At 33.7% G+C, this 141,242-nt stretch overlaps 17 protein-coding genes, 1 long non-coding RNA gene, 1 other non-coding gene and 1 pseudogene across 34 annotated transcripts in view; 8 read left to right on the forward strand and 12 right to left on the reverse strand.

Moving 5' to 3' along the window:
* Window positions 1-4,955: 4,955 nt before the first annotated feature.
* Window positions 4,956-8,814, reverse strand: LOC105165641 (hyoscyamine 6-beta-hydroxylase). The gene is made up of 4 exons (XM_011084719.3): window positions 8,418-8,814; window positions 7,492-7,745; window positions 6,083-6,401; window positions 4,956-5,393 (listed from the first exon to the last, which is right to left on the reverse strand). The coding sequence occupies exons 1-4, from the start codon at window positions 8,622-8,624 to the stop codon at window positions 5,163-5,165; spliced, it is 1,011 nt and encodes a 336-aa protein (XP_011083021.1). The 5' UTR covers window positions 8,625-8,814; the 3' UTR covers window positions 4,956-5,162.
* Window positions 8,815-17,422: 8,608 nt separating this feature from the next.
* On the forward strand, window positions 17,423-19,246 carry LOC105165849 (protein DMR6-LIKE OXYGENASE 1-like). The gene is made up of 4 exons (XM_020694507.2): window positions 17,423-17,738; window positions 17,836-18,083; window positions 18,185-18,503; window positions 18,656-19,246. Exons 1-4 carry the CDS (start codon window positions 17,535-17,537, stop codon window positions 18,899-18,901), a joined length of 1,017 nt encoding a protein of 338 aa, XP_020550166.2. The 5' UTR covers window positions 17,423-17,534; the 3' UTR covers window positions 18,902-19,246.
* A 1,741-nt stretch (window positions 19,247-20,987) lies between these two features.
* Window positions 20,988-22,554, forward strand: LOC105165848 (protein DMR6-LIKE OXYGENASE 1). The gene is made up of 4 exons (XM_011085010.2): window positions 20,988-21,348; window positions 21,447-21,694; window positions 21,807-22,125; window positions 22,267-22,554. Exons 1-4 carry the CDS (start codon window positions 21,145-21,147, stop codon window positions 22,516-22,518), a joined length of 1,023 nt encoding a protein of 340 aa, XP_011083312.1. The 5' UTR covers window positions 20,988-21,144; the 3' UTR covers window positions 22,519-22,554.
* Window positions 22,555-25,626: 3,072 nt separating this feature from the next.
* LOC105165640 (alpha/beta-Hydrolases superfamily protein) lies at window positions 25,627-29,074 on the forward strand. Of its 3 annotated transcripts, none has more exons than XM_011084716.3 (8): window positions 25,627-25,786; window positions 25,860-26,150; window positions 26,604-26,803; window positions 26,934-27,284; window positions 27,372-27,572; window positions 27,702-27,772; window positions 28,292-28,431; window positions 28,614-29,074. In XM_011084716.3, the coding sequence occupies exons 1-8, from the start codon at window positions 25,753-25,755 to the stop codon at window positions 28,967-28,969; spliced, it is 1,644 nt and encodes a 547-aa protein (XP_011083018.1). In that variant the 5' UTR covers window positions 25,627-25,752; the 3' UTR covers window positions 28,970-29,074. The 3 variants fall into 3 exon arrangements, with proteins under 3 accessions (XP_011083018.1, XP_088737200.1, XP_011083019.1); XM_088881074.1 differs by having other exon boundaries at window positions 28,752-29,074; XM_011084717.3 differs by having other exon boundaries at window positions 26,607-26,803.
* A 1,746-nt stretch (window positions 29,075-30,820) lies between these two features.
* On the forward strand, window positions 30,821-31,665 carry LOC105165846 (uncharacterized). The gene is made up of 2 exons (XM_088882286.1): window positions 30,821-31,079; window positions 31,217-31,665. The coding sequence occupies exons 1-2, from the start codon at window positions 30,821-30,823 to the stop codon at window positions 31,663-31,665; spliced, it is 708 nt and encodes a 235-aa protein (XP_088738412.1).
* A 5,673-nt stretch (window positions 31,666-37,338) lies between these two features.
* LOC105165639 (LOB domain-containing protein 16-like) lies at window positions 37,339-38,808 on the reverse strand. Its single transcript, XM_011084715.3, has 2 exons — window positions 38,226-38,808; window positions 37,339-37,796 (listed from the first exon to the last, which is right to left on the reverse strand). The coding sequence occupies exons 1-2, from the start codon at window positions 38,505-38,507 to the stop codon at window positions 37,464-37,466; spliced, it is 615 nt and encodes a 204-aa protein (XP_011083017.1). The 5' UTR covers window positions 38,508-38,808; the 3' UTR covers window positions 37,339-37,463.
* A 1,670-nt stretch (window positions 38,809-40,478) lies between these two features.
* TRNAG-GCC (transfer RNA glycine (anticodon GCC)) lies at window positions 40,479-40,549 on the reverse strand. The gene has a single exon. It is a non-coding gene; the product is annotated as a tRNA-Gly (tRNA).
* Window positions 40,550-46,444: 5,895 nt separating this feature from the next.
* Window positions 46,445-61,942, reverse strand: LOC105165638 (myosin-9). 2 transcript variants are annotated; one of them, XM_011084714.3, is made up of 30 exons: window positions 61,418-61,942; window positions 60,698-60,826; window positions 59,785-59,928; window positions 59,506-59,651; window positions 59,265-59,421; window positions 58,306-58,364; window positions 58,081-58,240; window positions 57,830-57,979; window positions 57,615-57,751; window positions 57,381-57,527; window positions 57,176-57,277; window positions 57,038-57,095; window positions 56,861-56,962; window positions 56,328-56,365; window positions 56,102-56,228; window positions 55,830-56,009; window positions 55,317-55,448; window positions 55,126-55,235; window positions 54,982-55,042; window positions 52,629-52,806; window positions 52,225-52,430; window positions 52,031-52,150; window positions 51,557-51,649; window positions 50,966-51,190; window positions 50,739-50,878; window positions 49,441-49,694; window positions 48,202-49,174; window positions 47,446-47,944; window positions 47,258-47,346; window positions 46,445-46,888 (listed from the first exon to the last, which is right to left on the reverse strand). In XM_011084714.3, the coding sequence occupies exons 1-27, from the start codon at window positions 61,418-61,420 to the stop codon at window positions 49,122-49,124; spliced, it is 3,411 nt and encodes a 1,136-aa protein (XP_011083016.1). In that variant the 5' UTR covers window positions 61,421-61,942; the 3' UTR covers window positions 46,445-46,888; window positions 47,258-47,346; window positions 47,446-47,944; window positions 48,202-49,121. The 2 variants fall into 2 exon arrangements, with proteins under 2 accessions (XP_011083016.1, XP_088737397.1); XM_088881271.1 differs by having other exon boundaries at window positions 57,375-57,527.
* Window positions 61,943-63,315: 1,373 nt separating this feature from the next.
* LOC105165636 (Galactose oxidase/kelch repeat superfamily protein) lies at window positions 63,316-65,702 on the forward strand. Its single transcript, XM_011084712.3, has 2 exons — window positions 63,316-64,608; window positions 65,206-65,702. Exons 1-2 carry the CDS (start codon window positions 63,677-63,679, stop codon window positions 65,495-65,497), a joined length of 1,224 nt encoding a protein of 407 aa, XP_011083014.1. The 5' UTR covers window positions 63,316-63,676; the 3' UTR covers window positions 65,498-65,702.
* Window positions 65,703-70,184: 4,482 nt separating this feature from the next.
* LOC105165635 (transcription factor MTB3 pseudogene) lies at window positions 70,185-72,826 on the reverse strand (annotated as a pseudogene).
* Window positions 72,827-73,761: 935 nt separating this feature from the next.
* On the reverse strand, window positions 73,762-79,199 carry LOC105165633 (putative myosin-binding protein 4). Of its 7 annotated transcripts, none has more exons than XR_002287376.2 (4): window positions 78,924-79,199; window positions 76,979-78,326; window positions 74,696-76,823; window positions 73,762-74,373 (listed from the first exon to the last, which is right to left on the reverse strand). XR_002287376.2 is itself a non-coding variant. In XM_011084710.3 (4 exons), the coding sequence occupies exons 2-3, from the start codon at window positions 78,189-78,191 to the stop codon at window positions 74,872-74,874; spliced, it is 3,165 nt and encodes a 1,054-aa protein (XP_011083012.1). In that variant the 5' UTR covers window positions 78,192-78,326; window positions 78,881-79,199; the 3' UTR covers window positions 73,762-74,373; window positions 74,833-74,871. The 7 variants fall into 7 exon arrangements, 2 of the variants coding, with proteins under 2 accessions (XP_011083012.1, XP_011083011.1); XR_848099.3 differs by having other exon boundaries at window positions 78,881-79,199; XR_002287377.2 differs by lacking the exon at window positions 78,924-79,199 and adding an exon at window positions 78,748-78,884.
* A 2,240-nt stretch (window positions 79,200-81,439) lies between these two features.
* LOC105165632 (uncharacterized) lies at window positions 81,440-85,166 on the forward strand. Its single transcript, XM_011084708.3, has 2 exons — window positions 81,440-81,599; window positions 82,241-85,166. Exon 2 carries the CDS (start codon window positions 82,348-82,350, stop codon window positions 84,655-84,657), a length of 2,310 nt encoding a protein of 769 aa, XP_011083010.1. The 5' UTR covers window positions 81,440-81,599; window positions 82,241-82,347; the 3' UTR covers window positions 84,658-85,166.
* A 7,335-nt stretch (window positions 85,167-92,501) lies between these two features.
* LOC105165337 (calmodulin calcium-dependent NAD kinase) lies at window positions 92,502-95,857 on the forward strand. Its single transcript, XM_011084319.3, has 8 exons — window positions 92,502-92,682; window positions 92,876-93,141; window positions 93,183-93,256; window positions 93,406-93,624; window positions 93,774-93,900; window positions 94,131-94,447; window positions 94,519-94,663; window positions 95,538-95,857. The coding sequence occupies exons 1-8, from the start codon at window positions 92,502-92,504 to the stop codon at window positions 95,772-95,774; spliced, it is 1,566 nt and encodes a 521-aa protein (XP_011082621.2). The 3' UTR covers window positions 95,775-95,857.
* On the reverse strand, window positions 93,206-98,149 carry LOC110012135 (uncharacterized). Its single transcript, XR_016065919.1, has 4 exons — window positions 95,935-98,149; window positions 94,123-95,709; window positions 93,744-93,981; window positions 93,206-93,648 (listed from the first exon to the last, which is right to left on the reverse strand). It is a non-coding gene; the product is annotated as an uncharacterized LOC110012135 (long non-coding RNA).
* Window positions 98,150-98,843: 694 nt separating this feature from the next.
* On the reverse strand, window positions 98,844-100,180 carry LOC105165336 (uncharacterized). The gene is made up of 2 exons (XM_011084315.3): window positions 99,859-100,180; window positions 98,844-99,780 (listed from the first exon to the last, which is right to left on the reverse strand). Exons 1-2 carry the CDS (start codon window positions 100,054-100,056, stop codon window positions 99,097-99,099), a joined length of 882 nt encoding a protein of 293 aa, XP_011082617.1. The 5' UTR covers window positions 100,057-100,180; the 3' UTR covers window positions 98,844-99,096.
* Window positions 100,181-115,520: 15,340 nt separating this feature from the next.
* On the forward strand, window positions 115,521-116,328 carry LOC105165367 (ethylene-responsive transcription factor FZP). Its single transcript, XM_011084346.3, has one exon. It carries the CDS (start codon window positions 115,580-115,582, stop codon window positions 116,048-116,050), a length of 471 nt encoding a protein of 156 aa, XP_011082648.1. The 5' UTR covers window positions 115,521-115,579; the 3' UTR covers window positions 116,051-116,328.
* Window positions 116,329-123,001: 6,673 nt separating this feature from the next.
* On the reverse strand, window positions 123,002-125,380 carry LOC105165335 (putative WRKY transcription factor 21). Its single transcript, XM_011084314.3, has 3 exons — window positions 124,013-125,380; window positions 123,779-123,904; window positions 123,002-123,421 (listed from the first exon to the last, which is right to left on the reverse strand). The coding sequence occupies exons 1-3, from the start codon at window positions 124,750-124,752 to the stop codon at window positions 123,277-123,279; spliced, it is 1,011 nt and encodes a 336-aa protein (XP_011082616.1). The 5' UTR covers window positions 124,753-125,380; the 3' UTR covers window positions 123,002-123,276.
* Window positions 125,381-129,738: 4,358 nt separating this feature from the next.
* Window positions 129,739-132,338, reverse strand: LOC105165333 (signal recognition particle 9 kDa protein). Its single transcript, XM_011084309.3, has 4 exons — window positions 132,036-132,338; window positions 131,852-131,920; window positions 131,014-131,107; window positions 129,739-130,048 (listed from the first exon to the last, which is right to left on the reverse strand). The coding sequence occupies exons 1-4, from the start codon at window positions 132,105-132,107 to the stop codon at window positions 129,972-129,974; spliced, it is 312 nt and encodes a 103-aa protein (XP_011082611.1). The 5' UTR covers window positions 132,108-132,338; the 3' UTR covers window positions 129,739-129,971.
* Window positions 132,339-132,952: 614 nt separating this feature from the next.
* Window positions 132,953-138,195, reverse strand: LOC105165334 (E3 ubiquitin protein ligase DRIP2). 5 transcript variants are annotated; one of them, XM_020694924.2, is made up of 9 exons: window positions 137,979-138,195; window positions 137,762-137,841; window positions 137,589-137,691; window positions 136,643-136,742; window positions 135,164-135,482; window positions 134,580-135,022; window positions 134,410-134,463; window positions 133,596-133,668; window positions 132,953-133,458 (listed from the first exon to the last, which is right to left on the reverse strand). In XM_020694924.2, exons 3-9 carry the CDS (start codon window positions 137,653-137,655, stop codon window positions 133,288-133,290), a joined length of 1,227 nt encoding a protein of 408 aa, XP_020550583.1. In that variant the 5' UTR covers window positions 137,656-137,691; window positions 137,762-137,841; window positions 137,979-138,195; the 3' UTR covers window positions 132,953-133,287. The 5 variants fall into 5 exon arrangements, with proteins under 5 accessions (XP_020550583.1, XP_020550585.1, XP_088737826.1 ...); XM_020694926.2 differs by adding an exon at window positions 136,953-137,111 and having other exon boundaries at window positions 137,589-137,841; XM_088881700.1 differs by having other exon boundaries at window positions 137,967-138,195.
* A 2,893-nt stretch (window positions 138,196-141,088) lies between these two features.
* The window catches only part of LOC105165331 (magnesium transporter MRS2-I), a 2,888-nt gene continuing 2,734 nt past the window's right edge, over window positions 141,089-141,242 (reverse strand). For all 3 annotated transcript variants that reach the window (XM_020694271.2, XM_020694270.2, XM_020694272.2), the window contains one exon: window positions 141,089-141,242. This exon is cut by the window's right edge and continues 205 nt beyond it. The gene's annotated coding sequence lies outside the window, so the exon portion shown is untranslated.

Here is a 141,242-nt window from a genome sequence, read left to right on the forward strand (position 1 = left end):
AAACTATTTTTTTTTATTATTTTGAAATTTCTGTACAAAAATATTAGTAGCATAAGCATTCTTAAAGAAAGAAAAGCTTACTTTGTGCTTGTATGGAACAAGACTTTTTTGTGTGTGTGTGTGTAAAGGTGTCTGCTCGGAGCAAAGCTTGTGTAGTTCTCAGTAGGAGGGCTTAACGGGTGCCTTTTGTGTCTACATAGGTGTACAACTTTATTTTTCTGCAAGAATAATGTTAATAATGGAGCTGTGTCTAGGAAATGGTTTAGTCTGAGAGGCCTTCTTGGGGGTAGGGCTTATTCTAAGAAGGTACCTACTTAGAGAAAGACTTGAGGGTCTTGCTAAAAGGGGGAACAAGGTGTCTACTCAGAGCAGGGCTTATATGAGGGTGCCTTCTTGAAACAGGGCTTATGTGCCTCCGCGGAGGAAGGCTTAGGTGCTTGCACGGAACAAAACTTATGTGCCTCCCCAGAGAATGACCTCGATACCTGCCCGAATGATGATCTGGATGCCTCCACGGATGAGGGTTTATGTGCTTCTGTGGAAGACAGGATTTTTTTTGTGCTTGCACATAGTAGAACCTATGCCCCTCCTTGGAGAAGGACCTAAGTGCCTAGTCGAATGAGGGCGTGGATGCCTCCATAAAGGAAAGCTTGTGTGTCTCCACAAAGAAAGGCTTTTGACGAAAGGTTTTTGACTAAAGGCTTGGAGAAGTATCCCTCCTGAAATCCCTATAATAAAGCACATGTTAGCATATGTTGAAGGTAGTAAAATAGACCTCAAATTACTAAGTTAAAATACTAAAGATATTCCCTGAAGGAAGTTTGTATATCAAGATAATTCGCTAAGAGGTGTGTCCTCCTTACCCCTAGGGGTCTCCTTGAGACAAGCCTCTGTAAGTCTAAAAGCTCCTGCTGAAGCTTCTCAATGTGCTCGCCTTTCAATGTGCTCCTGCCTTTTCCTAGATGCAACACCCTATTGCAAGATTCCCTGCATATTAAAAGTTAGGTCAGTAGAGACATTAACACTAGGTAATGATAATGTGGGGTTGCTGAAGTTAGGCCTTTGGATGAAAATAATAATCATCTACTGGAGGTCTTCCAGTAGGAGGGGGACGATCCTCTTGGAGGAAGTATCCAAGGAGGTTTTTAGGTCCGGTGTTGGCAGCTTTTGTCATTCTCATGTATTAGTTCTATATTCCCACAGATGGCGCCAATGAAGCGAGCAAAAAACAGTGGTGCTCATTCCTCTTGAAGTGGAAAATGATAAACTAAAATTCTAGAAAATGAAATAGTGTAAATGGGTGAAGTGAAGATTGTTATTGCTCAATTTTTGTATACAAAGGAAAGATTGACATTGAAGTACCATCCTAAGTACGAAATGCGGGGGTTCCTTTAAGCTAAATTTGTAGCATAAAGATAAAAGTTCTAATATGAAGGCTCAAAGTGTATAAGACATAAAAAAAAAAAAACATGTCAAAAACTCTTACTGGGGGAACATTTTTACTTATAAGCAAACATAAGGTGGTTGGATAAAATCATGTTGATGTTGAATCCTCTTCAGGTTCGGTGGAGATTCCCTAAAAAGTTGGAAGATCCCCCTGAATTCGGGAAGGCAGTTAGAAATCCCCCTAATTCGAGGGAGTCAGTTGGAGTTTACTAAGGGTATTTTTGGGGATAAGGATGCCTCTTCAAATTTTCAAGAAGGTAGTTGAGGAGCCTTCTCACAGCCATTGTTTTAGGATTTAGGTTACTTCTCTTTAGAAGCACCACATGTCGCGAGGGAGTTTTTAGTCCTTATCTGATTTTGTGAGGTGTGCTCCCGAAATCTCACGTGGATGCCACCTAGACCACCTATGCATGTCATGTGAAATGTGTTTTGACTTTAGCTAGGGGACTTCAAATCCCTAAACTTTCTTGCATAGGCCTTCTTGGATCATAGTCCTCTCAATTTTGAGTTATTTGGGTTCTCTTTAGCTAATTTATTTTTTGGGGCACCTGTTGCACTCTTTGAGGGCTCTATTTAAATTGAAATTTTTTGGGGGCATTCTGAGCCCTCCTCAAATGGGGCCTCGTGAATGCCATCATGAGCCTTACATTCTTTTTTTTTTTTAAGGATGATTTGAACTTTTTGAAGCTATTTTATGGACATTAAAAAGTAATTATTATTATGTTAAATTTTTTAAAAAAATTATTGTAATTTATCATGTTATTTATATAAACTTTTTGTTATATGACACTAAATAAGTGACAAGAGGTGGAAATTTAACTCCTCACAGAAAGAAGTGAAAGTTTAACACGTGGTAGGCCATCCGCATCGTATCTTTTCTGGTCTGATATTCTTGATAGTCTTGGTCGGCACATGTCAACGTTAATGTTGAGTGTCAATTTTGACATTACACAATGGAGTCCACGACAGATTTTTTCAATTATGTCTGAGAATGGGTGAATTGTGGATGTACAAGCTCCTCCGTGCTTGTGGAAAAAAAATTACGTGTTATCATAAAATATGGTATCGAGGTTTAAAAATTAAATGGGCTCAAGTTTAAAATTCTTGGTACCATATTTTATGATAAGATCCGACTGTTGGTTCCAGCAAATGTGGTATCATTTGTAGAGCAAGATCGGAGAGTTGGTTGCAGCAAATTTGGTTACATTAGAAAGTTGTATTGTATGTGTTAACTTCATTAAAAAAAAAATTATGAAATTTGGACTTATTTAGACAAAAATATAACCGTAATCTGCTCGATATATAGGGATGCAGTTACTTGTTACATAAAAAATCAATTCCAATTGGGCCTCTTAGAGTTATCAGGAGTTGTTTTTTACTATGACAACCACCTATATGATATGGCCGTCCTATTAAATGATAACTTGGCTTGCTGTATTACATTTATTTGAGCTTGCGAGGTTAGAAAAAAAAAACAAATTTTTTATGGGCTCTTGCTCTTGGGCCGCAGGACTTGACCTGTTGGGTTGCTCAGTCAAGGCCCACTTTTTAGCTTTGGGTTTTAAAAAAATATTTGAGGTGGGATCACTACTTATTAAATTCATAACTAACTGTATTTTATTGCAATAATATATATGATTAATTCATTCACAGTGCAATTGGAGTGATGGATTTGAATTTTTTTAGTTTTTCAAATCTCTAATAATATTTTTTTGAATTTATTTGAATGTTTTTATATTGGAAATGATTTCAAATAGTTCAACTGATACGTTATTTAAGTTTTTTATTTGGGATAATTATACTTTTTTTTTAAGATTTGGTGTAATTACACGTAAATCCATTATGGTTTAAGAAATTACATCTAGCATCCTTGACGTTTGTTTTCATTTAACAAATAAGACCCTCCATTAGTCAAAATTCATTAATTTTGCTGATATTAATAAAAAAATTCATAAAAGATCTATATTACTTATTACTAATTTATAGAAGGTCAAATAAATATTTTTATAATCAAATTACCCTTACATATGTTCATGCGTAAATGCGTGTGAGGAGGTATATCTTCACCATTGTAAGAGTAGTTTCGAAAAAAAATTATTTGACATGCAATAAATCAGTAATAAGTTAATGGAAGGTAATAATTTTCATTCAAATTTTTTGTTAATATTAGCAAATTTAGTAAATTTTGACTAAAAGAGGAACTTATTTATTGGACAGAAACAAACCTCAAGAATGCTATGTGTAATTTTTCAAACTATAAAAAATTTATGTGTAATTAATACTAAACATCAAGGGAGAAGAGTGTAGTTGTCCCTTTTTATTTTTTTCGTCTAGATCTTTCGATTCAAATATAGCAAAATTTGGATCGAGCTTTAGTAGGTGGTTGGGGGGCCCCATCTTCATTGGCCCTTGTTCAACATGGGTTTTGGATTCAACTACAGGTGGGCCATTCGCGACACTCTTCACTGAAAAGTAAAAATTGAAGTTGAAGATGAAATTAAACATTTCGTGATAATTTTTTTTTATTAAATGGAAAAAATTGTCTTTAATAAATCCCGATCACCTCTTTCAAGATTTTACATAATTTTAAATATTTTTTTATTATTTGAAAAATTACAAATATTTTTTTATTAATATGCACTATGAATTATTGACTTCACCTACCCTCAAACCTTTTTTATATTTGTAAAAATGCTTAAAGAAGAATAATGTGCAAGGATGAAGTAATAACATTTTCCTCATCGTTTAAGGGATTCATAATTATTTTCTATTTAAAATAAATATTTTTTATTTCTCAAATGATAAGAAGGTATTTGTAATTATTGCGAAGCTCTGAGAAGGTATATGTAATTTACTCTAAAAATACTGTATTATTAGGAATTTATTGTATTTGAATTATGAACATACGTAAAAAAATATAAAAAAGAAGAGAATTGTAAACCACAAGATTTAAGTGGTTCGGAAAATACTCCTATGTCGGCATTTGTTTAAGATCGATTTTTACTATTTGAGTGAAGTACAATAAAAGGCCACCCATAAACTATTTATACTAAAATACTTCTAAAGGATCATAAAATTGAATATATAACTATGGATTTGGATATGATGTTGGGTTAGATTACACACTCCAATATTAATCGGACATAATTTTGTTTAAATTACTAAGTAGTTGATTAAATTTATTTTTGTATAAAGATTAAATGCATAAATAAAAGTACCGTAATTTATTATTATCCAAAATAACATGTATGAAATTATTAATAATTATAATATATGGTCAATTTGAGTATAAAATTGATAAAGTATTGAATATGAAATTAAATATATAAAAATCTTAAAATTAAAAATATATATAAAAAATAAAAAAAATAGAAAAAAGCATAGAGAATCAAGCTCGAGCTCAGCTCGCGAGCCGGCTCGACTCGTCTGGCACCTCTAAACGTAATCGAACCCACAATCATTTAATTGAAAGTAACCTATCTTTATTCTTATCGATTGAGCCAACAAAATTTAACGCTACCCGTGAATTTGAGATAAATAACTCCTCAATAATGCACCACTGAAAACTTTATACATTGCAGGCCAAATACATCAATAAAGCAACTTCAAACTCTATACACAGACAAGAGATTTACATGGTTAAAGACAGCAACAGAATTATAGTCCTCGGACATGAAACTAAGCATCAAAATGTTGGTCTCGGTGCACATTAATTATTAGGGTTTGTTCTTGAAATATTCAAGTGCAAAGTCAGCATCACAGCTGTTCTTTGTGAATGTAGTGAAAAACTCTTGGTAGGTGAAACCTCTGAAGAGGGGTGCATGATTGGGTGGGAGGATGAGTGTGTCGTGAGAAGGGATCAAGAATGTCCCCATGGTGGTCCGACCCTCTTTTGGATGTGTCATCACTCGATGAATTGGGCTAGTAAATTTTTCATTACTTATCACCTGCAACATTTTTGTCAAAATAATTTGAATCATAAATGTGGGGTTCTTTAATTAATACTAACGGAATATAAAGGAACCAAAAATTGCAAATTAATCCTTAGATTTTGAATATATTATAAAAAAAACTTTGTTGATTCTGAAAAATTATAATGACGTCCTTTTTATAATTGAAGTTTGAAACATAACTATAAGAGGAACATGGCAATCATAGCGTGGGATTCTTCCGTACTACCGTGATATATCATAACTGAATAATTACAAAACACCCTTTGAAATTTGGACATTCTATAAAAAGAATCTTTCTGTTTCGACTTTTTCTTTAGGATTTTTATATTAAAAATTCTTTGAGCCATGGTCGTTAATTCTTATTCAAACCATGACTGCAGGAGATGGGTAGTGATTCTTTGAAATTGAAGGATTTGATTGTAATAAGGAACAATTGCATAAGTACCCCTTAAGTTATGGACATTATTACAAACAATCTCTTTATACATTTCGAAAATCTTACATGACATCGTTTATAGTCATATTTTACATTACAGATTATGTGGCTTGTCCGTCAATTTAATTAATTCAAAACATGATTCTAGGAGGTGCAATGTAATTCTTTAAAATTGAAGGACTTGTGTGTAATATAGTATTTAGAGAGTTTGGACAAGGTCATCATCGTACAAAAGATGATTACATACCTTGAGTTGGAGTCCGGGAATGACAACAAATGCATTAGGCATTGGGTCGAGGTTCATCCATTGCCCCTGGTGAAAGACTTGGAGTCCTGGGACAGAACATTGATGAAGCATGCTTATGAGATTAGGATCACAATGTTCGGGCATTCCCAGCGTCAAACTCGGATTAGGACATGGAATATGATGATTGACTGACAACAATTGGATTTTACTTAGTTCACCATCAAAATATCCGAGTTTAAGTCCCAACCCCTCACTAATAAGATCCAAAATCCTTAACAACAGCTTCCTCACTTCAACTGAATACGCACCAACAACTTCCCTGCAAGGAAATCCACCAAAATTATGGTTTGAAATAATTACAACTATTCCATTGTTGTTTGAAAGTTTGTTAATATCATTTTGAATTTAACAATTATCTAACAATTAGTCTAATCCGTTAGGTTTTCATCCATTTTCTGTGGTGAACTGAGCAAACTGCCTTATTGACTATGACTTAATAATTTTACTTATTTCTAAAATTTTCTGAAATTTTTTTGTAGACTAAGTGGATAATATTTTTATGAGTTTTCAAATACTTTCATCCACCTCATCCAACATTTTTAATTTTTTTAAAAAAACACAACAAAGACAAAGTTGACAATTTTATACCTTAATCCCAGGATTACAATATTTCATCAAACACTAGAGGATATTGTAATTTTTCAAATAATGAGGGAGTATTCGTAGTTATACCAAACTTAAGAGAGCTCGTTGTAATTTTCTCAATTATTTTTGAATACGTACTAATTCTTGAATTTAAATGTGAGTTAAGGAGTGTGTGGCAAAAAGTACTTTTTAACTTTCGACTTCACAACTATTTTTTGAGTATTTTAAAAATCAACTTTAGCTTTTGAAACTCTAAAGAGAAAAAATATTTTTTAGCCAAAAACTAGAAACAACAAACGGGTGTTTGCTATTATTGTTTTGTCTTTTTTTTTTTTCAATAAATTCAACATGATTCTCGACTATTTTTCTCTCCTTATAGCAATTATCGTAACATATGGGGTTAAAATAGTCGTTTGTCAATTAAATTCTTCTCAAACGTCAATTTTCCTACACTTTTGCAATTTTAGCTTCTTTCTACTTATCCACTAACATCATTCAAAAATATCGATTCTGCTACGACTTCCGACTTTCCCTGCAAATTCTCATTCATCTAAAAGTAAAATTCTTAGGGTCATTCTCTGAGTTGTTGTTGAAGGGAAAGTCTAACTCAAAGGGTCTTTCATCGAATTTGAATCAATTATATGGTAAGTATTATATTTTAGAAAAAAAATAATCAATTACATGACAAATGTATCACACTTGCTCTATAATTAATCTGATTGAAAAAAAATTACGATTGTTGAATGAGAATCAAGAACTTTTACCGATATCTGATCGGCTTATCCGGCCAGAGCTCGAGTAGTTGGTCTTCCAGCGGGTGACAGTGGTGGGTAAAATTATCCCTCCAGTAGTGAACCTCTTCATTGTCATAACTCATGGTACTGGAGTAGATTCTGCACTTACTATTAATATCCGTAGAATAAAAGCTTGACTTATACTCAGCTGACGAACCAAAAAACTCCTTCAAGACGTTCATGGTATCGTCCATTAGGCTTACAGGAACCCCATGGTTGATCACCTGCGCATTGCAGTGCAAATTCTTGTTAACCATTACTTCTTCCATCTCAAACTCAACTATCCATGTTTGAGAGTTTACACGAGAGGGTTTAATGCAATTTAATATTACAAATGAGCAGATTACCCTTTTTATGAAGCGAAAATAACATTTTACCTCCTTTTGTTTGCTTCCTTACTTCATTTTAAAAAAACATAGGGAAAGAAATTGCTAAAATATATTTTTTCAATAATGAGGTAATTTGTCAATTTACAATATCACAAAGGTTGCTTCTATTTTTCCTTGACATGAGAATTAAAGAAAGAAAGAATGAGATTTTTGCGTAATTTTACACTATTATCTTTAATAATTATATTAATTGGTTTCAACTTAGAACACCTATGCAATAGCTTTTACTTTTGTGATGAGAAAAATTGTTCAGAAAAGTGTAAATTAAACAGTAGTTAAAGCTAGGAGTGCTCGAACTAAAGTGAAAAATAGTAAAAAACAAAAAAAATAGAAGTTAGGCATGTTTGGGAAATATGCTAACATTTACAATTTTACTAATAAAATAAAAAAGTGGGCTGCATATATTTTTTGATTTAAATCAACATAATTTAAGTGCAAAAATTGTTAATAAAAAATGATCTTTTCAGTTTGTTTTCCATAATAACTTGACAGAGGCGAAATGTGAACCTGAAAGAATCCAAATTCTTGGCATGCATCGAGAATCTGGTGAATTATGTCTCCTCGGCCGTGGCCTTTCGCCCTTTCAAGATCGATAACGGGGACATCGTTTACGACTGGGAAAACATCCTTTCCGGGCCTTTTTTCGGGTGGGAAGATATATTTTTCTGGCAAAGATTGAACAACATTGGACCAGTTGGACATGAGAACCTCCATTTTTGTTGTCAACTAACTTTGATCTTCAAACCAGTGTTGTGTAGGCTTAATTTGATGTTTCTGCAGGTCAAGCTATAAATACAGTGAAAGTTTAAGACTAATTTGTTTAATTAATGTAATATTCAATTTCAGTGGTGAGGACCAAGAAATCGGTAGACAGAACAAACGTAGGATCATTGGTCCCAACTTTAAAATGATGTAACGAAATACAAAACATTACAACATAAGAGGTTTGTCTAAATCTTAATTTTGTAGTAAATGATTGCATGGCTCATGAAAGGGGACCATTTCACTGCCAGTTAGCATTTGGCTTCTAACATGAGATCACTATTCTCTTTTTTCATGGTTACATATATATATGTATTAACTTTTTCAGGTTTATAAGACCCAATCTTGAAAACTTAGTCACTTAGTCGTTGGAGGGTTTTTGCTCGAATTCATCGTCAGTGAATCCTAGCCGATCTTTGGTTGCAAGAAATTGAGAATATATATATATATATATATATATATTATATATATATATTGGGAAAAATTCAGAGACTCCCCTGTGATAATAGAAATATTAAAAAAAAACTTATAAAAATTAAAGTATCAAATACCCCTCATGTGATATAAAATAAAGTTAAAAAAAATTCCTCCGTACAAAATTTGGGTTACACGCGCTTTGAGTGCGATTTTCCTATAAAAGTACCTTTTTTTTGACATTTTTGCCCTTCTCTCACATTTAATATATAATATTATATATATGTATTTAATAATTAAATATTATTTTATATAATAATTATTTAATTAAAATATTATATATTTCTATTAATAATAAAATATTCTTTTATATAATAATTACTAAATTATTTATATAATAAAATATTATTTTAATTAAATTAAAATTAATTATATATATAATTAAAAAAAATAGTAGCACGACACCGCCACTGCTGAAGAGGAGGGCAGCGCGCCTTCCTCACCCTGGGCGATGGACGTCGCCCATCCAGCGAGGGCGATGCCGGTCGCCTAGATCTGAGCGGCGGGGGAGGGAGGGGTGGGGGTTTGGAGGTGAAAGGGGTGGGGAGAGGGGAAGAAGATGGTGGGGGTATAATTGTTATTTTGAATTTTTTTTTATAAATATATGTTAATAATTATAAATTATATATTATAAATTAAAATAATTATATATTAATAAGCCTAGTTGATCGGTTGACTAAGAAGAGGTATTTTAGTCATTATTTCTAAAAAAAATAGACTCAAATTGATCAGTGAACAGTGTGATTATTTATTCGTAACATATGGATCATTTTTTACATTAAAAATTTTATAAAAAGAATTTGATATTTTATTATATCACAGGGGATCAAAATGGATTTAACCCTATATATATATACACACACGTACATCATGAACTGTCTCAATGTAAATTAAGTTGGAATTAGGGTCAACGATGATGATCGTAAAAGATTTAGTCTGTTGTGCTTGAGAAATCAAGATCCCAGCTCGTTACATTTTGTGTCAAAAATTATTTGGTCCGAGAAGAAAACATAGCTAGCCTCGAAACTTATACAGAAATCATAAATACTACGAACCTGCCCCTGCAGATAGTGATGGATTTCTTTCAATAATGTTCTAAGTCAACAAAATTAGGTGGAATAATCTTAACAGATTTTGATTCGTTCAACTCCGTCGTACTACTTCCCACTGATGTTGCCCTTTTGCTAGTTTTCAGTGTTCTATCAACAAAACTTACTCAAATCAGATCTGAGCTTACTGTTTATAATAATTGATCGATTTTTTTTAAAATTGTGTACTAATGATATGACATGACATGTGATTAATATATATCTGATCGATAGACGTTCGTTATCAATCAAATATATATCAACTTGAAGCCAAAGATATCTTTGCTTAAGAAATTCTTAGACAAAATGTCAATAAAAAATAAATTGTTGGACATGATAATATTTGTAATAAAATATCAAGTAATGATACTAAAATTGCCACAAAAGATTATATTATGTTAGGATAAATTATAACGAGTTTCTATGAGGTTTTTCATAATTATAAGTATTTCATTGTTATTTAAAAAAACTACAAACACCCACCTGAAATTAAAAATACTCTAACAAATACTTTCTCGTGATAGTTCATTCTAGGAAGGTGCTTGTGAAGATACTTGTAATTTTAAAAAGATATTTATAATTTTTTAAATAACAAAAAAATATTTGTAATTAAAGCAAATATCATGGGAGTTCCCTGTAATTTACCATGCTAATAACAAGGCTAAACTTCGTCCCTTTGTGTTTTCTTACAATAGCTCAAAATCTTTTCTATATTTTAGAAATAGACTGAAACTCCTGTATTTTAATAAATTCAGCACAAAAAAGCCCATTCTGTTAGAAAGTAACGAAAGGTGGATGCATGCGCCTGAAGTGCATTTTGGATTGAGTTTTTGAATATTTTGATATTTTTTATCTTTAATTGACTAAAATGCGCCTATATTGTATCTAACTATGGTGAAATTAATTTTTTTTTCATTTTTCTTTCTTCTAAAAATATAATTTTTTTATTTTTAAATATATTTATATTAAATATCAAAATACAAATATAAAATAAAAAAAATTACATCACAAAGACTAATATATTAAATTTTATTTTTTACATATTGATGTACATGAATATAAATATTATGCAATTATAATAATTATGAGTTATAAATTAATTTAAATATAATAATTATAAGTTATAAATTAATTTAAATTCAATAATTATTATAATTATCTAAAATTATTTTTAATTAAAAAATATATTTAATTAATATAATTAAATTAATTTAAAAAATTAAAAAAAATTAGGATGATGGATCATCTGCGTTCACTATTGCCCAAGCATCGCCCCCATCTACGGGCCGGGGTTGGAGCAGGGGAAGATCCAACAATCATTAAAATAAAAAAAAATATATTAAGTAAAGATATAATGGTCATTTTATAAAAACATCATTAGTAATATTCAACGGAAAAGGACGATTGAACTACATCTAAGAAAACAAAAAGAGTTTTTTTTTTTTGTTTATTTTTAAAAACATGAAAAGATTTTTGGTGGACTTCTTACAAATATTTAAAAATTTCAAGCATTTTAGGGTCATAACAGTTGGATATTAAACCCATTAAGGTGGTCCATTGAAGTTGATGTTGGGCCCCTCTGATGAAATCATTCTCCCAAGCAAAGCTCAGTCTATCTCAAACCAATAATATGTTCAAACATTTACAATTTGAATAATAATATCTAGTAATTTATTTTATTTGTCACTTACTGGTATACAAAAAAGACATCAATTATTCGTACATGAAATATATAAAAAAAATTCAAAAAATGACAGAATAAGTTTCAAATACAGCACGCGTGGAAGATTAAATAATATCAGCCACTGAGTCATAGAAAATGATAGGAAATTTTTATAAAAATAAATAAAACAAACCATCCATACAAGTAATAATTTAGGAAATTTATGAGTAAGAATGATGATGACTTAACCAATGGCGCCAACCCCATCAGCACCAGATCCACACAGTTTAATTCATACCATATTTGACTTGAATTGAACTTCACGAGTTTGTCCTAAAAAGGTGTCTCGCTAGGGAGATGAGGTCTTTAAGACTTATAAGCCACTCAAACTCCTCATCTGCATTATCAGCTCTTGAGACGAGGGGTTTGGAGGGGCACATGTCCTTGTTTCTGCAGACGGTGCCAAATTACGCAAGATATTTGCTTTAATTTCATATGAGCCTCACGGTTTGTCCTAAAAGGCGCCTTGCTAGGGAGAGGATTATAAATCACTCAAGCTTCTCGTTGGTAACTAATGTAGGATGCTTTCCCTACCTAATGGGTAGAAGACATTACTATTCAAGAAATTAAGAGAGTGTTTGCGAGAGTTTAAAAAAGTATTTTTCAGCTTCTAGCTCTAAAAAAGCACTTTTGAAGTGTTTGGGATGTCAACTTCTACTTTTGAATTGACTAAGAAAAGCGTTTTTAAACTAAAAGTTATAAGCACCTTGGGGGTACTTTTAGTTGCTTTGATTTTTTGGTAAATAAATTCAACTTTATTTTTTACTACTTTACCATTATTATAATAATTTTAATTCAATTTTACAGTTTTTAATTTATTTTTAAAATTGTATATTTAAAGTTGATATAGGAGGTTTCAAATAATTTAAACTTTAAGAATAATTAAATTTACACTTTCACATATTTGATATCTTAAGTTTTTTATATTTTATGTGCTATATCATCTAACTATATTATTTCGTTCACATATTATTATGTGATTAATTAATAAAATAATAATTTTTTCAATCATGCAAGTCTAAATATGGTATGAATCAACAATTATATTATTTAGTGGGAGCATTATTAAATGAATATATTGTTTAATATTTTTAAAAGCATAAATATGAAAAGCTAATCGAAATAAAATTTGTGATTTTTAACAAAAAATAATTAGTAATGACAAACAACAAGTGTAAAAATAGATAAAAAAAATAGTATTTTTTTAACACATAGGATTAAACAGTCTTTCATCAATTAAATTTATTTCAGAAGTGATTTTTCACCAAATACTCTCCGATTTAGCTTTTATCTACTTTTTACTTTTTCTTACAAATACTGCCCCACTTTTAATTCTACTACAACTTCTAATTTTTTCAACAAAAATCACTTCTCTAGATCTAAATGAGTGCATACAGATAAGACTTAATACCTCAAAATACGTATGGGTAATGGTTTAATATCTCAAAATACCCATAGGTGTTGATATATACTTCAAAATAATCATTTATCCATTAGTCTAAAATTATTAAATTCGCAACGTTTAGTAAATCAATCGACTAAACTTACTTAATATCTAAAAAAATTTAAAGAGTATATAATTATTTTATTACATACTTTATTTATATTGATGACGTATTAAAATTTTGATCGAATATGCTAAAGTTTTATATTAATTCTGTAATTGCTCAAAATTAAATTTATGATCAAATTAATAAAACTTAACTTGACAGTTTCGTGAATAAAAAAAATATGACAAAAATTAATTTAGTTAAATTTGATTAATATATAAAATAAATAAAGTTTATTTGAACTCAAATTGTTAAAATATTATTTAATCGAAGTAGAATGAAAATGCAAATTAATTCAAATTCAAATTATAGTCAAGAGATTTAAATGAAACTTAGATATATTATGCTTAATTTTATTTATTTCTACCAACTCTTATGTCTCATTCTTATTTTGAACTTATTTCGATTGCATAATCAATTAATATTATTGGTCTATCATTTGAATAAATTTAAGATTCTTATTAAAAAAATTAATTAATTAAAATCAATCCGTCATTTAAATAAAATCAAATTTATTGTTTAAACTTCAATGATGATCTATTGAAAATTTATGCAACTACTTTTATATTATCGACCAATGGGACATGAAATTCTATTAATAAGTTAATTTAGTACTATACATTGTTTGACTTAAATATAAATTTAAAATTTGAGAAATTTTTTATTTTTTTAAATATATTGTAAAAGAAAAAAAGAAACAAGTGGATCTCAAATGGGTAAGAGCTAACTTCTACCCAATTCTTTTGGGTATAATTTGGAAAAGAGCCGATCGGTATTCTATAGGGTAGGGTATGAAAAAATTATTTTGAGTATTTGTCTTTTGAGTAGGACAATATCCGCCTATTGATAGGCCTAAATGGAATATGTGTTAGTTAGCCGTCTAACTATAGTAAAATCTCTATAAATTTAAAATGTCGGGACCAAGTAATTTTATTAATTTAAGAAGGTATTAATTAATTGATAAATTAATAATTTATTAATTTAAAATTATTCTTCATGAATAAAACATACATATTGTATTGACTAATTGAATGATGTTTTATGTATCATAAATTTTATCTTTCCTATGTATTGATGAGCTTTCGTGTGTTTCAATTTTGATGAAATCTTAGACAGGTCAAGAATCTAATTAACAATGAATTTTCTCTCTTGGGCATGAAACTAATATTTCTTCATAAGAAGGAGTATTTGTTAGACGTTCATTAATTTTAATAGAATAATTAAAATAAAAATATTTATAACTATACTAACCATCATGAAGCTGATTATAATTTATGTATCTTCTAATTTTTTGTTTTTCTCAACAGGAAAAGAGGAGGAGACGTGAATCGTCGTGAGTCGGCGACTGAGGACGCCTACATACTCTCTCTCTAAGCTCTTCATCACGAGATTCTGAGTTTTGGGCTAGTTTTATGGGTTAGATACGGTCTGGATCCCCTAGTCATAAATCCCAAATCAAGCTGTGAGATTGGGCCTTTTATTGCAATCCATTGGGCTTCTAACAAATATGACCCAACCACTCATATATGGGCTAATCCAAGGATAAGGACCCAAGACTTAATCAATGTTGAAATTACATGAACACCCTTCTCCCTGTGACTCCGTGGGTTCAGCTCACCAAGAAGCTTCGGATCCTGACCCGAGTTCAAGGAGGGTCAACCGTCCGGGAAGCCAGTAGGCTGCCCTCACTTATAAGGACGACTCTGTGATTTTGATTTTTTTAAAATTATTTTAAAACTAACTTATTATTGATGATTTTATAAATAATTTTTTAAAATTAAAATTAAAAGTACGTTGTCAAAAAATTTGGTAGTGTTCATACTTATAATAAAAAAGAAACGTTAAAATTAATAAAGCGAATAATACATATAGTAAAATTATCTGGTTGACAAAAATACAATAAATTATAAGAATAATTAAAATTAAAAATGCACATTAATTTAAGAACAAATATAGCTAAAGTCAAGTAATGAAATATAATAAATTTTGAATAATTAAAATTAAATACATTATAGTTCAGAATATAATACAACTAAAATTCTTTAAAAACATGTTGAATTCCAAGTTCCAACTAACGCTTAAAATTGATTTGTTTTTATTTAAAATAATAAATTATTATTAATTGTAAATAACTCAATTACAATCATTCTTATTAAATATCAATACGTAACAAAGACAATTAAAATAATCATATAATTATCAATAATATTAAATAAATAAAATCTAAACAATACATACTCAATATAACCTCACATGCATATAGCAGAGTTGGATACTTTGAAACGTGGGCCTTCAATAATACATGAACTTTAGACTTTTATAATTTGAACGTAAAATCTTCTAACTAATGAATTAATTAATTTTATGCTTCATCAGTTGAGTTGAAAGCTGTTTGATAATATTGTTTGAGCATTTAAACCTATCTACACTGTTGGGTAATTCAGAATATAGTTTCAAATTTCAAGTATATGGATACAGTTAAAGAATGGTATCAGTTTGTATCAGCCGGCTCAAACAAATCCTTAGTTGCAGTCATATGGTTCTTATCAACATAATGAAGATATTGGCATCGTTGGAGTTCTTGAAGTAATCGCTGCATCCTTGTCTTCTACTCACCATTAGACAATTCTTGTGATGGATGTAGACTATGCTATCTGTCTGCAGGCATGCCTTTAAATAAAGTGAACTTACAGTATCTGTTACATCCAATACCAGTATTTGCAGAAGCATGGGGCCTCAGAAGTGAAAGTTATTGTTCCATTCTTGTGATTCCTGGAAATGCTTGTTGATCAGCTCAATGAAAGCATTCTATACTTGAGATTTTGCTCCTGTGTTGTACAGATGATGAAGTAAATTGGGACAAGTTTGTAGGATTTTGGAAGAAGTAAAACAGGTCACAAGGGATGAGGCAGAGAGAACTGCTGGAGTTTAGAACACCCCAACACCCTTCATTTGGTACAAACAACTGGGGCGGTGCGTCTCCCTTGCTAGCCCGGAACATCCCCAGGGAGGCTCTTGACCAGAGGTACTCCAGGCTGAATACCATTAGAGATCGCGATCAAGTCTTCCCATCAGCAATCATTGAAGATGAAAATCTCAGCTTTCCACCCCTTACCACCATCGGAGACGAAATTTTCAGCTCTCCACCCCCCACCACCATCAGAGATGAAATTTTCAGCTTCTCTAAAACTGATGCATCCAAATACAAATATCCAGCCACCCCACGTCGGAAATGGCTCTTACGGAAACTAATGCGGCAGCCTCACAAGCAGGGGGTTACGCTGGGTCTGAATTCAGGCTCCAAATGGTTTCCCAAATGGAACTCCAAGAAAAGATGGCCTAATGGTTGGTGCTGATATGAGGGTAGACATATTTTTTCATTCTTGTGAAAGGTGAAAGAAAAGATTGACCTCCAGTTGGGTAATGGTGAAAGTCATGAGAGAAGCTTCAGAACATGATCCACTTCTTTTGGTGCAAAGAGTTACTGATCACTTTTTTCCATGATACGATGAAAATAGTAATTCATTTAGTGACGCACCAGACAATTAGATCGTTCTTGATATCAAGTTATAAATTTGCTGAATCAGAAAATTTATCCTATATTTATTTTTTTGTCATGAAGTCATTTTCTTGACATGGTTTCCTTTTGCAAATTGTAAGAAGAGCAACAGCTATGATGAAAATGACCGATAATTGGAAGTCAAGTTTTTCATGTTATTTTATCTCAAGTCATATCGTCCATTCTGTCCAACCGAGCTTGGAAAAGCAGTGGAGATTCTTTTTATACAATCGTCGCGGTTGGGAGTGTGTGCAATCCTATTTTAAATATATTTTGTGAATCAACTGGTGGTGTGAACTCATCTGCTGTGTAAATAATCCAAGTGGAATCAGATTCCTATGGGTGGTAGGGGACACGGACTTGTCTTTATCTAATACCATATTGAAGCTATTGCCTTAGAGCAGAAAGATATTAAATTGTTCTAATGTTGTGAAATTGCTGAGTTTCACACAGACTCCGGCAAGACAGATGGAAAAACTCATTTCAAGCAAGCATAACATTCAACATGTGCCAGAGTCATACATACTGCCTCCAGAAAGACGGCCTAGGCAAGTTGCTCTTCATTCATGCACGTGTGTCCCAGTCATTGATCTGTATGGAAATATTGACAGAAATCGACAAGATTTAGTTCAGAGAATCATGGAGGCTGGCCAAGAATTTGGATTCTTCCAGGTCCTATTATCAATTCATCATGTTGGTATTGAACAAAGAAATATGCTCTAACGATGATTCTAATTCGTATCTTAAACCTGTCTGAGAAATGAAACAGCTGACAAATCATGGGGTGCCTGAGGAGCTTATGAAGGAGACGGTTAAGGTGGCAGAGGAGTTCTTTCAACTGCCTGTAGAAGATATGGCTAGCTTCTATTCTGAGGATCCAAGAAAAGGATGTAGATTGTACACAAGCATTGACTACGATCATGAGAAAGTGCATTTCTGGAGAGACAATCTGCGTCACCATTGTCATCCTCTGGAGGATCATGTTGGAGAGTGGCCAAGAAATCCCACGAGATACAGGTATATATGATTTCTTGCAAAATAAGTTGAAGAAACTCTCGGAGGCCTTGATTCAGGTATAAAACTCTTGTTTTTGACTAGATTTTCTGTCCTAACTGCAGAGAGGTGATGGGTAACTATGCAGTTCGTGTGAGGGAACTAAGTTTGGTGCTTCTAGATCTAATATGCGAAGGATTAGGAATACAATCAGGATATTTCGAGGGTGGATTGAGCAAAGTTCAAATCATGAGTTTGAACTATTATCCCCCTTGTCCCGATCCTGCTTTGACCTTGGGATTGCCCAAGCATGCTGATCCTAACCTCATCACCGTTCTTAATCAAGGAGCTGTTCCCGGCCTTCAAGTTTTAAGAGATGAAGAATGGCTTGCACTGGAGCCTGTTCCTAATGCATTTGTCGTTAACATAGGCCACGCACTCCAGGTATCTATACATCACCCTTGTGTTGAAACATCACATCGGAATATCTCGGAATTGAAATAAGTTTGGCATCTTACCACACAAGTGGCCGATCAGAATTTGATGTTGCACAAATGTATTCAGCAAGAACTGTCTTGAGACAAAAACATTTGCAGGTAATAAGCAATGGGATGCTAAGAGGTGCTGAGCATCGAGTTGTTACGAATGCAGAAATTGCTCGAACAACAGTTGCCAGCTTCATCCATCCATCTAACGACAGCCTAATTCACCCTGCCGCTCTGTTGGTTTACAGATGCAGTCTTCCCCTATACAGAGCTTTCCCATATGATGAGTTTGTCAGGAAATTCATAAAGGACACTCGAGACGGGGAACCCCCTATGAAGGAATACGAAATCTCTTAAACATAGAGTTAATGGCAAAATGCAAGCGTCTTATCCCTCTATCTCATATTCATTTATAGATTTTTGGTAGGGGAAAGTGCTTGGCAATGGTGGGGCGGGGCAGGGCAGGCGAAGGAGATAAGGGAGAATAGGAGGCGGTGGAAAAGAAAAAATAGGTAAATGGGTAGAGAGAGAAGAGGAGGGGAAATGAAAGAGAAAGATGAGGAAGGGAGAAATTCTAATAGGTTTGATTTGTTATTTTAAAACTTAAACACATTTTTTCTTTCTGTATAGACTCCAAATTTAAGTTTTTCAAACATAGGCTCTGTAACATGGACTTTTAATAATATATGAACTTTGGGTTTATATATGTTAAATATGAAATTCTTCTAAATTATTAATAATATTATTAAATTATTTTATATATAATTAAAAAAATAATTATATATTTAATGGTGTAATTCGATTTTTGATGATTTTTTTATATTTTAAATTAACACTAAGCCAATAAGCGCGGCGCGGTGCGGACGATTTTAATTTTTTTTTCTTATCACATCTAATTTGTGGTTTAAGACATTCAATACAAGATGTAATACAGTTTCACAATGAAAAATTTAATTCGATAAATTTATGCTAAATTTCGCACGATAAAAAAAAGGTGAGATTTGACACGGTCAGGGCAACCGTTCCAAAGATTGTTCCACCTTAGAGCGGTCTTTGGGACAGTTGAGGAACAGATATTGAAATATGACGTCGGGTGGAACATTTTTTTTTGGTTATAAATTTGGACAGGTCAAACTGTCCTAAGTTGAGTTCTAAAGTAACAATTACTAAACTCGTTCCACAATTCGTGCCAAAATAGTAACTAAAAATCGTTGAAACTTAGTTTGGAACACTATATTAGATATTAAGGAAAGGTCACAATGAAACCGTTCCTATAGCCGATGCAATATATGTCCCAAAAGTGATAGTTCAAAAATGTAATCCAAAATGAGGTACAAATTTGGGACGGTATTTGTACACTCTTAATAAAATATGCCAAAAATCTTTCTAAAATATGAATTTTATTTAAGAAGCAACGTGTCTCTAAAACCGTGCCAAAAATCGGTACAAATTGGAGAGGTCCTTTTAAATTATTTTCTAAGTGTTACTGAATCCTTTCCAACTGATCATGAACGACTATATTTCAACGGTCTAACTGAACATTCAAAAAACTGTCTCAATTGCCGTCCCAAAAGTATGAATTGATGGCAACTTTTTAAAGACTAGATATGTGTTCCTATCCCCGTTCCAAAGACCGCTCCAAATTATTCTATATAAATGTGTTCCTTTCTTTCTATTTAATTTCACTATCATCTTCCATTCTCCTTATTTTCTCTCTGTTTTCTCAATTTCTCTCGAATTTTTTTATACTCTCACTATCCTACTAATATTTTGGTACTCTTGTTCGTGAATTCTGTCTCGAATTTTCGTTGACAATTTGAGTTATTTTTATCAGGTAACAACTTTAACCCTTTATTTGTTAATTATATATTTGTTGTAATTTTATTAATTAACTAAATTTAATATTATAATAATATATATGTGTGTAGGACTAATGCCCTTCGTTAAGGGTATTATAGGCATTTCTCCTATATTTCCATGTATACTTATCAACACTAATGTGGGATCAGACAGTTTGGTGCTTGCAGATATATTCTCATGACGACGGAAGTTTCCAGGGTTACAAGTTTCAGTCCAACTCCCAGCACAAGCTCTGATCAAGAAAAACGGGAGAAAACCTGCCGGTAATGTAGCTGATCAAGACATGTTTGTTAAAGAGGAATGTGGATGCTGACAGCCACCACAAACACACTGAATATTTCACATTGCTTAGGAGACATTTCCTATGTCATGAAATCATTTTCTTGACATGGTTTCCTTTTGCAAAATGTAAGAAAATGACAGATAATTGGAAGTCAAGCTTTCATGTTATTTTGTCTCAAGTCATACTGTCCAATTTGTCCTACCCAGCGTGGAAAAAAGTGAAGATGTTTTTTATATAATCGTCGTGGTTGGAAGTGCCTGCAATTCCTATTTTAAATATGTTTTGTGTATCAACTGGTCTGTTGTGTAAATAATCCAAGTGGAATCAGATTCCTTTGGATGGTATAGGCGTCACCAACTAATTGTCTTGATCTATTCCATATTGAAGCCATTGCCCTAGACCCAAAAGATATTAAAGTGTTGTAATGTTGTGAAATTGCTGAAAGTCCTGAAGACAGATGGAAAAACTCATTTCAAGCAAGCATAACATTCAACATGTGCCCGAGTCGTACATACTGCCTCCAGAAATACGGCCTGGGAGAGCAGCGATCCCTTCGTGCAAGTCCATCCCGGTCATTGATCTTCATGGAAACATTGACAGCAACCGACAAGATTTAGTTCAGAGAATCATGGAGGCTGGCCAAGAATTTGGATTCTTCCAGGTCCTATTATCAAATTTATCATGTTAGTATTGAACAAAGAAATATGCTATAACTACGATTCTAATCCAAATCTTAAACCTGTCTGGGAAATGAAACAGCTGACAAATCATGGGGTGCCTGAGGAGCTTATGAAGGAGACGGTTAAGGTGGCAGAGGAGTTCTTTCAACTGCCTGTAGAAGATAAGGCGAGCTTTTATTCTGAGGATCCAAGAAGAGGATGTAGATTGTCCACAAGCATTGACTATGATCATGAGAAAGTGCACTTCTGGAGGGACAATCTGCGTCACCATTGTCGTCCTCTGGAGGATCATGTTGGAGAGTGGCCAACAAATCCCACACGATACAGGTGCATATGGTTTCTTGCAAAATAAGTTGAAGAAAATCTCGGAGGCCTTGTCAAAAGATTTCAGGTATAAGAAAGTTGCTGTTTTTGACTAGATTTGCTGTCCTTACTGCAGAGAGGTAATAGGTAACTATGCAGTTCGTGTGAGGGAGCTGAGTTTGGTGCTTTTAGATCTAATATGCGAAGGGTTGGGCATAGAATCAGGATATTTCGAGGGTGGATTGAGCAGACTTCAAATGATGAGTCTCAACTATTATCCGCCCTGTCCCGATCCTGCTTTGACGTTGGGATTGCCCAAACACGCTGATCCGAATCTCATCACCGTTCTTAATCAAGGAGCAGTTCCCGGCCTTCAAGTTTTAAAAGACGAAAAATGGCTTGCGCTGGAGCCTGTTCCTAATGCATTTGTGGTTAACATAGGCCACGCACTCCAGGTATCTACATATCACCTTTTTATTCAAACATCACACTGAAATATCCTAGGTTTGGCATCTCAAGACACAAGTGCCGGATCAGAATTTGGTCCTGCACAAAGGTTTCCAGCAAGAACTGTCTTGAGACAAAAACATTTGCAGGTGATAAGCAATGGGATGCTAAGAAGTGCTGAGCATCGAGTTGTGACAAATGCTTTCGTTGCTCGAGCAACAGTTACCAGCTTCATCCAACCATCTAACGACAGCCTAATTGGGCCTGCAACGCTGCTGGTCGACCGATGCAGTCTTCCTCTATACAGACCTTTCCGATATGATGAGTTTCTCCGGACATACATAAAGGACGCCCAAGATGGCAAGCCCCCTCTGAAGCAATATGAAATATCCCAAACATAGAGTTAATAATGGCAAAATGCAAGCGATTTACCCCTCTGTCTCGTATTCATTCCGGCCTCATTTACTTAGTCAGATGGAATTACAGGATGATTTATTATTGCATGTGATTAAGTGCGGGATAAACTGTGAGGCGTTTATTTAATATTTTATCTGGTGAACCGCTGAATTATTATGAGATAATTTTTTATCCCGTATTTATGTTTTATATGGCCATAATGCCCCCATAAACTACTAAAAATGTCAATTTCAACATGTTCAACTCATAAGAATGTCAAGTATGAAATATTCAAACTTGGAAAAAGTCACATCTACATGGTGAATAGCAATTTATCCCTCTCATGTTACAAATGATCAAACTATCCTCTAAATAAAGAAAAATAATAATTTATCTTTCTGTCTTTTTTAAATATTAATTATGTTAAACAGAATTCATATTAAAGTTACTAAATTAATAACTTAGACGCCAATACATACCAAAAGATTACGTACAATTATTGAATTTACCAACTTTGTAAAATAAAAAATTCAAACAATTCATGTGTATTTTACATACATACATAGAAAATGTGCATATATTATACTGTATCTTATAGTACTTTTCTGAAATAATAATTCAAAAAATTTAAAACAGTTAGACATATCGAATTATTGGTTAAAAATACATAATAAATTATTTAAAAAAATAAATGATTGTAGAATCAAAATGAAAGAAAAAAATATATTATAGTGTATTTGTAGTACTTTTATTGCAATCAATGAATAGTATTTGTGCTTCACAATATTAATATAATACTTGAGAAGCAAAAAAAAATTAAATAAATAAATTAAAGAAAATATATAGTCATGTTTACCTCTACTTTGTCTGTTAACTCTATTCAGACTAAAATTTAAGTGAGAAAAGAAAAAAAAAATCTTAGCATAATATTACTAGAGACATTAGAATCTGAAAAATTGGGTATGTATTTTTCTTATTTAGTTTTTATTTTTTTTTATAAAAATTCCTTTATTTTCAAGTCAATCTGCCAAGAAAATTTTCACCTGAAAAACTCTAGTTTGAATACTTTCTCTATTTTTATTTTATCAAGGCACATAATTAGGAGCAGATAAATTGAACACTAATATTATTATTGGGAAAATGCAAGTAATTCCGTGATATTGTAAATGGGCAAATTATCTCTCTATAAAAAAAAATTAGCAATTTACCTTACTATATTCTTTATAATGCAGCAATTTAGCTCCATGTGTTTTTTAAAATGAAGTAATTATTTACCTTCTTAGATAGATAGTAAGGTAAATTGTTCTATTTTAAAAAGTAAGGGAGGTAAATTTTTTTTTTTTTTATCATAATGAGTATAATTCACTCATTTTCAATATCATGGGAGGTAAATATATTATTTTACATGTCGTTTGCAAAAGATGAAACATCGATCTTTTCTTCTAAAAATTGTCGATTTTGTCCATTTAGAGGGTACAACAAAAATATTTATCACTATATCCCTTCAAATATTTTAATTGCATAATTTACAAAAGTGTATCTCATACCCAAAAAAAAGTAAAAAAAAAAAAGAATATGAAATAATTTATTATATACAAAGACACAAAAATTATAAGACTTCATTGCATCTAATTCTTTATTCTTTTAAACAAAAACAAAAAGGATTTCTTGTCTTCAAATTGTAAATGAAGATCAAAATTATTTGTGTCTAGGCAATGACATAAATATGCATAACACATGGTCTAAGAATGGACAAGAACAAAAAATATGATGTTGAAAAATTAAATGAACATAAATATTATGAAATTTATATTGATGTTATAACTAAAAAGCATTTCAAAATTAGTTAAATGAAAATTTATTTATCTTTAGTTGTTATTTCTATACTCTTCTATATATTGTAAAATAAAATATTCAATAATTTATATAATTTTCTATCAGATTCCATAAAAAAATATTATATATGTTTAAAAAAAAATTATATTTCACGTGCAACGCCCGTGCATGTTTCTATGTATCTTTTTCCCCACATCTCTACAACATCACTGTATGCGTTGTGATTGTTAAATGCAATACGGGACGTAATATAGACTTTTAGGCTTCGTTTACTTTGTGTGATGGGTTTAAAGTGATATAAATTAATAAATGATAAAAGTTAAGATAATAGTGATAGAATTTTGTAATATTGTGTTTGCTTTATTAGATTAAATATTCATTATTTGTGGTAATTTTATTGCTCGTTTACTAATAAATCATTAATTTGATGTTATGAATTATGATGGTTTACGAAATTGTTCTTTTCATTTCTTTTTAGCTCAACTCAACTTCAACATGGATAGTATCATTTGTTTATGTAAATTAGTAAATGATATCTTGATTTTAATTTCTTGGACGAAAACAGAAATGCAAATATATTTAGTATTTTTATTTTATTTTTTTCAAAAAATAAATCTATCTGTTAGTTAAAATTCACTAAATTTGTTAATATTAACAAAAAAGAAATTGAATGAAGATCTATACTTAACCACGGTTGACTTATTATTGACATATTACAGGTCAAATAAATTTTTTCTGATCAAACTACGCTCACACATCTTTACCCGTTGATGTGTGTGACGAGGTATATTGTCACCCTAATAAGGGTATTTTGGTAAAAAGAAAAATGATTTATTTAACCTACAATAAGTGCGTATTAAGTCAACTGGGGGTAAATATGAATTTTTATTTGACTTTTTTGCTAATTTAGTGAATTTTGACTAATGAAGAGATTTTTTTTGTTAGACAAAAACAAAAATTAGGGATATTAAATATAATTTTTTAAATATTAGAGATTTATGTGTAATAACATTAAATTTCAGGGAGGAATGTGTAAGTATCTTAAATTAAAATTTAAAGCCCTTGACACTTAGTTATAGTACTTGGGCTTGCAGTAGACGTTTAGGCCAAGCCCAGTTGGTTATTGGGCCAGGATAGAAAGCCCATTAATCTTCACGTGCTGTGGACCATAATGGTCCACGAACCCAAAGATAGGTTTATTGATTGTGTCAAAAGACTATGATACCCTAGTATTGTTGAAGTATTTTCATTCCTACCCTCCCCCACCGCGGGACGGTGAAACAAAACTAACTTGCGCAGAAACCGACTCTTGAGGTGTACGGTACGCTCTTAACCGTCACCATCCCCCACCATTATCCTACTCTGCTATACCATATTTCATCAATCAATCGATACACCGCGATATGTCTAGAGTACCCATTAAACAATTCTTCAATGGTATGGGTCTGTCGTGTTCTGCTTCTGAATTCACGATTATGAACATGTAACTGAGCTGTGTTTGCTCTTGCAGATTTCAGTAGAAGCTTGAGATTATTGAAGAAGGAGGATTCATTCAGGGAATACGCTTACAATGTTCTAAAGCGCTTTCAGTGGTCGAAGGCAGATGATGATGAATTGAAAGGGAAGAAAAGTTGCGATAAGTTGGAAAATAAGCCCACAATTTATGATTCGGAGATGAGGAGTTACAGTCCGGAGGAGAATGATTTGAGCAGCTATAATAATAAATGGAAGCCTGAAATTGCTTGGCTTGGTAAAGCTCTTGAACAGGCTTTGCAGTTGTACAAGTGGGCTCTTCCAACAGGTTTGGTTTTACCTGATTTTGGATGATTTTTCTGTATTGTTGATTCGGTGTTGTGATTTTGCTACCATAGACTGTTTCCAATTTCGGTTTTGATCCAAAGTTGAGATTTTGCTATCATGAGCTTTCTAATGGAGTCTATGTATCATTTTGAATACGGAAATCATGTAATTCCAGTTTAATGCTTGGAAGCTGGATACGAATTAGGCAGTACATGGTTATCAGCAACTCCAAAACCAGGTTCTTTGGTGATGGTGGGGGTGGAGGTGGGAGTTGGCTTACTAGATGATTTGGAAGACATTATTATAGACGGGAAAGTGGCATTAGGAATCGAAAATAAGCTCTAGGTTTTCTTCTTCCTGCACTTGATTTTTTTAGGAGTATTATAGATTTAACGGATTGATTTTTATTCAAATTTCATAAGATGGAAAAAGAACCTAAGTGTTTGTTGCACAGGAGATGGAACTGAAAACAAACCACCACCTACAGATAGATCTCTTGCCGAAATTTTTTCTAGTATACAAAGGAGTAAGCTTGGTGTTCAGGATTGGAGTTTGAGTGATCTTACTATTGGCTTGTATCTCGTGTATCTTCAGCAAGCATCCACAAGTGCTGTGGAGGATGTGAAGGGTGAACTTATCTGCTCAGAGTCTATTGTAATTATCTAACCCTTTTCTTTTTAGTGAAAATTTATTATCTTAGAAGCAAATATCCTACCTGCAGCGAGTAAATCTTGCTGCTTTGTCACATGACGTAGATTTTTTAATAATTATTTTGGTAATTTAGGTTCAGGATCTCATATACCATATTGAATTAGCAAAGGGTGCTTATAAAGATAGCGCAACTGGTTTGGCAAGGAATAGCATGCTCCGAGAGAAAGATGTTGTGAAGTTTATAAAGCATTCTAGTGTGTTGAGACCTGGGTATTACATAGGAATTGACAAGCGGAAGAAACTTGTCATTCTTGGTATTCGTGGAACTCACACTGTCTATGACCTAATTACCGACATTATATCTTCTGGCCATGAAGAGATCACATTTGAAGGTTATTCAACCCACTTTGGCACAGCTGAGTCTGCTCGTTGGTTTCTCAATCATGAGATAGATACCATCAGGAAGTGCCTAGAGAAACACAAGGTGGTGTAACCATATTTCTTTACCTCTCTTTTCTTGTTAGATCATGTTAAGAGTTTTACAGTTGTTTTGAGACTAATTGATCAACAGGATTTTAGATTGAGGCTTGTCGGTCATTCCCTTGGAGGTGCAACAGCTTCCCTGCTTGCAATTATGCTTCGTAAGAAGTCATCGAGGGAGCTTGGGTTCAGCCCTGATATAATTACAGCAGTTGGATATGCCACGCCTCCTTGTGTCTCCAAGGAACTTGCTGAAAGTTGTTCCGATTTTGTGACCACGGTGGTGATGCAGGTCTGACTGATTGTATCTTTTTTATTTCTTCACTCGAATGCCTCTGCTGATTCCATCAGTTATCTGTTTAGAACACGTGTTGCTTAGATCCCGAATTTCACAATGTAACAGCTTAGTTTATTAATGCAGGACGATATAATCCCAAGACTAAGCGTTGCTTCTTTAACAAGATTGAGGAATGAAATTGTTGAAACTGATTGGTAAGTGAGTCCCAGCTTGTAATATGAGCTCTGCAAATTAATTAATAGAATGATGGAAAACTAAACTTTACATGTCGAAGCCTGCAATTTACCGTAAGTACTTTCTTTCATTCAATAGTATCTGGATGAAAACTTCTTGGCCCAGATACTAGGTTTCTTCTCCCCAATGTCCCCACCACTTCATTTTCCCATACGAGCTGCAGGTGTTTTTCCTTTTTTTTTCCTGCTAATCAGTTTCAAGTAGTTGATGGATGAAAGTGCAAAATGGTCTTTTCTCCATGCAACTTGCAATTTTAACCATATCAGTAGTCCACTTGCCATTTACATCTGGCCATGTGCGACATGTTCTCTCCCCGCTATAAAAATGAAAATGGTTCTTTATTATTACTGTTTGACGTGATCAATCTGATTACAATTGAAATTCTGAACTTACTCGTCTTGTGTTTATTGCTAATAACGGAAGATGCTAAAATGTTGCTGATGAAAAAGGCTGGCGACCTTCTGCTTTGCTGTTGGCAGGGTAAGTGTTCTTAGCAGAGAAGATTGGAAAGGTGTCATAGATCTGGTTACCAATGCAAAGCAAGTTGTATCATCTGTACAAGATGTAGCACGAAAACTTGCAGACTATGCCAAGTTCAGAGGACAGACAAAACATTCTGGTAATCTTTGCATCCTTGTAGAGCTGGGTTTTTCACTTATAAAATATATGAAAAGGAAGTAAACCTTTATGGGTTACAATCCCAAACTGATTATAGTTCAGAACCATCTAACATGTTGGCAATAAACACAGTTTGGTGCATGCATGGATCGTGTATTTTGAATTTGGTATACAATTTTGCAGATATGCCCATGAAGAAGGAAGTTTCCACAGTTCCAAATTTCATTCAAACTCACAATCCCCCCAGCCCCAGCCCCATCTCTGATCAAGAAAAACTCGAAAAACCTACTGATAAAGTAGCTGAGGACTTGTTTGTACCAGGGAGACTCTATTATTTAAAGAGGAATGTGGATGCTGACAGCCACCACAAACACACTGAATATTTCACACTGCTGAGGAGACAGCCAAGTGAACATTTCCAGAAGATACTACTTTCGAGCAACATAATTTCGGACCACAAATGTGATAGCCATTACTATGCTCTTAGGGATGTACTTAAAGGTTTGCCTAGTTCTGCTGACGACAGAAATATTAATTAATCAACTTAATATTTTTTGTCATACCTTCTGATGTTGTACAATATATCATCTTTTCAACTGAAACTTTTTGATTCCTTTGTGATAATGTTGTTACGTTCATAAGTATGCTGTATCTTGTTTTGGGGATGAGGTGATCTTCCATAGTTGATGAGCTGTACGGTAACTGGTAGCAGCATGTTCACTGTTGATGCTAATCATTGATGTAGTTATATGGATTAGCCACTAATCCCTGCACAGATGGATGTTGATAGGCGATTATTAGCTGTAATTAGTCACACCTGCCCTAGGTTTTATATCATCCAAGAAAGAGACTTACAGGGTGTTCACTAAAATTATTTAAAAAATCATGTAAACTCATACATTTTGTAATGTATATTTAAATTTTTTGAGCTTATCAAATGTTAAATTTTATTTTAGAAACATAATATTAAAGTGTTTGGATAAAATAAAATTATGGGGTTGATGACACTGCTGGCTAGCCTAGCTAGCTAATTGATATATATAGGATTGTATTGTTGCACCTCACATAGTATTGTCTTTTTATCTTAATGAAATTTATATTTATCCAGAAAAAAAAATATTGATAATGATAATTTTGTAACTAATATAATCAGAACTAATAAAATAACTGATACACCTTTAAAAATAAGTTAGGAACCTCGAACTTTTTCCGAAAGAGTTTATAAATTTTTATCATCAATTTTGTAAGCTTTGTTATGTGAAAATTTCACCAAACAAATTTATAGAATTTGATAATCTCACAATCATTTTATAAGATAGGTTGAATAATTTTACACTTGAGTTATCAGGTTTTAGAATTAACTTTCTTTATCAATCCCCATTTTTAAGGTTTAGGGTTGGAAGATTTGCCTCCTCTTCAAACTACATCATGCCCCTCTCACTTCCGGATAATTACGTCCTAAGACAACAAATAACATATAGTAATACATTAAATATTATTAATTAATATTACTAAACTAATGAAAAGAAGATAATGACAATGTTTAATAATGTGTTTGTTTGTTCCTTCTACATTGAAAGGGTCAAAATTAAACCCCACTTTCTGCTTGACCAGTCGCGGACTGGCATTATGTCACGATCATCTCATTTTCTGATTTATTTCAATCAAACACGACCTTTCTTTCACTCTTTTATTTTTATCTTTTTTCATTTCCCAAAAAATAATAAATAAATTAATAATATAAGAGTTGCAGTTGGAAAAAAAATAAAAATTCAATTTAAAAACCCTTTTGAAATTGTTATGTGCAGTAATTAATTTCTCCAATCGGGCCATTCTTTTTTGAAATTGTAATTATATGATTACGTTAGTATCTCAATAAATTGAACCATACATTAATATTCGATCCATCCATTACTATAATTAATAACAATGAAACAAAATATGATAAATTGGCATAATGTGATCAAGATAAATGCCTATACTTCTAGTGGGACGTGTCCTTAAAATAGTTCGTGAGACCTCACATTTAAGCACTATCTAAGATACAATGGTTCCAATCGGGACAGTGCACACTGCCAAAAATTCAATTTTTCGCTACACTATAATTGAATTTAGTTATAAAATCATGGTAAATCAATACAATTAATCACGGTCAAACAAGAGTAATGCTAAAACTCAAATTTGTGCGGCACAAGTTAATCATTAGTGCCATGGTTTTTAGCTGTGGTCAAGTTAGGACGTAGTCAGAGGGCCAAATTAGATATATTAGCATATTTGGGGGGGGGGGGTGTATGATCATAACAATGCTTGCAACTAAACACAGAAATTAAATTATAATTAATTACAATTTAATTAAGACATTGAAGAAATTAAGAGAGGATATAGTGAAAATGAGGGGATGTGGTAATTCCCCCTGTGGTGTCTGCAAGTTCTTGAGAAGGAAATGTGTTAAGGGTTGTGTATTTGCACCTTATTTCAGCTATGAAGAAGCTGCTGCTCATTTTGCAGCCATCCACAGGGTGTTCGGGGCGAGCAACGTCGCCAAGCTCCTTGCTCACCTCCCGATGAGCGATCGCTGCCAAGCAGCAGTCACCGTCTCATACCAAGCTCAGGCCAGGCTTCAAGATCCCATTTATGGTTGCATTTCGCGTATTTTTGCCCTCCAACAACAGGTAACTAACTTTGATCAAGAAAATATTTCCCTTCTCTCTCTCTTTCACATACACACATTTGAGTGTAATTATATATTGATGATGTTCATGATCATCACGTTGTGAATTTGCAAGCTCAATTGGCTGCACTCAAGGAGCAAGCTGCAGCTCATGAACTCATCATTATGAACAGCTCCAGCAGTACTACTACTGCAGGAAACCCTAATCACCACAAACCCTACGCCGAAAGCCCTTCTAATTATTATTGTTTCCCACAGGATACTGTTCGTAATTGGTGCCAGAATCATGTCGAAATGTCCCAATGGGATACGTGTTTGAACAACAACAACATCGGAAGCATGCCAATCCATTCTGACAGCAGAATCATCACTCCGAACCCTAACTCTGTCAAGTGTGGAAATACGGAGGAAAACACCTTGTTTGGAAGCACGGATTCGCCACATGAAATGCAATTAAACTACACGCACTGGCCATTTGATCAAGAAGAAGATGGAGATCATGATCATGATCTCCAATCACTGCCCTTCAGATATATTCAGTATTCACAAGGGAAAATTAATTAATTAAATTAGGGTTTGATCCTCAGTCGGATATGACGTCTCGCTCATGGGCAGCGATCGATGAGATTATAATTAATTCTCTGCCAATTTTTGTTATTTAGTTTATATTATATGCAGATTTTAGGACAAGAGTTTCTTCAGCAGGCTGTGGAAACCCTAGAAATATTCTGCTCATGTCAGAAACCTATATTCATCCATCCAATGATTGTAATTTTCTAGATTACACCATACATAGTCTGTAGCCCTGGATATATAATTAACTAGGTTTTAAATATATTTTTATCCTATAATTTTGACACTCAGGTATTTTTTTTTTCCTATCTTTTTTGGATTATAAAAGAGTTCTATAACTTTTCAACATTTTGCAATTTTGATCCTTCTGGTGCCGGATTTTATAAAAGTTGTCTGCATAAATTATGTCCGCCTCACATTATTTATTTAAACTGGAATTTTTATTCTAATCGGTTCACTTTTGCAAATATAGACAAAAAAAATAAAATAAAATTACATGGCACATGATTCATTCTGACAACTTTTGCAAAATCCAGCACTGAAATGATCAAAATTGTGAAATATCAAAAAATTACACGACTATTTTGCAACCCCTAAAAAGATAAATGATAAAAAAGCGGCACATAATTTATTCTGGCAACTTTTACAAAATTCGACATCGAAAGGACCAAAATCGCTAAACATAAAAAATTTACAGGGACTATTTAATTTGCAACTCCAAAGAAATAAAGGATAAAAATAAGAAAACGCAAAAATTACATGACCAAAATATATGTAAGCTTGAATTAGTACTAGGATAATTGCATATTTTAATAATTATATTTATATATTGATTTCTGTTTAATTTACTCTTTTCAATGCCTGCTACTTATAAGACCTAACCCTTAGACGCAATTAAAAAACACTAATTAATTAAACCTGATTGCCACTAACTATTATTATACTGATCGATCTGATCCCCTAATTTCACCAACTTAGCTACCTTACTAGCTGTTTTCTTGTTCATATCATCATTTTTTATTTAATAAAATTTAATTTCAAAATAAATTATTAAAAGAGGTCAAAGGAAATAATTTAAAATACTACGTTTGTATTAAAAAGCACAAGTTTGACCTGATCAATATTGCAGGCTTAAATGGAGACTAAGCTATATTAACACTAATCAGATTCCGTTAATTACTATTATATATATCATTTCTATAAATTTATTTATATATATTGGGAAAAGTATTATTTTAGTCCGCTAAATATGCCTAATTTTAATTTTAGTTCGATAACTATGTCCATTTTTGTTTAGGTCCAACAACTTACGAAATTGCTTACTTTTAGTCTGGCATATTTTTGGACAATTTTACCCTATGAATGCATATGGACTAAAACTGCCTTTCAAAAGTTGCATAGGGGTAAAATTGTCCAAAAATCTGCCAAAAGACTAAAAGTAAGCAATTTCGTAAGTTACTGGACCTAAATAAAAATGGACATAATTATCGGATTAAAATTAAAATTAGGCATACTTAACGAACTAAAATAATACTTTTTCCATATATATTTTAATTTGTACAAACACACACTTGATACAGTCGCATATCCACCCAAGAAGTGGGGTAGGTGGGCTGAACATAAGCAAGCCCAATAGTCACACTGTAATGGACATCTAAAAGGCCCATGCCAGAGGCCCACAGATTATTCTAAATAATACAATATTAATTCTTATTTATAATTAAAATTATTTTTTTATTAAATAAAGAGGAGTAAGTACCCATATGTATTATTATTTAATTACTTCAGAAAATTTGAAGCCTCTATCCTCTCAATATTTTGTTGAGTTGCCATCATCTCTCCTCAACGAAAGAAATATTCTGGGTTTAATCCCAAATTTTCCACCCCGATTGTAATAAAAAAAGAAATTTAAAGCCCGTATATAAATCAAAATGTATTTTCTTATACGCTACCCAAAAAAGAAAAAAGTCAAAAAAGATCATAATTATAAAAAATAGTAATGGCAGTAATTAATTAATATTTATTAGATAAATTATAATTATTTCTCCTGAAGTTTGATATTTACAAATATCTCCTCGTTAGTTAAAAAATGATAAATATCCTAATGGTTTTAACATTCACCTAACATTGAGCCATTCCTTTAGTTTTTATTAGGTTTTCATTCAATTTTTACAGTAAATTGACAAAAATACCCTTTTAAATTATGAATTATAATTTTATATATTTTTAAAGTATTTTTATAGACTAATATGTTTTGTGGATTATTTAATTATTTCAAATATCCTCAATTTGTTTTTGTTATATTTTTTCAAATATATATATTTAAAAAAAAAAAGAAGAAGTCGGCAACAGTAAAGTAATATTAATATCCACCTCATCATTTATGAGTTATATATAATTATTTTTTATTTGAGAAAGATATTATAAATTTTCAAATAATAAGAGGTTTTCGTAATTAGGTGAATTTTTTTTTATTTTTTTACAGTATTTATTGTAATGCTAATTAACAAGTTCATTAATTAATTAATTGTCCGTTTCAACTTTTGGGTTGGAACTTTTCCTTTTCAAATTAAGCTTTTAGGCCATTATTATTCACAACCTAGTAAAATAAATAGTCGAAAGGAACCACTTTAAAATTTATATTGTAACTTTAATTAATGTTGGGGTCCTGCAAACATTCAACTATCCCAAAAAATTAATAGCATTCAACATTCAAATTTCATTATTTTATACTCTTCTTATAGAAAATAAATTAATAACACCTTAATTTTAATTGAAAATTAGAGCATTAAAAATATAATTTTCAAGATTTAAGATGTCCCAATAAGGGATTTGGCGAGGATAGTTTTGAACAGTAGATCATTAAAAAAAAAAACACGACATTGTAGATAAACATACCCCGACATAGTGTGTACTGAGGGCAGTACTAAATAAATGGACTAAACGAACAAAAAACTTACCATTTTCATCCTGTAATTCATGTAGACAATTTTAATCCTCATTTAGTCCTATAGTTTTAAAAAATTGGCAATTTCAGTCCCTTTTGGCTGAAAAAAAAAAACCTGTTGTGCAAATAACTTTTAAAATTGGGGCTTTCCGACAAAACAGGACCAAAATTGCCAAAATTTTAGAATTATTTAATATCAATTCGTGCAAGATCAATACTGTCACCGACATAAATTACAGGAGACCTCATTTAGATCTCCATTATCATAAGAAATATATAGAGATTTATATATTAATTTTCAAGAAAATGATATCAAATATATATATGAGTGTGTGTGTGGCTCCCTTTTTGTCATCTTATGCTCCAAAAAATACTAAGAAACTCGATCGAAGGACGTTTCAACTAATAATTCATCACCTATTTGATTGTACGTATATATAAATATTGTACAAATTTGGACAAGTAATTAGGAATGTAATGTTTTCTTATGATGATGCAATTAATTTGAGCTGATGACTTGAAAATAAGCGTGAGGCAGAGTGCAGTCAATTAAGGGAACATTTGGTCTGTATATATGAGTACAAAGGTTGTCCTAATCAGATATTAAAATTGAAATAGAGTAGCGAAATTAGGTAAACCTACTCATGATTAGACCATAAACCCTAGACAAATTTGAGCCCACTTAGGTAGCACAAAGATCATATACTAATTTCAAGCGTGTGCAATTGCTTCAACAAGAATGATTCATTTTACCCTTTTTGCCAATCCCTAAGTGAAAAAAGTCAAGGACCACCAGATCAGTATCATTATTGCCTGCAATCAAACACACAACCATATTCTTGTTCCTCATCATTTACCAAAATTTAAGGATTTTTTCATCTCTTGCTTGTAATATTTAATCATCTTTTCATGAATTATTTTTTTTTCCTAGTTTCCAAGATAATTTTGTAAGTCAGATTTATATTTTTAATTTCAAGTAGTTGGCTTAATTACATTTAATTACTACCGTATATAAGAGGGTCGCAAATTAACGCCAAATATAGAGATGAATGATACCTAGATTTAATTTTTCTTTTTTAAATTATCAAACTTCGATCAACGAAATTTTAAAAATGACCGAAAGTTATTGAGGTGGATATTTTTTTAATTTTTTTTGCCACATAATCACTTATAGGAAAAAATTCTCTGCCGCATAAGCAATGACATGGAAAAAGAAACTCTTTCCTCTTCTGCCACATAAACACTTACATAAGAAAAAAGAAAAAACTCAAATTGCGTAAAAATAAATTTTTAATTTATATTTATTACTAGTTGTTAGGGCACTAATTGACCTCCCGTGAATATAATAAATAATCTTATAAACTTTGAAATATACTATAAGTTAGAATAATATTATATATATAACCCAATAGATTAGTGTAAAGAAAAAAGAAAATTAACTTAAATAGATTATTGACACAAAAAAAATTATTAAAATTATAAAAAATAAAATTATTATTTATAAAATAATTATAAATTTAAAAATATAAATCATTATTTTATAAATAACTATAATTTTAAAATAAATTGGGTGACGGAAGGGAAGGGATTAATTTTGTAACTTATATTATATAATAATTTTATAATTATATGTATATTTTTTCCACCAAGACAACGTTTTGTGGCATGGAGTTTTAAAATTACGCCCAGTCAGTAATTCTCTCAATTTAAAAAATTCTTAAATTGTACATGTTAGCAAAACTCGATTATTTTTATAAAATTCAGCGGTCGGAGTTAATTGCTAAAATATTTAATTTCATGGTATTAATTTTCGCCCCTATATATAGGGTCTTTATATGTAACTATGTGATGTACTGATTCGGCTCGAATGTGCGACCTCGATCAACGAGTTTGACCTGGCCATGTCACTTCCCCAAATCTGTGATAGGGCCTGAGGATAGAACAGGTAGGTCAGGGCCGTAAGACTAGTCGGGTTCGTCCCAATGAAGATCCTCCGACACCCAAGTTACCACTGGTGATCGAGATAGAAATATGCGATCTGAAGTTAAATAGTCAATGTAATAAATGTCAATTACCTCAATTGAATCAAATCTGCGGTATTTATAGAGTCAATTTTGACACTGTAAATATAGCCACATGTCATGATTCGAGGCTTCCTAACTCCAATCGTGCGGTGTGTAGCCATCATTAGCTTTCGGTCGATCCGCAGGTCGGGTCCCCGCGACCCAACCCGCCAGACTATGCGCGAATCCTCTGCGAAATGTCTCTTTTACCCTTAATGAAGGGCTTTTTTATCTTTTAATAAACTAAATCCTTTTCACTACCTTATATGTACAAGATAGTAAATGCAATTAAACTTCATGTATTTTGTGATATCTAACTTCATATTTCGAACCCAATTTGATTAGTTTTATTTGTCATCTTATTAATTAATTTAATTTGAATAAGAATTTTGCGGACAATCATAATTTTGGCCCTGTAAGTATAAAATGGAGCAATTTATTATCCTATGAATTTAACATTTTGTATATTGAGGACAAAAATGAGTAGAATTTGTTAAAATTGTAGAAAAGTGGACCCAATTAAACTTTTCACATGCACTTTTCTGACTATCTTTTTAGCAAATTCAAGACATTTTCATCCTTAATCATGTACAAAATCTTAGAATTAAGACCAAAATTACCAAAAAAAAAAGAAAAAGAATTGTAAAAGGCGGATGAAAATTAAAATTTTCCCTAATTGTCGAAGCCGGAAATCTATCGGAAGTAATGGGAACAAAAATGTTTTTATAACCTGGACAAAGGAAGAATTATTGGTATTGAAAGACTTTTTTTAAGGATGTCTAATTATATATATGCAGCTCACTCAGGTCTGTCTGTGAAGGTCTCTTCCTGCTGTAGGCCTGAAATGTGAGTAAGTCGTCTCTACTGTCTGTTTCTTGCATGCCTTGATGAATTCCATCGCTGTGGTGTTCGACGGAGTCGAGTGAACTCTGGGGTGAGATGTTGGAATAGTTCATATGATCTGGGAAAGAACCTGGAAATGGTGATGGTCCAGTCGGTCCTGGACCCAAACTCCCTGGCCATAGATTTTCTGCGTTCCTTGATGATTGATCCATCAGGGTTTGTGCCAGCTGAGCCTTCACCTGCATCAGCTGCGCTTGAAGATACGCCACCTGACCCGAATTCAGAAACCATAATAGTAAATATCTATGATCTCACTTTCAAGACAAGCTGTGGTGTAATAATTTATGATCCCTACTCGACCTATAATGTAAGATGATGCGGATATGTAGACACTGTCAGCGTGCGTAGTCTGACCCGATATTACACTTTACAACCAGCACATTCTGGATAAATTTTAACTTTAATTACGTTAGCGGAAGATGTTATTAATTATGTATAGATCGGTAGGGGAGGGGCAGTTTGTTGAAGTCATGTAATGAAGAAGTAAAAGTTTTTCGTGTTCTATTTTTGGATTTTTGTTCTGGTTAATGTTCGCACATATATGTTCCTAATTCTGTCGTGCAATGTCCCAACTAATTACACACAGGAACTGAAACATCATAGGAAAGATCAAGAAAACAAACCCCAACAACGTTTACCTGCTGTTGCAAGGCGAAAATATGAGCGACGCAGCCATAGACGGGGTCTCTAATCCTAGCCTGAGCCTCATAAGCAATGGTGACAACCGCTTCACACCGATCAGGCACAGGCACATGCAACAACAGCTTGGAAACGTTGCTAGCTCCGAACACCTTGTGAATGGCTGCAAACCTAGCCGGGCCCTGCTCCGAGCAAAAGTAGGGCGCGAACACACAATCCGCCGCGCATTTCCGGCGGAGAAATTTGCATGCGCCGCAGGGAGAGCCCGCCCCGGTTGCCATAACTAAATTATTGATGTAATAAAAAGACAGCTAGCAGAGAGTAGTTTAAAAGAGATGTTATAAGTACTTTGGCAAGAAAGAGAATCAAGAAATTAAACTGATCAGGCACACGGGGGTACTAGAAAATGGTGCAGATATGAAGCTGGGCCGGGTTCTTGCAGCTTATAATGGGGTAAGAATGGGGGGACATGGAAGGTCTGTGTGTATGGTTCTAAGGAGACATTTATTAATGGCTTATGCAATGTGGGTGTATTTCTTTAATGGTTGTAAGAGCTTTAGACCACTTCATATGACTCAGATTGAAGGAGAAATGACTATATTTATATGTCTTGAATCACATTTTTACATCACATATATTAGTGTAGATGAGTTTGATTGTCCAAAAAAAATAGTTTTTTTCCGCCGAACGCCGCACCTGGGAACTGCTGCAAATTTGTTTGTTTGCTTTCTGGAAAATGTTTTTTTTTCTATGTAAGAATATAGACACGTATTGGTGAAGGATTCTTAAAAAAATGCATATTAGGGTTTTTAATTATATGGTGATTAATTAGTAGTGAAATGATCATGATGATAATGAAGCAACGTTCAATGAATTTAAACTTTATTTGGACAATATAATATTAATCAATTCTTGGCCTTTTCAAGAAGTGGGTGCTGCCCAATTTCTTACATTGTTTAAGTTTGTCCAAGAAACTAGTTTATAGAGTTGATCATCAAATATTGTAATGAAAGGTAAAGGTGAGTTATGAATGGTTTGACTTTGGAGATGGGGTGTAGGAAAAAAGTGGTACTTTTTGCATTGGGGTCGCAAGATATATTAATGGAAATTGGGGGTACCAAATGGTCATGAAATCAGTGTCTTTTTTTTCCTCTTTTTCTTTCTCATCAGCTCAATAAAGAGGAAAGTAATTGAGGTATTGACTTGGGAGTCCTCGTGTAAAATGACTCTATTTATTCAATGAGACAAAAGAAGGTTTCATGACACCAACGTTGTATTAAGCTCACCAGTGGGAAGCAACAACTGCATTGAATTTGAGTTGAGCTCATCACTCACATAAATTGGAATGAACTAATTATTTCTTGCAGGTTTTGTAATAATCTAATTAAGATTAATGTATATTTCTGTGTCGTTCTAAGTTTCAGTAAGTCTTAGTACTTTATTTGTAGAAACACTACCATGTATCATTTCCAATTGATGATTAAAAAAGAAAAAAGATCGATAGACTTTTATTAATTAGGGTCAAATTTGGCGCAATTGTAGTGGAACTTAATGCAAGTTTCTACAGTGATTGATCGTTAATTGTTGCATTAATGAGAGACTTGAATTATGCCCGTTGTCTTCTTGAACCTAAACTCCTTTTTGGGCTTTGTTCTAAAACCGCCATTCCGCTAGTAATTACTGCTGCATATAAATATCTGGTGCAACGAACAAGTAAGGTGATTATTACATATATAAATATAATATTGCAGTAGGGAGTGGGTGGTGTTAAATAGGGAAGGGTGGTGGAGAGGAATCCACATCCACAAGAGCAAAGGTGGCAGCATTAGGCATTATTGCAATTTGCATCATCAGAAATGAGATTGAGAGAAGGAAAATGAAATGGGATGATTGTGGAAGGCGTCCGTCAGCAAAAACAAAGGAAAATGGCAGTTTCCAATCCAAGAAACCAACCTCATCACCCACATGCTCTACGTACTACATTTCACTTCCCATTTCACTTTCATCACTCAAGAGTATGGGCATGACTTCAATCGTCATCATCATACTCAAATTGCATCACACACACCACCTCTCTACGTGCAAGCAGTATCTGTTGAAGACAAGAATGTCTCTGGATTGGACACTGAGACAGATTAACAATCCAGCTTTCGCTGTTCCAATTACCAGCTCTCAAATCCTCATTCTTGGAGAATGACCGCCAGAAAATTAATGTAAACAGAACAGGGTCAAAATATATTGCAAAATTAGAATGCACCAGCCGAGAATCGAACCCGGGTCTGTACCGTGGCAGGGTACTATTCTACCACTAGACCACTGGTGCTAATTGAGAGAATACTTTCTTTAATATTGAATTCAAGTTTATTTCCATTTAAAATCATAGAAATAGTATCAATTTATTAAATACTCCTTCCAAAGTAAAGAGCAAGACCCCGTTTTGGTACCATTAAAAAACTTAATTTTATTTTTGGTACCAAAATTATTGCGGGTTCGGGTTTTGGTACCACTAAATCCAAAAATAAGTATTTTTTATTCCATGGTATCATTAAACCTAAAAATAAGCCTTCTTGGTTCCATAAAGTCATGTGTGGCGCAAAATAAGTAATACAATACATTCGAAAACAAAGGATAGAATCTGTAATGAAGTAAAATATATGGATTACAAATACATGATTTTAGCTGATTGAAACCTAGTTTGACAAAACTCAGTTTAATAAAATATATGCATTGCAATGCATAACTTTTCGCTAATTGAAACCTGCCAAAAGACTTTAACCTATACAAAAATTCTCTACTTTTTTGTCTACATCTTTCTCTTTCCCTTATCCTTAGATTGTGCCTTCTCAGATGTCATTACACTGCGCAAGTTTGATAAAGTGACATATTTTTGCCATCCTGTATAATGATATCTCCAATAGGGCCTGTCATATTCAGGTTAACGCTAATTAGATACAAAATAGAATTATGACAACAAGATATAAATTTAATGTGAAATTGTTTACCATGTGTGGGACGAGAAACAAAATCAGGAGGTGTCCAACCATAGGTGGTGGTGCCCTAATGTTGACCCTTGTAGTCATGAAACCTGGTGTTGGTACTCATGTAGGATGGATATGTTGTTTAGGATTAGCATCATGGAAATGCATTGTTTGAGGCATAGTTTCCTTAAGAAAAAAAGTATTAGGGATTGGTAGGTTGTGAATTACTACATGTAAAAACAATAATGGTCACAACAATATTAATAGCAACACTAGAATAAAAACATGAAGAACAACATTAACAACAACACTAGAATAGAAACATAAACAACAACACTAACAGTAACTACTTAATTATGAAACTTAACAGCAACATTAGAATAGAAACATGAACAACATTAACTGTTAAATAAAATATGAACAACAACATTTCTTCATCTTCTGTATATTAGAAAAAATAAAATATCATAACTTTATATTAATAGTAAACAAATGAAAATAATGAAAAACTTACAGAACCATCAACTTCAGGTTGACTAACTACTTCAAGTTAGCTTACAAGGGGGCAATCTTCATTCACAATCACCTCATCTTGTTGCACAGGTGTTGTTACATGTTTAGTTGTTGCAGTCCGCTCAAACACATCATCGATTGGGAATTCTTCAACAAATTTCTTCCACTTGCAACCTTTTATAGTGTGTCCTACTTGATGACAGAATTTGCATATCCTTTTCCTCTTTGCCTTAGCAATTTGTGGATTGCAATTGTAGGTTTCTTGCCCTTTCGAACCTCGTCAAGTTCCAATTGCCTTGCCCTTGCAAGCCCCCCTTTTTCCTCCCAAAATTCGGAGGCACAGGCGAATGTGACCAGCTTTTTCCCACATTTCTAATCCATCAAGAGGCATGATTGCTGATGCATATACCTTGCAGAAAGTGTCAACATGATAATACTCTCAAAAATCCTTTCTATGACTAAATTTCATTCCCAATGCAAATCTAGGATCAAGTTTATCATCGGGACAAAAAACTAGCGCCTTCCCAACAATATCATCATCAATGTTCTTTTGACTATCAAATTCATTTGGACTATCACCATCAGTATGATCATCACTGTCAAACCGCATCTCATCTTCAAAAGCATCATGCAATATACCATCTCACTCTGCATCCGTGTCTACATTCTCATCAACAGGCTTATCATCCTCATCATAATCAACAATTTCATCTCCATCAAACAAATCATCTTCAGAAGCAGCCACCCATTCATCAGTTTCTCTCATATCTTCATCATCCTTATCTCAATCAACCCAATTAACCCTTTCACCATCCCCACTCTCTTCTATTACCACACATTTCCCTTTGTCTCTATTGTATAGCACAGGTTCTTCTTGAGTCTCAGTATTTTTTTCCTTCTCACCCTGAGTACAATGTTCTTACCTTTATCACCTTCGGCAGCAGTGTTCTTACCCTTATCACCCCCTTGAATTTCAGCAGCAACTATGGGGCATAACTGCTTCAAGGTATACTCTAATCTCACTCCCATAGCCATCTATAAGTTGAAAAATGTATGTTTCAAAGCATAATGCTCTAAACTTTTTTAACATATCAATTTTAAAGTATTTTTTCATACCCAAATAGTCCAACCGTTCACAACACTTGTTAAGTACTAGCATTGAAAAAGTGTCCTTATCAATAAAGCCAAACACACTTTTCATGCCCCCTCTATACTCAGCTTCGGATGAAATATTAATTTACCTCCATGATAAATTCGTAAGCTGATAAAAAATTTATATTCACCTACGAATATAAATAATAGCACCAGTCAACTATCAACAGACATAAATAAATAAATTAGTGTGGGGGGGGAGGGGGGAACAATTGCACGGTAAGATTCTCCAGTCCACCCAACATGTAGGGTACTCATCTTTTAATTTATTTGGCATGTTCTCTCAACAACACCCAACAAATAAACCAAAAAAAACACTCAACATTATATAGTAAGGGACCACATTGCATATCGCATGCTTCAAAGTTCAAACAATAAACAAAGCATACTCAATCATCCTCAAAATCCACATTACCAACACCAACTTCAAAACCACACAAAGTACAACAAAATTAAGAACCCAACATCTTACAAAAGTTTAGAAGAAGAAAAAAAAAACTCACCATAATCAAGCACACCACCCGACACCAATGATGCGGGTTGAAGGATGGGCATCAACGCCATTTTTTCAAATCAACCACGAAAACCAGTCTCCCCGCTTTTGAATTCAGATTCTCAATCAGACATTTTGCTTAATTTTTGAATTTGGATTCTAATTTTGAGGTTAGGGTTTTCAAAGGGGGAAATTCCTTTGTTGGAGGTGTGAAAGGGAGTTCAGCAACTTTTGCCCGTTGTTTGGTCTTTAGAGGTCCACAGCCTCTACGCACATGACTTAACGGGATTTTACGGCCGTTAAGCGTGCACATGGACTATGCCGTTAAGTTGGGACCAAAAATATTTATTTTTTAATTTAATGGTACCAAAATTTGAACTTATAAAAATTATAGTACCAAAAATAAAACTGATATTTTTAACAGTACAATTTTGACCCAGGTAAAGTATTCTCATTTTTCATGGTACTTAGTTCAGTTCATATATAACTCTATTATTTATTTTGCCTGGGATGGTTTTATATGTTACAAGGATATAATTTTTTTTAGGATTAGTCAGCAAAATCCAATTCTAAAACCCTAAAAAACTGTTACATTATTATTTCTCACTTTTGAAGTCTCTGAACATAGCTCTCAAATTGCAAAAGAATTAAAAATTTAATGTTCTCAATTGCCCCCTCCAAAATTGAATTTCCTTATAATGTCACCCCCTAATGTGTTGTACTAAAAATAGAATTTAACCCTCTATCATATGTATACTAGTTGTCACAATACGTGATTTATGTGTTTATATAATAAATAATATTTTTATGTCTTAAAATATATTATTAATAAATAAATATATATAAATCAATATATCATATTTCTAAAAATTAACAAAAAAAGAAAAAAAGAAAGAAGAAAGCAAGCAACCAAAAAAAATCAACTTTGGGCATTATTAGCATAACAATAAAATTGGTCTTGCGGTGCCATAACCGTCATTTATGAGATAAAAAAATGCCTTTTCTTTTGATATGGTATTCTATATAATTAAAATATTTACTTTTGCAATCAGCTCTTATAAGTTTAACTCAAAAATTCAAGAAAAATATATCGTCATCTAAACAATGTGAGGGTATATCTTCACAGTTATAAGGGTAATTTAGTTTTAAAAAAAAAATTCTGACCTACAATAAGTCAATCGAGGGTGGATATTAATTTTTATTCAGTTTTTTTTTATTAACATCAACAAATTCAATGAATTTTGACTAACGAATGGACTTATTTGTTAGACGAAAGCAAATTTCAAGGGTGCTAGATGTAATTTTTCAAAACCACAGAGAGCTTACGTATAATTACATCAAATCTCAGGAGAATGTAATTTATCCCTGAAAAAACAAATGTGAGATGTTCATGACTAAATTAGTCACAAATAAGAAAAATTAAATGTACAATGAAATAAGTTATAGGATAAAAACTACTAACGGCTATAGTTACAGAACCAAAAATATAATTTTGCCATTACAAATTATAAACTATCAACCAGGATAATGTTACACAAGATAAAAAGAGAAACACAAAACCATAATGATCGTTAAATTATGATTGGATGAAAGAGGTTAACATATATTGCTATGAAAAAAAATGATCATTTTCTTGATTTCAAATTTTTATGGTTTCAGCCACACAGAAATCATTAAGACAGCAATATACATATACATATATATATATATATAGAACTCTACTCTACTAAGTAAAATGGTTCAAGAATCATAGCCAAGTCGAAGCTCCAAGTCCAGTTCCTGTTCCTGACTCACGATAACCTGCCTCTTCTCCTCTAAATCATCCAATACCCTGCGACCATAACCTGAGGATCAGGGACCACTAGATTATTCTCAGGCTGTTTCTGATCATCGTCGTCGTCGCAGTGCTGCTGATCAGGGAAATATCTTCTGTATGCGGGTCCAAGTACAGTAGTACTGGAACTGGATGCTGGAAAGAATGCTGACAAGCTCGTGTTGGGCTGATGAATATCACGGTACACAAGATGATGATGATGATGAAAAGTTGACTCTGGTGTGTGATGGTGGCCGACGCCGTCGTGATTTTGTTGTTGTTTATTAATGGGATGTGTGGAAGTGAGTGGCTTGTTGCTGCTGAACCTGTCTCTCCTATGGATGTTCATGTGCCCACCCAAAGCTTGTGCTGTATTGAATCCTCTCTTACAGAACACACACTCATACAGACAGCCTAATCCTATTCCTACTCCTACGTCGTCCTTGTTTTGATCTGCCTGTCCACCTTCCTCACAGGAGTTCATCAATGATTCTTGGTGCTTATTGTATTCCATGGCCTGCAGTAGTACTTATTTGAAATATTATAAATACTCTTACAACATGTTGTCACGAAAGACGTATTTGTTAAACGATTATTAATTTCAAGAAAGTAGTTGTAATTTTTCAATAACAGTATTTATAATCATAATAAATTTCAAGAAGGTCTATTATAATTTATCCTTTTTATTTATTAATTTTTTGGTTTAAGAGAAATTATTGAGATTATGATGAGCGAAGCAATGATCTCAGGTGCATCAAAATCACTCCCCATAATTTAACTTTTCTGCGTGTTGATTATATATGGGAAAACCATTTTTCACCTAATTCCCCGGTCAATTTTGATGATATTAAACATGGAATTTTTATTTTCTTTATTACATAAGTTTTAATTTTAGGTCCCGATGCTATGGGAGTGTTCGCGAATTTTAAAAAAGCACTTTTCAAAAGTATTTTTGAAATATTTGGGATGCCAACTTCTGCTTTTGAAACGACTAAAAAAAGCGCTTTTAAGCCAAAAATTAGATAGCACCCCTTGCTTAATCAATCCAATTTTATTTCGACTATGTACTTTATCCTTATTATAATAATTTTAATTCAACTTTATCGATTTTAATTTAATTTTAAAATTGTATATTTAAAGTCGATATTAGAGTTTTCAAATGATTTGAGTAATTTAGCAACAATCAAATTTACACTTTCGCATATTTAATATTTAACTTTTATCTGCTAAAAATATTTGCAAACACTCCCTACGTCCACGGGTCGAATATAAATTTGAAGACTACGACTGTTTTCTCGATCCCATGAATCTTATGGTTAGATTTTCTACACAAAGTCTCAATTCGAACAAAGTAAATTACAGTTGACCTGATGAGCGGCACATGAATGAGAAGTTGATGTAGAAAACTCCAAAAGGACAAGACATACTATAAACTCCCTCGTCGTAGCTATTAATAAGGACAAGGATTTGTAGTAGTTAAGACAGAAAGATCAAAAGACAAACACTTGAATCTTTAAAGATATATATATATGAGTGAGTGCTTCATGATGCAAGAAAAGGGGGTTCAGGACAAGAACATATATGTTCGACATCTCTTAGGAATTTGTTGGGGGGTAATGGTTTTTTTGCTGGTTACGGACAATGACAAGATTGGGGTTGTAAGATAACAACGTAACTGATCTCAATTGCTTAATCCCTTCCTCCACGTTGTACCTAGAGTAGAAAAACAAACAGTTTCATCATAACTTGGTATAATCATAACTTTGTCCAGATAAACTATCCATTCTAGTAGAACAGACTTTGAAGCTATAAAACTACTTGATTCATCATTATGTTATCCAACAATAATAAGGGGCATGATGGCAAAGTCAAGATCACAGTCCATAGAGCTACAGGAGACAAGAAATGTGCAATAAGATTGTGAGATTGTCCCAACATGCTTTGTTTCTAGTATGCTGAAAACTTCCTTAGGCTCTTTACAAGTCCTTGGTATACCTTCCATTTTAATATCAACTATATAAACATGGATGTCATCAAAGTTACCAGAATTCTTTGTAATGGAGTATCGAAAACTTGTTTTACCTGGTTGCACACAATCCAGCAGTGGAGTTGAACTCTTTCCTCAACCTATTCCGGATAGTTCCATAAATTTGCTCCATCTAACCAGTTAACTGCCATTTGAATAGTTATTACAAAAAGCATGTCATAATTACCAAGGGTCTGTACGTTAACAAAAAAACTAGCATGCTTAATAAATCCAGTGTTCTTACCTCAGTAGCAAGGCTAGAGTTTAGTATATTCTATCAAAATGCTTGTTCTCTCAGCATGAAATAAATGCCATCATCTGAAGCATTTGTAGATAATTCAGGCAGCAACCTCAAGTAGCAAGTGATACTCTAGTTGCTCCTGACCGAGTGTGAGTCAGCCCATAAACTGCAATTAATGAAGTGTGCCTGAATTCGGCAGCTTTTGGCCGTTTGGAATGTCAAGGATGCAGCTAACATGTAACCTCATAGTAATTGTACGAGAGGAAGCAAAAGATCAGGGATAAATCTTTCATATATACTGGATCATGTTACCTGTAGTAGTGCTTTGCTTAGAAAAAGCATGTAAAAAATCAAGAATCAGGATTCATGCAAAAGTACAAAGAGGAGCTTATATGATTAAGTTGAGACATAAGCAAGTCCCAAGTTGCATAAGTAGAGAAGACTAAGTTCCTGCTGTTTCATTTTCTGTGCTAAGATGCCGATCTGAAACCCCATATAGAGTCTGCAAGAAGATTGAAAAAACCTGGAATAAGAGTTCCATAATAGATGGATATTAGAGAAGACTATCAAATTACCTTAGAAAATTATGATTCTCTTAAATTCTCTACTAAGATAAAGTATCTGATGACCTATAAGAGGGATGGAAAACATGCAGGAGTCTTGAAAGAAGGCATGTGAGAACAGATGAGAAATCCATGCCTATTTTGATTTAAAAAAGAAAAGGAAACAACAAAACAAACTTCAAATTTGAAATCTTACCCTGAGGTTGAGGAAATGGATGTTGAGAAGCTGATGTAAAAAAATCAGATGTTGCTGCTTGTGCAAGCCATCCAGTGGTACTGATGAGGGAGGTGGACTTGTGTCTTACCATCAGAGGAGAGTGATTTGGTTGTGAGGGCGAGTTATTATGATGGACTTCGTTAACTACAGAAGCAAAACATGGATACACAAGAAAAGTAATCCTAACATCAAGTGACCTAAGAACTAGATTTGATACTAATTACCACAATCTCAACCTTGCATATGTTGAACCCAAGATGAACTTATTACAAATATATATAGAGAGAGAGAGAGGTATCTGTTACTTCCAACTTTATACACTGGAAAAATGCATGCCACCAAGAAAGAAGTTCTTAATGCTCCTAAGAGTAGTCTTTTCCAGCAGGGCCCCATGAGAAGCCTAAAAAGAACAGAGTACATCAACTACAAGGTTTCCTGCATGAAATAAGCATTTAAAGATAATGAATCTTGACAAGGAAACTATTACCACCACTCAGAAGATAGCTGAAGTATATTGAAGTCAGCTTCTGGAGTTGTACACAGAATATTATTGATGGAAGAAAGTAATTATCTAAATTTCTGATTATCTGGAAAAGGGCAATGGCATCTCAACAAATCAGAGTTATAGTCATGTCAACTAATGACTAATAAGTAAATTGGACTTGAAAACAGAATGATGTGTATAAAATAAGTAGCACTGTGTCATATCCATGTTGAAGTTGTTAAAATAAGAATTTATAAATGTAAGTTTACATTTTTTATATACATGTGTCTGTACAACACGTAAGTGGTATTCTGTGTTAAATGGAGGTCCCTACTATAATATCAAAATGTTAAATCTAGAGGACTAACTTCTAACTAGGACAAAGATGGACATAAAATTGATAGAGCAACTTCCATCAGAAAAAGTCATCGAATGCCCCCTCCCGGTCATTTTCCCACTTCTCAGTTCCTGCACAATGCAACCATCAGAAAAAGAAATATAAAACGGCGTGTCTTATTGCACTTTTCTTAAAACGAAAACATGGATTAAGATTTCAAAAGAGGTGTTACAATTCTAAGAGTAATGGAAGAGAACAAGACTAAAATGAACAAACGATCAACTGGAATGACGGTGAGAAACATTTAAATTTTGTACTAGGAAGAGTGAAACATGGGTGGATAAAGTCCTAATTTCACACTAACAAATATTTTTGCTACTCAGAAGACTAGACTGACCTGAAGTTTCAGCTGCTGAAAGATCCTGGACTATGAGCTGGAAAGCACCAGGACTAAAAGATGAAAAGTTTGGTGGAGTTGAAGTCGGGGCTGGGAATGTGAAATCTGAGTCAGCAGATGTGGTATCAGAGGAAGCAGAAGAATCATCATCCAAATCATCTCTAGCAGGGAACCCTGAAGGTGAACTCGAGTTGGATGAGGCACATAAAATCATTTTGAGCTCTGAAAACTGACCGGACATGCTGTATATCATCCTGAGGCACACTAGATCATGTCTAGCATTAGTTAAATGACACGTGAACTTTTTAGTCTGAATAGCCACTGATGCAACTACTTTAACCATGTACATGTATCAATATTCCTAAGTGTGCTACATTTTGACTGGGATAAAGGGAGTAGTAATGGAAGAGACAGACAAAATTCCCAACCACAGGTCAAATCCTAATTCCTGTTTTACAGCAGACAGCCTGCCTGATTTAGACAACATTTACCATTTGTTTTCTTTTGTTTCTCTGGGTGAAATTAAAGTTTTTCATGTAAAGCTACTTTGCCATTTTTTCCTTGGCTCGACTATAAGTATCACAATTCTATTATGAATAAAAGCTACTATGAGTACTACAGTGCTTGCCTATAATATCAAATTCTTAACAATAATGTCTAGAGCAGAGGCAAGATAGCACCATGTTATCCTAACAAGAGAAATACATCAGTTAAAAGAATCTCCCTAATGAATAGACATTGTTATGTGAAGACTGCCTATTTAAATTATTAACAAATGTACAAGAATAGACAAAATGAAGTAGATATATATAAAGAATGTTTTTCCACACATAGGCCTCATACCCATATTGTTTATCAATCTAGGTCAATTGGAAAGAGTTACTCTATTGTTATGAATACTGCAAATATTCCTTTTCGGTCCTAACGTTTCTCTTGCATTCATGTTTCTGGACAGCAGAATGCATGTTGTATAAAGGCAATAAAGAATATTACTATTTGGCAAACTATTTTCAGGAACTGAATTATTATTTATTCAGATTCAGATAATTATGCCTCTTGATCATATCTTGCAAGACAAAGCTTATGCAATTTCAGAATATCCACACTACAAAAGATCAAGTCAAGCAAACTCACAGATGTTCATCCATTATTATATGAGAATGACAGCAAGCTGTCCACCGATTAACAACAAAAAGATGCTTTCAATTTGCTTATTAAAGAATTTTCACGAAAATCAATAGGCATGTGGTTTTCCTGGGGAAAATGGCGTAAGAGAATAATTATAAGAATTATGGTACCTGTTCAAGGATTCCTGAAGTTGATGAACTCTTCTTTCAGTTTCTTCTAACTTCAGACGCTTCCCTTCTCCCGATGCTAGGGCTTCAGCATACTGCTTTTCCAAATTATCAGCTCGTTCTTTTTCAAATTGTAACATCCCCTGTAAATTAGAAAACCATTTAGAGTGCTGAATTTAGTGACACTAGCCAGAACTGAGAGAGCGGAATATCACGTCTCCCAGTGATACCTTCAATTTTTCCACTTCTGAAGTTAGCGCCTCAACCTTCCCACTAACTTCAACTGGAACCTGGGTTTCTCTGATGATTGAGGAGGCTTCTCCAATTGGTGTTTGAGCACCCTCCCCCTCGAGTTCTGTAAATGGGGCATTTGTCCCTTCCATTTTCTTATGCATAGCTTCCAAGGACTGCCGCAACTTTGTTATTTCCTGGCCCTTTACCTCTTCCAAGTCGGCCTGGCACAAGAATTCTCGATCTTGGTCAAGAGCATTAAATGGCATGACTACCTACCATTGCATTTTTTATCAAGTTGATAATGTTCAGACATTCAATGTCCAGGAACATGATCCATAATGTGTATATCTAGAAATCTGATGAACTGATGAACAACATACTTATCAATGCATATGTACCTCAGTATATGCTAGTATGCGCATGTGCATATGCATTTGCATATTGCCATATGAATATATGTGTGTTTGTGTATGAGAGAGAGAAAGAGAGTGACAGACAGATGTATGTGTGTGTGTGTGTAGAGAGAGAGAGAGAGAGAGACTTAAGTTCATTTTCCAGGAATGATAGAAGCATAAGAAAATTATTACCCTCAGACGTCTTTCATTCCGTAATTGTAATCTCAAGTCGTCCACTTGTTTTTCAAGCTCATCATATGCTTCTTGAAGTTCACCACTTGAACTCTGCAGATATTTGAAATGTCTATCACGAGTGCAGATAAAAGGAATCACCAGAAATGAAATTTTCCATTTGTACATGAATCATAATCCCTCATCCACTTTGAATTAAGAGAATGAAATTTAAATATATTCCCCAACACTAATAACCATAAATAGCCAAATGGAAATATATATCACAATACAGGTCAGCCAACCTAAACAGCACCACATAATTAACTTGCAATCTGCAACAACTGATCGGCATATTACTAATGAGAAAAACATCCTAAACTAAATGAGGAGATGAGATTTCTAATATATAGCATAACTTTTGCAAAAGTGACTTATAAGTTTCATAAAAATAAAAAATATACTTCCAGCTGCTTTAAGTACAGTGAAGCCTACCATTTTCCGTTTACGAAAATCTTTCCTGACCATCATTCCCCTCCATCCGCTTTGGATCACAGTTGATGCCTTTATGAGCTTCTTGTAGTAACACAGATCTCTAAGACCATGCCAGTGGGACTGAAATAATTGTTTCTAGTCAAGGGAAGAAAATCAATTGGCCAGAAAAATTGCAGAGCAAGCAACCTAATCACCTGAATAACAGTTGCTTTTTTGCATCTTTTTCTATACCTAAACGAGTTGCAGGCAGCCATTGTTCTCATGCCTGTTTGCAGTACAATGACCGACTGTTTGAGCCCAGTGTAGCTCTTCTTGCTTAGGTGTCCTCTCACCTTGGTCTGGATTTTGAGAGCAGCTGACTCCCTTCTCATCTCCTTGTAAAATTTGCGAGCAAGGACAACTAGGAGCAGAAAGAAGAAAGGTGAATCTAGATTAAATGTGTATGCCTGTTGTAAGCCAAACATTGCAAGAACAGCAACAACCATGCATGACGTGAGCTAAAATGTTACAATAATGATAGTTAGAGAGTCCAAATATACAACAGGTTGCATAGCATATAAAGGTGAAGATTCGACAAGTAGAAAGGTATTTGACAGACCTCTGCATACAGATTGCATAGATATTGCTGCGTTACGTAGAGCAACAAAGCGTCTCCGAGCAATATCACTTCTAATCTCTGCTTGTACTATATTTGCTGCATTACCAAGTTCTTGTACCCTACGGGCATCCAGTTCAGCCATCTGACCAGCTCTCAGGAAGACCTTAGTTTGTCCTATCTGTTATTACAATACTAGTGTTTCATACAAGTTCTTGATTAAAAGAAGCAACGGAAATAAAACAGAAAAACAAACAAAAAGTTGACTTAATAGTAAATAATAAACCACATGAAATTAGCATAATTAGCCCTGTGGCAGAAAAGCTTACAGCAAAAAATCCTAATGAGCAGAATGCTGAAATGGAGTTTCCAGGTACTACACAAGAAGATTTAGACGACAAGTATAGTTACAGAAGAATATAAAATACTGTTGAGGATCATTTTTTTTGTCTGACGGCGTTAATTTTAGCACCGGATGACCATATATTGACTAATAATTGGAAATTATAAAAAAATAAATTATTATTATATATATAAATAAAATTAAAGAAAAAAGAACACTACACTCCCATCCCACCCCCAGCCATCCCCCGATCTGCCGACCTCGGCTAGCAAAAAGAGAGAGGCCGTTGCCAAGAAAAAAAGAAAAAGGGCGACAGAGACGGCCATCCCCCAGACAGAAAATAAGAAAAGAGGGCGACAGTGACCTGCGTGGGGGTGGCAGTAATTATATTCAGTTTTAATTATTATTTTGTTTGATATATATATATATATTGGATTTTTTTTCTTTTAAATATATACAATAATAATTTAAATATAAATATCATTTATAAAAAATAATATAATTAATAAAATATTTAACCTTAAAAATAACTTAAATTTAGTATACTATTTAAAATATTTTTTATAATTAGAATATAAATCTTTTTTATAAAATTTAGTATATTATTTAAAATATTATTTTTTCTTCTAAATGCGCCCATTACAAATATTTAACTTAAATTTGAAAAATAAAATTCAGTATATTATTTTTTATAATGTAATGTTTTTTTTTTGCTATTTTATATTTAATATAATATATTTTTGAAAAAAATTGAAATAAAAAGATAATGTATATATATTTTTATCTTTTTGGTATTTTTAAAAAAACTTGAAATAAAAAATAATAATGTATTATTTTTTAAATATAATTTATTTAATATTTTAGTCATAATGGCAAAAAGAATGTACACAAAACAAGCCAAAAAAGCATTAGTCTCTTATATAGACATATAAAGGATATCTTAGTCCAAAATGACCTAAAATATTGACTAAAACGGCATAAACCAACAATCAAACGCACCACTAGCGCGTACATGCCACATTTCGTCAATTGCTAACAAAATGGGGTTTTCTTGCTGGGGTTTTGAAAACAGGAGGGGTTTTTTTGCCTATTTCCAAAACACAAGGGGCTTTTTTGCTAATTTAACAAAAAATAGGGGGGTAAAATGGAATTTAGCCTTTTTCTTTTAACAATCTTAGCCCTAGGAATAGTCTTGGATGAAAAGAGATGTCTCACAAGGAACTAGGGAACTTATTGCTACTACTCCTAATACTATTTTTGTGGCTTGTAGATAGGTCTTCACCCTTAAGTATCGGCTGCTAATCAATCATTACAAGACTCGATTGGTTCACCCAGACCTATGATATTGATTACTTTTGAGATGCTCGTCTCAACTCCATCCATGTTTTGTTTTCGCTGGCCGACAATGCATCAAATGGATACGAAAAATTCATTTCTATACTGGGATCCAAGACTCTAGATTTAGAGCAACATCTAGGGTATGTTGCTCACAGGGAAAGTCGATTGGAATGCAAATGAAGAAAGCGACTTATGTTGGTGGAAAGCTTGTGACTTGGCGCGGCAAGAAATAGCCTATACAGGACCATGGAGGCTCACACTGCTAGTGAAATTTTATGGTTGAAGAATTTGTTGCGAGAATTAGGTTTCACAAATAATAAATTTATGCCTTGTGACAATCAGGCAGCCACTCAAATTGTTCAGGCCTTGTGTGACAAGCTGGGCATGATTGATATATATGCTCCACGTTGAGGAGGGTTAGATTTATGTCAGGTTGATTTATATATATCTTTACCTATCTCTTAGAAATAAGTAGGTTGATTTATTTGTAGTTATCTCTAAAACCCATCCTATATGTATTGTTCAGTCCTTCAATAATATAAAAAAAAAGACTATTACTCTTAACAGTTTCAATAAGTGAAGGGGGAGCTAAAAATAACAATGCTATTTTTGTATATTTTGGTTCTCACATGAAGGAACAATGTATTATGCTGAACACATGACAAAGTTCATTACCTGAGCCCCTGCAATACCCATCTTCTCCAAAATCTTTTGGCATGCAACTTTTTCATCATTACTTCTCATGTTACAATGGAAACAAGTGTTAATTCACCAAATTATTAGCATAAGATCACTATAAAATCAAATACAAACACTTACTTTTCTCCCAGGACCTCAGGAGCAAGAAAACCAAACCGATGAAGAAACTCCTCAAATGTCTTATGTGTAGGGTAACCAGAACAACTAATTCTAATGGCCTCTAAGACACCCTGACAAAAAGGTATCATATATTTAGCATTTACAAGTATTAATTATGGAGTAATCAAGCAGCTACTATGAGAAGTACTCACCCCGCAACGGAGTTGCTGCATGACATTGGCATTATCAAAAATTGAAGACTTGAAAAGATTATTAGGCTTCACGCATCTAATGTAATGAGGTTCTGTAGAATTCAGTGTATCCATCAATTGTTGGAGTTGTAGCTGTACCAATTAATCAAATCATCAGCTTTGACCTTCTTTACATGATGACCTCAAAAGCTCAACTATTAGATACTTTTATTTAGGGATTGTTTGCAAAAACTTGAAGTGCTTTTCAAATTACAGCTTAAAATTAAACTAAAGGAAGGTGTTTGGAATTATAACTTCAGTTTAAGCTAACATAAGGTAAAAGTTGAAGTCCACATCGCCTTTTTTCTACTTATGATTATTACTTCCAAATGCTACCAACTTTTACATTTTAATCACTTATCCATTTTTCCCAAAGTTAGGCACTTTTGAAAAAGTATAAGTTTTTGCAAACACCCCCCTCCCTATTAGTGATCTCAATTGAATGCATCATAACAAGGAAGATGAAGAAAATACCTTAAACCGAGAACCTATGGATGAAAACTTGGACTTATTTGAAGATTTGGTTGTCTCTTCAGGTACTGGAGGAAATAATGTCGCTACAAATGGGCATTTTGATGCAGTTAACAGATCTTGATGCTCAGCAACCACGTAATCTTTGTTTTTATCCAAGAACAGGTCTGACTGGTATTGAACCTAGAAGGGCAGGAAATAGATCGAAGATGTTCACTTAACTGAACCTAAAAAATACAACTCTTAATTGACATACAGAGAGAGATTCAGATTACCTCTCCAGCATAATGAGCAATTGTAAACTCGGTGCGTGACAATTTTGGTTTAATGAAACGTTTGTGGGATTTAAATGTCTGATAAAGTTTTTCTGAAAATGTTTCATGTGTCGACTTAGGGAACATACTGTAAACAAAACAAAACAAGTCAGTTACAAAGTAAACTTAGCAGAAGCATAAACCAGCTCTATGCAAGCTACCTACAGGCAGACAAGCATAACCCTACCAGGCCTCATCAAGAAGAGCAATGATCCCTCCAGGTTTCTGCAAATTCCAGTTAAAAACAACTGCATAAGATATTGCTTTAGCTGCACATTCTGGATAATGACATAAATGCTGATTCCAACATCGAGGGAATAAAAAGGGCAGAAAAACTAAACTCAAAGGCAATATTTGGAAACAAATACTTCAAAGCTTGATAATGCAGAATGGGATGAGTTTCTGCACTTAAAGAAGTATCAGCAGAGAAAATATATGTGCTTTAGAAAAATATTATAATAAAAAAATACCGAATGATCTCAAGAGGAAATTATTTCATGATCAAGGTTAAGTCAAATGACACTTGGACGCAAGGACAACTGATTTTGCCTGCAATGCTTCCACTAAGAGATACAGTATCAGATTTATAAGCCACAGATTTAGGCAGTTCCAGAGTTCCACCCTCTAGACCATGTCTTTTGACATGCACTAGCTTCTGAGAGACACAACAAAAACTAAATGTAGGCAAGCACACAGCAGTTTAAGATTATATAGAGCAACCTTCTCAATAAGATCCAGGACATCTTGGTTATCAATAAATTCTATGTAGTTCCAGTCAATCTCTTCTTTCTTGTATTCCTCCTGCTCCATCTTGAAAACATGCTGAACAAGAAACCTATAAATTTTCAGTGAATGCATACATTTATTATTGGATTCCAAGCACGTTAAAGTCATTACCTGATTAAAATGTTGCTGTAGTTTTTCATTGGTAAAGTTGATGCAGAACTGCTCAAAACTACATGTATAATAGTTTTGTTAGTTTGGACACCTATGAAGAGTCGATATGCTCCTTCCTATTATCACAACAATGTTTACCTATTACTTTCAAAACTTTCAAAACCATATATATCAAGAACCCCAATAAGACATTTTGAATTTGGATCTTGCCCGATCGAGGAATTTATTTTGTTTACCAACCTACAAAGATAAGAATCAGCATCAAATAACTAGGAAACGAACAGTTATTGGATTTTTCAGAAAGCAAGTAGAAGATATGACCAAGAGATAATAGCACCTATACCACTCAAACAAGCGAGAATATATTGTTTTAGCTAACCCATCCCTACTAACTGCAGCACCATTAGGATCAAGACTTCTTTTGATAACTTCTTCTGGAGTGACCATCACACGGTTCAGTAATGCAGCTTCCAGTGCATTAGGATCACACCTAATATTGAAGAAAAAGCATTAACCTCAGAAACTAATGCAGTCATGAGAGATGAGAGTTCTGCACATATAAAGAGTCCAGTCATACATGAGAAGCTCTGCTGCAGTCTGAAGGTGGAAGTTTGATTCGTCATTCTCTAGAACTGATGAATCATTGTCTTCCGCCTTAGAAAATTTAACATTACCAAGATGAAGAATAGCTGCAACTGTTCTGAAAATCGCCTCCTGAAAAGTAGAGCAATTTTAAATGACTGCAGACAGAGAGCAGATAGCACCATGGGGATCCAAATTATAAGCCTGTACCTGCTCATTTTGACTTATACCAACAATATCCATGGCCTTCCTTGTCGCCAAATAATCATGAGCATCACTCACGTCATCTAGTTCATAGCAATTAGATTGATTAAGATAGTGAAATGTTTTTGGATGTCCCAGCTTATACTTCTCAATTTCCTGATAAGATGTCAAAATACTCAGGATATGATGAACATTATCAAATACATACCCATCTGAGAGATAAGGTAGCAAGGAAAAATAGTTTCAAAGTCGATTACCTTCTGTGGAGCTGCACAGAGAAGGTAGAAACAGTGATAATTGCGTTCAGGATCTGAAATCTGGCAGACACGAGATCTCTCAAGAAGATACGTTCTAATGGCTGCCCCTGATATTCTTCCAAGCTTGTCAAACTGAATTTCAACAAATTTACCGAACCGGCTGCACGATCATAAATTAATTAGCACTTTAACACAATCAATAGCAGTATTCCTGCAATATCCCACCTTGAATTGTTATTTCTGACAGTTTTTGCATTTCCAAATGCTTCAAGGACTGGATTTGACTGCAGAAAACCATTCAATAAGGTACGATATATCAGATGTAAAAGCATATCAAGTGCAGTGCATTTTTTCTATATTTTAAGTAGTTGGAACAATTTTAATGAAGGAGACAATTAGGCAGAAGGATCAAGCTTAAACTCCACCCCTCTTTCAGAAATATTGCCTTATAAAGTCTTTTTCACTCATATCAGCAGTACAAAGTTTCTGCAAAATTGATTTTCAAATTTCTTATAGAAGGGGAAGGCAATTCTAGAATGCTCATATATTTGTTTTTGAAGCTTCACATCTACATCAATAATGTAGTCTACCTTATTGGACTTTTTCATGGATCAAACAAAAATTAAAATTACTTTGACTAAAACAAACAGTTATCTATGGTTTTATGTCCCCAAACAGTTGTTTATTTTCTGAAAAAATTTCAAAAAGCAACCTTATTGTTAAAGCCTACATTCAAATTTTTCAGCCAAATTTTCAAGCATAACCCTCCTCAAAAAGCCTATACCCCATCTTCGAGAAACACTTTTACAAAACAAGAAATTTAACATCTTTTCTCAAAATGAAATGTGAAAATTGGCCTGTCAATTCAATTAGTTAAATCTATTTTTGGCACATTCCTTGAGAATCTTTCTGGAACATTTCTAGAAAATATTTTAACAAAGATATACATAAAATGGATCAAACAAGATAATGCATTTTTAACGCCTTCATTTCTCTGAATTTCCAAATTTTGGGTCACATTCTTGCTCCCGTTGCTCTTTGCAAGCAATGAACTCATAAATAATAACCCACTCCCATGTAGGAGAATACTTAGATGCTGACAGATACTTATACCAGGGGTACAAAGTCAGACAAGCATATAATATTGACAACCATAAAACCGAAAATTAGGTAATAAATCTTGCCTCAAGTACTTGTTGTTCTACCGATCTCCCTTCAACCTCTTTACGGCCACCCAAATACGCAAGGTATTGCATAAGCATCTTAGTAGTTTCAGTCTTACCAGCACCACTTTCTCCGCTTACCAGTATTGAGTTACTTTTTCCTTCATTTATCATTGCCCTAATTCATCTTAAAAGACTTAGACATAATTGGAAACATCCTTTATGGACAACTCCTGAGAACCAAAGTGTAGCACACTATCACCTGTAAGCAGCATCTGCAATGGCAAACACATGAGGGCTCAGTTCTCCAAGTGGTGCTTCCTTATATTTTTCCATCATCTGGGGATCATACAAGTCAGGAAGTCTTTGAAATGGATTGATGGCAATAAGAATGCTCCCAGTATAAGTCTGCAACAATTTCACGGTAGGATATAATAATATGAACACAGAGATGCCATGGCTGCTGTAATTCATTACTTCGCCTTACCAGGACGAACATAGATCAAACATGAAATCGAACTGAATATGAACATTATCTTACATAGATCTTATTGAGCTGGTATCTTGTTGCCAAGTTTTGCAGAACCCCTGGTTCATGCAAATAAGATAGTTTGGTCATGTCATCTACCCCATCAGCAGGAGAATCCACATCTTTAGGGTATATTTTGGATAAATTAGCAACAACCTTAATAGTTGAAAGAACAAAAAGAAAAATTGTAAGTGAACAATGAGCAGTGTCAGAAACCTGCTAAAAATGAAGAACAGTAATAAGCCTTATTAAAACATAAACTCATACTAAATCGGTTTGGATTTACATAGACAGATTACTATACCGAGAAAAGACAACACATAAAAAAGAAAGGACGTTGGTTTCCCTAAATTGTGGAAAATATAGCATAATACTATTCAAATCAAACTTCTCTTTTCCCTTCGAGCACAAATAGAACTATGGAGAAGAAAAAGAATGGTGGAACCTAAAATCAAATTCATTACATTCCAGAGTAGTTACCACATCAGGGTCCAACTACTACAATTATTACAGCAAACGGAAATAAATATAAGTATGCCTAGCAAGTAAATAAACAAATTGACATCTGAAGAAAGGACAAAAGCAACTCAAGGAGGAAGTAGTGATTTTTATCAGATGCCAACCCAATGCAAAAGTTGTCTTTCTTCAGGGCACATGCATACACGCAGATTACACAATAAATTGTAAAAGAAGTACACCAGATGGAATTTTGTAGCAAAAGAAGCTAACTGATAAAACCATTCTACTCCGCAGTATACAAGCTACAATGCTATCCCACTCAAGACCAGTGGAGCAACACTTCTGTCTTCTGCAAAGATAGCTTTTCCCTATTCCCAAGCTCAGAGGACAACATCACAAAGCATTCTTTTGATATTGGAGATCGAGAGGTGGGTTCATTTATTCCCGTCTGCAAAAGCTAATTTACCTTCTTTTCATCGGATATCCGGACCTCGGCTTCATCTCCTTTGATCTCTTCCACTTGCCCATCAATCCAAGTAACTTCTGGGTCTTCAACCCAAACATAAGAACCTTCAACGATATTGACTGGGGTGGCCTGTATTCAAGAGCATAAGGTTTTTCAGAAAGATAAGCTGGACATAAGAAATATTCAGATTTACTGTGTCTAGGCACAACTCTTCACTGAACACTGATTGTTAGAAGAGTGGACCGAAGACAACTGACTTACAGTATATTATAAGTTCATAATACTTCAAAATATTTCTTCTTACTGATCATACACTAAACTTGTACCCTGAAAGAGCTTGAAATTTCGAAAGCACTATCCCCTGATTCTTGAAAAAAGCTTTCTTTTAGTTGTTTTAATTTTTGGGTCGAGATACTGACATATATTAACCTTACCATGCTAGTAGCATCATAATTTTTTCCCGAGACACAACAATGTAAGCAATGAAGTATTCCCTCTTCAGAGAACCCATTAGGTAATCTTTAACACCTACGGCATCAAATACTTTCGTTTTCTTAGCCTGGATATTATGTAATCTCTAAACAAGATTCAAAAATAACCATAATCTCATACGATCAAGATTACAACAATAGGTCCCAAAAATTTCACACACTCCATGCAATTTGGACAAGAAATAAACAATTGATCGAATTCAATACAATGAGTTTCATGTCCACATACCATCTTGATTCAAGAGATCAAAAACTTAGACTACATCTGATCACGGGAAAAACCACTTATTTCAATTCTTGATCCCATTCTTGAACGCGATTTCCGTAAATCCACCCCACGAGCCACCTCTTTTATCATAAAGGTTCCAAATCTTCAAACGGGCTCCGCCGTAATATCGAGACACGACGGCGTGCGACGAACACGGAAAGGCAAAACCAAAAAAAAAAAAAAACAACTCCGGTGAATCGGACGGACGGGCGCGGGCGTTGAGTTTTTGGGTTTTGAATCGTGAAAAGAGTGTATTGTTCCAATGGCGATAAAAGTGACCGTCGGATGGGGGTTTCACGCAGGGTGCGTGGAATGGGAACGGGTTTGTGGAGAAGGGCGGCATTATCTTCTGAGAAGCCTACGTTTTCGGAGCCGTTGAATCCTTCTGTGGACAGTGTGTGTTGTGTGTGAGAGGAGGTGTCGTTTCTTCTTTCTTGGCGGGGTGGAGAGAGAAATCGATTCGGAAGAAACCGGAAAAAGCAGACAGACAACAAAATAAATATATATATTAATCAATTTTAATTCCAATGCCCTTTCTGACCGTTATTTATTTAAAAGCACACGTCAAACCTTTTTTGATTTTTTAATAATTTAATGAAAACCATATTCCAATATTCAAATTTCGTTAATTTTTTTCAATAAATCTCAATAAACTTTTCTCAATTTTATCATAATTACAAATAGCTACTCATTATTTAAAAAATTATAAATATTTTTTTAAAATTATTTATAATTATAACAAATTTTATCGGAGCTCTATGTAATTTATCCATTTACTTTCTATAAAACATATTTTAATTAGTTCTTATGTTGATTAAAATATTATTTTACGTCGCAATAATTCAACTTTTTTGATTTATTATCATTTTACTTTTCTAAAGTACCTCCATCTATTTTAATTATTCTATTCTAACGTGTTACAATTATGTATGTTCACGAAAAAAAAATCATGTCTAAATTAATTATGAGATAAGAAAATTATAAACAAAATAAAATATTAATTTAAATAAACAACAATTAAAAACTTTAAAAATTAAGATTGTAACATAATTTTTCGTTCAAACGTCGAACAAATGGCTTGAAGTTTGTTTTTCAATGTGGATACATAATCTCATCCGATGTTGTGTAGCAAATTACATGGCACAAAATCTTGAATTTTGATTTCGACCATCGGTTACGACACTTCACTGTAATAGAGAGACTTGCTTGGTGTGGATTTGCTATGTGTTTTCTATGTAGAGGTCCATTTCTATAGGCATGAGCAGAGTTTATTAATTCAAGTTTTGTTTTTATCGGGTTTAAACACAGTAGATTTTGATATGAATCTATTTGTTAATGAGTTGTATTCGAATATATTTTGACTAAATTTAGTCAATCTAAATTAAAAGAATAATTTGATGTAAAAAAAATAAAATTACATCAAATTTATTTACAACGCAATACAAGTCACATTTTCTAAAGTTTATTATTAAACTCTTAGAATAAAGCACGCGTGCATTTTGTGAAATTTGTAATTTATCATGTATGAAAAACATCAGATGCTATATACATATAAAAATATCATATTGCATAACTCTGAAACATTATATTTGCATTGCATGTGATGTTTTTCGACAAAAGCTTGATGGAAAAGCAAGTATAAATTGTAAAATATTGTAAAGTTGAGATGGTAAATGGATGTAAAAAAATATTTTGAAATGTTTAAAATTCATAATTTGCATGGGAAAATATAATTAATCTTTATATTTATTGTGTTTAGAATTTGATAAAAATAAAACATTATATAATAAATATTTTTAATAATTCTTCATGTATTTTGCAACTTTGACTACCACAATTCACACACTACACTTTCACTGATGGAAAAAAAATAAAAAAGAAAAGAAAAGGAATGGACACGTGTCTCATAACTGTACACTATGCAAACCACAAAAGCGGGGTTTCCTTTTTTTGAGTCAAAATCTTGAATTTTGAGAGATTGAAAGATTATCAATCAAGAAACCGCCATTGAAATTTATTTATCTGCAGCGGAATCACTCTCTGCATGATCTGTTAGAACCTTCCAATTTACACCCTCTGCATCAGCAGGTGTACATATGTGTATAGATTACTGCCTCTGTGTACAGTCGGTGTGAAGATTTGTCGTCAGCTGTGATTTTCTTTTGAAAAGCTTAGTCACAGTGATCCGATTATTTGTTTGTTCGGTTGATTGGTTGAGAAATGGCGCCTCCATCGTCGTTTGAGGATTTTGGAATACAAACCCTAACCCTAACCCTAATCCCAGGCCTCCCGAATGATTTAGGAGCATTGATTCTGGCATTTGTTCCGTACTCTCATCACTCCCGCCTCAAATCCACCTGCAGATCATGGAGACGTTTCTTCTCCTCGAAGGCCCTGATTTCTCTTCGCCAGAATTACGTTGTCGCGCCGCAACTGCTGTGTATTTTCCCCCAAGACCCTTCAATTTCGTCGCCGTATTTGTTTGACCCCAAAAATTTATCGTGGTGCCCCCTTCCACCCATGCCCTGCAACCCCCATGTTTATGGGCTCTCTAATTTTATCTCTGTTTCAGTAGGCCCCCACCTTTATGTTCTTGGTGGGTCCCTGTTCGATACCCGGTCGTTTCCGCTTGATCGCCCCTCTCCCTCTTCCTCTGCATTTCGTTTTGATTTTGCTACTTTCTCTTGGGAATCATTGTCTCCCATGATCACCCCACGTGGCAGTTTTGCATGCGCTGCGGTGCCCGGATGCGGGAAGATTGTGGTGGCAGGTGGCGGGTCCCGGCACACGATGTTTGGTGCCGCGGGAAGTAGGATGAGCTCCGTGGAGATGTATGATATAGTGAAGGATGAGTGGGTGGCGTTGGATGGCTTGCCTAGGTTTCGAGCTGGGTGCGTTGGGTTCTTTCTTGGAAGGGAGTTTTGGGTTATGGGGGGTTATGGGGAGTCGAGGACTGTGTCAGGCGTTTTTCCCGTGGATGAATATTATAGGGATGCAGTGGTGATGGAATTGAAAAATGGGGGCAGATGGAGGGAGCTTGGAGATATGTGGGAGGAAGGGGAGAGGAGGAGGCTGGGGAAAATTGTTGTGGTTGATGATGGCAGCTGGGATAGTCCTGGGATATTCATGCTGGACAGGGGTGAAATATTCAGGTATATTTTCAAGGTCCTTTGCCTGTGATCTCCATGAATTTTGTTTATATGGATTTGAGTTCCTAATCATTGTGGATATTTTTTATGCAATTTTGTTTCCTGGGATGTAATTGTTGAAATAATGAATAGGGTATCAGATTGCTGCTGTTTGGTTTTATTTGAGATCAATGTTGTTGATTGGAGCATGTCTGGTTCTCCAGAAAATTTTTTAATTGACTCATGGGATTAATTTTTTCTCGTATCGGGCAAAGAAATCTACTTTTAACCTCCAAATTCTCTTTAAGGACTCAAAGTCTCAAATTGATTCTGGCTTGTGAAGTGGTGATTATTTCTCCATTCTGTTTGTTACTTGTCAGATTATATGAACTTCGAGATATAGGTCTTTCTATGCGATGCATTCTCATTTACTTAGCAATTGGAGTGGAAAATTCCAGTGCTGTGCTAGATGGCAACTTCTGTTCTTATCTTATTTCTATAGATAGCTGTTGTCTCTGAAGTTTATCTTATTTTCTTGGTCTTCCTTCTTTTCTCTATCTACAACTCTTTTAGTATGCAAGGTATAATGTTTTTCCGTTTTTACCTTTTCCTTTCTTTCAGGTATGATATGACCTCGAATCGTTGGGCAAAGGAGAGTTGTGTGCCAAGAAAGGCCTCTGATGATGCATCAGTTGGGTTTGTTGCTTTAGACGGGGAGCTGCACTTACTCACCCTTCTAAGTGTGAACGACTCAGCAGATGGCCGACGATCACGTCAACATAAGAGGCCAACAACACTGCTGGTACAGATATATCATCCTAGGAAGAGAACATGGAGGTCACTTATTGCAAAGCCACCTTTTCATCAGCCCTTAGATTTCAGAACAGCAGTAATGTGCACCATTCGACTGTAGATCCATATTACTTGATGTATCTACTGCATATCTTTGTATAGTGCCCCTATGATGATATACTATAAATATGATTATGTACAGTTTTACAGGATTGTTGGTTCTTAGAAGAATATTATTCGCGGCAGTGTGTAGTTTGGTGTATAGAAGTAATTGTAAATTGGATAGTTGTGATTTTTATGGATCGGTAGTCATGGTTATTTCCGTAGTTCTGCTTGGAGATTTGCATGTGGGTGTTTGCCAATGCACTTTTGTGCACGACACTTTCAGTTCCCAGAAACAGCTACAACGGGAATTGGACGAAAGAAAACTGGAAAGTCATTTCGTGTGGTACGGGTGGGGGTTGAATTCTTTGGGTGGAGGGCATCATTTTCATGTAGTTGCAACTAATGCTGATGCATGTCGAGCAATGTTTCCTTGACTCTCATCTTTTCATGTCAAAAAATACGGTGCAACGTTGTTTACCAGTTACTCAACTTGGGGGGAAGTTCTGCAAAAGTCGATTATGCACAGTTATCTCGCCTTCCATAGTACTGAATTTTAGCAGGAAAAAATCTTGAAAATTTCTCACGATTATTATAGAGGGTAGCTATGAATTTTGGCAGCACCATTATTCGTTGCTAATTTTAGCAATGAAATATTCTGTTTTTAATGTTATTTTGGAGTTCATAATAACTCAAACTCCGTATGTCTTGTCAAATTTGTTGCGGATCACCAATAGATGTATTCTCCGTTGCTGTTGACATGATTTCTTACCAAAACGAGGGAGAAAGCGAAAGGAAAAACCGAACATCTGAAAGGGCCAAAAAACAGCAAAAATCATATGCCGTAGTGGACAGGTGGGGGTCAGTGCCGCGGAATTGACACCATTTACCATTTCTTAGTTTGAGTTGGTTGTCGCGTAAAGCGTCATTCATTAACCACGATAATTGTGACCGGACTGATATTTAAACCAAGTTTCAAACACGACCATCAAACAAAGTAAACGCATGCCTCATCTGCTGTTCTTGTCGCCATGGAGAGAAACACTTGGATGACAAGTGAATACTAGTCTCCCGTTGTGTAATGCTCAAGAATTCCACGTGTTTGATCCCAAATTCTTACAGATAATGTCCTAGAAGAGATGATTTTTGTTTCATCTTTATCAAGTCTGAATCATCATCTGAAAAAACATATATCTTCATTTTTCTAACGAGACTCGAATCCAAATCTTTAACATTTTGAAGCTTCCGTTGGTTTTGCTATATGCATGAAAACTTAGAATTTGCATTTTGTACCGGGTAAAAAATGTTTTGCATTTTAAATTATGGGATAAATTACAACGATCTTCCCTAAAGTTTGATATAATTATAAATACTCTTTGTTGCTTGAAAAATTATCAATAACCTCTGATTTTATAGGTCGTCTAACAATTAGCCCAATCTATTAGGTTTTTCATTCATTTTTCATTACGAATTGATCAAAATACCCTTGTGGATTAAAATTTATAATTTTATTTATATTATTGACTAAGTGGATAATTTTTTTTATAATTTTTAAAATTTTTCCATCCATCTCGTTCGATTTTTTTATAAGTTTTTAATTTAAAAGAAATAAAAATATATTAGTAAGAGCAAAGTTGGCAATTTCATACCTCCATCCAAGGGTTATATAATTTCATCAAACATCAAGGGGGTATTTGTAATTTTTCAAACAATGAGGGGTTTCATAATTATGCCAAACCTCATAAGATGTCAATATAATTTTCTCTAAATTATTATCATTTTTACATTTTGTCGTGTTATTTTGTTGTTTTTTGTTGTGATTTGCCACACAGGGTAAACGGCATTTTACCTCCGAACTACGACCACCTTCTGGTGAAATTTTTTATCGAAAAGTGATTTAATATGATAAGATACAAAAATTATGTAATTTGTATAAATTACACAAAATACAAAAGTGGTCATAGTTAGAAAGAAAAAACAATTTTTACCTTTTCCTATGTTTACCTAAATATTTCATTATTACACTGTAGTTAAAATTGAAGTATTTCTTCTGTTTAATTGGAATGGCAAAATATATATGGAGATTAAAGAAAACCAAGACTCGTTCAATTTCTGATTTCTTGGTAAACCCGGCCGTCAACAGTCAACATACAGCATACCATTGAATAATGTATGGAAAAATTCAAGTCACACCTTTTCATTGTTCCCATGCAGATGCAAGTAAGTATATATATACACACACACACACACAAACTCATACCTCTCAGCCCACCATTCCATGTTTTGATATCACATAACTATTTCCAACTTATCAATTATTTCATTTATTTGCAGCTTGCTGAATTAAAACAAGATGATCATGAGGTCTCCCACAGTGATTGTTGTAGCTATTGTTATGGGACTAGTTTTTCTCCTGAGCATCAAACCACATGAAGCCACTCGAATTCTTGATGAAGAAGAAGAGCTATGGATGAAGAAGGAGCAAAATCTTTTGCTACCGTCCTTGCAGCGCCGCCCTGTCAGGCCGCCAGCGCCAAATGGCTGCACATGGATCCCTGGAGGAGGTGGAAGGCCTTGTGCCGCCAGCATCAGTGGCCGGAACTTTGCTGGCCGCAAAGTAGCTCCTCCCCCTCCTCCTCCAGCCAGTGATGCATATCCAAAGCAAATGTTTGAGTTTGGAGTCGCCACCGATAGTAAATAAAGCTGATAATGCACAGTTACAGTGACAACCGGAACTTTTACCATGACAAAGAAGAAAATAGGATTTCTAAACTTTTTTTTTGGGTTTCAAGAACAAATCTTTTTGATCTCTTCTTTGATTATTTTTTTCTGTATAGATAATTCTTGGTGTGTTCTATGTAATTTAACAGATGACATACAATAAGGAAAGGCAAGGAAGTGACCTTGTCTTAGTTCTTGAACACACTGTATTAGTTGTTTTGTTACAAAGTTGAATACTTTTTTGCAAGTTTTAACGTTTATGAGCTTCTGACAACAACTAATCCATTACAGCATGGTGAACCAAAAATATTACACTAAATCTTTTGTTTAGATACTTTAAAGACCATCTAATATCATGAGCTGGCGCAGAACAGTCAGCTCATTTTGTAAAATAAGCTCTGTACTAATTATGTTTCTGTTATAATACATTATCTTATTCTTGGTTACACCTGTTGTAATTATTAAGATGGACATTGTACAAGGTACTGTTAGTTCTTGTTCATGTTAGGCAATTGTCTGGTTATAGTTTGTGGGCAATTCGTCATAGTTTTTCGTGTCAGATATCGAAATTGCTAGTGAAATATATAACTACTAGAAAAGTAATTAAATCAGGAAAAAAAAAAAAGAAAAAAATCTTTCATTGTCATGGGGAGAGTGCAAGATATTTGTCATAGTTTCTTACATTAGCACCAATTTCAGGGCTCTCCTAAAAATTTCTACAGTCGGCGCTATGCCGTCATGCATAATTAAATTCCAACAGCAATTTTCCAGTCAAATTCCAACAGCACAAATTGTTAAAGCACATTTTTCCTTTTTGGTTAACAGCAGAGGCTCATGCATTTGACTTACAAGGCCGAAGAACGCATGCTTGAAGGCAACTTGCAGAAGGGAACTTCAGTTTTAACTCTATTTTTGAGTCTTTAAATCCTCATTTCCTTCGGCTCTACCCTATGGAGCTTAAGTTAATTAGAAAATAAGGATTGGAAACAAAAACGAAGTGCCAGCGTCTACGTTGGATCCATGCAATTAAGAACAAGATTTGTGGCTATGAAATCTTTTTTACTATTCCTCTTTGCGACTTTATTCAATTTCTAATTCTTTGACAATCTTCTGGTCAGCATTCAATTTTTGTTCATCAGGTTGAATATATGTAACATTCAACTTGTACTACTTTTTTAATGTTTCATGCACTATAAATAGACATACACAGACCAAGTTTGTGTTCAATCTCAAGATTTTCTATCAGACCTTTTTGTTGCTAGAGAAGATGAGGTCTTTGACAAGTGTTCTTGTAGCTCTAGCAGTAGTAGTTATTCTCCTCACTGTTCAACCGTATGAAGCTACCCGAGTTTTGGGGGGCAACCAAAGAGAGTGGACGAAAGGGGAACGTCTTTTCCTACCATCTCTACAGAACAAGCCGCCTTCGCCAAATGGCTGCACCTATATTCCAGGTGGTGGTGGAAGCCCGTGCATGAGCACGATCGGCCAGAAGAACTTTGCAGGACGTCTTATTGTGGCTCGTTCCCCCCCTCTTCCTGCTGGCGCTTCTCAAGCATATCCAGAGCAAGTAGTTGAATTTGGCCTGGCCATGGGTGGGAGAAAAGAAGGTGGCTTTGTCTTTGGACTTTGACAACATGTTTAACTAGTGATCAATCAATATGAAAATATGATTTATTTGTATCTTTGTTGGTTAGGATTGAATTCAAAACTTTTTCCTGTGCAAATGTTTCCTGTATGCAATTTCTGTAACCAGACTTGTGCAGATGTGAAAGAATAAAACATTCAGGTAAGTGATTGTTGGCTTTGCAGGCCTTGTAAAACAGAAGACGTACTGCTTAGCTTACAGTTCAAATTTGCTCAATTGCTCAAACGTTGCTGTTTATGTTAGTAAGTTGTATACGGTACCCACGACACAGGAAAACAAGCATCTGCATGTCAAAAAGTCCTGGAACACAGCAATGAAGCATAATATCCAACACTCCGTATTCAAAGAATTCCTGAACCAGAAATCTAGTCACTTTGCTGAAAGAAAAGATACAACCAGTTCTTGGTATATGCTCAGCATTGACATCTCTTGCAGTCTTGACTAAGTGGATATGTGTATACAGACATAAATATAGATAAGATTTCCAAAGCCTCCTGCTGCCAAACTTTTCAAGGGAGCACTTGATGCAAAACAGAAGTTAACAAAGAAGAACACGGAAGAGCAAACTTCGACTCATGTTTAGAGGTGTATAGTTAACAAATTATCTATTTTATAGGGGAACTGCATAGAGCTGTTTCCTGCAGGCAGATGAACTATAAAATAGATAATGAGTCACTCTCTTTATACTACACACAAATATATGGGATGAACAAATTACATCTAATACAGGGAAACTTTCCATCTGGGATCATTTCAAGAGAGCAGCAGCTAATTTATCCTTCAAAGGTTCAGCAGCACCACTTTGAGTTTGAATAGAGAATGTATGAACAACTTCACCACTATCAGTTATGGAAATTGTTGACTCTTGTGCCATCACTTGATGCTCTCTGAATGCCTTTATAATTCCAGATACAGGATGAGAATCCAGAGGACAGCTTACTCTTAAAACTGCATCTTCCTGCCTGTCATGGAACTCGATATCTGGGGTAGTACACTGATTTTGGTTCCCATCCTCGGTTTCCAACATCCTTATCTTTGTCTGAAGGTCAGTGATGTAGGCAATTGCATCACCTAATAGAGATGCTTTGTCCATCTTTGAGATATTTGGAACTACGGCTCTCAATGCATAGAACCGCTGATTAAGCTTTTCTCTTCTCTGTCTTTCTGCTTCCACATGATTCAGTGGTTCTTCCCTCCCGTTTGCTGGTTTCCGACCCCTTTTTCTAGGCTTTCGCTCGTCAGAGAGAAGAAAGGCGTCCTCCTTAGCTTGTTCAATGCCTTGCGAGTTTGATCCCCCTGCTGCTGCCTGGTTCCTGTGTGGATAGAGTTTCACTTCACTGTCACTGTTTAGGTGCCTGTTCGATGAATTTCCATAAACTTGAGTATTGCCTGTAGAAGGCAATTCATATGATTCTGCAGAGAAAACAGAATCGTCTTCCACCTTTTGAGAAAAGCTAATACTAATTGGACCTGATCTTGATCCTCCAATGCTGAGTTCTTGCCCAAAAATTTTTGGAACAGCTCTTGCTTTCTTTGAATTCAATTTCACGACAATAGATTTTGCGGATTGGACGGTGCTCCGGTCCTCAGGTATTGACTTTATGGAACCGAACTCCACAATTCCTGACTTTGTTGGAACAAATACCACCGTCTCTAGATGGGCTGACTTTGCTAAATATGATCTCGATTCGTAACATTCTAAACAGCGTTTCATATCAGAAACCCAAATACATCTCCCAGAATTGAATGACTGCGAAGGAATAGAAGGCTTATCAAAAGGGAACACAAAGTACATCGACGTGAGGTAAAACATCTCCAGATCTGAAACTCTATCCAACTTAGAAGCAACATTATCATCTTCTAATCCCCCAAAACAAGCATGAACCTTTTCCAGCACCCGTTTTCTACTGTCTCCTTCCATTGATTTTTCATTCTCAGAACTGTTACCCTCCACTTCCTGCCCTTTCTTTGGTTCTCTACAATGCCCATCACCCCATATCAAGGCGGATTTACCCGATTTAGATTTCGAAACGTGCCAATAAATAGCATACGTCCAATCTGATCTCTCAACAATCTTGCATAGGGCCTGCTGAACTCCAAGATCCCAACCAGATGCAGTAAACTCCGACAACACCTTATTCGAAGCTGACCAAGCAAAATATTCAGCAGCTTCACTGCCTAATACCCTTTCAACCATATCCTTCTCCTCTTCATTCGACCAAAACTTACTTCCCATTTCAAATGACAGAAAACTCAACTCTCAAACGTTGAAGGGGAAAAGCCTCACCAAAAAAAACCCAATCTTAAGAACTAATTCAGAAACCAAACTATAAAACAATAAATAAAAGAGAGATAGAAACGGACCTGTAAATTTCTTTAAACAAGCACTCCCACAATTCTCCAAGAACCTAAAATCTTACACAAACCCCTTCAACTATTAGAATCTTGAACCTACAAATCCTAGGTCAGTGTTCAGAACAACCTTTTAGGGGAAAAGTAATAGGAGAAAAAAGGTCACCCAAAATAAAGACTTCAATTTTGTCAAGAATAAATGTCTGCAAAAAGAATACATGAGAAGCCCACCAAAACCAAGAACTTAGGAAATCTGGGTTTTCACCGAATCAAGATGAACACCTCCCACTGTATTTTCACTCCTCTAAGCAAACACCATAGCCCAACACAAGACATCCAAATACGCTTGAGCTGTTTAACGTTGGCACACAAACGTAGTCGGGATTACTTATAAAAGAAAAAGTCTTTCCCGATGTAAACATACAGAGGCACGACAAAAGATGCAATGCATCCCGATTAAGGAAACAAAAGCATGTTCCTTGAAGAACAGAGTTACAATTGCCTGAAACTAGAGATGGGTTCGTGAATCTGAACTATGTTATGCTGAGCTGAGAAAGACGCTCGTGTTTCATGTGAGGTTGAACTGATTCTGGGATAGGCACAGGGCCGCGTGCTTCTAGGGAGAGTCAGAGACTTTTTAAGTTGACCTTATCTGTTCGTTTTTCAAAATTCAACTAATCCTCGTCCAGGTTCGCTGTCTACTTGAGTTAAAATATGTCTTTTTATTTTTATATTGTGATGAAATATAATTTATTATTAATACTTATAAGGGAATAAATATAATATATATATATATATATGGAGTAAGGTTAGCATTAATATATTTTTTTCTTAGAAGAACAAGATTATTAAATGAAAAAGTTAAATAAGGGGTAAAATTGAAAATTTATGTAATTTGTTTTGATGATGTCAGCATTTTTCTTTCAAACCCTAGCGAAAGAAAGTTGGGTGTAAAAGGTGAATTATCAGAGAGGATGAAAATGTAATTTTAAAACTTTTTTTTAAGGAAAAGTGTAATTTTTTTTTTGAAATGACATTTAAGTATAATTAAATCTAAACATAAATAGATTTTCTCATTTTCAAGTAAATAAAAGTTGAAAACTAAGAAATAAAATTAACAAAAAAACAAACAAACAAGTTTGGTCATTACATATAAGATTGATTATGTCCACACATCTGAATTTTTATGTAATTACAAATTCATATTAAATAAAACATTATAATTATTTATTTGAGATTTGCAAAACATTACTCAATCAGCAAGCGTAAAAGTACCCTTGTGCTTACCAGTTTCTTAATGTAACAGTCTATGTAATCGATTCACTTTAAAAAAAATGTAGATATTTTGCAGTGATGGAGGCTTCTGCTGTCCATATTACATGACCCGAATTTGTCAGTTTGATTCGGTTACCGAATGACTTGCTTGGAGAGTGTCACATCTGAATCCACATTGACAACAAAAGAAATTGGATCTCTAACATTATGCAATGTAGAAAATGTCAGAAAGGTAGAGTTATTGAGATGAAGGAAGGGGAGGACATGAGGAAATCTATATAGCCTGTAGATTTCAACAAGCAAATTTGCATTGTGTAAGAGATCAAAAGATATTGAAACAACTCAATGTAATATGTCCAGGATTGTAGAAGGCAGGAAGGCCTTGCTAGAGCTAACATGGATAGTAAAAGGCAGGAGGGCCTTGCTAGAGCTAACCTGAGGGCACACAGACATATACACAAGTTACATGGCCTCCTACTATGAGCTAGTTTGAAGAATAAAATCAACCTGTAACTCTACAGTTAAAACTAATTTTCAAAGGTTACAAAACCGAATCTATGGTCATCTACCACTGAAAAGAACAAAACCCGATTGGAAAATGGAAACTGAAAATAGGAACACTTAGTTTATTCAGTATGTTCCTACCCTCAAGCACACTTTGCTCGTCTGGGAAGAAAACCGTAAGTGGAGCTTCTATGAGAAATTTACTTGCAATTACTTTCATTTCTGTGCAGGCACTTGAGATACATCTTCATGATTGCATTCTTTCCCCCCACCCCCCCCCAACTTAGTTACTGATGTAGATGTCTCTCTCTGTGTGTGCTTCTCCACTATAGAGCTCCACTTCCACCAATGATGCAGATATGTTACTTAGGTTTCTATCGTCAACTGCACTACAGCCCCTGAGAACAAGAAGTAGAACTACTCATTAGTTTATACATGCTTTATCTGCACAAAGTAACTTATAGGTGTTGTGTTTTTAACATGTAGTATGGACAGCAGAAGCCTCCATCACTAAAAATCCTATCCACATTTCCTTTTCTGTTTCAAGCGAATCGGTTACATAAATTATTACAACAAGAAACAAGTAAGAAATCAATAATCAAACTTGAACTACCAACAATCTACAACCAACTACTCAACTACCATTACGATATCCATACATAGATGAGACTCGGATCCAAGACCTCTTAGACGTAGACTCTTGATGGACCTTAATCTTACCTCATTGGCAATGCTTTGAGGTGACTTTGAGAAGTAGATATCTTATCAAACCAATACCATTTTCATCCAGAAACGATATATCTGATACTGTGGGAATTCTGCATAGAAGAAACAAAATCATGGGAACAAATGCTTACGTTGCAATTGAATGATAAGCAACATCACAGGATGGATAGTCATCTCTCTCTGAATTCTATCTTCCGCAACTCTTGTAGTTGATGAGCTATGTCCTGAATTAATTGCATTCCATCTTTTCCATTCCGGAGCAAGTTAGAAGCATGCTTGAGGAACTCTTGGTCAGTCTCAAGTGCTTCCAACCTGTCATGAAGTACTGCAATTTCCTTCTCAAAAGCAGCTGAGTTTATATGACCTCGTTTTTCTGATAAGTTGGCAGTCTTCTCATAATGACCATTATTTTCCTTGTCATGAGAAGAAGTACCATTTGGTGTAGTGTCTTGAGCAGTTTTTCCATCTGATGCAGCACTATTGTTTTGCACAAACAGAGCATTTTCTTCAAGCTCAACATTTAACACTTTCCCTGAGTTGGGAGGTAACTCTTCGAGATTTCCAGCTTCAGCTTTTATCTTGTCAGAATTTAGGCCATTTGGCAGGTCTTCTGAATTCCCACTACAATAAGCTTGATGGAGATTTTTCTCCAACTGATTCAAACATTTTGAGATGTAGAGTTTTTCATCCTCAAAGTTTGGTAATAAACTACTCATGGGACTAGATTTACCATTGGCTATTGAAACTTTAGCAGATTTTGAACCACTAGAAGTAGCATGACTGTTTTGAGAATGGGCCGTAACATGATTCTCCAAAAATGGGGTTCTTGTCTGTATATCCTCTATCCCTGATTCATCACTAATGTTATATCTGTAGAATTCTAACTCGATTTCCAAGTCTTGTAGTTCCTTCTCCCTTTCAGCAAGGAGATCATTAGCTCTTTCGAGTGCCTCCATATCATACTCTGCTTGTTCATCCATCATTCGTAAGTATTGCAGGGCCTCCATATGAAGTGCTGCCTTCTCCTCCTGCAATCTTGTAATCATGGCCATTGCCTCATTTGCTGCAATAGCAGCAGCATTTCTTTCTTCCTCCAATTCCTTATATAAAGATTTCAGGCAGTTTCGGTAATGTTCGACCTGTCTTCTTAGTCGATCAACAATACTTTCACCTTCAGTATCACTGACACTGATTCCATCCAAAGATTCATAGCTTGAGTCATTTCTTTTAAGTGACGCTGAAAATGGAAGTGCCTGAGAACTCGTTTCTTCGTCTTTGGTAGATTCATTTTGTTCATCATGAGGCTTGGAACTGGTCTGTTTTGGCAATAAGCCCAACTCAGACATAGAAATTAGCGACATAGACTTCATATCTTCTTCAGTTCTTGTAGTATAAGAGGTGTTAATTGGCTCAACTTTGCGCTCACCTGATAATTGCATGATTTCAGTATTCTGGCTCAATGAATCAGTTTGATTCTTACTATTTGACTCCGATAAACAAGTATCATCTGAAGTAGTTCCTGCAGCAGCTTCTATATGGATGGCTTCAGAATTATGTACTTCTTCAGTTCTAGCAGTATCGGAGACATTATTTGGCTGAACTTCATGCTCTCCTGATGGTTGCATGATTTCAGTACTCTGCCTCAATGGATCAGTTAGATTCTTACTGTAAGACTCTGATAAACAATTATCATCTGAAGTAGTTCCTGCAGCAGCTTCTATATGGATGGCTGCAGATTTATGTACATCTTCAGCTCTAGCAGTGCCAGAGGCATTAATTGGCTCAACTTCATGCACTCCTGATAGTTGCATGATTTCATTACTTTGGCCCAATGGATCATTTAGATCCTTACTATTCAACTTTGATAAACGAGTATCATCTGAAGTAGTTCCAGGAGCAGCTTCTATATGGACAGCTCCAGGTTTATGTACTTCTTCAACTGGCTCAACTTCATGCTCACCTGATAATTGCATGGTTTCAGCGTTCTGATTCAGTGCATCAGGTAGACCCTCACTCTTTGACTCTGATAAACAAGAATCATCTGAAGTAGTTCCTGCAGCAGCTTCTGTATGGATGGTTGCAGATCTGTGTACTCCTTCATAGGGTTCCCCAATATTTGTTGCTGCAAATACATCTCACAAGTTAGAGCAACCCAGTACTTGACAGAATGATGCTATAATCACATCCGAGCATGATTTTGTGCAAAGACAGATGATATACATGCTTACGAACACACCCATGTATAGGGGAGAGGTGGGAGCAGGAATGGGAGCTTACTGTTCTTTGCAATTGTCGCAGTGTTGGATGAAGAAGGAACTGTGTGTACAGAAAGGTCAGGTAGTGCAGAGAGGGCTGAACTGCTAGGGAGAGAAAAGTTGGAAGTCTCTGCTGATGCACCCAATGATACAACATCAGTTCGCTTTGGAATATCATCTAATGGAATTAGCTTTGTGATCAAATGAGGAGTTGGCTTATGATGAGATACTTCCCAACTAAGCTCTCTCAGACCACGATCTATCAAGGCATCTGACAATGAAAATTTGACATTATTGTGCTCATTTAAATCAAGCAGATCAGGTTGATCTTTCATTTCAGAACTTCGATGTGTCTGCTTCTCTGAAGCCTCATTGTTCTCTGGTGTTTCTGTGAGGTCTCTTATGCCAAATCCAACATCGTATGCATGTTTGCTATAATTAGTACTACTACAACTCATACTTCCATCATCATCATCATCCTCTGATAATGGTACCTCTGACTCAGAATCGGATGATATTTTGAGCTTGGCATATCCTGCATTGGACAATGTGCCAACACCATTTCTCCCAGTTGACCGTTGTGTCGTTGGACCTACACATTTATCTCTCAGCCTCTTCATGGTATCGCGTCGACTGAGACGACTGCGGACAGGCGCACGAGGCAGAGGAGGCTTGAGATTGGCCTTAGAAGCCCCTAAAACAACTTGGTGAAGCTCGAGCAATCTTTCAGCACTAGATTTAGCTTTCCATGCCTTGTTGCAGCACGAACAGGTCTTACACCCTGAGGAACCAAGATGAATATGCTTATTCAGCAGCAAGTTCTGGAGAACAGATCGCTCAACGTTCACCCATAACTTACCAACCTGCAACTTACACGACTCAGAATCATTCTGCATTGCAATTGGCATAAGGCATTCTTCACACATCCCATGAACATCAGCAAGTTTTTGATGGACAGTACAAGACACCAAAGACGAGATCTCATCTTTATGGTTACTGCATATTAGACTCCAATAACATCCTGGTTTCCGTTCCCCAAAAACATGATCAAGCCTTGAGCATAAAGGACAAGGTGTTTGCAGTTCACAATAGTGAGCAAATCTCGTGAGCAAATATGAGAAAACCGCATCGACAAAGAGCAGAAACATTAAGAGCCATTCACAGGCAGCGGCCGACAAGACAGTCATAAACCCACGGTGTTTCCTCTTCCGTGCACACGCAATCTCAGCAGCCATGACAACAATGTATCTCCAGGAATCACCTGAAATCTTCAGACACTCAAATCCTACATTACTTCTCACTCTTCAATTAACTTATCAAGTCAAAAATCCTTCTCCCGGGGAAATCAACAGAGGCTTCACTCACTCCAACTGTAGCATAAACAACAACAAAAACAATCAACAAAACCAACCAAAGCATAACACTGGGACAAACATCAGTACTAAGAGAAGTCGAAACATGAAATTAGGTTAACAAATCAAGAATCAAGTCGACATATACCAAAAAAAAAACATTTCAGAAGCCGGCATTCACCACTACACACAAACCAATTCACATCGCAAAACATACAAAATTCCAACTAATGGAGAAAAGAAACCTAAATTTCATCATGTCGACATAAACCAAAAATCCGTGCTAGCAACCCATCAATTACCACCAGTAACAATCACCGAAAAATGCACATTGATTAAAATGACTGCACGCACAAAACAAAAGCATTCGGAAACTGCGATTACTCGATTGCCCATATCATTAACACAAAAGAGAATTGGAAAACACACACACACACACATCAGTGTTCTTCCAATGCAACAAGATGAGAAGAAGCGGCGAAGGAGACGAAACGGATGATGATTACAAATCATGATGATCATGAATTAATGAGGAAAATTATTTACAATCCGCGTCCCAGAAAACGACAGACCGTTGTTACCAACTGAATTTCAGATTCACAGGCTGTGTCCGACCTTGAAAAACAACAAGAATTCATCCTCAATTCCAATTCATTCTCATCATTTTCAAATAATTCTTCAGCTGGATTTTATCTTTTTTTTATATATTTGTGTGTGGGTGGGGGAATTGTTTTAGTGCAGAATCAAGAAATACTTCAAACAATCACTAATTTTAATATTTAAATCTTATTTTTATATGTAAACAATTTTACTTAAATTAGTGGGATTTTGAAATTAATATGGTAGTCTCTATTCTATAAAGATGAAGAGATTTTAGGTGGGTTATTAAATTTTTTCATCTCTCATCATCGGTATACAGTTCATCAATTTTAGTTAGATTCTATTCCCATAAGAACAAAATATTAATAATCTGATGAAAATGGTATGTTCCTCCACGCAATTGCCAATAATACATAGTCTGCACGTGGACGCACGTCTATTTATGATTTGTGAACACCCATCAGCTCATGATTATGTTTTTTTCCCCCATTAAAAAAGAATAAAAAACTTCACCAAATATTATCATTTGTTAATATTATTTATAGAGCGAAGAATCATATGATTGTTACATATTTGAATTTTTTAAAATTAGATATATGTGCCATTTATTTTTTATTTTTAATAAATATAAATTTCATTAAGTAAAAAAGTATAATCGTACAATACAATAATGTTCAATCGAATCTAAGACTGATCCGCTTTGCAAAATCCCGCCCCGCCCCTTTAGCAATTATTTTTATATAATTTTGCTTTGCGTCTTTATAAAATATGAATGAGCATTATTGTTAATGATACAAATCCATCCTTTTAATATAATTTATAAAGTATTGTTAATCCATAAAAGACTATGACTTTTCAAATCCATCCTTTTAATATAATTTTTTTTAATGTACAATGAATTATATAATATAAACAATACATTCATTTAATTTTTTTAATTTCTTGATAGGTAATTCAATTTAAATTAACATAATTTTTTTACTAAAATAAATTATATAATTAAAATACATTACTAACTTTTTATTTTTTTTATACGGAGTTGGATATATATAAATTATTTAAGAATTCACATATAATACCATAATTTTTTTACATATGAATGAGCAAATAATAAATATTATTTATAAATAAACTGAGGCAAGTTTGGAACAAATTCATAACTCACTCAAGACAGAACCAAGTTCAATAAATTTGGACCTTTGGATCTGAACCCGCTAATGTCAAACGAATTCTGTTCCAATGCGAGAGAATGTGTCAACAACCACTTTGGAGCACATCAGCCTTAAGAGGACTCCCTGACTATTGAGACTTCTTACAAACGAGGGGTACCCCAAGATAAAGTGAGTAAGAAAAAACTTCCTAGTGGCTATGACCCACTGCGGATGAGGGGTACCCCCTAAGACTGAAGAAGGACTTCAAACTCTAACAGACTTTAACAGCCTACCCCGGTTGTTGGGGGGGGAGTATCCCCCAACTACCCTTCAAATTCGAAGGGGATCAATCAGTACTAAATTTGAGAGAGATCAATCTTATTCCAACCATTCCAACCACATTCTGCAAGAATCTCGGGTGGGGGATAGACCTCCAATAGAAGGGACGCCCCTATAAATACATGTTTGCTCCTTCATACAGAGAAAACCTTTTGAATACCCTTCACACCCCTCTGACACATTTTTCACTCCCTCTCGTCCCTCACACATTTGTTGCTCTTTAAACATTGTTTAAACATTCCACAAGCACATTATTACGTATTCTTGTTATTTTCACCAATTTTATTCACTATATCTCAATTATATTGCATTTATCTACTTTTCTATCTTCATATTTTTAAAAATTCAATACTAACTTGGGTTTCAGAGTGCTAATGCCTTTTTTGCAAGTCCCCCTTGAATAACATTCATTTTGGCCCAAACCTTGAACAATTATCTAGATTCATTGGACTCGTGCATTTTCTGAATGCATGACAATGTTAAAAGAAAAACATGAAATTATTGGAACTCAATTTAGAGGGTGTTTGACTAAACTAATTTGAAAGATGTTATATCCTTATATCATCTAATAAAATATTTTGAAAACTTATAAAATATTAAATTTTATTTTAGGAATAAATTCATGAAGCGTTTGAATAAGATAATATTTCAAAGATTAGAAATTTGTTATCAACTACTTAATTTATTTTAAAGAGCTTATAAGCTCATACATCTTATTTTCAACTATTATAAAATATATTATTTAGAAAAATATTAAATTCTTTGTAATATCTTATAAAATATATTAAAAAAAATTATAAGCTCACTCAAATACTATCTTAAAAATTTGCAGACGAAATTGACATGGTAAATTATCTAAAAATTAAATAAAAAAGTGAATATTGTGTTATTTGACGTTATAATTAAAATTAAATCACACCACTAATAAATAGTAATGGTAATTCATAGGGTCCATTTAAATTTTCTCAGTTTGAAAAAATATGAGAGTCCAATATTACCCTTGGAGTACGGCAACTAGTGCAGGGTGAGGGGCAGTATGGGAAATGTAGAAAAAGGAGGAGACGGATATGAATCGCGATGACCTAAATACCCTCTATCTGAGTCCAGCATTGCGTTTGTCGTTGGCATTGGAGAGCTCCGAACGCTCCTCGCCTCTGCCCTTCAAAATTTTCTGAGCTTCCTTTGCCCTTCCTTTTTTCAGGTATTTTCAATTCTCTCCTTTTCCTCTTTTCGGTACATATAAACCCCAACGATTCAATATGTGTTGCCCGCCAAAAAAAAGTTTCGAACTCGTCGATGTTTTTCTTCCTCTGTGTGTGTGTGTTTTGATCTGCGTGTGGTGTTGTGTGTAAACCCTAATTTTATGGTTCGTAGTTGATTTGTTTGGTTTGGCTGTGTTTCTTGTCTCTTTGTTTCTGTTTGGTTTTTGCTGGGGTGAATTTCGGTTTCGATGTATTCGAGGCTGTTTGAATTTTTGAATGAAGGGGTGGTTTTTTCTTTTGTGTTTTGCTGTTCGATTGATTGGGATTGGGGGCGTATGTGGACTTCTGGATGATTTTGTTGTGGTTTGTGTTGAATGATGTAGGATTTGATGTGATTCAAATTGTTTTTGCCGTTTAATTGGGTGGGTCACTTTTTTTTTCCTTTTAAGGGTTTTTTAGATGGTTCTTGTTTTTATTATATGTGCAATTGTTTATGTGATTGTATGAGCTCATGTGCTTGTGATTAGTTCATTTTTAGTATTTGAATTGAACATGATGTAAAAAGAAAGGAATTTTTAGAATATCAGGAACTAATATGATGGAAATTGGATATCTAATCGGTTGGGATTTTGAATGGCAGTCAGTACATAGTCTGAGAAGGAGAGGAAAGGCACCTGAGGAATAAGAGTTTGATTAGCTTTGTGTAACAAATGGAATCAGGATCTGGTGATTGATTAAAGACGAGATATGCCGTTAGTTCAGGAACTGCAATTTGGTCTTCAGCATAGTCATAACATGGAGATTCGACAGGGTCGTTCCGTAGGAACGTTGGTACAGAACCATGAGCCTAATATAGACTTAAGGGCAGTGGATGATAATGAGATGGGTTTAGGACAGGGTATCAGTCACAGTTATTTTCTTGTTCCGGCAATTGACCAGGCAATGGATCTTCCACATGGCCAGGATGGTGAATATTATAATGAGTATGATCAAGACAGCAAGCATGAGAACAAGGGTGATGTGGTTGATCATAGAGCATTGAATGGTGAAATTGGAGAATCAAGAATCAATGAAGATGATAGTGGGGGACTCCACCATAACAGACAATTGGCTCTTACCTCACAGGGCGATGAATTGGGTTTTGCAGAGGATAATGATTTGGCTGTTATGGAGAACCATGACATTGACAATAACATGGATCTTATTGTCCATCAGAACTCTGAAGTGGGTGCCATCTCCACCCCTCAATCTTCTGGTCTGCAGCCTCAATTTGTGATCACTTCTCCTATTGTTCAATCCCGTACAGAACTTCCTGCTCCCATGCAAGAACTAACTGTCGGGCAAGAGTTTCCTGATGTGAAGAGTTGTCGTCGGGCATTGAGGGACATGGCAATTGCCCTGCATTTTGAGATACAGACAGTTAAGTCGGACAAGAATCGTTTCACTGCCAAATGTGCTAGTGAGGGATGCCCGTGGCGAGTTCATGCTGCTAAGCTTCCTGGTGTTCCCACTTTTACCATTAGGACCATTCATTCAGAGCATAAATGCAGTGGAATAGCTCATCTTGGTCATCAGCAAGCCTCTGTTCAGTGGGTTGCTTGCTCTGTTGAAGAACGCCTCAAGGAAAACCCACATTGCAAGCCGAAAGAGATACTTGAGGAGATTCATCGTGTTCATGGTATAACTCTGTCATACAAGCAGGCATGGAGAGGAAAGGAGCGTTTCATGGCATCTCTTCGTGGTTCATTTGAAGAGGATTATCGCCTTTTGCCACAATATTGCAACCAAGTAAGACGAACAAATCCGGGGAGTATAGCATCAGTTTGTGTCAATCCGTTGGACAATAGCTTCCAGCGCCTATTTATTTCATACCAGGCATCAATCTATGGGTTTCTGAATGCTTGTCGGCCTCTTATTGGACTTGATAGGAGCTTTCTGAAAAATAAGTACCTTGGAACCCTGCTTTTCGCTACAGGTTTTGATGGAGATGGGGCACTTTTCCCTTTAGCATTTGGTGTTGTTGACGAAGAGAATGATGAAACCTGGATGTGGTTTCTTTCTGAGCTGCATAACCTTCTTGATACTAACACTGAAAACATGCCAAGGCTTACAATCTTGTCCGATAGGCGAAAGAGCATTGTTGATGCAGTAGAGTTGAACTTCCCAACTGCTTTTCATGGATTTTGCATGCTTCATCTTAGTGAGAGCTTCTGCAAGGAGTTCAACAATACCCTTCTTGTCAACCTTCTCTGGGAAGCTGCCAATGCTCTTACTGTCATAGAATTCGAGGCAAAACTTTTGGAGATTGAAGAGATATCCCAAGATGCTTCCTATTGGGTACGGCGTGTCCCACCTCGCTTGTGGGCCAATTCACACTTCGAGGGGACACGTTTCGGTAACCTGACAGCCAATGTTGCTGAGTCACTCAACGCTTGGATTCTTGAAGCTTCTGGGCTCCCAATAGTTCAGATGATGGAGTGTATCCGTCGGCAGCTCATGACTTGGTTTAATGAGCGGCGTGAAGCCAGCACACAGTGGACATCAGTATTGGTTCCTTCTGCTGAAAGGCAAGTCTCCGAGGCTCTTGACCGTGCACGAACCTATCAAGTCCTCCGAGCAAATGAAGCTGAGTTCGAAGTTATATCCCATGAAGGAACCAATATCGTGGACATCCGCAACCGCTGTTGCTTATGTCGAGGGTGGCAGCTATATGGACTTCCATGTTCTCATGCTGTGGCAGCTCTCCTTTCTTGTAGGCAGAATGTTCATCGATTTGCTGAGAGTTGTTTTACAGTGGCTACTTATCGCAATGCATACTCTCAGACTATACATCCTATTCCTGATAAAACGCTCTGGCGGGAGATGTCTGGAGGGCCAGAAGCTGAAGATTCTACTGAAGACATCATTGTGAACCCACCTAAGTCACTGAGGCCACCCGGCCAGCCAAGAAAAAGACGAACTCAAACTGGAGATCGTGGTCAGTCAAAACGCGTTGTGCACTGTAGCCGCTGTTGCCAGACTGGCCATTTTAGGACGACCTGTGCCACACCTATATAGATGGCCGAGTGTAGGATTTGTGGGTATCTTGTTCTCCCTGTAAAGAATAGGCTCTTGGGAAGCAAAGTTGTCTGAGCAAGTAATTAGGGATGTCGTTTCTCTTTTGTATTCAGATGGATTAGTTTTGGGGACAGATTTACAGATGCTGTTCAGCAACTTGGGTTGGTGCTTCAGTTGCATAAACTACAGCTATTTAGACCGAGTTGATGAAAATTTCCATGAGGATATTTTGTACTTTGGATAAGGTAGCAAACTTCAAACTGATGGCGAATGCACCCTGCTGGTTGGACCAGGATAACAACAATCTCAAACTACATGGTGTATTTTGTGTTAGCTTAGCCCGTTTCTAATTACTAGTCTACCCTATATTTGTTTTCCTTAAGCCAGATAGTAGAACCTTACAAAAATTTATCCACTCTGGAATAGTTATCTGATATTATTCCTATATGATATAGGAATAACATAAATTAAATTGCCATAATTATTAATGAAAATCATTTTTTTAATAATCATGCATTGAGTTGAATGAACAATTATATTATTTAGTGGGAACATTTTTGTATGAAAAATTAGTTTTTTCTATTAGTATTCAATATATGATGATATAAACGACAAAAATTTGTAGGAAAAAGATAAATATGAAATATACTGAACCCAAAGCTAAACAAACTAGTCAATATATCAAGTGATATTGATAAGAAAGGTGATGGTATCTCTACTCAAGAAAAAAGAGGACCAAAACATCAGACTCTGAAATTCAAATTTCGAGACCCTTAATAATTTCAAAAGAAAATTCAAAAAATCAAGCAAAAGGAAGATGTTACCAGCAATCAACATGATAATAATAAATAAAAATATCGAAAACGAGACAGAATTTATGGGAACATGAGTTTAGATAATAGTTAGGGATAATTTGCATTCCTTCTATGAATTTAGTGTAATAACACGTATAAAAAAATAATTGAGAATCAATTGAATCACTTATTTTTTATAAAAAAGTACTTTTTGTAATAAGATAGACAAAAATGTTCAAAAATACCATTGTGATATAACACAAAATAACTAGAAAAAATCATCAAAACTCATAGGATTTAGTCCATTGAGAACTTTCCTAGCATAGATATAAATGACAATTAGTTAGATCTCTTGTCATATTACATTAGATAAAAAATGAAAATTAACTAAATAAATTATCTTGTAAGCTAAATATTTTGAAGAATAAAACAAGTTAAAAGACAAATGGGAATCAATTAACTACTTATCCCCTGTAAAAATACTTTTTGTAGTAAGATATACTAAACGTAATTTGATTATTTGAGGTGTAATAACTACTGCGTACTTTATATGATTTTTCTTTATTCACCTATAATATGATAGAACAAAATATTAATGTACAAGATTTAATTTTTTTAATAATATATGATAGAACTTGTTCCTTCTAATAGTTGCGTAACACCCTTTTTGTTTTCAAAATTTAGTTAAAATTCTCTTGTGTTAAAAAAATAGGCAAAAAACTCTTTGTGTTTTATAAAATACAGTAAAAAAGCCCCACTCTGTTTTTTCATATTTAAATTAATTTATTTATATTTTTATTTTATTTAAATATATTTAATTAATTTAAATTATTTATTGAGTCCAAATATATTACAATAAATTATATTTATTCATGAAATATATTAATTTAATACAAAACTCCTAAAATGTATATACATTTTTTAAAAATTTAAAAGCTGAATTGAAAAAAAAACACAATACATATTTAGTATACTAGAATTCACATTTTAAATTAAAATTTTATATGCAATATAAAAGTCACTTATAATAATTATGTACTATTAACTAAACTAAATTATTATTAATTTAAATATATTTTATTTATTTATAATTAATACTATTGAATATCAAAATACCAAAAAATTAATATCAATTATTTTTAAAGTATATTATTCATTATAAATAATATTGAAATCAAATATTATAATTAAATAAATTTGAAAAAAATAAATCATTTTTACTTTACTTTTAAAAAGATAGATGTTTTTTTTTACCTACATGCCCGCGATGGCGCCTAAAAGACGGAGATCGCCCTTCTTCTCTTGGCAACCACCATCGTGCAGGTCCAAGCTATGAGGGCGACGTTGCTCCAGATCTGGCCGCCTCCCCCTTGCAGAAGGGGTTGGCAGCAGCGGAGATCACCCCTTGTAGAAGGGGGCGACGCAAGGTTGCCCCCTTTGGCAGGCCCTTTTGTGAACGGACGACGAAGACATCGCCTAGAACAGTTTGGCCGACGGACTGTAATGGCTTCACCGTGGCCGCCATCTAAGTTATATAATATATATATATATATATATATAATTTAAATTATTTAAAATTTAAACCGTTCATTTTTTACAAATTGAAAATCAATGGTTGTTATAAGAAGGTTATAACGGATAATTAACAAAAAAATTAATGCTGTTAGGACTTACTTAACAGAAGGGGAGAATATTTAACATTTTGAAAAGCACAACAGTTTTTTGCCTATTTTTTAACACTGGGAACTTTTAGCTATTTTAAAAACACAAATTTTTTTTATGCAATTTATCTTAAAAAAATATCCCAACATTTAAATGCTACTACTAAACAATCACTACACATATCCGTTCTTTGAAAAAAAAGAACATAAAAAGAAAAAAATAATTGGCACAAAACCATAGAGAAATATTGTCTATACTATTATAAAAGTGTGAATGGAAAAGAGATATTTTAAAATTTTTGTATTATATATTATAATTTTTTAATATAGTTACCAATAACAAGGATTGAATAGGTATTGAGAGATATATGAATTATCAACTTGAAACATTTCAAAATTTTTAAATGAACATTGAGCAATCCAACTTATACTCTCTCTATTTTATTTTATATTACAATATTTATGTAATAACCATAAATTTTATCCGAGATGTTTTAAGATTCAAATAAATTAATTTTCTCATAAACAAAAACGAATTAATGAATAGTCCCCATCTCTCTTGAAAACAACACCCTTTTTGCGGAAATTGCAGTTCACCTGGTGCGCAATTGTGCCGAGGTAAAATTCCCGATTTTATCCTTTAGCACAAAAACCTCGACCACATCAAGTGTATATTTATTTTAATAAAATATGATAAATTACCTTAAAATTTTCCTTTCAACAATATATTATTTATCATATATAGTTGAAAAAGTTAAATAAGAGAAAATTTGATAATTGATTCCTTGAAAATATATTAAAACTAGTTACAACAGAAAAGAAATACAATTTTAAAGTTTGATGCACTTACAAATTAATGAAACAAATATATGAGCTTTCAAAGGTTTGATTTATTTTATATTTTTAGATAAATATTGTACGAAGAAATAAATTTTAAATTACTATTCAATAGCATTTCATATATATAAATCAACCTAAAATTTAAAAAAGACCATTCAAACAATCTTTTCAAAAGTAATAATCCAAATCAAATAGACTATCAAGTAAATTTATAATTTTGAATTTAAGACCAATTTTTTAATTTAAAAAAATTTATTTGTAGATAATATATTAGTATTAATCAACACAAATGAAAGATATATAGTAGATTTATGATAGTTAAGATGGACTTCCTTTTATGATATATTTTTCTTTCTCAATGATGTGCATAAAAATAAATTGGCCCAAAAAGGTCCAAACGATTCAAAAAGAAAAAAAAAACGAGAGGCTTGTAACATCCTATGAGACCCAAAAACACTTGATAGGGGGTCTTTATGGGTATCCCCCAGAAAGCAAACAAATCGGCAACCTTGGCAAGTCCCCCCCAGAAAATAGATTGGGAAAGGAAGGAAGTCGAAGGCATCCTCTTCTCGTTGGGCCCATGAAGAGATCTAAAGCCCAAGCCAAGTCCTACCAATCCATGATGAGGATGGCCCGCTAAAAAATTACCAAGCTTAACCCAAGAGGGAAGCTCAGTACACTAAGATCGGCCCAGGAAGGAAGCCTGGTACAAGGTTTGCCTTCCAAGCCCAACCCCGGGGGAAAGGAGGAGCCTCAAAAAGCTGGATTCCTTGACCTAGGAGGACTCTTTGCAGAGTAAGAGTTCACATATAGAGAGAGTCCTCCTCCAACCAAAGACGTGCTGCTTAAGTCAAGGAGGAGATAATATCGTGCCTTATCCCCGAATTTTCGCCCGCTTTCTCGAAATTGCAGGTCACCCCAAAGTTCTTGGGAAGAGGGACTCTTTCTCCATAAATACAGGCAGCAACCCTCAACATGGATAACGACATCCCCCCAACAGACATACCATCAAGAAGTTGGAAACTGTCTTACTATTTCGCTGCAATTCTCAACTCGTGTTTTTGCCATATTTTACTCGAGAGCTCCCATGTAACTGGATTGCTTTCGAACTGAACTCTCCCATGTGCTATAAATAATTTCATAGGCTATTTTCAAATTGTATCATGCCTTTTTGTATAGTATGTCGAACCATGTATGGTCCTTTACAGTTTGAATGACATGCTTTATTCCATATGCAGGATCGTATTTCACATGTCCCAAAAGCAAAGAAGCAACAAAAGCTCTGTTTTAATTACCATGTTCAAGGGATATATTATTTAGAACACATGTCATCCCCATATTTGGTTATTATCCTGCCCAATCTTTGGTTTTATTATACTTTGAAGCTCCCATCTACACCACATATTTGGAAAAAAAAATTCAATCAATCAACTAATACTGTATGCTTATACGATAACATGCATACAAACACACACACACACATATATATATACCTCGGGTATGCTGCTTTTAGACCACTTTCCACTTGGTTGGCGAACTCTCAACTACAAAATATTCGCGATATGCATATCGTATCGAGTGGTCTTTCATCGCTCCTATTAAATATTCTTTATTTTTTAAGATTATTCTCACATCAAACCTTCCTTCATTAGTATCATAAAATTTGTATAATTCAAAGTTGGAACATAAATGGAATCTGCGGGTATCTTGGGGAATATTTATTCAAATAATGGTACAGAGTGATAAAATATTTGGTCAATAGTTGTGTTTGGCATAGCTGGTTCAGAAGATTATGGCATACCTTGTGCCAATGTTTCAACTATAACATTTATGTCACATCATTTTCGCCATCCTCGGGTGGAATTGAAAATTCCACTTCATCTAGTTCGGGATCATGGTCTTGAAAAATTTGCAAAATTGTCCGCATAGGAGGTTCTTCTGCATCATCCTCATGGGATATAAACTTTTTAGTTATGTGAGTATGCGATTGGGTAGGCTCTGTGTAATATGCGATTGGGTAGACTCTGTGTAATGGATTTCAATATTTTCAATACCTTCAGTAACAGTGACCATATCGAGAGTATAATATTTTGCATCATAATTAGAAAACCTGCAAAAAATTCAATTAACCTTAGGGTAAATTTGTTCTTATTCTACATATACTTCCATTATTTGGTAGCCAGTCACAAGGTTAAAAAAAATGACAAAGTGTCATCATCTTTGATTTATATGGGAGTTTCTTTAATAACATCATTATAATTTATTTAATCTGTCCATAATTGATTGTTGTTCAACATTACATCATTTTTCGCCATCCTCTCACGAAATAATAGACAAAACGGACAAGTGTTATTTCAACTATTGTAGTCCCCAATAGGCGACGAACCCCTTTCAAAACTTCATTGATGCTTTCTGACATGTTGGTCTTTAGAATACCGCATCGCCATCTACAATCATGAGAAACTGTCCATTTTTTCTTGTCAATCCGGTCTAAGAATGCAAACACTTCTAGTTTGTGGCTCTTTATATCCTCCACAATTCGATTGCCCTTTCTAATTTGATATTGAGAGTCAACTCTCCAATAAAAAATCCTTTAATTCCACATTCTTGCAATAACTGTTGAAATTAGAACATATGTGCTTCAAGAAATACCAATGCACTCCGTGAGGTGGCATAAAGTCCGAACTTTCGTGTACTGCTCTAATGATACCGAGGTGATGGTAAAAAATAAAGCACATCCCAAGCTGCCATTTTATAATATGTTTGCTCAACTATAGAAGAAACTATTTCCAAGATGAATAGGATTCTTCATTAACAATTGCAAAAGCAAGAGGGAGTACCTGTTGATTCCTATCCATAGCAGCTGCAATCAACATTTTATACTTGTATTTTGTGTACAAATAGGTTCCATCTACATAAATGACTTTACAACAGAATTGGAACCCTTCGAGGTTTGAACGCCCAAAAGACGTATCTTATCACATATGCACCAATTGATTGTTGGAAGATTTTGTGCTCCTATTCAACAATAATTCCTTTATTCCATCTTTCGGGAGCTCCCATGTATCTGGATTGCTTTCGAATTGAATCCTCCCATGTGCCATAAATAATTTCATGGGTCATCTTCAAATTGTACCATGTCTTTTGGTATGGTATGTCGAACCATATATGGTCCTTCACAGTTTGAATGACATACTTTACTCTATATGCAAGATCGTATTTCACCTATCCCAAAAGCAAAGAAGCAGAAAAAGTTCTATTTTAATTACCATGTTCAAGGGATATATTATTTAGAACACATGTCATCCCCATATTTGGTTATTATCTTGTCGAATCTTTGGTTTTATTATACTTTGAAGCTCCCATCTACACCACATATCTGAAAAAAAAAATTCAATCAATCAATTAATATTGTATGCTTATACAATAACATGCAAACATCCATATATATTTATATATACAAACATATATTTATATATATAGATATGCCTCGGGTGTGCTGCTTACAGACCACTTTCCACTTGGTTGGCGAACTCTCAACTATAAAATATTCGCGACATGCATATCGTATCAAGTGATATTTCATCGCTCCTATTTTTTATAATTTTTTATGCTTACGGGAACTGCATGCAGCATCGACTAATTATTTAATAAAATATATCTCTCTTAGGCATGATTTTGGATAAGATCTTACCGTATTCGTTGATAGCTCTATTTTAACCTAATAACAAATTAACTATTTTACATATAAAACAATTGATTTAATTCTTTCCCGAATTTTGATAAAAAATGATCTCATGATCTTGCTTTCGTGATTAATTAGTTTTATACCTTTATAATGAATGTCATTTCCCTCTTTTACACTATGAATGTTGCTCAATATTTTTCAATTTTAAACTTCTTGAAAATATAGGATGTTTTTAAGATCTATTTTTCAGTTCGCTAGAAAATATCTAGATAAATGTACATATGTTTTAATGGGATCGACGAAGGTATAGAGGTTAATATTAAAAGCACTACATGCAATATAAAATTAAAAATATTAAAAGAAATTAAGATTATTTAATATAATAGAAAAGTTTGTGGATAAAAGTTTTTAGAAAGTAGAGAGAAGTTTTAAGAAATACAAGTTTAGAGCTTTTATAATATTTAAAAATAATTTTTGAAAGAGTTTTGGAAATTTGGGGTGCAACATTTGGACACAGATTTACATGTAAAGGAAGTCGAGAATCTGAAACTTAATAATAATAATAATAGTAGTAATAATAATGATACCACCCTTTCCGTTAAGAAGTATAGTACTAACACGTGTTTTGAATACCAAAAGAACAAGCGTAACGGCTGACATGCAAACTGCTGAAGCATTCACATATACAGTTTCTCCCAATCAACAGGAGAATTCCTCTTTCTTCTCCTTTGCTGAATCAAGACATGCAGAAAGGTAATCTCAACATATATTGTTATTATTATTCACCCAACAAACAATGTTTATATGTATACAGATTGTGTTAATGATGATGCATTTTGTCCTTCACCTGCAGCAGGTTGTATGAACACAAACATGAATCCCACATCTACGGAAATTATCGTAGCCTCTTCAATCGGATTAATCATAGCTGCTGCTGTGCATTTTCGTCTCAAGAAAATCAGAGATCAACGAATTGTTCCCAAGATAAAAGTTTCGGGCGCGGGGCAGGTCGTAAGCATTGAGAGGTTCTCTCACTATGTAGGTAAATTAATCACATTCTTATCGATTGAATCACATTAGCATGCACGCATCTGACGCACGTATCTTGATCATGTATAACACCCTTTAGAGACATAGATTTATGATTGTTATTCTGTTGTCTGGATCTTTTTTATATTCCTCACACTGTGTGCTGTGTGTGTGTGGACATGAATTGTGTTTATTTGTATGAGCAGCTAGACAAATGGGGTTCAAGGACAAAAAAGAGTGCCCAAACCTGTGCAAGTTGGCTTCCAATTACATCAAAAAAGCTGAAGGGTGTGAGAATGATGTGTTTGAATATTTTGCAAGTGAACCAGATGCTGATTCCCTCTTCATAAAAATGGTGGAAGAGTTTGAGAGATGTATTCTCAGCTACTTTGCCTTTCACTGGAAACACACTTCTTATATGATCAGTCAGGCATGTGCTCTGATCTCCCTGCACCTCAATTTGAATCTGATCATCGATTCAGGCATCACATTTCCTGTGAAAATGTTAGTAACTGTTATTTACAGGTGCTTGGTGCTGAAACCGAGCCAAAAAAGAAGCTTAAGCACATTGTTATGGCAGCCACAAGGTATGATTACAATGTGAATTGCATGTTCTTGAATCCAAGAATAATGGTTGGTTAATGATCTATTATAGCTAACATCACCAACATGTTAGTAATAGGGTTCTGTACAATAAATTCCTCCTCTGTTTTCCTTTTTCCTTTTTGCCATAAAGAGAACAGAGATTCGAGAGGGTGACAAAGAATCTGAAGGTGGCAAGAGTATTTAACACACTCGTAGAGGAGATGAAGGCGATTGGACTCGTATCCAATGATGATAAGTGCACCGACGTGATGGTTCCCATGGCTCATAAAGACAGAAGCCCCGTCCTCCTGCTGATGGGGGGAGGTATGGGAGCTGGGAAGAGTACTGTGCTTAAGGACATCCTCAAAGAGTAAGAATACCAATGTCATATTAACTACACGGGATGAAAATAAGGTGTATTATATCAATGTATCATGCTCTGCAAGAGTTATAAAAATTTTCCAGGAAGAAAAAACTGTGATTTATTACCTAATATATCTTGTAACTGGGGTGGAACAGAACATTCTGGGCAGGAGCAGCTGCAAATGCTGTTGTGATAGAGGCTGATGCATTCAAAGAGTCGGATGTTATTTATAAAGCACTAAGCTCTAGGGGGCACCATGACATGCTTCAAACGGCTGAACTGGTATGCATCTCTTTCCAGACATCATATGACCAGAAGCTTACATCATCTATGTTTCGCCATTCTGGACTTGATTAATATAAACTGCAGAGGAGCATAAACTCCAAAATTATTTTATATCATTTAAGAGTTTAAAATTCTTTACTAGATACTCCATTTCACATTAAAAACAATAAATAAATTGTATTGGCAAAGACATTCTGAACACTAATTTAGCTGACTTGCATTTGTAGGTGCACCAATCATCTACAGATGCAGCATCATCCCTGCTTGTAACTGCACTGAACGAAGGACGAGATGTGATCATGGATGGAACTCTTTCATGGGTACCGTTTGTTGTGCAGACAATAACCATGGCCAGGAATGTTCACCGCCGCAGGTATCGCATGGGAGTTGGTTACAAAGTAGATGAAGATGGTGTTGTAACAGAAAACTACTGGGAACAAATTGATGAAGAACACCAGGATGGAGCTATGAAGAGAAGACCATACAGAATAGAGCTAGTTGGTGTTGTGTGTGATGCTTATTTAGCAGTCATTAGAGGAATAAGGTATGTATGTGAAACCATTCACATATAATATTCCTTCACCTCACACTTAACAACATATTTGCTTCTGACAGGAGAGCTCTAATATGCCGAAGAGCAGTAAGAGTGAACTCACAGCTAAAATCGCACAAGAGATTTGCAGAAGCTTTTTCAACATATTGCCAACTAGTTGACAATGCTCGACTCTACAGCAGTAATGCACTGGAAGGCCCTCCTAAGGTACAATCGCTCTTCTCTTTCTTCTTATGTCTACCATCTAATTAAGCTTTACCAACTCAACTTAACAATCAATATTAAGGGAGTGTTTGCAAAAACTTCTTTTGTTAAACAAGTGAATCAATGCCACGTAGCATCACTAACGGAAGTTTCCACGAAAAATCATAAATTTTATTCCGATTAGTATTTCATATTTATATTTTTAAAAATATTAAAAATATATTTAATTTAATCATGCTCCCACTTAGGAATATAATTATTAATTCATACACAATAATTAAATTTGTATGAGTGCAAAAAATAATTAATTTATTAATTAATCAAATAATATGTGAAAGAAATAGTATAATTAAATAATATAGCACGCAAAATATAAAAAAAGAAACTTAAAATATTAAATATGTAAAAGTGTAAATTTAATTATTGTTAAAATATAAAATTATTTGAAAACTCTAATATCAACTTTAAAAATATAATTTTAAAAATAAATTAAAAACGATAAAATTAAATTAAGATTATTATAATAAGGGTGAAGTTGTAAGAAATGAAATTGGATTTATTTACAAAAGAAAAAGCAAAACCAGCTAAAAACACCCCTCAAGGTGCTTATAGCTTTTGATCTAAAAGCACTTTTCTTAGCCGTTTCAAAAACAAAAGCTGGTACCCCAAACACTTGAAATATGCTTTTTTGGAATCAGAAGCAGAAAAACACTTTTCGTTGAAGCGCTTGCAAACACTCCCTAAGTCCAAGTATCCCAACTCCAGATTCTCATTTTCACCAAGGTTTAAGCAACTTGCATCAAATCTATTTTATATATCAAGTTGTGAACAATGTTTCTCGAAATATATAGATACTAACATAGATATGGTTGTGAAGTTAATAGCATGGAAAGACAGAGAAAAGAATTTGTTGGTTGATCCAGATGAGATAGACTGCCTGAAAGTGGTTGGAAGGTTGAATGATGCAGCAGATTCCATATTCGAGCTCTACAACAACCCGCACCCAGCATATGAAACAGGGTCTGTCTGGAAGGACATAGTTCTGTCACCTACAAGGTTGAACATTCAGAAAGAGCTCAAGTATTCCATTCAGAATGTTGAGAGAGCGATTTGACACATTGACAATCAGCAAGACAAAATTGCTCCACAGGCATTTATAAAAGATAAGTGGATGAAGAGAAGAGAAGAGAAGAGAAGATGAGGTTTGGTGAATTTTTTCAACCTAAAGATCAATTAATTAAATTCTACTACGTGAGTGAATTCAGGTGAAATACCTTTTTGGGATGAAATAGTGCCTGCTGGGAAGATACAAGTTGGAACCGGTAACTTATATGTTGCTCTGGCAGGCTTTTTGTATCAGTCAGACTGTAAAACTAACTGCCAAACCCCTGGATTTCACTGTCTTGAGTTCTGAATGTGATGAGGAGAGGTCTGTAGAGTAGAAACCACAGCAGGCATCTTAGAGTCTATATCTAGCACACTGTTCACGCCTAATTTGCCCATGCATTAAGAACAATAGCCAAAAGATTCAAATAAATAGTCGTGGCAATTCAGTACCACATTTTTCCATCTAGACCAAGGTGGGATGATTTCATATGTTAACTCAATTTTAAGAAACAAAACGACATTATCTTAGTGCAGGCAGTAGGAGAACAGCACGAATGAAGGAGACCAAGTGACAGCTAATCATGCTCGGATAGCATAAATTTTCTCACCTTAATATTTGGAATTTGGATTCAGCGACTTCCCCCAGAAAATATTTGCTTGTTGCTAATTAAGCAACAAGCTCATCAACAGTTAATTTCCAAAGTAACAGACTTCCTATTTCTTGTGATAATATTTCAGAACTATCCTTAAGCTCTGTTTAAATATTACCTGACTTTGTTTTCTGACTTATCTCCACAAGTCTCACCTGTAAGTTAAATTGGTGTAGGAACTACTTTGGTCAAAGAGGATTTTGCTTTGATGCCCTCAACCCTGGGTAATACCACAATGTGATAAGCTGTTTCAATAAAACGGGTAAAAAGATGAGCAATCCCTCCCTAGAGAGAGATCACAAATACTCAAATGAGATTTGCAGTCCTCACAAACCCTAATGCAAGTGCTAAACCTGCACTTTAATCTAGTAGCATTAATTATCCTGCAGTAGTCGACAAACAGCATTTAAATTCATGATCCAACGTCAAAATGTGTCTTCTCCACGAGGATGATGACAAGAAGTGTATTTAAACCCCGCAACCGCTCACACCCCCCTACCCGCGCCCCATGAACCGTTATATTTTTGTTTTTACTACTGAATCAAGATTCATGTAAGAATCAGTATCACCTACTTGCAAGTCTATTTCACATTTAATATGCCTGCCTCAGTCCCACAACATGACTAACTTATCAACAAGAAAACTCAGAGCTGATGACTAGTGAGATGTGTCCACTAAAACAGATATAACGAGTCAAATGCGTTCGCTAGGAACAGATACAACAGAGATAAAACAATAAACCTGTGAACAAATCACAAGCTTCCTACACAGTTACCACAAATAAATAAGGAAAGAAAACCTAGACACAATCAATTTACCTAAACTGGCTTTCCCTTGTTTTTCTAGACATGAAAATAGAATATGAAACTAAGATGGAAAATTCAAATATTTAACGAGCTCTCTCACGTAATACTCAACCCTAGGTTAGCTAACCTCATGAGATTTGCTAAGGGAATTTATCACAGAAAAAGAAGAGAACAAAATTCCAAATAATTTATAGGAATACTTGTTTATAGTGCCATATCCTTCTAGAGATGCCAAAATCATATTAAGCGAATTCTGATTTGTGTGAGTCAAACCTGCAGAGAGCTGTGTGGCATATACTATTACTAAAACATAATCACTAAAAAGCAGCTTATATGAATACTTCAATCGACAAGAATAAGGCAGCATTGACAAGCTTGAACAAAAAATAATAGAATGAACACTTTAAATTTGCTAAATTTTGCATCTTGATGTCATAGAAGTTAAGAAAAGGAAGCATGCATAATTCGAAGCAAAGACAAAATACTTGGAAGTGGATTTTAACCACGTGTTATTTGGCTAGGTAAACCATATAAACCATAGAAAAAGGTAAGTGATAAAGTTAATGAACAAAGTAATTGATGAGAATGGGTTTGACCAATGGCGTCACTGATCTCAGAGAGCAAGTGCTAAAACTGAAAAGATGATGAGGTCAGAAACAAATGGAAGAATGCCAGATTGAATCCCTTAGAAATGCATTAACAGATATTTCAGAAGCCAAGAAGTAAAGTATATATCTTCAAGGGAAAACGAATAGCTTAAAAATGTTTCCCAGTCGCGACAAGGTCATTAGGCAATGGCTTGATACTAAACACAGATTAAACTAGATAATGCTTGAACACTAAAAACATCTCTATTTATTTCAGAAAATCTGTTCTTCTGATATCAGGACACTCTCATCACTTCCTAAAATGGCCATTGTGTTTCTACATACCTCATTATGAATCTACTTGCATTCCTGGTACCAAATATTTCTCCCGTCTGTAGGGAATCTTTACAGTTGGTTCACCTGCACTTACAATAAGAGTAAATGTTATCATCTTCAATGTGTATCCAAGCAACTTAAGAGGTCAAAAACGAAGATAGGCAGCTCCAAGTTATAACCTGTGCAACATCTTACAATAATTCTAGCTGTTGCTACAGCCACTCATACCCACTTGCCTCCAAACCACATCCATGAATGCTGAAACTTCTGGCAGCAAGTTCCTTACCCAATACTATGACAAAGAGACCTAAAGCTTTTAAGCTGCTGTACGAAATATTACAAGTAAATAAAACGCAACTTATTACCTCGAAAAGAACGGTACATATCTTGAAACCAGCATGTAGGAGGCTTTTCAAGATATCGCAATCGACTTGTCTCCTTGATGTGCTACATATAAAACCCGAATTCCTCTCCTCATTTCCATTCACGGCGTGCCAAGCTTCATCTCACTCAACCACCGTTCCTGGCGTAAGAACATGCACTGACTTGCACTCCGCCGTAAGTCGCCCGGTCAAGAGTGAACTCCAATCACACCATAGCATTTTTGGGCAACAGTGTAACAGTTTTACAATCACTCAGCCATGACGCGGGGGAATAGCGAATTAAATACGAATTATGACAAAGTAAAGGGTGGATGTAAATGTAACTAATGATTCATATTGGGACGCATTTGATTCGAGCATATGAGTACAGCTATGAACTATTTCAAATCCCTAAAAACCTGATAAAGGAAACAAAGATATGTAGGAAAGGGCAAAAAAGGAAAAGGAAAATAAAAAAATCCAATCCTATCATACTCTGTAGCGCTGAAGCAGCTAAACCAACCAAAAGGCCCATGACGAATTTACAATACTATCCTACAAACAAACGTCATTTCCCAAACTACCCTCTCACTTCTTTCCCTTCTTCGCGGCGGCCTTCTTCGCCGGAGACTTGACAGTTTTAGACTTCACGCTCTTGACCGGAGTCTTCTTCGCTGCCGCCTTCTTGGCCACCGGAGCCTTCTTTGGAGGAGATTTCATGGCCGCCTTCCTCCCTGGATTCGACCTCGTTGTCGTCTTAGCCACCTTAGCCGGTGGTTTCTTCTCGGTCTTTGGCTTTTCCGGCGCCTTCCTCTTTGGTGCAGGCTTTGCCTTTGCAGGGGCAACCGCCTTCGGCTTAGCAGCAGGCTTGGCTTTCGCCGCGGGCTTCGCCTCTGCTGCTGGTTTAGCTTTCGGGGCAGCGGACGTTTTGGATTTCACAGCCGCGGTTTTAGCCTTGGGCTTGGCTTTAGAAACCGTAGCCTTCTTCTCTTTGGTAGCGGCGGCTTTGGGCTTGGGTTTCGAGGCAGGAGCTGGCTTCTTCTTTGCCGGAGCAGAAGCAGCAGCCGGCTTGGCGGAACGAGCCGATGGCAACTTATACGAACTTTTGACCTTGACGAGCTTGTCGTTAGACACAAGCTTCCTCAATTGAACGAGCAAAAGCTTCCTGAAATTGGGCGGCAGATTCTTCTGCTTATCTTCGATGAACTTCGTGATCGCGTATTGACTCGATCCGGTTCTATCCTTCAGCGTGACAATCGCCTCTTTAATCATCTGCATGCACACAAACATTCAGATCGCATTTCATGACACTCAGAACCCAAAATTAAAGGAAAACAACTCAATGAATACCTCGAAGTAAGGAGGGTGAGTCGGGGGGTTACGCTTTCTGGGAGCAGGGACTTTCTTCGTCTTGGGTTCTTTGGGAGCGGCCACTTTCTTGGTTTTCGTCGATCTCTCCGTAGACTTTTCTTCTTCGGCAGTCTCCTCAGCGGCGGGTACCTCAACCTCTGGCTCCTTAGGGAGAACTGGTTCCTCTGTGGTGGCCATGGAGAATTCCCTACAGAAATTCGGGGAAGGATTAGGGTTTCGGAATTTGAGGAAATTGGGGTGTAGATCTATGCACCGATGATAGAATCTAGCTACAATTTGTGGGTGCGTGTAATGGTGAAAGATGGGCGGACTTAAATAGTGAGAGTTGGGGGGCTCATATCCTGAAGGCAGAAGCTAATTGGTGGAGAGACAATTAACGCGGATCCGAGCTATGCAAAATTTTGAATTTGGACCGTGCGATTGGCTTTAATCTACAGCATTGTGCATTTGATGAGTAGGACATGGATTGGGATGCATAGCAAGGTTGGCTGGTTGAGGCCTTGGGTGTGTTTTTGTGCTTGATTCATCTGAGAATAACTTGAGCTATTCTCTGTAGATTGCGATGAAATAAAGTTCATTTTCTAGGGAATTTCATAAGCTTTTTAGGGAATGTTTGTTTGAGTCGAGACGACTAACGGTTTGAGAGATATTGTATTTGAAACAAAAAGTGGTCGAAATGTTAGTATTCACAGAACGTGTTGGAGTTTTAGAGCATTACGTGAAAATGCTTCGAACATATTGCTAAGTTTGACACCAAAGGTGATAGTAGCTAAACAGAGGGTTCTATAAAATCAAGAATCACGAAAATCGGACGAGGTTTGATTAGGGAAATGTAGATTTGGAATGAATTGAAGATGAACATGTTTAGAGTACTTTATAATCAAGTTGAGTAGTAAGCTTATGTAATGCAAGTTCGTCCAAGAAACTTGTTTCTTATGAAAATTTCTCGTTGTGGATCATTGTTTGTGATCAATTAACAACACAGAGCATAATACCGTTGCCTTTGTACTTGAAAGAACAAACATACTGGTTTTTACTTTTTACGTACAACATTTTTATCTGCATGGAATATTGTAACATGAAATAAAATTAAATTCGACGATCTCAACACGTGTTACATTCCTTAACGTTTAAATAAATGCGAAAACAAACTATTTAATATTACGATCATTCATTGATTTCAGTAAATGTGATAAAAACAATCGTATCTATCAACATGGGAAGTAATTTATGCCAACCGTACTAAATAGTATAGTAGTGTAGTACAAAATTCTTAATCTATTTACAAATACTACAATCAAACTTGTCATGCTGAATTCAACTATTAACCGGGACTTATTCTATAGATCACTTTCTTTATTTTGATGTTAAAATTATTCAACTTAACTCCTTAAAAAATAAGTTAAAAGTGTCAAATCGATATTTTCACCTAGCAAAAGTGAAATACAACGTCAAGTATTAATTTGCAATGAGAAATAAAATAATACTTTTCACACATTTCTACAACGATCTTGATATTAGGACAACATCGTTACTTATATAACTATATCCACTATAGGCTTTTACTTGGTAAATCATGTGAAAAATAGTAGTTTGCAAATTTTTTAAACTTTGACCACTGTATTGTTATTAACTTTCCTTTTTTGCTTATTCAAATCACTCAAAAAATCCCAATGGACTTTTGTTAACAATTAATGCTCAATATCAGCATCATGAATATATGATGGTTAAAAGTTTCCATATAAAGTTATCTCTTAATGTAAAAATTTGAAAAGAGGGGGAGGAAAAGAAAAAGGAGGAGAAGGCGTTTGATGCCTTTTAATTCAAAATTTTCGAGTCTGCTCAATAATTATCTGCATACGACAATTAAGTTTGAGCACCATTGTTTAAAGGAATAATTATATGTACACTCTTTGACCTATAATCTATTTACACAGAACACCGATACCTTTTGCATAATTCCAGAAATCACCCTTGAGAGCCAAAAAGTATGGGTAGTTTGTGTAATGATGTTGATGTTTTTGGTAAGTGTATGTGTAGTTTTTAGAAAAGCATGGATGCATGGTTTGTTTAAATGACATTGATGTTTTTGGTTGTGTATGTGTAATTATCCAAAAGTTAGGGATGATTTATATAAAAAGACCATAAGTCAGATAGTGCAAATATAACTGTCCCTTGTTTTTACTATTTGATGAGTTCGACAAGTCATAGGCTTGACAGGAATCCTCGGGTTGTTAGAAAATAAGCCCGAGATCAACAACTGTGTTGTGTTGAGGTTGCTTCTAGCGAGAGTACTTCGATGGTCAAGTTAGGTAATGGTCTAGAGATCAAAGCAGAAAGTAACGATGCATTTAAGATACTCGAATATTCGATTTGAAGGATATTTGTAGATTAACACTAATGTACGAATGCCATATGGAGCTTGGTAAATTATGCCACATGTTATACATCTTAGGGTTCGATTGATCGGTTCTGATTGACCTAGATTAAGCTGCTTATGAAATACATGGATCCTCGACAGCTTGGTCCTCCACGGGCCTTTTCCTACTTGGGCTTCAATTAGCTTGGGGGCTAATATTAATATTAGCACATATCACTATTATTCAATAATATAAACTAAAAAAGGACCCTATAAATAAAATACCATCCACACATCGTACTTTAAAAATATAAATACTCGTACTTGGGGTACTTCTATCAAATTAGGCTTCAAGTTGTGCATTGAACTCATTAGACGGCTAAAATTAACTTGTTCATTTATAAAAGAAATTTAAGTTTGTGCATTATCAATCACCATCATACAATAAAAACAAACATAAATTCTGTTCGCACTGCTTAAACGTTAATAAGTGAATTACGCATATTTTATGCATTATAGCAATGCATCGAGGGAATAAATTTTTGCATTGCTAAACTTAATTTCTTCAAATCTATTATGATGTATATGCTCAAACTTTTTATTTAATTATGTTGCAAACAAAATCATAGTAATGAAATTCAATGAATTATGTTTCATGTCTCTTTCTTTTTTGTCTTTGGAGATACATTCTTGACCTCATATCTACTCTTAACCTAGTTAATGTTGTCCTATGGTGAAAACAATATTGACATATGGAATAATATTGTTCAGAAACAAGAAACATGGAAATACATTGAAGATTAATGTAATTAAAATGCCTATATTTATGGTTGCAAAAAAGTTTGATAACATGACATTACTATTGATCAATTTAATGTTGGAGGAACAATGTTATTGACATGGTTGATGCACAATGAGAATATTTGTTTTGCCGCTATAACATTTTTTTATGCACCACTTAGTACGATATAAAACAAATTTACTTACTTCAATTCTTAAAATTTTGTATCTTATCTTCTTGTCCGAAATAATCTCACAGATAATACATACATCAACACTATTCTTTTTTGTAAATCTTATCTCGTTGTTTATAATTGGGTAAAATGCACTTTGTCCTTCTGAATTATTCATCATGTAACATTTATCTCCATAAATTAACAAATATAACACTTACCCATTGATTGGACAAAAATGCCCCTCATGCCTTGAACAATTATATTATTTTCAATATATTTTAGTATTTTGTACATTAAATCATCAATAAACTATTTTTTAATTAATTTTTTTAATAAGTGGAGAATTTAAATTAAAAGTAGAATATAAATTAATATCTATATATAGTAGATACACAATAAATATAATATAACCAACAACTTATTTATGCTTCTTAAAAAAAATTGACAAATATATATATGCTTAACCAAAAGTTAAATATTTTAAAGAAATAAATAAATATATTTTATCATATTTTGTTTAAAGAAAATATGTTAAAAAACTGATATGTAATTATTCATTTTTATCTAAAAGAATAAATAGTTCATAGCTTAATTTTATTACCAGATTAATAAAATCTTTTCATGAAATTTTTTTGTGTATTTATTGTACTCATTTATAAATTAACTTTGAGTCTGTAAAAAAATAAAATTCAAACTATTTAACTCATTAATTATATTTTACTTTATTATAAATAAAAGATATTTTTTAATTAAGAACATCTTAATTAAACTTAAAATACAAAAATGCTAAAAAAAAAAGAATTTTTTTTAACTATATATATAATCTAACGAGAATATTGTCTAAAAATTTAATTACATTTACTATTTTAGAAAAGTAAGTCATATGACGAATAATTCGAGGGGCAAATTGTATTTTACCCTTTTTAATTAGCGTACACATTATTATATGTTTTTAACCACATAACAATGTTATTTAGTACATAAGTTACATGCGATGAATGCATACATCGAAATTCATTATTATGTTTTATGTATCATAATATGGAATTATTTGTATCTATTTTTCCTGATATTTTGGTGTTTAATATCCACTTCCATTAATGGTTTAATATTTGATAAATACCTCATCTCTTGTATTTTTTTGGCCAAATATTCTACTGAAATACCACTAATCTGATATATGCAACAATTTTTAAGAAATAATCAATAGGTAATTCTTCAAAATAAAAAATACAAAAATTGATGATTTCAAAATTCAACCTTTGAAACTCTTTTCAATTATACAAAGTAATATTAATTCAATATAAAATACAATATTATGTAACTCAAATAGAAATGAGAGAGTAATATTATAATCTAAGTTATAGTAAATAATATGAATGCGAATGAAAACTATATACTTTTTTAAGAATTGCTATTGAATTTTTAAATTTATATGAGGAAAATATTTCAACCACTTTTAAATCAATACGACACGGTGATGATAACTTTATATTTTTTTAATTGTATTTTCCAATAATTATGTTATTTAATATATTTGACCATATATGTACAGATTTGCTACCATTATGTTAACTTTTAGTTTTTGTATTAATTATCCTCATTCAATATGTTTCAATTTTTGAATTAATTATCACAAAAAATATATTTATTCCAGTTTTGGTATTAATAAAATTCTCTATTGGATATTTTTTAAAATTATATTCCTGATGTGACTAATCATTTTTTCCTAATAATTATATTACTTAATATGTATGACAATATTGTCGTTGGTCGAAGTATGTCCAACTTTGCATTTTATTACATTCTTAATGTTCTTTTTTTGTCGAAAATAATTCATTTTTTAGTTTATCAATTATGTGGTTTTATAATGATTTTTTAAGTTTTTTCGTATATGATATAATTTTATAATTTTTAAGTCCTCTGTTTTTTTTATTCTGTAATTAAAAATAATATTTTTCATGAAAATTTTATATATACTTTTAAAAGAATTGCTATTAGATTTTTTGAATTATATTGACTTCAGTATGCCTTTGGAAAGAAACGAAACAGGTGTTATTATACGTATGTTCTAGCTTTCGATATATATAATGAATTTTCGTATGATAATTGCAATAATGCGTAATAACTTCTTTCCTTCATAAAAACCGTGAAAAATTGTATGTAAGATAACGTCACTCCTTACTGAGTATATTGACATAAGTGTTGCAATTTCTTAATGTATTTCATATGATTTTTGTAATAAATGGTAAGAATAATTTCATAACAAACGAAAAGAGAGACCATTTTCGGTCCTAGTATGTCCGCTTTTTCATTTTATTACTTTCTTAATGTTTTTATTGGAATATTTTCTTTTTTTTAGTTTATTAATGATGCAATTTTTACAATAATTATCAAAGTTCACACGTCTTGGTACGTTCAATTCTTATATTAATTGCTTTTTTTTTTATTGTTGTTAATTAATTCTTTTAGCTGTCAATTGTGCGATATTATATTAATTATTGAAGTAATTTTCTATTTGATATCATTTTGTAATTTCAAAACTAGTTTTTAATATAATGTTGTAGTTATTGTAAAAAATTAGTCCTGGTATGTTCCACTTTTGGTTTCATTGCCTTTTTAATACTTTTAATTATTTTTATTTTTGAGTTTATTAATTATGTGATGTTTACATCAATTATAATATTTTTCCATGATGAGCTTTTCTCTCAAATAAGATGTTAGATAGTGGAAAATGTCTTTATTGGTATATTAAGTCAATTAAACTTAACAATTAATCAAAATTTAACATGCATATTTGTGGTAATATGCATACATAAATAGTACCCCACTCTAATAAGTGGAGATTTCGGCACTTATTAGAATAGAAATATTCAGAGATGGGGTTCGAAAAATGAACTTTTCTTTTCTTTCTTCTTTTTTTTTTTTTCTTGAACGCCTTCTTGATGGGATTTCTCAATTTCTCAACTCGGCACTTATTAGAATAGAGGGAAGGTGTCCTTCTTGAGGGATGCTGATATGAGAAATTGAAATAAAAATAAGAATTTCGTGAGTAAAATATGGCAAAAGCACGAGTTGAGAGTTGCAATGAAATAGCAAGACAATTTCCAGCTTCTTGAAGGGGGCCTGCAAGTATCCATGTTAAGGGGTGTTGCCTGTATTTATAGAGAATGAGCCTCTCTTGGCAAGAACTTTGGGGTGACCTGTCTTTCCGAGAAAGAAGGCAAAAATTCAGGGATAATGTACGATTTTATCTCCTCCTTGACTTGAGCAGCATGTCTTTGGTTGGAGCAGGATTCCCTCTATGCAAGAACTCTTGTTCTGCAAGAAGTCCTTCTAGGTTAAGGAGTCCGGCTTCTTGAGGAGGCCTCCCACCCTCCAAAGTTGGGCTTGGAAGGCAGGCCTCGTACCAGGCCTCATTCTTGGATTGTTCTTAGTGTATTGGGCTTCCTTCTTAGGCTAAGTTTGGTAATTTTTAGCGGGACATTCTCATCATGGATTGGTAAGCTTGGTTTAAGCTTTAGATCTCTTCATAAGCCAAATGGAGGAGGATGCCTTCAACCTCCTTCCTTTGTCAATCCGTTTTCTGAGGGGCACCCGCCAAGGCCGCCCGCCTGTCTACTCTCTAGGGGGCACCTACCAAGGCCACCCGCATGTTTGCTTTCTAGGGGCTACCTCTGTTTTCTAAGGGGCACCTGCCAAGACCGCATATCAAATGTTTTTGAGCCTTCTAGGATGTTACAGGCCTCTCGTTTCTTCCTTCTTTTCGGATCGTTTAGGCCTCTTTGGGCCAACCTATTTTTATGGACATCATTCATAACCAATTCATCTGAACAAATTTATAAATCTTCTGGATAAACTCAAATAATTCAACATTTATCTAAATTAAATAAAAATAAAATATATTTTCTTACCTGACAAAATAAAATTTGAAGAGACATGGAAATGTATTAAAAAAGTTAATAAAATAAAAAGTTATAAATAAATTAAATTTTCTAATGTAACAATGACTAATTAATAGAAACTTAAAATTTAATATGATAATAATCAAAAAACCAAAAAAAAACTAAAAGTTACTTAAAATAAATTTGAAGTATGCTACTTATTAATTTATTTAAAAATTATAATCTTTTGGATAGAGATAAATTGTTATACATTTATCCAAATTTAAATAAAATAGTGATAATATTTTATATGTAGCGATAATATTTTAATTTCTTTTTTGTATAATTATTGTTGCTTATCCAAAAAAAAAAAGAAAAATCTAATCAAATCATAGAGAGAATCATGTAATGATTTTCTGTAAATATATATAGGATAAATTATATTTTGCCATTCGAATTATGCCTCTTTTATAATTTATCATCAAAACTTTTTTTTGTATGATCTTACTATCTCAACTTTGCGAAATTTGTAGTTTGTTGTATATGATCTTTTTTTTTGTCGATTGTTCTGTCAGAAAAACATCACATGCTGTGCATATTTTAAAAAATATCACATCACATACCCCTTAAATATCACATTTTGCATGTGATATTTTTTGATAAAAACTTGATTGAAAAATAATTACAAATAGCGAAGTACAAAATTTCGTTCAGTTGAGATGGAAGTTGAAATAAAAAAAAATTATTAGATGTCAAAGTGTAAAAATAATCATAGTTCGGATGACAAAATAGAATTAATCTAATATATATATATATATATTTATGTGTTGAATATTTATATATGTAACAAAAGGGATTCAAGATTTTGGAGTCAAGAAATTAATTATTGACAAAACGAGGACAAAAAGATGAAAAAATACTTAAAAAGTTTTAGAAGATCGATTTCTTTGTTCTATTTTTTCAGTATTTATCATGAACTCTAGATATAATAACGTTTATTAATTGTACTTCAAAAGAAAAAAATAATTGTTAAATCAATTCATATATATTATTAAGTATTTGGACTTATCAAATTATTATAAAAACATGAAATCAAGATGAGTAAACAATGTTGCATGAAAGTGTTCAATTTTCGTATTTAGGTCATTTTAAAATCAAATTATAACTCATTCCATTAATTATTTCTAAAAAGCAAAAAAAGACTTACATTTTATATATTTCTTTATTAAAAGTGCTATATAGAAGTAATTAAAATTATATGATAATAATTGTTTGTTCAATTATATAAGCACCCGTTCTTGAATATTTATTATTATAGTCTCAATTTAAATCGAAAATATTTATCCGTGCCTTAGCACGGGTTTTATACTAGAGTATAAATATAGTTATTTTCTATATATTGAATTATATAGACCAACCATATATCTTCAGAAAATTGTGAAAATGAATATAATTTTCCTTTTTAATTATGATTATATTAAAGTTTACTACTTTTATTTTATGAATTGTGTTGAATTATTTTTATTATATGTAGTCTATAAATTCATATATTTATTTGAATTCCTTTTCAATTTCTTTTCAATTTGAAGGTGGTTGTGGATTGTGTTGAATTCCTTTTCAATTTCATATTTATTTCTAAAAATTCAGTATCTAGACTATTAATATAATTATTTTTATATATTTATAATTTGTATCTATAAATCAATTTATATCTAAATATTTTTATATATTTTCAGTTTATATTTATAAATCAATTTAAACTTTTCCTGGCAGAGCTGTGCATTGAAAAATTGACTAAGTCAAAGTAAAACATATTCGCTACGAATATTCACTTTTTTACGCGCGCAAATGTAAACTTTTGGCAGTTAAAAAAAGTGAAGCGATAAAAATAAGTGATTCAAGTTAAATAATATGGTATAAAAGATAGAGTTAAGTTCATTTTGACTCCATGTGATATGAAAAATATCAAAAAGTCTCCTGTGAAAATTTATCAAAAATTATCTTTATGTTATAAACAATGAATCACACAGCTCCCTCGTCAACTTGGACCTATTTTTTAAAGGACAATGACTAAAATGCCTCTCTATATATATGAGGGGAAATTTTATATCTATATAGTATATTATATAAATTTTAATTAAAATATACCTATAACATATAAAATTTAAATTTTTATATGAAAAAAATTACTTTTTGTCCGTTAAATATTATCAATATTATTTTTAATTCGATAATTATGTCTAATTTTTATAATGAAATATTAAAGTTAATGAATTTAGTTCTTTAATGGCCTGAAATTTCGATTTTTACTGAAAAGATTATATGACATGTCAATTAAATATTTTTGGAGGTTTTTAGTCCTACGTGGTTTTAAAAAATAAGTTAGACAACACATTGGGTATCAATTACATTATAAATATATATATATTATAATAATTTATAAAAATAAAAAAAATGTTTTAAAAAACAATAATCACCCACCCGCCACCAACTCCTCATCCCCCCACCGCCTCCCCTTCCCTCCTCCTCCCCCGGAAAGAGAGCAACTGGAACACATGCTGCCTCCCCCATTTGGGCGACCGCGTCCTCCAGAGGGGGGATGCGGCGATCGCCCAGATGTGATGGGCGACAGTGTGGCCCCCGGTGGACGGTCGCACAGGGATGAGGAGGGCGGCTGCCCTTCTTCGCAGTAGTGGTGGCTTCGCCGTCGATGTCATTTTTTTAAAATTAATTTAAATTAGTTAATTAAAAATATTATATTAAAAAATATTAATATAATTATATATTTACATATAAAGTAAATTTTATTATTAATAAAGTATTTACATATTATTTTTAAGATTTATCAAATTACATATTATATAATATTATATTTTGGAGATGTAAGAGCAAAATTGTCATAAAAAATATATATAATTCCAAACCCACACTTGCAGTCAATGAGCGTGTACCACACCCCTGAGGCTTCAGGGGGTTCATATCATAGGGGATGTAATTGATATTTTATTTTTCTCAGGGGGTGTTTTTGAATATTTTTAACATCAGATAGGGGTCCTCGGATTATATATCAAATCTTAACTACTTTGTCATTTAAAATTAAAATAATTTAAAAGATTAGAAGTTTTTATTTTTCTAAATAGTGGGTATGTAGAAACAACACAATAATAAATTACAAAGCTGTAAAATCTCTATCACAGCATGGAGAATTCTCTCATTATTCCTGTTCTTTCATTTTATAGATTGAGTACGAACAGGTACACTACATTTATAAATTCATTTTTTTTATATATATATTTTTCTTCCACTTGATGATTTAATGAGATTACTTTTTTATTTCTTGGATTTTGTGATTTGCAGAAAAAAAACGATAATTTTCATCTATATGTAGCAATGTATAAAATTTACACGTATTAATGCATTAGCAACAATAGTACAACTGGTGGAATGATAGTTGCTTCCTATAAAGGATATCAGGTGAAACCATCAATGAAAAAGTCAGACATTGAACTACGTTTCTTAATAATTTTAGGCTAAGCTTAATGTCATTGATGTTTTCAAATTGCAACAAGAAAAAAGAAATTAAAAGTTTCAAACTAATAGCAAATCTCATAAATCAAATAAATGACTAGATAAATTGGAGGCAAAAAATTAAAATTCAAATCAATTTCTCTTCACAAGCCATAATTGTACTACATTTTCATTCTATAATATATTAATTAAAAATAATTTAAATGATGTTAATTGGACTTTGAAGGTATATTATTAGAACCACTACATAGATATAATTTTATTATATATAGATATTTTTTCTTCAATTTTATGAATATACATTTTTAAATATTTATTGTTATAGTCACGATTTAAATTTAAAATACAGGCCCGATTCGATCATTCATCTTCTTGCCATCTGCAACTTCCAAGGCCCAAATATGTCATGGGCGTTGCTGGACTCAAATCGGATCTAAGAGTTATGCCTGAATGTTGACCAGCAGTTCCGGTTGACCAATTCCTGGTCGGATGCAAAATTTCATGTTCACATTATGACATTCTTGAACTAGGACGTGTTGAAGTTTAGTCCCTAAAATGTGTACTATCATGTGCTTCTCAATATGCATATAATCACTACAAAAGCATAGCTACTATCATTTTATGGGATAATTATATTTATAATTCTTATTCCATCATATATTTATATAAGTTATTTCTATCTTTTTTTAAAAAAATTGAATATATTTTTCATAAATGTTAATATCATTAAATAAAATACTCATACTTTTTAGTTGTTGTAAATAGTTTTTATAATTACGCAAAAAAATAGAAATAATTTATATAAATATACCATGAATTAAGAAGTGTAAACGTAATTATCCCTTAAAATATATAGCTATACTTTTGGAATCTGGACATATTAATTTGAGATTAAAATATTTCTTGTCAAAATTCAAAGTTCGGAAAAATATAGGATAATTTACATTGGCACCTCCTGATATTAGGACCAAATAAATAAATATTTTTTATTTTTTATAAAATTACAGCTACACCCTCTAAAAAAACATTATACTAACACCCTTTAGAAAGGATAATTATAATTTTATAAAGTACAAAAAATATTTGTATAATTTGACTCAACCTAAAAGATAAAATATATATATATATATATAAGAGTACATGAAATAAAGTCTGATCATACTCTATTGCAATGAAATGGTAATGGTTTGGTGAAAGTGGTGTTAGTCAGGTTGTGAAAGAAAGGAAGTGGGGGAGGGCCCCTACCAATTCCCATGAAATTGCAAGGAAACGTAGGAAAAGGAACAAGAGAGTAGGCGCGGATTCACGTGGAAATTTTAGATGAAACACCCACAAAAAACCGTACTGTCCTAGTTTTTGTTTTTTCCTAAACGCCTAGAAATTCGACGACTTTTGCCGCTCCCCCGCCGCCACTCATCAATACTCTCCGACCATTCGTCGCCTTTTCTTCTTTCACACTTTATGGTGAATTATGGGAAATTATACCTTTGATTTCATAGATAGAGTGTTTGTGTTTTCTCTTTTATGATTTACTAACCTAGTATATTTAATTCAATGACATAAATGTTATAGTATTTGTGATTCTATAAAATAAAATTACAGCACATTTGATCGCATTGGATATAAAATTTATATCATGTGGGATCAAATGTGTTGCAATTTTTATTTTAAAGAACTAAATATGCTACAATTTTTATTTTATGAACAAATAATACTATAATAGTTTTCCTATTAAACTAAATATGCTAAGTCTACAAATTGTGGAGCCAAAAGTGCAACACATTCTATTGTGTTGGACTAAAAGTGCAACTTTTTTTAGTTTAATTAAAATACGCAAAAATCTTCTATTTTTAAAAATATTAAAAAATTACTTTTTAAAATTGTAGTTATAATTATAACTAGGGATAATTACACTCCCCTCCCTAAGGCTTGGTGTAATTACACATAAATCTCTTGTAGTTTGAAAAATTACATCAAGCACCCTTTAGGTTTGTTTCAACATAACAAATAAGTTCCTCATTTGGTTAAAATTTACCGAATTTGATGATATTAATAAAAAAAAAAAATCTATGTTTACCTCTGACTGACTTATTATTGACTTATTGCATGTTAAATTATTTTTTTATGATCAAATTACCTTTATACGTCTTCACATGTTTATGTATGTGAGAAAGTATATCTTTATTGTTATAAGGAGAGTTTAGTTCGAAAAAAATTGTTTGACATGTAAGAAGTCAATAATAAGTCAATCGAAAATAAATATCAATTTTTATTCAATTTTCTTTTAATATAAGCAAATTCAGTGAATTTTGATCAACGAGGGACTTATTTGTTATACGAAATCAAATTCAAGGGTGTTGGACGTAATTTTTGAAACTACAAGAAGTTTAAGTGTAATTGCACCAAATCTCATGAGAGGAGAGTGTAATTATCCTTTATAACTACATCTCACATTCAAAGATATTCTTACACAAACACCCCCATAAAAAAAATTATATATTAACACTCCTCAGGACTGTATTTGTATTTCACAAAAGACATATAAATTTATTTTAGTCCCTGATATTTGATTTTAATTTTAAAATAATTCATATCTTTTCCATTCACTTTAAATTAATCCTCAAGTGGGTAATTCTTTCATATTACTCTAATAAAAACATTTTCTTTTTAACTTTGCAAAACATTTTAGTCTCTCATTATTCATTTTTAATTTGCAATTTGCCCCTCCCTCATAAATTTAGAAAATACAACCATTTTAATTGAAAAAATCACTATTGGGAAATATTCAGATAATAATTTAATTAATGAGGTATACATATAGTTATTATGAATTTAATAAATTTCTTCAAATTTTCAAATAAAAGAGCACTTGATAAGTAAATTGGAGTGAAAATTTTAAATAAAATTTAGCAAACATATTTTAAAAAAAGAACTTCTAAAATTATAATATAAACAAGAAAAAAAATATCAATTAAAATGTTGAATAATTAGATGGCATAAAATTTTTGTCTTAAATAACATTATAAATTCTCAAATTTTTTACTTGACAAAATTATCCTCTCACTCTTATATGTATAATTCAAAAGCACTTTTATCTAAAAAAAAAAGTTGCACTATTTTTTTATTTAATGTTTTCTCCAACTTGTTTGTTCAACTATTCTTTTTTTATTTTAGAAGTACAAAAATTTTGTTACATTCACAAAAATTATGATTTAAATAATTCCTTAACTGTAAATACGTCCATTTAGAAATAGTTATTTTGTTTTTAATTTGTGTGAAAGAGAGCAAATTACGTACAATTTTGAACGAAAAGTGAGGGACTAAATGATTTTACGTTAAAAAACAAAAAAATTATAAGGGTAATATGGAAACTTTTTCATAGGAGGGACTAATTTAAAGTTGAACAAAAATATCGAGAACTAAAATAAAAATATTATCCGGTGTTTGCAGCTACTTAAAATAAGTACCTATCCCTAAACGTCCTAAATTAATTTGACTTAAAATAAAGATTATGAACAATTTTCTACTAATTTTTGCAGTGTATTGGTAAACTTATAAATATCAAATTTATTTTATTTTTAAAATTCTTTAACTTTATTTTTTTTTATTTTCTACTTTTTGTTTTAAAATACTTTCAATTTTTTATTACTGCTTAACTTACGAATTTCTTTACAGCTTATTCCCATCACAAAAATATATATTCCGCTTAAATATTTTAACTCTTTTGCTATATGTATATATATATATATAATTTTCGATTGCGTAACTTTGTTAATTACATATCAAATCATCTATTAAAATTCATATTTGATGCTACTTGTAATGTTTATATCAATTTTTTTAAAAACTCATATTATTTTTGAACAATCTTATTATTCTAGTGCGTATATATAGGTAAGCATTTATTGAGATATTATATTACTGAAAAATAATATCAATTGTTTCGTATAGTCATACTTAATAGTGACATTTCATGAATATGTATATAATTTTGAAATGGAAAAATTAGGTTTGACATGAAATAATTCATATGAAATGATTCATATTTTTGTGATTATATATATATATATATATATGTTCAAGAAAAACCAATAATAATTAAAAAATTATATGACCTGACTTTTGACCTTTTCCAGAGTTACACTTATTACCCAAAGTATTTTGAAAAATATTTTTTTTCCCAGTATTTAAGAATAAGTAAACTAAGTTAATATGGACTACTTTAGTTGACGAAATTGAATATTTTTTTTAAAGCGGTGAAAATATTATTACATAATATTTTTAAATAAATTGAGCAATACATTCATTAAATCAATATACTAAAAGTGGCCGATTAGTAAACCAAATGTTTGTTTCCAAACTAACGTGTCATTAATTGATAAAAGTTTGTAATTTATTAAAATTGAACTTCTTTTTTTTTTTAATTTAGTAAAGGATAAATTACAATATAATTTCATTAAATTTGCTATAATTACATTTATTACCATTTTTTTACTTAAAAAAATTATAAGTAACCCTGTGAATTAACAATCGTTTAACAAATAACCCATTGTATGAGTATTTTGTTAGACTTTCATTAATATAAAAGGGTATTTATAAATTTATGAATAAAATATTATATTTTATAATTATGATAAATATCATTTAATATAATTTTTGATAAAATTAATTTTAGAATAGGAAAAAAGTGAGATGAAAAATCTTAGCAATTAATGAGGTGAACATTAAGGGGGAGCAGCAAAACCTACCCCGTGAAGGAGCGTTCCCATTTCATAATCTTATTTCACACGCCATGCAATTAATGCCATAAATCAAGCGACTTTTTAAAATAATAATTAAAAAAAAAAAAAAAGAATAATCGCAGCCATCAAGCCTGTCGGCGTTTGCAGAGGCAGCTATAAATACCCCCCACCCAAACCCTTCAATTCCTTCCTTAGACTTAACGAGCCTATCTTCTCACGTGCTCAGCCGTAATGGTGGTTGAGAAGCCTGAAAACGACGCCGTCGGTGGTCGACCGCAGCAGCCGTTCTACGTGAAGAAGGGCCCGCAGTTCCGCGGCGTGAGGAAGCGGCCCTGGGGGAGGTACGCTGCCGAGATACGCGATCCGTGGAAGAAGACGAGGAAGTGGTTAGGCACATTCGACACAGCCGAGGAGGCGGCGCTGGCGTACGACGAGGCGGCGAGGAATCTTCGCGGTGCCAAAGCGAAGACGAACTTCATGTACGTCGGCGGCGACGCCGCGCCGCCGGCGATGAACGTGAATGCTGCGTACTGGCGGCAGCCGGAGTTTCTCCGTCCTGTTGGCGAGGCTAAGGCGTCGGAGTACAAGGGGTATAAGATGGAGGAAGTAGGTGCGGTGGTGATGAACGAGCAGGAGAAGCAGATGAGGAGCGAGAAGAAACCGTTTCTGTTCGACCTGAATCTTCCGGCGCCGCTCTTTTGATGGAAGTGTTTGTAGCTACTCGGCTAAAACTCGGCGGTTAAAGGCGTTTTGACCCGGTCTTCCATCGATTGGCTGCTGATATTTACTGTTATGTACAGACGATGATTACGAAAAACGTGATTCGACAAATTTGCTTTCTGGATTGTACCTTTGGTAGAAATACGATCAGCTTTATTCGCATCATCTTTGGCATCTTGATAATCCATAGTAATGCAGTCCTTTAATTCACCTTCTTGGTAATTTCTTGATTAAGGAAAAACATCTGCTCATTGATGCAATTCCTATTTCTCTCTTGAAATCCAAGTTTTATATTAGGGTTTCATTTGTATAAGTCGTGTCAAATACAGCACTATTTTGCTTCCCAAACAAGTCTGGCAAACGGACAATTGCCATTAGACAATGCATGACATCCCCCCTGTTTCTCAAATTCGTCATGGTTGGCAGAGACCTTCCAAATCAACATCAACCACCCTCCACTTCCCACCCTTATTAGATGAAGAGCAATCTTAGCCATCCAATATCCCCTGTTTCCCATAATGCCAAATCAGTTTATCGCACTCTTCACAACCCAATTCATAAGATACACTCAGCTTCCATCTGCCGTGTCATCTGATTTTTTTTTTACAATAACAAAGAGTTATGTGATTGATTTTTATAGAATCGATGATACATATCCATTTGGTACCACGAGCAATTAGATGCGCCTCTCCTTTAGTGAAGTAAAAAACTTAGTTTAGTGTTGTCAAAATTGCACAATTAGTTCGATAGGTTTGAGTTATTTCATACTTGACCCCATGTTTAAAAGATTTTAAATTTAATCATATATTTTGTTTAAAAAAACTACAAAAAGAGGTAAAAAAAATATTGCCAAAAAAAAAAAAAGTCCCCTCCCACTAACAGATTTTAAAACTAATGGCTAGCCATTTTTTGAACCCACGTGTACGTGACTTTTATGTCGGTTGTTCAGCATTGGCGTTGGGTAATTTTTTTTTTTTTTGGGAATATTTTGGCCTCCTTTTACAACTTTTAATGGAATACAAAGTTAAATATAAAATTTCGTAAAACATGGGGTCTATCAGAATTTTAGATAAGTGAAGAGAGAAATAGAAGATGAAGATTTACGTGGTTCGATCATATGACCTACGTTCATAAGATAAATGTCCAAATGGCTAAATCATGTTATTCTCTTTTAGTTTAAGAATAGGTGAATTACATATGACAATAACAGAAAATAGAGGAAATCTCTCCAAAATCAAATCATATAGATATCATAAGAATTACTTAGATATTAGTATGATTTTACAATTATTTGAAGAATCAATTCATGATTCTCAACACTTCCTCTCAACTTGGATATGAGATCTTGGTTGGAATAATCAGCTTGTACAATAGAAGTCAAATATTTTCTTCAGGTCCTGCATGGCAGATATAGACAGATCGTCGATGCGGCACTGATGGAGGTGATCGAGATCAAGGCGACGTTATTTTGTGCACACATCATGAGAAGTATAAACAGAGACATCAAGTCAGACAACTAATTTTAGGTGCAAAACACCAATAGAAGGACACTTGGTGCAGAAGCAAGAAGGTTGATCAAAAAAAGAGACCGATAGATAATTTAGATGTCGAACACCATCAGTAATGGCTCAGTGGAGCAAGTGTTGCCTGTACAACCCAAGCTGAAAAGTAGTGAGACGAGTTAATATGCCTCAGAGAATGAAGCTTGAAAGAAGATCATGAAGACCAGTGTTGGCGCAGCCATGCGCACTATGCCGAAGAGAAACATGTAAGTAGGAAGCAGATGCAGCGGCAAGGTGACAGTGCTAAGTAAGGTTTCAGCGGAGCAGCGTGGCAGCGGTCAGGTGGTTGGAAATTGAAATGCATAAATTTAAAATCGTTAACACAAAGTATAAAAATAATGGGAATTTTGGGAAGAACTATAACCTAGTGTTGACTATTAAGAAAATCACAAAATGGAGTACATTTTTTTTTCTTTTTTTGGTTAAGTGAAAACTATGTGGTTCTAACTAGTACAAAGAGAACATCTAAAAGTGCGTCGATGAAAGAAATTACTTTTTGCACAAGAAAATATAGGTATCCATTTTGCTTCTTTTTTTTAAAAAAAAAAAAAGAAGTTGTTGCCTCTTTCATCTTCGTTCCTTCACCGGTGCTTTCTCGCCAAATATCAAATTGTCGATTATTAAATAGACATGAACTTATAATTAAAAAAGAAAAATCAAAATGAGCATTATGCTCAAAGCCCTTGGCCCAAGCCCTATCAATTTTAGGTCAATAGACATTCATTTTAAAATAAAATATTGGCATCAATCATATAAAAAGTGTTTCATACTTACCAACTGAACCCATCGGTGGAATCAATTTGTGGGACAAATGTGAAAAAATAGTTAATGTGAAAGATGGAAGGCGGTCCAATGAACATGGTTTCATACTAGGCATTTTTCTTCTCCATCTAATTTCACGCCAGTCACTCTGCCTACTGAATTCTATTTGATTGGTCCTCCACACTGCAGAATATTAGTACCTTGGATTTAATTTCATTCAGACATAGTCCTCCCCAGTCACTACCTAACTCCAATAATGCAAGACTTGCTTTCATCATTTCATCTCATATGTAAGTATGCTCCATTGATAAATTAATTTAATTAATACATTAATATAATTAAAAATAATAAATAAATAAATAAATAAAATTTATAAAAAATGAAATAAATGCCCATACATTCAGTAAAAATTAAAATTATGACCTCAAACTTATTTATAGGATCTTAACTGTTAGGATAAATTAACTAATCCTATTTGAGTTCATATTAAATGGGTTTTGTGAAAGGGTACGGATTTAACTTTTAGCCACCTGGGTCCGGGGATGGGTCTTGGATTTGTCGAGGATTTATTCCGACCCTGATCCAGACCTAGACTCAAACATAATTATTACTAGTATTTGTGGTATATTTACATGTGTGCAAACTCTATAATATTATTTCAAATAAGTTGTTTATTATGTAATAAAGTACATACATAATAATAAATTAATATTAAATTTATAAGAAAACAATGACAAAAAAGATGCATGAAAAAAAAAAGAATAACTATAAAAAAATACTAGAAAAGGGGGAAGTTAAATTTTGAAATTTAAAAAAAAAAATTACTTTCTAAATTTTGAAATTCTGAGTTTTTATATTCACCCACTTCACCTATTTGAAAATTATAATTTGAAATTGGTACTTTATGATATTTGTATTTGAATGATTAATAATATATCTTGTTTATTTTTTTATACACTATGTAATAAATATTCAGTGGTTATGACAATTATATTTAAAACAACGATTATGAACAATCACATGAATTAATCATCTGACAAGTATTTACACTCCCAACTTTTCTTTTTTATAGTTTATATGATTAATGTCACATAATTTTATCTCTGAAAAAATATTTATTATTCTAAAATTAAAAGTATAATTAATTTTACTTTAATTGGCTACTTAATTTGAGTACTTTGGATATATAGTGCACGGGAACGTAAACAAATTGTTTTGAATCTGCGTCCAATTCAATAATTGGGTAAATTATATCGATACTTTTGAAATAAAGTTAAATTATACGATCACTCCTTGTATTTTATAAAATTACAGCTACACCCCTAAAGAATGTTAGTATAATATTTTTTTAAGGAGTGCTTGTGTAAGTTTTGTATTTAATTATAAGGTGCAATGGTAATTACAATTATAACATCATGGGATGTAGCTATAATTTTATAAAAAGTAGGGGGTGTGTTTGTGTATTTTGACGTTATCTCATGAGGTGTCAATATAACTTACCCCAATAATTTACACTTGCAGATTACTTCATGACTCGTTGAATACACTGTTGAAGATTTCATATTAGACTAACACGGGAAAACATTCGAGAGTTTTAGTCCTGTTTGAATGTTTCATTTTGAGATATTTCGATACGTTTATTCAGGGTTTTATACAATTTATTTTCCTGTGATATTGAAAATGAACAAATTATTTTTTATGGAAAAAAAAAATTCAGCAATTTACTTCCTATCTAAAAGATAAATCGCTTTATTTTAAAAAACAGTCAGAGAATCTTGAATCATATAAGGTTAAAAAACAGTCAGAGAATCTTGAATCATATAAGGGTAATTGGTTGTTTTAATAAAGCTTAAAAACACCAGCATTTTACTTGGTGTATATGCATAGAATATAATATTAATTCATGATTAAAAATGTTAAATGAGCGAGCTTTGTCAATTAAATGAGGAAAGAATAATCAATGGTTGGAGAATAATTTTTTTTATTTTATTTTTTCTAAAGTGAAAGCTATAAATTTTTATTTATTGAATAAATTAATTGTAATTATCAATACTAGATAACTATATCGAATAAAATCGATAATTATAATAATTATAAACTAATTATTAATATTAGATAATTATGTTTAATCAACAATTACTATTAAAATAAAACAATTCACATGATGATAGAGTTCGAACCTATAATCTTAAAATCATGGAGTTTCAGTTTCATGAATTGAGTTAGATTTGATGGACGGTTGGAGAAGTCGTTGATGTTTCTTGGATATGGGGCAATTATTTACCTTATGGTTGAATTTGTGTTTTGAGTGTTTTGTTTTGTATTTTGAAGATAAAGAGAGAAAAATAGAGATAAGTAAGAGTGTGTCGGAAATAGATGGTATGTTTGGATTTGTGCTTTGAGGTAATTTAAAATATTTTAAAATAAGTGGTGTAGGTTTGATGTTGGGATTTGGGAGACAAAAATCACTATTCATTGTCAAATCATATCTTTTTTATATATATTTTTATATATAAATGTATATATATATAAATATTGTATATTTAATATTATATTTTTTTGAGGCAAAAATTATTGTTTATTGTCAAATTATATCTTTTTTATATATAAATGTGTATATATATAAATATTGTATGTTTAATGTTATATTTTTTGGAGGCAAAAATCATTATTTATTTGTCAAATTATGTCTTTTTTATATTGTATATATATATATATTATATATAAAAAGTTAAAAAATAACAAAACACACAGATAAAGTGTAAAAACACAAAAATAAATATTAAATGTTTTTTTATCTCATCTCGAAAAATATGAAAACATGAATCCAAACATTACGTTAATTTATTTGCATGAAAAGGATCCGAGTGGCATTTATGGCCGGTTTGAAATTTATTGGGTTGACCCGTTTACCCACATTGAAGAGAAGCAGGTGTTGCCTCATCAGTCATCCGCATGCAAGTGAATAGTTTAGGCCTAAATTTGCGATCACAAATCAGAACATTATGATGGGTCTACGTTACGATGAGATAAATCATGTTTTTTTTTATTACAGGGACAAAGAAGAAATATAAATATTAAAAACAAACAATAAATTCTATAAACTCAATAAGAAGGTTTTGTTCAAATAACAAAACTGTATTTTCACAACCACGAGAATTACGGGTCTGAATTTCATGAATATGGGGGTAAATTATTAGTGGGATGAATAGTGAACTCATAGTCCAATCACAGTTGACAAATTAGAAATTTGAGTTGTTTCATCAATTTTTGCTAAAACTTGGCTTCTTACAATGTTTGGTTGAGATAGGGTGTGGTGTCCACTTGAGGAGGGGTAGGAGTCATTGCAAGAGAGCTCGGTCGGGGGATAGTGTTTATACCATGGCCAGACCCTACCACCACGTTTAGCTATGGAAACTCTATTGTTATAATTACATGCGTCTTTAGTGGACTTGTCAATTGTCGGACCTGTTATCTCGTATGCTCAAACCCTACTTCTCTGACGCCTAGACCTAGTAATTACATTGCTCTTTTATAAATTAAATAAAAAGAGGGGATGAATGTTGAAACACATAGGTGGATTGACAAAGACAGAAAGCAACCAAAGAATATGGGAATTAGGACATAGAAGGGCAAAAACCAAACTTGTCGTTGAAAAATGCTGCAATTTGCAGCCGCGAAGAATGTTACATCACTACGTGCCACACACCCACTTCATTCTATATACACTCAATTATTTCACAGATTACATTCTATATTTGATTATTACAAAAAGAAAGAAATAGGAGAATCTTCAAGTGTGTGTCCGATGATAAATAGGAAATGATTTAGGTATATATGCTGTTGGGCTTTTTCATAATTTGGAGTCATTCAAATATGAAAGAGAGGACAGATTATAAAAGAGTCGTTCGAACCTGATATTAAAACTGAATTAATTACACAGTAAATATAATATATATGTCGTGTGATTGGTATATAATTTAGAAAACGCGACTAATCACGTAACAAGTGTAATACTCTTCCTCTATGATTGGTTAGATTCGACCAAATCTGATTCATGTAAAAAAAATTCAATAATTCTTAATTTTCTTTTTTGTGTGGGGGGTGGGGGGTGGAGGGGGGACCTGAAAAGGGAAGCAATAAAGCCATCCATCCACATCAAATGGCTTAAGAATGGAATAAGAATGTGAATCCATAAAGGCTGAACAAATTCCATTCTCATTCACACCACAAATATGCATAGTTTGTAAGCCAAAAGCTTCTAGTCCCAAAATTCTCAATTTTAATACTGCCAAATATTTATTGGGAGTATTGAATTCAATGTTTCTTCTCTACTTTATTTTATTTTATTTTTTTGTTACAAAATGATTTAGGTGAGTTGGGGTTTGAATCATTCGTCCAGCCATTGCTTTCAGATCACTAATTAGCTATACGAGTACTTACAGATTATCCACTAACAACTAACAAAGTCATCCAACATTGAAATAATCCATCCTTATCAATTGCGTTGAATCTTCCTTCTCTCACTTAATTTCTTACACAATTCAAATAGGTAGAGAAGTAAAATTGCTGAGAAAAGACAGTAATGGCAGAAAGAAAGCTCCAAACATCTCAAAAACAAAAGAGTGACGATTGATGGTGAATACTTTTCTTACAATCAGGAACTCCCAAATCTTGGATTTGTTCTTGTCTTACCTAAGGCTTCAAGAACCAATGATCTCAACCACAATTTCAGCCCCCCAACCAGCAAACCCCCGCGCCGGTACGTACCTCTGCCTAAACAAGCAAAAATATGTACACAACCAAATCTAGCTAACTTCTAAGAAATTAGGAGCGGCAAGGGCTCGACAACCGACACGATCTCGACCAAGCTCTCGATGGTATTCATGTGTTGGCAGACTGGGAAGGCAACCTCGGGTGGTTGTGTTCCCCTTCGTAAGTGACAATGAGCATTGACGGATCTTCCAGGCATCTCTCGACGTGTTTTCTTGCAGGACAGCCTCTCATGCTGCTACACTTGTAATATCCCCTGCCAAAAAGCAGATTTTACAGCAGTCTGAGTTAAATTCTAACATAAATGTCAAACTGCAATATCATCCAATTGCAGATAGCCAAGAAGACGGTGAGTACAAGGATATCATCCCAGTTGCTAGCTAGCAGTAATTACAATGAATTGATCTTGCCAAGTATGTAAGAACAAGGAGACAAATACCAAAACAGCTGGAGTTCCAAACAACACAAATAAGATAAAAAGCAGAACTTGATATCAGAAAAGAGCAGTTTAAGACAAATTGAAACAGTAATCCAGACATTCAGTACAAACAACGATCGGTGGAACTGCTAAATCACAACTTATCAGTCACATGAAAACGGTATCAATCTATACCTGGGGTGAGGAGAACCTTTGATTGGTTTCTGACCATATTTCCTCCATGAGTACTCATCCGGGGGGATATCTGCTAACTTGTTGCTTATAGCAGGTACTTTGATAGACCTTTTCACCCTGTGCTTCCTGTTCACAAAATCACACAAATCATAAGACAAAACGGAGATATATCCCATCATGTAATCACCCTATCATGTAATAGAAAAACAACAGAAAACAAGCTGAAACAACCACCTCTTCTTGGAACAATGGCATCTACCACTGCCTCCACATTTAACACTTCCATCCTCTCCCCTTCCCAAGCATCTTCTCTTGTGATGGTAGGAGCTCTGATCGGCAGACCGAGACGGCCCGAGTAAACGGAAGGCGCTCCCGTCAAAATTAGCCACACTACCATCTATACTCAATGATGAGATGAACGACCGAGTCGACGACATGGTTGGGGTACACGTAGAGCTATCGAAATTCAGGCTAATGCCGCTATTGCTGCGGCGATACATGAGTTCAGCCTGCTGTTTCAATTGCTGCTGATGCTGTTGCTGAAGATGAAGCCTCTGCTGATGCTGTTGTTGGAGAAAATTATAGTTTTGCTGAGCAAGTTGGAGGCTTTTGCCATTTGAACTCAACTCCAGAGAGGGGCTCCCCAATGTGAGAGTGTTCTTGACAAGGGGAACGATTTCTTGGTGAGGAAGGTGAAGGGATTTGGACTGGCGATCATCTGCTGGCAAAATTGGATTTTCCAAGAAAATATTTTGGGGGAGAGGAGTTTGAATTTTCTTGCTCTTTCTCACTCTAGCATGACCACAACTGGAGTTGAGAAGAGAAACAACTTTCTTGAATTTGTGCACAGCCTCCCCTGTTTGCTCTACTAATAAATTCCTGCACTGGTTTTGATCTTGAAGTTGAGATAAGATACTAATCACTCTGTGACAACTTTCCACAGCTGAACTATTTGCCTTTTCAACATCCTCCATCACCAAACAGCTAAGATTAATACAAAACCCTAATTCCTAAAACCCAAAAGCCCAAATTCAAGTACAACATGAGAGGAGAAAAGGGAAACAAGAAAAACTCGAAACACACTGATTCAACAGATCTTCAACCATCCAAACAGGCAAAAAAACCTCAAAACACCCCATTCTTGGCAAAAATCAGATTCTAGCAAAGAAAGATTTGAATCAAATTCCGGAGCAGAAGAGCATGTGGATGAAAATAAAGCAAGAACAATCAAAACCCACAAAAACAAAACAGAGAGCAGAGAAGCCAAGCTGCAGAAGAGTGAAGGTTAACAAAAAAAAAGAAAAAGGGAAAAAGGAGTCTGAATAAACAGAGGAAAATGGTGTCAAAACAACCCTAGATTCTTCCAAGAAAATATAATGGATTGAAAGGTGTGAAAGAGAAGACTTCTTTGCTTTGCCAGGGAATTCACACACACACACACACACACACACTCCAGAAAAGAAAAAAGAAATTAAAAAAAAAAGAAAGGAAAGAAATGCCACAAAGATGCAATCTTTAAAATAGAAGTGCTACAAACGAATACAAAAATATAAAAGATATAGAGAGTGGTACTCAGAGCAATAAATTAGATTCTAGTGAGAGAAAATGGTGTCATCGGCATTAAAAAATAAACCTGCGCACCACCAGGGGGGTGGGGGGAAGTGAAACTGCCGTCTCTGTCGCAGATTTCAAAGTGGGCTCCACTTTGGACTTTGTTATTATTTTTGTTAAATAATAATACAAAGGAGGGGGTGGGGGGGGGGGGGTGGGAGGGGGTTTGTATTTGTATTACCGGCGACGCTTTTGGTGCTTCCGATGCAAAGACTTGTGTCTTGTCCTTTTGCTTTCAACCCCCCCCCCTCTCTCTCTCTCTCTCTCTTCCTATATTTATTTGTTTTTCTTTCGGACCAGCAGTTTCTCACACCATCCAACCCACACCCCTTTTTTCCTTTTTTAAATTTGAAAAAAAAAACACCAAATTAAGAAATCGAAATATTTTAATTAATTAAAAGTTAATTGTACGTACATCCCTCCTCAAAATACCAAATTATATTTTTTTCAAAAAAAATTAAAATTATACTTACAACCCCTTCAAAAATTCTCTATATATACTTAATTCCCATTCGTCAGAGTTTGGATGAAAAATTGTGATGTTAACAAAAGAAATTACATAAATTTTGATTTTTGCCCCTCATTTAACATTCTCATATATTTTTTTTTTGTATTTATAAAAGAGTAAATGTCATAACTATATATGGAGTGAAGGTAACATCATTATATTTTTTTTTATAAGTATAAAATTATTCCATAGAAATGTTAAATAAAAAGTGATAATAAAAGTTTATGCAATACTTTGCTCACGTCAGTATTTTACGTCCAAGTCCTAAGGAAAGAAGGTTAGATGTAAACAGTAAATTTTTTAAAAATGTGTAAGTGTAAATTTAAAACTTTTTTTGGTAGAAAACGTAATTTCACATTTTTAAAAGGATTTAGGTATAATTAACCCATTAATATCATTACCATTTTCCAATTATGACCTTCTTTCTCTTTTTCATCATGAAATGCAGCAAACTTAATTTATCTAATATTATTAAATAATAATTTGGTAGTAAAAAATATTAAGTTGGGCGAGAAAGAGAAAATTATATTTTTTGTCCCTTCAAAATACCACTAAAACGTTTTCAGTCCTCCTTATTTTATGAGTTACGATTTTGGTCCCACAATTTTATTATTTAAACAAATTCAGTCCGTACTGTTAAATCTCCGTTAGGAGCTAACAAAGTATGCACGTGGGATTGGAATTAAGGGGACATTAGGTGCATTATGGCACCCAAATTGGTTGATGATCATATAAACCTATTTTTTGACTCCAAACTTTCTATGCCAAAAACAACTCAAAACCTCCTCCTCTTAATGTAAAAATTTGATTATATGTCATTCAAAGAAACATCACATTTGTAGTCATGAGTAGAAGCTATGCGAATGATTCGTCAAATTCATCATATTTTGGGTTGAGGATTGAGATTTTGGATGAGTCGATTTAAAGAGTAATAGTGATAATATACAACTGTTAATTTTTGCCTCAATTTGTAATATACGTGTTCTCGTATGAGAATCTTTGTTATTTTTTAACGAAGATTTTTAACGACAGGAATGGAATCTAATAGTAACTTGATAAATTAAAATTGTAACACGTAAAATAAGGACTAAAATATTTTAATAATATTTTTTGAAGACCAAAAAATGATCCATAATGCACTTCACTAATGGAAGAATATAAATTGAAATACCATGTTATAGTCTTTTATATGTATTTTTATATTTTTTACGTTAAAAATTAAATGGGTAAAAAGCAACTTACTCCTGTGTTCTCAAAATAGATAAAAAAAATTCCCCTATGATAAATAAATTAGTACAAAAAATCCCTTGTGAAAAAGTTAAATAGGCAAAATACCCTTGGTCCATTTTAATTTTTTTAAAATTTTTTATTTAAATAATTATATTTATACCTTTTATCGTAAATAATTAAATTAATTTAGAATATATAAAAAAGGTTGCAGTTTTGTTTTTCTTTTATTTTTCTATGTTTTAAATTAATTTAATGTTTATGATAAAGGGCATAACTATAATTATTTAAATAAAAAATTTAAAAAAACCTAAAAATAGACCAAGGGGGTATTTTTTCCTATTTATTTTTTTATAGGAGGATTTTTTGCTAATTTATTTATCACAGAATTTTTTTTTTGGTTTTTTTGAGAATATACGGGGGTAAAAATTGTGTAAAAAATCGAAAATTGTTTTCAGAGGGGTTTTTCTCTCGTCCACCGCGGCGCAACTTACAAAATGTTCGCCACCATACGCGGAGCCCGAGAGAACCATCTCCTCAGCCGTTGCAACCAACAAAAGCTCGCCACGTATGAATGGGGATACCGGCAACAAAGCACACACGTACACCAAACACGGCAGCAAGACTGTATTTAACCCACCCCGGGGGTTGGTGTCTACCGTGCGCCCGGGTGACACTATGTTTGTCGTCACTGGTGGAAACGGGCCCCACAGCTAGGAAAAACACGTTTGACTTTTACCCTTAAAAAAAACCTTTGTCCTTTGTTTGGATACCTATAAATAATAATAATAATAATAATAGTAATAATAAGGATTAATTTCAGTTTGATATCTTTTAAAAATATGAAATCATATTTTTTTAAAAATTAAAATTATACTCACCCCCTAAAATACATTACTTACATATAATTTCTTTTTATTAGAATTCAGATAAAAAATACACGCAAGCAAAAACAATTGTATAAATTTTAAAGTCAACTCTCATTTAACGTTTTCATTAAACAATTTTGTACTAATGAAAAAAAATATAATGTTATTAACCTCGCCTCACATATGTATTATATTTATTCCTTTATAAGTATAAAAATAAATATAAAAATATTAAATAAGAGCAATTACATCTGTATTTTATGTCCAAATCTTAACGAAAAAAGGTCAGGTGTAAATAAATTTTTTTCAAAAAGACTGTAAATGTATCTTAATCTTTTTTTTGAAAAAAAATGTGTAATCCAACATATTTATAGGGGATCTAAGTATAATTAACCCTAATAACAATAAATTATTTTTCTTCATTTAGAAAAAAGGATGAGAATTGTTGAAGAAGGTGGTGGTGCTCAAAAGTCATGGTGGCCAGCTGTACCATGTTGCCGATTGGGAAGAAGACCATAATGTCCTAATCACTAATCACTAATCACACACTTAGTAAATTAATTGGCCTATACTTATCAGTAATAGTGTCTTACTTGTTACTTTTTTTAATATTTTTTGGGGTTGATTAGTGGAGAAACACTATGATTTAATCTTATCTCAATATAACACATACACCATTAGTCATTGGATGCCTGCAAAATTCACTTTTCAGCTACATCATCAATTTTTTTACTATTACCTACTCACATTAATCCCATTACATTTCTTCTTCTTCTTCCCATTATAATATTTCATATATTTATAATAAAAGATCTGAACTGATGCATGATAGTCTTATGTTGATCTTGATCTGATCTATGATGTAGTTAGAACGATGTTTCGATTCCAAAAATGGAAATTTTTACAATGTATCATAAAATATTAAAAATAGTTTATTTTGAATAATTGTTTCGTCCAACGGTTGAACTAGAAAAAGAAATGTAAAATCCATCAAGTTATGGTAGAAACTTTGTATAAAAAGTGTAAGTGCATTTGCCAAGGGCGAAATGTTGAGATCAACATACTTAGAACTTTAGTTATAGAGAGGAGGGAAAAGGGAAGAATTTAACATACTTTTGAGGCAAAACTTTACCTTTTGTATGCTAAAAAAGCATATAAAGGCAAATCTGCACTTTGGGATTTGGGATCTGATAAAGACATTGCTTTGACAGATTAGACCATTATGAAAAACTGATAATAATTTACATGCATGTATGTATACGTACCTTTTTAACAGCAAAACTGATGATAATAATATTGCAGGACCAGATTTTTATTGAACTGAATCAAAGGCTTCTCACTTTAGTTATTCCTCCTTTGTGTGTCTCCCCATAAATCTGTCCTTGACAGGGAATTGACCATGCACAAAGAGCAGCAGTTCAGACAATTTCATGGAGATTCATGCATGTAGCTGTGGTTTTGGAGGTAAAAGGAAGAGGGTCCACTTTATCGAATGGAAAAGAGAAATACCAACGACTGGAAAAGAGTAATGAACTGAAGCAATCATTACCAGACAATGTGTAGGCTAATATATGAATTTGGATACTTGCTTTTAAGGGCATTAGAGTCATAGAAGATAGCACAAATCATACACATTTCAAAGGAAATTAATCAGGAAAATATGGTGATCATAATCTTAAGATATCTCAGGAAGTATTGGGAGATGCAGTACAAAAACCATAAGGTTGTCAATAATATGCAACTGATAGCCAGGGAAAACTGAAATATCATAGCCCACCTTACCATGCCAATTGGAATAAGTTAGCATCAAGGAGTTCGCAGCGGAGTTCATTAGAGAAAAAAAAAAAAAAGAAGTAATAATAGAGAGTCAAAATTCTTCTGCAACCAAAATGAACCGGAACTAGAAACCAATTTTTTGATAAATCATTTCACGACTGCTGTGATTTTGTTCCAAAGCTAGTCAAGATATTGAAAGTCACTATTGTTTCCTTCCCCTTCCTTTCTTGGCTGGCTGTGCCTCTGCTTGCTCTTTTCCACCAACTTCAGATATATCAGCTGAAGACAAAATACAGAGGACCTCATTGGATTAGGCAAGCACAAAAATCTGATGCTGGAAATGGAGAAAAGAAAATCTCTGTACGCAAAGAACTGTACACATAAGTGGAATGAAGAACTGCTACCAATATGTCTATTGGCATCAAGAAGCAGTAATGTTGAAAGACTGAATGCAATTTCTACTTCATAAGATAGCAGGCAAATTCTCTCATTTTTTGTACGTAAAATATTGGAGTTAAACTGGAGAACAGGGCAAAGGAAGAAATTCTAATTTCAGAATACACATCACACAAGAAAGCTACCCCAATAAGACTTGCGTTTGAGGTAGTTGGCAAGGAGTAGGCCTCTGCAAATTGAAGAATCGCAGAACCAAAAAAGTACAGAAACATGCTGCTTGGTCATTTCCAGTGAAATCTTGCCATTATCACCCAATTTTACAAAACGACTTAAGCATTGACTCCAGGAACCCTGAAGACAGAAGGTGCCTAAAAACTGTGCAGTAATTTCAAGGCACTCTTGATGAACTGCAATTCCAGTACACACTTGCAAGGAAGCATCACGTGAAGTTGCTCAGAACCCAAAGAGGACAAGATCACCATGAGCGATCAGAGGCATATACATCAACACCTTGCTGGATAAGTATGTGACCTCCAGAAATGAAAAACTAATACTTCCACAAAGATATCGACTGACTCATACTATCTAAATATTGAATGCTTTTACCAATTCCTACTTCAAAAGACCAAGAAGTGATATATACCAAACATATCAAATCCCAAGTCCCTAAGGTCTGTTCTCAGTTCTGCCTACACAATGACTGCAGCAAACTGAAATATACCAATCTCAAATTCCCCTACTTCCGCCTCCTCCAGTCCATTTCCAGAAAAGATGAGCATTGCCAATGATAATAACAATTTCCAGTAGCAGACAAAGTGTCTAGACTAGTAAAAACCTCAAAAGAATACCTTCTGGTCCACGGGCCATCAGAGTAAAGAATACATTATTGAGCTTCTCCATCTTTTTAGCATCTTGTGCTTGGTCTGTCTTAAACTTGATACACTGATAAGAAAGCAAAGAGCCATTAGGTAGGGAAGATACTCAATAGTTTAAGGTTTAACATTCTATTGACGCAAGTAAATTCTTATTCTCAAATTTTGCTAGTGCTAGTCACTGTAGAAATGATTAACATAGCTCAAGCACCTTAAAGTTTTATTTTTGGACATGCGAAACTGCAATCTGATTTAGAACACTGATCAAACTGTTGACAAGTGACATTCCACTCAAACTGGAAAAAAAAGAACTTTCACCTGGCAAAACATTTATGTACCATGCGATGAAGTGATAAAGACAAAAGCACAACTGCTGAGGATAACAAATTAGCATTCCCATTACTGGCATTTGCCCAACCAGGATGTTTTTGTCTTTTACATTTGCAGTTAGGGCCATATTAATAGGGCAAAATCATGCAATAGAAGATAAAGGGACATTCTCTTGATTGGACATAGCTCATTGGGGAAAGCGGAAGCAACCCAACTGTAATCTTAACCATTCAAACTGAGGCCCTCACTGCCTCCAAAAATCCAATTTTCGAAAAACATTACTGCCTAACAACAGCTTATTAATAAAGAAACCTTAACATGTCTCCAAAAACAGAAAAAACGAAAACCAACAAAAGATCATCAAATTATCGCTGAATCCATAAAGAACCGAAACAAAACAAGCACGACAATTACAGCACCAGCATCAACAACACTCTGTGCATTTCAAAGTAGTTAAAACGATCAGAAATATACACGATTATACCTCCTTATCATCAGTCACTTTCAGGACCAATTTGCCATCGCAATGCCGATATTTCATCACATAACGAGTCTGCAACACACAATCAAGCAATATCAATCATAATCGCACGAAAGAGAACTAAAATAGAAAATACAAAATTACGAAATAAATGAGTTAAAAAAAAAAACGTAGGTCAGAGAATTACTTTCTCGGGATCAGCACGAAACAATTGAACTGATTTTTCCACAAAATCGTCCCAAGATGCGATATATACCATTCTGGAGAATTCGATTCCGAAGATGGGTTTGCAGCGAACGTTGCGTTCTTCGTAATTCGTCAGTGTATATGAACCGAAGAACGGTGGTTTGAGGAGAAATCGGCGGCCGTAAATTCGACTGCTCCCAGTTTTGTCTGAGGGTCCAAGGCTTTCCTCCAGTTTAGAGGTTACGAAGGAACGGTGTCGTTTCCGCGTATTAGTGATCTTTTGCTCCTACAATTTGACAAAGTTAGTCGGGTCTTTGGAGCGAATTGTTCACCGTTTTTGCATATATTCAAATATTTCTTTCATTAATTCCCAAACACGCTTTTTTCTCAGAGATCGACAACAGAGAAAAACAATTTTCTCCCTTTGCTCGTAAGTTTTGTTGATTAATTAATGGAGGGAGTTAAAAGTGAAGAAAAAGTCCAAGATTACTCAAATTTTGTTTGAATTCTTTTCTAATACTTAAAATCGGGTATTGATTTAGCACTTTATTAAATTACACTGGAGTCATATATGGATTCATTTCGAGTAATTTAGTGTTTTTTACTTACTTACCTTCACAAATGTAATAAAATTATCAAACTTCAAAGTTAGCTGTTCAATTGAGTTGAATTTAGATTAATTTTTACAGTTGCAAAATGTCATGCAGTTCAATAGTATGAAAACGGATATATGGATTGGTGAACATGTACCTAATAGTATCAAAATGGAGGCAACGGCGGAGGTGGAGGCTGATCGGCTAACCAAATGCTCTTCCCCACGCGCCGCCCACCTGAACCACTTCCTCGTCAACTATGCCATGATCATAAACTTCTATGCTTTCCTACTCCGTTAACATAATCAAGAACCATACAACAATATGTCCAAGTCCAAGGTGATAACTATAGTGCAGAATCAGAGAATAAAACAGACATAGGTGCTTCAAGTCCACTGACTGTCAAAAACTACAACATCCCAGATTTAGAGCATACATTAGAAGCTCAACTTGGAAAGCTAATCACAGATTCACATTACTAGCTTCCAGGCAACTCTTAGGAACGTGCTGCCTAGTACCAAGGCCAGAGTTGCAAGAGTTGTAAGAAATGGCTCAAAACGGGCGTACAGTGCCGGGAATTGGAAAAGCTTACTGCTACTGAAACTTAAATACTATAGAGATATTATTGGGGACGGGAGGGAAAAATGGTGGCACAAGCGTTCAAGAATCAGGGACTCTGCGAGCGTAGCTCAGTACCATCACGAATTCCTTCGCGGATGAGCCAATTGTGGCTGATACTCTCTCAGTGCTAGTTGTCTGAAGCCACAGATCAACTAGATTATTCAACGTCAATGTGGGGATGATCGTCTGTCCCATGCACTTGATGTCAACCTATGAATGATCAGATAAATTCAAACAAAAGAGTTCCTTGCAAAAGCCCATGTGTAGGTGTTGTAGATTATATCAAACTAACATGACCTAGTTTGGCACAGAAGTCAACAGTAATTAGATCATAGGAATGAGATTACCTCAGCTTCACTTGTGAGATCTAACTTCCTCTTGAGGTACTTTTGAATAAAAGAAACAGGTATATTTCCATCCCTGTGAAGAATGCAGTGATATAAGGACAACTCCTTCCAATATACCCATGCTGAAAAAATTTCTTGTGAACTATAAAGTATGCAAGTCTAACATCAGAATTTCAATTCCACAGGAGCCAAGAAGTTACATTTTTTCTCCCATATGGTTAAATACTCCGGCTGGACCGGAGAAACTGTAGAAGCTTTATCATACTACATAAGTCTGATGCCAGAAAGGAGGAGGATAAGTTTAATTAAAACCTTAAGTTGCAACTTTTTTCTTCATGAAAATGAATTTGGAAAACATTGAGGCTGCAATTCACAAAAAGCCCCAGAGGGAAGAAAAGAGAATCATACTCAGTGATCTGCAGGAGTCCACCCAAACAATTCAGATAGCATAATCAACAAATAAATCTTCAACTTACTGGAGTTTCACATAGTAAGTCTGCAGTCATTCAATCCTAATAACTCTCCTGACTTCGCATTTACAGAAGGATCACTAATTAATTCATTATCAACTCAAGTTTTTGGCATCCTGTCATTTTACAGATTGGTGGTTATGTGTCAAGTTCAAACATAAAATACCACTAACTAAGAGGACCAGTGAGAAGCCTAAAAGCAAGATGAAACTAGGCAAGGTACATACATAAATTAGTCATCAACAGTGAAAAAATAAGGCAGGTCACAATTTAAAAGGTACCCCTTTCAATTCAAAATAATGACCATTCAACAGCCAGGATGACAAAAGCTAATGAGAACTAACTTTATTCTCAAGTAACTTGCTGAAATCTGAGGCAGGGGTGGGGCATCTCCTTCCCTGGAAGTATATAACAGAAAGTTAGAGAAATCATATAGGTCTATATATATAATATAACCACATATTTGGTCCTTCAGAAGATTTAATCCTTGCAAGAATTGACATAAACTGCTTACACATCGTTAGAGGCGACCAACGAGAACCAAATTGGATAAGTTCTTCTGTCAAGTTTAGCACTGGCAGCATCGAGCACAGCCTGGGGGGGAGCCAATTCTCCAAAATTCCGTGCCTTTTCACGGATTCTACTAAACTTTTTAGGCCTTTCAGATTCTGGAGGGGCATGGTCACCGTAATTCTTCTCATCTTTAACTTTTGATTTCTTTCTTTGTTCCTTATTCTTGGTTTTCCTAGGAAGACCCTCATTCTCATATGAAAGTTGCTCTTCAGATTTAGCAAGAGTTCCTTGTGTGCTGAACTTAGACGACTTGCTCCTATTTGCTGCTTCAACCAAACAAGTTAAAGGTTTCCAGAGATCAACTTTTCCTTCCCAATAATCAGGACCATTCCCTCTCCCTCTATCGGAGTTAGGGTGATTAGATGGCTCGCCAGCAGCAGAGTTCTGTAACAATATATTTTTGGATCATGCAACAACAATTTTAGTTAGCATGAAAATTGGTATTTGTAACATATGAACAAGGCTATGAAGACCACGAAGGAGTGCCATGTGGATCTTCACAAAGTTCAGAACTATACACCATACCTGCCTCAGGTTCTGAGTAAATTTGTTCAACAACTCTGGTGAGCTAGAGCTGTCAGGCTGATCCTCAATGGAGTTTGAAACTGGTTTTTCTATGATAAAACTGGAACCTTTTGATGCTTTTCTTGCAACAGATTTTGATCTTCTTCCGGTCATTCCAATCTGTGTCGATACTCTGGGGGTGCTGACCACCAATGATGAAAGAGATCTTTCCTTTCTCTTGGCAGGCAACACAACAGGAGTTACAAGTTCAGGGGCCTTCACATTGATCCTCTTATGAGGAAATAATTTTGCCCTTACATCTTGCAAATTATGATCCGCCCTGATTAAAAACTCTCAGTTAATTGCTAAGGGAAAACATTTTTTGTTCCCTCCAGATTAATAAAACATTAATGACCCAACATATATGCAAAAGAAAAGCAAATATGAGCACATCAGTGAAGTGCACAAACAACCTGGGCTATGATTAATCTTTATTGATGCAAGTTCCTGAAGATATGACAGAAAGTTTATACTAAAGAAAACAATGCCCACTTAAGTGTAAAAAGGTTATACATGAGCAGTTAGTATCAATCTTCATTCACTACAGTTATGAAAGACTCCAGTATCTAGATTTCTCGGTCTCATTATTCCTGAACTACTTCCAGCATTTCTCTATTCTTTATCATGAAAACTGCACAAAATCACTGTCCTATTTCAGTGCAAGTTCAATCAAGACATCACAAGCATATCAGGCAAAAAGCATATAATGACCACCAGAAGCATATTATACACTGAAAGACCATAATATCTGCATTCCTCTCAATGGAGGAAGAATTTGACCCAGGACAAAGATGTCATTTCCAAAGTATCAAGGGATCAAATCCACATATTTTTAATTAATTTATAATTAGTAGATTACCCATAATTAGTGAATTACACCCACATGTTAGCAATTGGTGAGGGGTAAAAACGAACTTACACCCCTGCATTAATTACCTAAAGGGTATAAATAGCCCTTTGTGCCATTGTAAAAAGGGACTTTGGACAATCAAAAAGAAGACAGATTTTCTGACATGTGAAGTGTGTTTAGATCACAAGCTCCCTTTTTATTCCCATCACCTCTATAAAACTCATAACTATACCATACAAAGCCGAAATATCCACAAACAACAACCAAGAAATTGCAATCTAATAAGGCTACTGTGAAGGTGAAATAACAAATAGAAAAAGAAAGATATAAACGACCACACTGATTAAGAACATACATTTTTCAGAGGGTTTGAGAGCAGACTTTAAGTATCACTGTTATCATGATTCTTATAATTAGTAAGTCATGAATAAACCCTCATTTACCTTAAATAGTATCACATGCATTCTATGTTTCCATTTCAAAAAAGGACTAGAAAGACTAGACACACAACTTATGTTTATGCAAGTTTATAACTCTGTATGTCTCAGCTAACCCGAGTAAGAAAATGACAAGATGCTAGCAGATCTGACCTCAACTTCTCCAACGGAACACATCCCAAGTCGATATTGCATATTGGACAGCAGTCCATCTCCTCGTCTGAGAGCTTCTTGTAAATGCATTTCCTGCAAACTGTATAAAATTTATAGAAAAGAGTATCATATACCTCATCTAAAAATATTTTAGAATTATAAAAGACAGATATTAGTTGAAGGAACTTTCTCCTGAGAAACATCAAAGGCCGGAAACTAGTCTGGCATAAAGCATGTAAAAGTACCTCCCAGCCAATTATATAACTGGGCTGGTCCTGTGAGACAAGTAACAAATTGTAGAAGAAATTACCCCTGTAAAAAGCCTTTCTTATCAAGCAACCTATGATGTTTGGGTTCAATATACAAAACAAGGCAAGAATAGACCACCCACTGCTAAGATTGCTCAGCCGTCTTGAAGATTTTGACTGAAAAAGTTTCTCCCACCTGACGTAAGGATTGGATTGTACCTCTGTCCCCATGTTCCAACCATAACAGAAAGAGTCTCAATATAACTCAGTTTTTGGTTAATAAAACAAAAAACAAAGGAGATCACTATCCGCTTCCAATAATTAATCAACATTCCCGTTGCACTAAATATTCAGCAAAAACTTTCTACCAATTCAGCTCACATGAACACGTCGTGAACTGACAAATTCCCGATGAACCATAAATTCGTAAACGCCGCCCAGTCTACTGTGCAGACCAAAGCCACACAAACACACACTCGTAGAAATGAAAATTCACAAATAACCCAAAACCACATCTGAAAACCCAGATCATTAACATGTAATCCACACAAAGAAAACCCAGATTACAGCAAAACCCAAATCAAAAAGCACCTCAAATTGAAAACAAGTCAAAATCCAAAAAAAGCGACCACGAATTACAAGTAGAAATCAGGAATCCAAGAAATTAGAGCAAACACGAGAAGAAGCAGCATGCTCACAAGTGTGGAGGCATTCAATAATAGTGGTGGCGTCGCGGAAGAGCTTGTGGCAGAGAGGGCATGTCATGCATGGCGCCACCGCCTCCCGCCTTACCTTCACCACCTGATGCGACATCTTATTATCCAATTCACCTAAATCAACAAAATAATAAAACTATCTTTCTCGAACCCACCCACGTATCTTATGCGGTGCATGCTAGCGCAAACGCACAAGGGCTCGGATTTACGTCCATTCCTTCTCCGTCTACTCTATCTGCATTAATCCAATAAACGAAACCCACAATTAATACCACAGATGCATTCAACAACGAGCTCCTCAGATAAGAAACATGGAGTACAAGTGAGGCAAGGAATAGACGAGGATTTGCGAGGGATTACTGGTATAAAGACCTGTAAATCTGAGGAACGATTCAATTTGGGGGAAAGCCCGGAAAGGAGAACGTGGGCTGAAGAGGGGTGGCGCCTTGTGGATGATCTGTGCGTATGTGTGAGTGTCTGTGTGTGTTTTTGTGTGTGGGTGGTTTGGGTGTCGAAATCGAGAGAGCGAGCGAGAGAAGAGAGAGAAAGAGAGAGGGGATTTGTTGTTACGATCAGCATGAACCAAATATACGACTTTTTACTATTTAAGGAGAGTTTAAATTTTTGTAAGAAGTGCATTCTCAGCTCTGAAATTTTCAAGCAGAGTCGCTATTTCATTTCTTAAATAAAAATATGTTCCATTTGGATATAAATATTTTGAATTTATGAATAATTAAACAAAGATTCAAATCACTTTAAGATCCATCAATTTTAACAATACAAAGAATTTAAAATTCTTTTAAATTCAGACAAATTTCAAAGAATTTATCTATATATTGAAGCTATCTACCTAAGCGCCACATATCCGCAGATGTGATAGCTTCAATGAGCTCTATTCCGTCAAATAAAATTTAACAATTTTTTTAGATAAAAAAAATATTAATATTTCTCCAAAAGAATCTAATCAATATTATTTATTTTTATATACTTTTCAAGTAAATAAAAAAATATTTATCCAATATATGTGTATTTATCTCATAGATAATAGTCAATAGTTTATTCACAAAGAAATTGCATTTTTAAAAAATAAAATATAACTAAAAATGTGTTTCTTTTAAATATAGAAATAAGTAAATACGTTTATTTTATATACATTTATTTATGGTATACAAAAAATATTTTTAGAAAAAAAATAAATTAGGTGGGTCTGGGTATCATCCGGACCATTGTCATTCTTAATGGATAGACACGGCAGAAATAGAATATAACCCTTTATTTGTCTATTTTACCCTTCAAGAACAAAAAAAATAACTAAACAGGTCAATGATTAACGCATTTTTCATTGGATCGGAGTAATAAACCAACTCAAAATAACAATTATTGATGTCTAAGTGGATACAATCCATAGCAAATTGACGCTCTATACATACCAGTTGACTCCATTTGGCAATACATGCATTAATTACCATGAGATATAGCTATGTGATCCCATTATTACGGGTGGATCCTAATTTAATATTTACGAATTTTAGCTTAACACCACCTCAGCAAGTTTAACGAGTTGTGTTTATAGGACAACCCATTTTCCAATTCAAGGTCCGGAGTCGGGTCCCACCTCTCATTAATAATCCAACGCGGACATTGGACCCCATATCCAGCTCAGATCGCCGCATCACCTGCGGCCTCGACCCGAAACACATATATATGCAACACTCCTTTTCTTTTTTTCTTTTGGATTTTTATTTGTTATATATATATTACATAATAGAAAAAAATAGAAGTATATAATTTGTTTTCTTTTGATCTTTTGATGTTCGAAAGTATTTTCGACTATTATGAAATAATAAGAAGCGGTCGAAATTTGTTTGCAAGAAATATATAAATATTGATTTAAATTTAATAGTTTATTGATTTTTGAGAAATATTGGACCTGCAGATCTCGAAAACGATATTGCAGAATAGTCCGGGGGCGTGTGGGGCCGCTTGTAGTGCGCAGATTATCATGCTCCGTTGATCAACGGCATGGTGTCGTTTAGGGCTTATGCAAGTTTTGGCGCATTTTAGCATGTGCTCCGCATGTTAACATTAAAAAATATATATGAATAAACTACAACGAACTTTCATAAATTTTCTAATAATTAGAAATAATTTTTTATTATTTAAAAAATATAAGTAATCTTTTAAAAACTCATGATACTCTAACATCTAACAAATACTTTTCTAAAATTAGTTGTCATGAGAGGATATTGATTAGACGATTATTAATACTAAGGGGTATTTGATTGTAATTATAGCAAATTTCAGAGGGTCCCTGTTGTAATTTATTTAAAAAATAAACAAATGTATATCTTGGTTTGACAATTTTCTCCTTCGTTTAAAAGTTCAGAAAGTTATCTACAGCAGAGGCAAATACGTCAATACATTATTTAGAAAATTTATTCATGTTAAATTTGGTCGATATATCTAGTTTTTTTTTACTTTGACATTACTCGTTGCTTTTTAAATATAAATTAATTATATAATAAGTGCAATGTACTTACAATGTGATTCTAACCGATGCAATCGAGTTAAAATTAAAAACCTCACAGAAACTACTTTTAGTGGAAAAAATGTAATATACCATTACTTATACTTCTTTCTTTCACAAATAACTATTTTTTTAATTAATTCATTGTATCAAGAAAAACTTTATTTATTGTACATTAAAATTTTAATTAACTTTATATATTCTGATCAGTTATTCAATTTAATTTTATTTAATTAAACAAATATAATAAAATAAATGAATTATGCACATACATCGAATGTCATAGTGTTACGACACTGGTTAATTATTATAATAACTAACTTACGTGACAAAATATTTATTGATAAAAGTACCCTTAAATATTTTTATTTATTTTTAAAATATTTATTTTTTTAATCAATTAACTTTGTCAATAATTTCGTATTCATGCAAACTCAAAATATAACCATACGCTTAATTATATAAATTAAGTTTTATTTTATTTAAATATTTTGAGTATGAATAAAAGATATCATGATTTTTGTGATATTAAATGAGCCCAACATGTTTTAATTGCCTTAGCTTTTGTGGGTTACATAATAAAAGTTTGATCAAATTTTGGACAAGTGTTCAATTTATTACTCCACATGACATACTGTAAATAAATTAATAGCATTTATGTTGACATGAAAGTTTCAAATTTAAATTGGACCAACTCATGGCCAAGGACATTAATTCGGACAAAAATAGACAACATTTTGCTGCCGCAGCCAAAAACACCGTCAATTTCGTATATTTGCAATCCAGTCCCTGTCATTTATTTCAAAATTATTGTCCATCTTGCATTTTGTAGTATATTTAGGAAAAATTACGGCTATCTTCCTTAAAATTTAATATACGGCTATTGAGGTAATTATGATAAATTTTAAAAAATATAGTTATAATTTACCCTTATATTTAATACATACAGATCATATAAATAAAATACATTTATTCATGTCTCATGTATATATAAAATAAAATATAAGATGCAACGTCATTTTACAATAAAAAAGATCCAAATTAACCCCAATCTACATAACTTTAGGTCTACGACGTAGAAATTGAGGAGTTAATTGCATTTCACCCCC

The sequence above is a fragment of the Sesamum indicum genome, linkage group LG6 (genome assembly GCF_026168435.1).
Source record: "Sesamum indicum cultivar Baizhima isolate 11 linkage group LG6, ASM2616843v1, whole genome shotgun sequence".
NCBI classification, from domain to species: Eukaryota; Viridiplantae; Streptophyta; class Magnoliopsida; order Lamiales; family Pedaliaceae; genus Sesamum; species Sesamum indicum.

Coding starts and splice junctions, on each gene's coding strand:
- LOC105165333 (XM_011084309.3), bottom strand. CDS start 132,107: ATGGTATATATCGCATCTTGGGACGATTTTGTGGAAAAATCAGTTCAA. Junction 131,108..131,851: donor AAGTGACTGATGATAAGGAG/GTATAATCGTGT, acceptor CTTTCTTATCAG/TGTATCAAGTTTAAGACAGA. Junction 130,049..131,013: donor GATGGCCCGTGGACCAGAAG/GTATTCTTTTGA, acceptor TTTTGTCTTCAG/CTGATATATCTGAAGTTGGT.
- LOC105165849 (XM_020694507.2), top strand. CDS start 17,535: ATGGAAAAACTCATTTCAAGCAAGCATAACATTCAACATGTGCCAGAG. Junction 18,084..18,184: donor AGAAATCCCACGAGATACAG/GTATATATGATT, acceptor TCCTAACTGCAG/AGAGGTGATGGGTAACTATG. Junction 18,504..18,655: donor ACATAGGCCACGCACTCCAG/GTATCTATACAT, acceptor AAACATTTGCAG/GTAATAAGCAATGGGATGCT.
- LOC105165334 (XM_088881698.1), bottom strand. CDS start 137,703: ATGTCGCATCAGGTGGTGAAGGTAAGGCGGGAGGCGGTGGCGCCATGC. Junction 135,483..136,642: donor GTTCCGTTGGAGAAGTTGAG/GTCAGATCTGCT, acceptor GTTTTTAATCAG/GGCGGATCATAATTTGCAAG. Junction 135,023..135,163: donor TTACTCAGAACCTGAGGCAG/GTATGGTGTATA, acceptor ATATTGTTACAG/AACTCTGCTGCTGGCGAGCC.
- LOC105165638 (XM_088881271.1), bottom strand. Junction 58,241..58,305: donor GTCAGAAATAACAATTCAAG/GTGGGATATTGC, acceptor ATGATCGTGCAG/CCGGTTCGGTAAATTTGTTG. Junction 55,043..55,125: donor CCTGAGGTCCTGGGAGAAAA/GTAAGTGTTTGT, acceptor TAACATGAGAAG/TAATGATGAAAAAGTTGCAT.
- LOC105165336 (XM_011084315.3), bottom strand. CDS start 100,056: ATGGCCACCACAGAGGAACCAGTTCTCCCTAAGGAGCCAGAGGTTGAG. Junction 99,781..99,858: donor CTCACCCTCCTTACTTCGAG/GTATTCATTGAG, acceptor GTGTGCATGCAG/ATGATTAAAGAGGCGATTGT.
- LOC105165633 (XM_011084710.3), bottom strand. CDS start 78,191: ATGGCTGCTGAGATTGCGTGTGCACGGAAGAGGAAACACCGTGGGTTT. Junction 76,824..76,978: donor TGCGACAATTGCAAAGAACA/GTAAGCTCCCAT, acceptor ATGTATTTGCAG/CAACAAATATTGGGGAACCC.
- LOC105165636 (XM_011084712.3), top strand. CDS start 63,677: ATGGCGCCTCCATCGTCGTTTGAGGATTTTGGAATACAAACCCTAACC. Junction 64,609..65,205: donor GACAGGGGTGAAATATTCAG/GTATATTTTCAA, acceptor CCTTTCTTTCAG/GTATGATATGACCTCGAATC.
- LOC105165848 (XM_011085010.2), top strand. CDS start 21,145: ATGGAAAAACTCATTTCAAGCAAGCATAACATTCAACATGTGCCCGAG. Junction 21,349..21,446: donor AAGAATTTGGATTCTTCCAG/GTCCTATTATCA, acceptor GAAATGAAACAG/CTGACAAATCATGGGGTGCC. Junction 22,126..22,266: donor ACATAGGCCACGCACTCCAG/GTATCTACATAT, acceptor AAACATTTGCAG/GTGATAAGCAATGGGATGCT.
- LOC105165632 (XM_011084708.3), top strand. CDS start 82,348: ATGCCGTTAGTTCAGGAACTGCAATTTGGTCTTCAGCATAGTCATAAC.
- LOC105165337 (XM_011084319.3), top strand. CDS start 92,502: ATGAACACAAACATGAATCCCACATCTACGGAAATTATCGTAGCCTCT. Junction 94,448..94,518: donor GCAGTCATTAGAGGAATAAG/GTATGTATGTGA, acceptor TGCTTCTGACAG/GAGAGCTCTAATATGCCGAA. Junction 94,664..95,537: donor CACTGGAAGGCCCTCCTAAG/GTACAATCGCTC, acceptor ATGGTTGTGAAG/TTAATAGCATGGAAAGACAG.
- LOC105165641 (XM_011084719.3), bottom strand. CDS start 8,624: ATGGAGGTTCTCATGTCCAACTGGTCCAATGTTGTTCAATCTTTGCCA. Junction 6,402..7,491: donor GATAAGCCGATCAGATATCG/GTAAAAGTTCTT, acceptor ATTTCCTTGCAG/GGAAGTTGTTGGTGCGTATT. Junction 5,394..6,082: donor TTCCCGGACTCCAACTCAAG/GTATGTAATCAT, acceptor AAAATGTTGCAG/GTGATAAGTAATGAAAAATT.
- LOC105165640 (XM_011084716.3), top strand. CDS start 25,753: ATGTCTAGAGTACCCATTAAACAATTCTTCAATG. Junction 27,285..27,371: donor AGTGCCTAGAGAAACACAAG/GTGGTGTAACCA, acceptor ATTGATCAACAG/GATTTTAGATTGAGGCTTGT. Junction 27,773..28,291: donor GAAATTGTTGAAACTGATTG/GTAAGTGAGTCC, acceptor TGCTGTTGGCAG/GGTAAGTGTTCTTAGCAGAG.
- LOC105165367 (XM_011084346.3), top strand. CDS start 115,580: ATGGTGGTTGAGAAGCCTGAAAACGACGCCGTCGGTGGTCGACCGCAG.
- LOC105165846 (XM_088882286.1), top strand. CDS start 30,821: ATGAGGGGATGTGGTAATTCCCCCTGTGGTGTCTGCAAGTTCTTGAGA. Junction 31,080..31,216: donor CATTTATGGTTGCATTTCGC/GTATTTTTGCCC, acceptor TGAATTTGCAAG/CTCAATTGGCTGCACTCAAG.
- LOC105165335 (XM_011084314.3), bottom strand. CDS start 124,752: ATGGAGGATGTTGAAAAGGCAAATAGTTCAGCTGTGGAAAGTTGTCAC. Junction 123,905..124,012: donor TGCCATTGTTCCAAGAAGAG/GTGGTTGTTTCA, acceptor TTTTGTGAACAG/GAAGCACAGGGTGAAAAGGT. Junction 123,422..123,778: donor AAAGGTTCTCCTCACCCCAG/GTATAGATTGAT, acceptor GCTTTTTGGCAG/GGGATATTACAAGTGTAGCA.
- LOC105165639 (XM_011084715.3), bottom strand. CDS start 38,507: ATGGCAACCGGGGCGGGCTCTCCCTGCGGCGCATGCAAATTTCTCCGC. Junction 37,797..38,225: donor TTTTCGCCTTGCAACAGCAG/GTAAACGTTGTT, acceptor AATTCGGGTCAG/GTGGCGTATCTTCAAGCGCA.